The sequence below is a fragment of the Rhamphochromis longiceps genome, linkage group LG11, assembly GCF_057381845.1.
Source record: "Rhamphochromis longiceps isolate RC_006_pf linkage group LG11, R_longiceps_female_GT1.1, whole genome shotgun sequence".
NCBI lineage: Eukaryota > Metazoa > Chordata > Actinopteri > Cichliformes > Cichlidae > Rhamphochromis > Rhamphochromis longiceps.
The window spans coordinates 29,880,874-30,025,052 of NC_140567.1; the positions used below are offsets into that span (position 1 = coordinate 29,880,874).

General features: G+C 39.2%; 9 protein-coding genes and 1 long non-coding RNA gene across 18 annotated transcripts; 4 read left to right on the forward strand and 6 right to left on the reverse strand.

The window, feature by feature from the left end:
* Window positions 1–22,088: 22,088 nt before the first annotated feature.
* On the reverse strand, window positions 22,089–23,101 carry hamp (hepcidin antimicrobial peptide). The gene is made up of 3 exons (XM_085421881.1): window positions 22,799–23,101; window positions 22,621–22,698; window positions 22,089–22,477 (listed from the first exon to the last, which is right to left on the reverse strand). Exons 1-3 carry the CDS (start codon window positions 22,883–22,885, stop codon window positions 22,370–22,372), a joined length of 273 nt encoding a protein of 90 aa, XP_085278007.1. The 5' UTR covers window positions 22,886–23,101; the 3' UTR covers window positions 22,089–22,369.
* Window positions 23,102–30,105: 7,004 nt separating this feature from the next.
* On the reverse strand, window positions 30,106–47,023 carry usf2l (upstream transcription factor 2, c-fos interacting-like). 3 transcript variants are annotated; one of them, XM_085423554.1, is made up of 11 exons: window positions 45,384–47,023; window positions 44,871–44,911; window positions 44,539–44,645; window positions 43,307–43,426; window positions 41,921–42,074; window positions 37,885–37,972; window positions 35,856–35,894; window positions 33,729–33,787; window positions 33,272–33,366; window positions 33,016–33,144; window positions 30,106–32,154 (listed from the first exon to the last, which is right to left on the reverse strand). In XM_085423554.1, exons 1-11 carry the CDS (start codon window positions 45,416–45,418, stop codon window positions 32,065–32,067), a joined length of 957 nt encoding a protein of 318 aa, XP_085279680.1. In that variant the 5' UTR covers window positions 45,419–47,023; the 3' UTR covers window positions 30,106–32,064. The 3 variants fall into 3 exon arrangements, with proteins under 3 accessions (XP_085279680.1, XP_085279681.1, XP_085279682.1); XM_085423555.1 differs by lacking the exon at window positions 35,856–35,894 and having other exon boundaries at window positions 45,384–47,020; XM_085423556.1 differs by lacking the exons at window positions 44,539–44,645; window positions 44,871–44,911; window positions 45,384–47,023 and adding an exon at window positions 43,574–43,838.
* Window positions 47,024–48,212: 1,189 nt separating this feature from the next.
* LOC146659483 (uncharacterized) lies at window positions 48,213–55,714 on the forward strand. Its single transcript, XR_014913802.1, has 3 exons — window positions 48,213–48,883; window positions 49,647–52,253; window positions 53,183–55,714. It is a non-coding gene; the product is annotated as an uncharacterized LOC146659483 (long non-coding RNA).
* A 990-nt stretch (window positions 55,715–56,704) lies between these two features.
* On the forward strand, window positions 56,705–64,099 carry etfb (electron transfer flavoprotein subunit beta). Its single transcript, XM_085423558.1, has 7 exons — window positions 56,705–56,863; window positions 58,955–59,113; window positions 61,244–61,402; window positions 61,519–61,581; window positions 62,161–62,319; window positions 62,515–62,726; window positions 63,452–64,099. The coding sequence occupies exons 1-6, from the start codon at window positions 56,810–56,812 to the stop codon at window positions 62,683–62,685; spliced, it is 765 nt and encodes a 254-aa protein (XP_085279684.1). The 5' UTR covers window positions 56,705–56,809; the 3' UTR covers window positions 62,686–62,726; window positions 63,452–64,099.
* A 1,314-nt stretch (window positions 64,100–65,413) lies between these two features.
* Window positions 65,414–77,962, forward strand: vsig10l (V-set and immunoglobulin domain containing 10 like). Of its 5 annotated transcripts, none has more exons than XM_085423561.1 (12): window positions 65,414–65,622; window positions 65,879–66,211; window positions 67,079–67,357; window positions 67,471–67,731; window positions 67,960–68,202; window positions 68,307–68,585; window positions 69,300–69,392; window positions 69,819–70,043; window positions 70,141–70,263; window positions 70,378–70,418; window positions 70,631–70,717; window positions 77,837–77,962. In XM_085423561.1, the coding sequence occupies exons 1-12, from the start codon at window positions 65,550–65,552 to the stop codon at window positions 77,849–77,851; spliced, it is 2,052 nt and encodes a 683-aa protein (XP_085279687.1). In that variant the 5' UTR covers window positions 65,414–65,549; the 3' UTR covers window positions 77,852–77,962. The 5 variants fall into 5 exon arrangements, 4 of the variants coding, with proteins under 4 accessions (XP_085279687.1, XP_085279685.1, XP_085279686.1 ...); XM_085423559.1 differs by lacking the exon at window positions 77,837–77,962 and adding an exon at window positions 70,806–72,645; XM_085423560.1 differs by lacking the exon at window positions 77,837–77,962 and adding an exon at window positions 70,806–72,645 and having other exon boundaries at window positions 70,144–70,263.
* On the forward strand, window positions 77,872–80,197 carry lim2.5 (lens intrinsic membrane protein 2.5). Its single transcript, XM_085423563.1, has 4 exons — window positions 77,872–78,049; window positions 79,077–79,226; window positions 79,357–79,491; window positions 80,041–80,197. Exons 1-4 carry the CDS (start codon window positions 77,872–77,874, stop codon window positions 80,100–80,102), a joined length of 525 nt encoding a protein of 174 aa, XP_085279689.1. The 3' UTR covers window positions 80,103–80,197.
* A 298-nt stretch (window positions 80,198–80,495) lies between these two features.
* LOC146659487 (free fatty acid receptor 2-like) lies at window positions 80,496–81,419 on the reverse strand. The gene has a single exon (XM_085424198.1). It carries the CDS (start codon window positions 81,387–81,389, stop codon window positions 80,496–80,498), a length of 894 nt encoding a protein of 297 aa, XP_085280324.1. The 5' UTR covers window positions 81,390–81,419.
* Window positions 81,420–85,491: 4,072 nt separating this feature from the next.
* Window positions 85,492–86,664, reverse strand: LOC146659488 (free fatty acid receptor 2). Its single transcript, XM_085421882.1, has one exon. The coding sequence runs from the start codon at window positions 86,653–86,655 to the stop codon at window positions 85,741–85,743; it is 915 nt and encodes a 304-aa protein (XP_085278008.1). The 5' UTR covers window positions 86,656–86,664; the 3' UTR covers window positions 85,492–85,740.
* Window positions 86,665–101,607: 14,943 nt separating this feature from the next.
* Window positions 101,608–102,522, reverse strand: LOC146659489 (free fatty acid receptor 3-like). The gene has a single exon (XM_085424199.1). The coding sequence runs from the start codon at window positions 102,514–102,516 to the stop codon at window positions 101,608–101,610; it is 909 nt and encodes a 302-aa protein (XP_085280325.1). The 5' UTR covers window positions 102,517–102,522.
* Window positions 102,523–128,248: 25,726 nt separating this feature from the next.
* LOC146659490 (myelin-associated glycoprotein-like) lies at window positions 128,249–134,110 on the reverse strand. Of its 3 annotated transcripts, XM_085423574.1 has the most exons (9): window positions 134,040–134,110; window positions 133,400–133,741; window positions 132,935–133,246; window positions 132,090–132,353; window positions 131,208–131,471; window positions 129,911–130,216; window positions 129,483–129,555; window positions 128,954–129,047; window positions 128,249–128,848 (listed from the first exon to the last, which is right to left on the reverse strand). In XM_085423574.1, exons 1-9 carry the CDS (start codon window positions 134,083–134,085, stop codon window positions 128,417–128,419), a joined length of 2,133 nt encoding a protein of 710 aa, XP_085279700.1. In that variant the 5' UTR covers window positions 134,086–134,110; the 3' UTR covers window positions 128,249–128,416. The 3 variants fall into 3 exon arrangements, with proteins under 3 accessions (XP_085279700.1, XP_085279702.1, XP_085279701.1); XM_085423576.1 differs by lacking the exon at window positions 132,090–132,353; XM_085423575.1 differs by lacking the exon at window positions 132,090–132,353 and having other exon boundaries at window positions 129,483–129,585.
* Window positions 134,111–144,179: the final 10,069 nt, after the last annotated feature.

Genomic DNA, 144,179 nt, shown 5'->3' on the forward strand with positions numbered 1-144,179 from the left:
ATTGAAAGAGTAGACGTGACAGATTCCCTGCAGATTAAACTAAAATCGAGCACTGCAATTATTACAAACCACTTGATACACCCCAGTTAAATTAATCTTTTGTGAATTGGATTTTTCCCCTATTCCAGTCTGTCTTTGTTATATATTTCATTATTTCTTATTATTCATTCATTATCACATTTGTAACTCAGTTTGAAACATGTGCTCCTTGTGGTGTACCATCCACATATTTTCTGTCTGCATTAAAAGTCTGAAGCTAGGAACCAGCCAAAGTCTTAAATCGCTAAACTCTGGCAATATTATGTTAATATAATTATGTAAAAATACAAATGTATGTGTTATTACTCACAGTTTATCTCACACACTAGAGAACCTATTACCAACTGATAACTGCACACAAATGTTATGTTCTATTAATTGTTGATGAGTGAACACAATCTGGTGTAAGGTCCCAGCTATATGTAAAATACAGACAGATAAAATATATGATGTCCATGTAAAAAACAAAAAAAAACCAAACAAAAAAAACACACTGTGTGTCTAAATGTATGTTTTTACAAACTGATTTACAGATATTTAAACAAAAATCAACAAAAAAAAAAGCAGCCTAAGAAGACAAAACCAGACCTCCCTCTCCCCTCCTCCACTTGTCTGTGGGAAGGCGTTCCCAGGCCAGCAGAGAGATATAATCTCTCTAGCGTGTCCTGAGTCTGCCCCGGGGCTTCCTGTTAACCTCTTCCTTTGAATACTTTCCTGTATTTCCTCATTTCACCACTGACTCTTCTTGTCTTTTTCCAAAGGCACCAAACGCCTTCTTGGTAGTTACCCTCAGCAGTACAGCTGTACCTTCGCAGTTGTCTGGTAACTCTTCCCCATCACACAGTCTTTCTCAACTCTTCTCTGAATTCAGCACAACATTCTTCTTCTTCTTCAACTTTCACCACTAAATCCTTGCCTCTGCCTTCACCCTCTTCCTTCTTGATTTCCAAAGTCATCCTACAGACTAGCGTTCGATACTGCCTTGCTATACTCTCCCCTGACACCACCTTGCACTCTCTTCTCTCCTTCAGATGGCAACTTTTCTAGAGGATAAATCCAGCAGTGTACATTGTCATCCACTCTTTTACGTAACCCTATGTTCCTCCCAGTTTTTGAAGTACCTACCACAGGAATACTCTGGTTTGTGGCCCCACATGGCTGGTTTTATGTCTTTACTGTAATGTAGGTTTTAAAGATTGTATATGATAATTTCTTTTAATGGTTGATAAAGCACATAAGTTTGTTAAACTGTACATGTTTGGCTATGCTGTTAAACTTTGCTGGTGTGAAAATCATGGCCACTACAGTTCTATATGAGTATTTGCATACTCTTCCTGAAATTTGCACATGTAGTTTCCATACATTTATTTCCGGTTTTCCATGTTTTTTTCGCCAGCAGACCAACATTACGATGCTAAATAATGTCATTAAACCATAAATGAATGAACACAATTCCCAACAATGGCAAAATATTCCAACAATCCTTAGTTTCACATGATGAGATACTGTTAAAAATCTTTCTGCCCTCTCTTTCTTTATATATATTTCTGTAGTTTAGTTGTTAAGCATGGCTCAAAGTGTAAAGTAAATATTATTATAATTACATATATTAAGAAGAAACTTTAGATTGTGTCTTAAAGTTGGTGTAAGTATGGTGCAAAACTGTGCAGCTCACCAAAAGCGATACGGCATAAATACAGAAAACAGAAGATTTTACAGATTCCCATTTAAAACATCCTCATTCCCCTCCCATGTCAGTGCAGATATAAATTGCCACCCCTCCCTGGGTGATCTTACTATTCCTGAGTTAATGGGCCTTGTCTGTTCCTTCTTCTTTCTTTTAGCTGGCTCTATAGAGCCCCAAACCATCCCTGCTCCCACAGCCCACTCCTCTCCATGACCCAACCGCACATATCCTCCAGGGCACACTCCAGTGGGTCCCTGGATCAATTCATTTCATGCCCTTCACTCCGCAGGCCACAAATCTCTCTTTCATTCTTTTGCCATCTTTCCCTGTGTACACTATCGTGATCTGCTTGATGTACGTTGTCCCATTTACCGTGCCCGTGATGTCAATTTCTGATGTCGGCGCTTTGTTTGTATCTCCTCCCTCGGCTCCTCCTTTCATATCAGTTATTTTCTTCTTTCTTTCCTATTCCTTCGCTTCCTCTCTCACTTATCTTTTACAGCTTTCTCCCTCTTGCACAGCTCTACTATCTGTTTACCCTTCCTCTTTCTTTCCAAATCCCCCAATGTGCTTTATTGGCGTGTGCAATTCATTGCCAGCACATTTCTCATGGTTGAGGTGCAGCACCACATTGAAATATAATATAGAATCTGTCATGCAAAAACATTACAGGAAATAAATATTTATTCTCTACTCTTCATCGCTGCTGCCTCCATCTTCAGCTGTTCCCCTCCAAGACCCCCCTTTCTCCATCTTTCTGTCTCACTCTCTCTATTTTCTCCATAATTTCTTTGACTGCTCTCGTTCCAGCCTGCACTGGATTAGGTCCAAACCTGCGCCTGTGTTCAGCCGGTGAGGAAAAGGCCCTTGTTTATCAAAGAAAAACACTTCTGAAAAATTGATGCTCCATATCAAAGACCTCGCTTCTTTATGAAAAAAAATAATCAATTTCTGTGGTGCAAGCCAGACCAAACAACCATAAAGCTGATATGTGTTCGGCAGTCTCTGTGGGAATGGTTGAAACACTACATTTAAGCAGATAAAAAGTAATATTGCAGAATGTGAAATGATGAAACACCAAAATTAATACAACCGTCAGTTGTCATGTATTATTTCACACATCTTTCTAAATTTGTCCTCAATGTCTTTGTCAGGGGCAATACATATGCGGAGAATCTGAATTAAAATATCAATTATGTTCACAAACAATAACGCAGGATTGGGCTCCTTGATTACATTGTGCCAACTTGTTTTATTGCACTTCTGTTTTTTCACAAGGAAAAATGAAAACACTTTGCTCAGGCTGAACTAAAATCAGTATTGAGTTAATTTGCTTTCTAAGGCAGACACCCACAAAGCAGCCCAAACAATTATAACCTAATCCTAACAGCAAAAGGCTTTGTGTAGCTATCTTAATTAGAGTGCCCATTCTTTATCTCGCTCTTTCTCCGTTGACTTTTCATGATTTACCTATTCCTTGATCCTATCTGTTATATTTCATCAGTCTCTCACTTATTCCTCTCTACCACATTGCCAAAGCTGATTACAATTCCATATTGATTTCTTAACCTTTAGGTCACATAGCCCGATCTCTCGACCTCATTCAACCATTTGAGCCTGTCTTCAAAGTACTGTAGGTCCTGGTTTCTCAACCCGCCCGATCAGCTGGTTGACACCGTGTGCAGTCATGACTGGGTCCTGAGTGACAACGAGGCACTACCTGGTAGGAATAAAAACCAGTCAAGTAGAGAGTTGGTTCCCACAGTGCCTGGAGCTCTGAATCAGCATTGGGATGAGCGAGACAGGACATCAATCACAGTGCCAGTGTGTGTCAGGCTTTCTCTCCGTTCTATGTAGTTCTCTGCAGAATCAACGCAGGTCATACAAATGAATCAGCGGTGCGATAAAAGCTGGATGACGAAAGGTTTTTAGGTCTTACAGGATGATGAATCTTTAGTGGAAGACTGGCTAATGAAGCTTGTTAGTTTGATTAGTAAGTGAGCTATGGATGAACTGCATGAATGTTTATGCATTGTACGCTATGCACATGCTGGTTTTTGACTCTTGATGTATGCTAATGCACTTGCGGTGTTTGCACACATGAGTGACTGATCCCCTCTCCTATAAATATGTTCAGCAGAGCTTTCACTAGCATTCATATTTGATACATATTCAGGGCACATCAATGTCAGCACGATATATGAGCACAAGAATGGCAAGGTATTTATGATGTTTGTCAAGGTATGTGTGCAGGTGCGAGAGTGAGTGCATCTGGATTAAGGAGATATTTGCTCTGATGCTGCCGTGTTTTCCCAGGCGTTTCTCTTCTACCTGTCCTTGTTACATGACTACTGCCTGTAGCTGGCACCACCTACAAGTCTGCTGTAATTAAAGTGTTTGATCTCCTTTCCTTCCCTGCTGAGCCACACATTTCCAGACCAGCAAACACTACACTATTGCCACCATGATCAATGACTGAAGGAGAGGCGAGAGCCACAAACTGACAGTGCAGAGATTGAACAAGGGGGTGCGGGCATGGTGGAAGAGAGAGGAGAGGGAAATAAGTTAAGAGCAAAAGTGAAAGGCACAGGGGTGAAGTGTGGGCTGATGAAATAAGGAGGCTCTATGTTGCACATCAGAAAAACATCATTACTGGAAGTTGGAAGGCTCAAGAGGCCACTCGAAACACATGTCCCCAAGCAAGAGATTGTTTGCTATAAATACAGCATCCCAATACAAATCATATGACATGTAAAAGGAAAGTTGATTAAAGTAGCTGGGAGGAGCGACAGGAGTGGTACCATCTGTCAAATTTCCTAAATTAACTTAGCAGTCACCTGCTCAAAATCTAAAAAATGCAGTGTACATGGATTTTTATTTTTATATCAGCAGCGTTATTCTAAAAAAAATGGCCACATGATTTAGGGGCCACGCTTTAAGACTAAAGCTTATCTAACATGCCTTGAAATGATGAAAAAATGTGGTTTTATGTTTCCCCTATGGGCCACAAAATTGATTTTTCTGAGCTATACTTACTCAGCCGCATCCACAAAGAGATGATCTAGTGACATTTATACAGTACACTCATGAGGCTCACATACTCACTCAGACACACATGTACACACATGCACGCACACACATACACACACCCCTCAGGTATGCAAACAGAAAGGTACTAGAGCCAGAGATACACACTGTACATAAAACCCACATCTGAACAAGTGGGTGTAAAGAGTAACAACAACAGCCAAAAGCAAATTTGTCACAATCTGGGAAAAAAAAAGAATTTGATCTCAGGTAGCACAGGAAAACAAATCACACATCCAAAAATGACCTCCATACCACAGCACTGCATTGTGTTCTGGTTTATTTGAGCATCTGGTTTGAAAATGATACGTTTTATGGCTCAGAAGAGGCCTGTGCTCAAACACCTATAAGTTACATCTCTCCCAAATTTCAAGCTTTCCTTTACATCCAATCCATCACAAGCCTGCATTTCTTTTCTTTCCCTTGCTTCAGTGAGGACCAGATAAAAAAATTTAAAAAAAGATGTCACTTTGGTGATTAGACATGCATCACGTACTTTCAAGATCCGGATATCCAAGACCAGCATGTGTTGGGTTAGCTTTCCTTTAACCCTTTAATCAGTTTTAGTCACCTAACATAAAACTCAACGGCTGAAAACCGTTTCATAAATTGCATTTTGTTTGTTTGATAATATGTTAGTGAATGTTTTTATTAGCTGATCGGCTCTCGTCTTGATTAATCTTTTTTGCTCATATTCATCAAGAGCATCCTCAAAACCTTGAGCTGGTTTCCAACAACAAAATTACATAACCATTTCAGTTTTTTTGTAGGTAAGTGTTTCTGACTGAAATACAGCCTGTATCTCTTCCTGCAGATTATCTATTAGGGCTGATGATTTCTCATCTAACAGCAGCATTGGGTAAACAGAAGAAGTTGTGGTGATTTCCATTCCAAGAGGCTGCGGAAACCAAAGCGAGACCAATGCACTTAACTGCAGGTGGCCAAGCAAACTGAATGCAGGCTCCATCACAGCAGCATGCTGATGGTGTTTGATGTATTTCTCACCGCTTTTCTTTCTTTGCACACACAAAAATAGAAAAGCACACACAGAACAAAGACAGGGCACTTGCAGACCTGCTCACACCCAAGTCATGTACCTTCCTTGTAGAATCCCTGAAATCTATCTTCTCCCTTTAATACACACACACATATCTTCCTCTCACCTCTGCTGGTGCTTCTGCCCCCATCCCTCTCTCTCCACTCAGCCTGCCAGCCAAACAGCCCACCCAGGCCCACATTCCTATTCTCCACAACTCTGCGGCTGGCTGACCTTGGAGCAGCGAGGACAGATCAGAGACAGACAGGCCGGGCGAAGGAGCCGCTATTCATCTTATGTCGGCATGCCAGCCTGGCCAAACAAGCTTGGGGAAACAATCCATAGCAAGGGAGAGCTGCAAGCATCACCAGCCTGAGTGGCACGATCTGTCAAATTACCTAAGCTCTCTGGACTGTGGCCCGTCTCCATGTTGGGAGGTTGGCTGCAAGCTTATGGCTTTGCACACAAATACACAAAAGCAGACATTAGGACTCCCCACAGCCACATGGCAACACCATCTTTTCCATGACATTTATTTCTGGCAAAGTGTTGCATGTCTGTTGTGCATGCTGTTTTTATTTTTGACCTTGTCTTATTTTAAAGTAGCTACACTATAGGTACTTTAAAAGCTGACTGAAATACATCTTTTTTTTTAAACTTTTTGCAAGGAGTTGCAAATTTATCATCATCACTCCCCCTCCCATCCCCACTTATTCTTTTCTAAAAGCAGGTAGCCCATCTTCTTTTGTGACTCTCTGTTTCCTTCCCATCTTGTCAGATAGATCATCCCAATCAGTAGTATTGTAGCTTTCCTTTCCCCCTTTTTCCTGTTCCCTCACTCTATTCCCTCCTCCCTGCTCTGCCATCTTCTGCCTTTTTTACACTTTCTGTGTCATTTGCTTCCTTTTTAGAAAAAAAATGACACCCCTACAGATCCACTGCTGTGTTTTTTCCCCTCTTACATGGTAATCAGTTTGCAAATCAGTGCAGTGTCAGGAAGAGTGTTGCCAAGTTGTTTGGATCACTCTGCCTTAATCTGCGAGACGGTGGAATCGTTGCGGACTACGGAGCACGCTAGTCTAGAGTGGATTTATGTTTTAGGGGAGGCTCAGAAGGCGGAGAAGAAAGAGATATTACATTTGAGAAGTAAAGTGCTCTATAAAAAAATACCCAAAGCACTTAGGATGCAACCGAATAAAAAGAGGCTCAAATTCATAATGCTATTCGTTATGATTTATTGACAAATTATATTTCAAGAAATTTTGAATGGTTAGGAATCAGTTTATAGCTGTCTAAAGCTTGCTGACAATCCTCAAGTTTCAAAACTTTTATATGAATAAAAAGCTCAAATTAAAGTTTAATCAGTAACTGTTATTCTTAGTATTCATTTGGTGTCACTTTTGCATATTTTATAATTCCCTTCCAGCTTTCAGCCAGAGTAAACAGTCACTGGTAAATTTTTGGTGCCTTTGTTTTGTCTTTCCACGATTGTTCCACAGAAAAACAACTAAAGGTCATAATGGTTTACAAGCTCAAAAGTCAATACTTTATCAGCTTTGCTAGAATAATGGAGAACATAAAAAAGGAAGAGCAAGGAGTGGGTTTTTATACAAGTTCCCCCAGGGACCTTATCTTAACACAAACTGTTTTTAGAGAAGATGAGAAAATGAAAAGCCTTTCTGAGCATAACATTTTTTTTCTTGTAGAGTTAGTCAGGTTTGGCCTTGACAGCTGCAGTACATCCTCTGTACTTTTGTATTGGTAGTGGAGGCATTTGTAAACTGAATAAAAAATATGTTAAGGCGCACATTGAAACGCTTGGTTCTTTGCTTCATCGCTTACTCAGTCTAACATTTACATTTATATGTATGCATTTAATGCAACAATGAATCACATATAACCTTAAGTATTACTTAAGTAACGACTTCAAGTATCAGCTATGTGAATTCAAATACCCTGCAGCCATGGACACTCCTAAATCAATTTGTGTTGAACGAAGTGCAGCAAGTCCTGCACTACTGGTAATCAGTGTTGGGGATACATGTACCAGCGTTACGTATTTAAAATACTAAATATGAGTAACTGTATTCTGTTACAGTTACTGCTTAAATAAGTGATAATTAGAATACAGTTACTTTGTTGAAATAAATGGATTACACGGCGGTCTTTTCCTGTGTCATATGTTAGACTATCCCCTCTTTATCTCCTCTCAAATTTTTGTAATTCCACGGATTGCCAAACAGAACATCCAATAAGAGGTTCTGACCAGATATCTGACCGTGCAATGCAAACTGTTTGCCAGCAACCGAGCTGCTTTCAGTGTCAAAAGACTCCATCTCCAACCTAAAGAAACATCTGGCAGTATGTTTTGCTGTGTGATCTATTATTATTGCTGAAGGCTGCATTACAACCTGCTAGCTGCAAATGATCATCTGCAGTTCTCAAAGCAAACAGAAAGAAAACATGTTATTGACACAGAAATAGTTTTCGATACAAGATCACTGCAAAAAGTGAAGCCTTACCTAATGTCCACCCTACTGTTACTCATTTTATATTAAGATTTAAAAATCTAGTTGGTATTGCTTTCAGAACTGCACATGATTATTTCAGCTAGCAGGTTGTTAATGCTATCCATCAACTCTACAGTCTGTGGTCTATGAACTAACGCCAGCTAACAATGTCAGCTAGGTGGCGAGTAGCCTTCAGTAATGAGAATAAATCACACAGCAATAGTACATTCATAACAATATATCAAGTAATCCAAAGTATTCAGAATACGTTACTCAGATTAAGTAACTGAACTTAATACGTACATTTTGGGCCATATATTCTGTAATCTGTAGTGGAATACATTTTAAAAGTAACCTTCCCAACATTGCTGGTAGTAAAAGATTAGTATAAAGATTGTATGATGAGGAGATATGAGACTGAATTGAAATATATGGCAAAACAGCAACAGCTCTTTAAAATTCTATTTCAGGTCAAAATCAGCAGACTTTTTAAACCCCGTTTAATCAAATTGTTATTTATTTATTGTTCTTATAGTACTTTTTATATTTCTGCTGCAATTTGGTCGGCCATCTGTTGCTTTTAAACGGTCGTGTAAATTTGACTCACTATTGTGTACATGTTATTTTCATGTTCCATTTATATCTGTAATGCAATTTCATTAAGGTAATATACTCATCTGCCGCTCTGTTAGTTACACCTATTTAAATGCTTATTAATTCAGCCAGCCACATCACAGCAACTCAGTGAATTTGAGCATTCAGACATGGTCAAGATGATCTGCTGAGACTCAGCATCAGAACAAGAAGGAAAGGTGATTTAAGGGGCTTTGAACATGATATGGTTGTTTGTGCCAGACAGGCTGATCTCTGTATTTCAGAAACTGCTGATCTACTGGGATTTTGCTGGCAGATCAGATTCCCCTCTCAGGTTTACAGAGAATGGTCCAAAAAGAGAAACTATCCAATGAGTGGCAGCTCTCTGGGTGAAAACTGCTTTTTTATGCCAGAGGTCAGAGGAGAACGGCCAGTTTTGCAATGGCAGCAGTAAATCAAATAACTCAATTAATGCTAAAGTATACAAATGAGCCTCTCTGGACATACAACTTATTGAACCTTGATGTAGATACACCACAGAAGTGTAAGACCAGACCAGGTGCCTCTTCTGTCAACAGAGAACAGGAAGCTGGGGCTACAGTTTGCACATGCTCAACAGAACTGGACATTAGAAGACTGGAGAACTGTTTCCTGGTTTGATTCGTCCCAATTTCTGCTACAGCATCTGGATGCTACAGTCACCTTTTTGCACAAACTACATTAAAGTATTGATCCATCTTTCCTTGCATAAACAGTGTGATCCTATTTTTTTCGCTGTGGACCAAATTGTCTGAGGAGTGTTTCAAGCACCTTGTTGTGTCTGTGCCGTGAAGACCTGAGGCAATTTTGAAAGCAAAAAAAGGTCTGGAGTGTGGAGCCTTCCTGCTGCTGCGGAGTCGGGGTGGTCTGCCTCCCCCCACCGCAGGGAAAAGGGAAACACCACCTGGGTCTGGGTGCAGTTCCCCCCTCCAGGGGCGGGGGCACCTAGACCCGGTTTGTAGAGTACGCTTGGGGAGTGTGATCGTGTGTACAACGTCTCTTTATGTCTGTCTCCACGTTGGTTGAGTGTGGAGTAAGTGCATATGAGAGCATGAGGGTGGGAATGGATGTTTGTATCTGTGTGTGCCTGTATGTCTGTGTCTATATGTCAGGTTGGGTGTCAGGCGCCACCTCTCTGGGGACATCTCAGGCCCTCCAAGGTTTGGAGGCCTATCTCCCCCTACCACCACTTCCCCTGCCAGTGGCGGACCCCCTCAGACATCGGTGCGTTGGTGGTTCTTTGTGTCCGGGGATGGGCGTCCAGGTACACACCGGCTCACTCCTTGGCGGCCGCTTATCGGGGCCTGGAGCCTGGGGCTCGCTCGGGCCACTTCGGAGGTGGGGTGCCCCCGGCCTCTCGGCCTGGGACTCGGTCACTCAGGCGCAGCTGGCTGCCGGCGGAGCTCACGGGCGCGTCACTGCAACTCCCCCTGGCTTCTGCTCTGCGGCTGCTGAGTGAGCCCTCATCTGGGACTCTCCTCAGCTCTTTCCGGGACAGTGGCGCAGCTGCCCCTCTGTTGGTCTTCCTTGGTCTCTTGTGTTCTGGGGGCCTCTGGATGTCTGGAGTTTTGATCTCCTCCACACCTGCTTCACGCCCTGGAGGACGGGGCTGTGGCCCCCCCACACCCTCTAGCAGATTATTACATGAAGGAACCTTTTAAAAAACAAAAAACAAGCACGTCCATGCTCACAGGTGTACACACAGGTGATCACACCCACAAACTACACCCTTTATGGCTCCTACCTCAAAGCACACTGTGTTCTGTTGATCTTATGTGCTGCACAATAAGGTTTAACATTTAGTATTTACTGTCATATTCCCATATATCATTGTGATGTTGTTTATTCTATTACTCTTGTTCTCTTCTGCTTGCTTTCTTTTTTCTTTCTCAGCAGGTGATCCAGGTGATTGATATATGCATTTTTTTTTCTCTGCCCGTTCTGTTGGTTTTTGTCTTTTGCCCTTCTCCCCCGTCCCTCTTCTCAGCTGTTTCTCTTTCCCTCTTTCTTTCTCCCCTTCTTTCCCCCAGTCAAGTCTGTCCCGTATTCAGTAAGTGAAAATAAAATAAACAATAAAAGGTGAATCAAATGGACCATTACGGCAAGGCTGGGATGGTCAGTTTGGTAAAGTAAATCCGTTGGGCATCTTTCTTTGCCTTTAGACAACAATTCTGATGGCAAAAGAGCCAAACGGGACAGGCAAAAAAAAAAAAAAAAGAAAGCAAAAAAAGGGTCAAACCTAGCAGTAAGTAAGGTGTACCTAATGAAGTGTCCAGTTTGTGTAATTGCCCAGAGGTGTTCCAAGTTGGCTGCAAAAATTTCATTTTACTGAATGCAAGAATTTAATTTGAATCTGATCCAAGGGGCTATTGGCCTGTGCTAGTACGATGTTTAGTAATCCATCCACAATGCTAATGGCCAATGCTCCCTTCCTAAGTTCCCACTCAACCAGCCAACACTTTGGTTCTTTTCATCCTTGATCTTTTGCTGGAAAACAAGTCTTCCAGAATGTGAATTAGCATTCAGAGGATAGGTGGGATTGTACTGGATTAACACGATTCCCTAACTGAAGCCAGGACAGGCACAGCTCATCTGATGGGGGAGAACAGCTGGGTGCATCTTTGCTCCCCTTCCCAAAACTCTGTTCCTCACCATTTAGCTTGTCATGCAGCAGCAAGCACAGATGGGATGTGTTTTGAGGAGAGTCACAGTTGAGCACCAGGGGGACCCCTCCAGGCTATGCTGTACAGTAGCCATTTGACTCCCAGAATGTAATCACACTGGAAAACGTTAGTTTGGATGGAGATTTGGTTTCAACAGATGATAGACACATACTGCAGCACTTCACAGGGCCAGGGGCAGGGATATATAGATGAATGTTTAGGGAATGAGGCCCGGGTTTGCTGATTTATGCTCTGGAGTGCCACTAGAGAGCCGAGTCAGCAGGATGGAAAGATGCTGCATGTCTCTCTAATAAATAACTCCTCTTCGAGTTAGTGTCTTTACCCGAAGGAGTAAAGAGGCCCCTTTGGAAAGTCTTTGCCCCCCCCCCCCCCCCCCCCCCCCCCCCCATGTAGTGTATATATGATAATTTTTTAATGAGGACCATTATGACATAGGCTGACATAACAACTATTTGAACAAGTTTATTGATCATTTCAATCATAACGAAACAGCTGAGTTTTCACAAACGTTCACTCTTATCCACACAGGATTATTCAGCAAAGCTTGGAAGGAAGCTGTAGCTAGTTTCCCAAGGAACAAACAGAAAGACCCTTCTTGAAAGCCCCTTGAGGTGACATGAAGAACAAATAATGCTGTGTTGTTATCGTTAACATGTTCCTTTCAAGAGGTGCTTAGGAAATCCCTTTAAGGCTCTCTCTTAGGGAATCAGTTCAGAATTACATAAGAGGATGCAAGGAATTTGGGGGGCGTATGCATGTAAGAGCACAGCGCAGCACACTAAACAAACCACACAAGGGTTTTCTTAATTAGGGATGATTTTCCTCCAGTACTAGCTTCAAATGCATTTTCTTCCTTTCCCATAATGCTTTGGTCTGGGGCATCCTTGGATTGTCTGCACCACTAGAGATGAGTTACACAGATACTCAGCTGTCCAGAAATCTGAACATGCGCTATTCACCAAAATATATTCATGTGTCATCTTCTTGTTTACTGACCCACTTTCAGATAAAAGAATGTACTTTCCCCCCTTTTTAGCTGTTTTTACTTTTTACCAGAAAGTCCCCATCATATTTTTTTTCTTTCTTTAATACTCATCCAGACTTTCTTGGCACAATCTGAATTGAAATGAAGTTGAATTGAATTTTCACCAAAAGAAAAGAGCAGTTTGTGTAACTATGTAGCAGGGAAGCAAGCTGAAGCATGAGAAGTGGGATGCCTTGACAAAGAACCTTACAAACACTGGGGGAAGGGAGATGGAAAAGGAATTCCAGATCAATGCATGATGCAACTAAAGCTCATTTTTAAGTATGGGAGGAAGCTATTTGCGCAAGAGCCATGGGTATGGTAACTGAGCATCAGTAAACATAGATGCACATTTCCCTGCAGATCTGATGGAGTCAGCTCTCCTGGGACTCCAAACGGCTCGCTAATATCCATCCCCACTGTACCGCCACACGTGGCCTAACAAATCACCAGCCTCACAGTGCTCAACACACCATGCCTCCGTTGAGCACATACGCAGAAGCGGCTAATCGGAACCATCCATTATATGGCGGAAAGCTTGTTTCAGGCCACCGGCCATTCACCGTGATGGATGTGATTGAAGGCTGAGGGACGGACAGAGAAAGAGAAAGACCTTTAGAGTGTGAAAACAGATTAAATAAGTCTTCTAAGGCATTACAGTATTACATGGAAATGCACCGATGCATGATCACCGAGCAATGTATATGTCTTGTATTAGTTTGTTATATAAATCTGCGACTAATTTAGCTACTTATCTCTAGATACGCTTTCACAGTCTGTTCCTTTGCTACAGGTATGAATCCATACAAGTTCGTACAATAACATATTAACATGCACCAAATGACAAAGTGTCTCTTTGAAGTAGGGCACAAAAAAGAAACTCATTATGTTTTTTTTTCTTTCATTCTGATATGAAACAGTTACATTTATGCAGAGGCATTTATGAAATGACATCCATTTTTGTGACTCACTACACTTCGGCTGCTAGGAGATGAAACACACGTGAAATCTGGAATGACAAATCCATGCACTACGATTTTGTAGCACCGTTACATTGACTAGAGGCACACAGGGGAGCATATACAGCTGCATTGTGGAGTGTGAGCCAGTAAAACAATGACAAGGCCTATCTATCCACCCCAGGGTGGCTTCTCCGAAGTCTGGAGTATTAAACTGAGCCCTGAGATAAAGCTTCTTCTTGCAGAGTTTTAGCCACGGGGGGAGTGTGCCCAGTCTCCTTATGTATTCCAGTCGTGCTGCATATTGTTTGATATAATCAACATGGACCAGGGGGTACTGCGCAGCACTCAAACACATAGCCCTCCCAAGGGTAATACAAGTCTGAGTAACACTGACATGATTTATGCAGATTTCACCACATGGCTATGTGCAATATTTTATATAAGAGTAGCATTTTTTTTCTTTTTTTTGTGCAGGTTTTGACAAACAGTGAAATATTTAAAGGTCACTATATGAGCACACAGTGTGGAAATTCTCATGTGGATGTGTGTATATTCACAATCCAAGAAAGACCATTCCATAAGTGCATTTTCAGCTTTGCTGAAACGAACTGTAAGAGAGGACGATTCGGAGTTCTGCTTCACCTCAGAGGTATTTCCTCTCCCACACAAGTTGCCTCATTTCCCAGTGCAAGCGTGGACTTGGAGCATACAATAGTTTTACACTGTATACATTTTTACTGTGTGGCTGGGACTGGAGAAGCTTTGGAAAATGAGAAAAAAGTTCCACATGTCTGAACCAAGTCTGAACAGGACTTTACATACCAATGTGATTACCCGAGTGTTACAGGTTTCCAAAACACTGGACTTATTTTTCAGAAACAAGTCTGCAAAAAATGCTGCACCCTCCAATCCCATCAGTTTGGCATATATGCACTGTGAGGATGAGGTAGGGCCTAAGCTTTTGCAGTATAGGCTGGAAGTCTGTGTAAAGTATTTGACAGCAAGAGACTGGAAGATTTGATAGGTAATGTAAATCATGGAATACGCCTCAGTGGAGAGGAGGGAGGGGGTTAGAGCAGAGCGATTCTATCAAGAACCAAATCCTCCAAATGCAGCTTTGAATAAGAATGAAATAGATAAAGCTTGGAGGAGCCATCATAGGGACCGTAATATTAGACAAACAGGAGATTTGCAATCCTGTTCTCTAAAATATCAGAAGACATTATCAGTGCCTACTGGCTAATCTCATGCTTTTTCCTGAATTTAGAGGACGGTGGCTTTGCTTTTTCCTCTTCTTGAGCTAACAAGGCATCTGTGTAGTGTGTGGGTGGAATGTCAGGGCAGTGTAGGTGACTATGGTCTTATCAGTGTTGAGAGCAGGGTCACAAAGGGGAAGCGATGTTTAAGGATGCTGGAATCTACTGTTCAAGTTTCTGCAACTGTCAGGAGGTTAATTTCATGAAATAGCTATTGAGTGCTGTTCACTTGACAAACTATATATCACTCACTCTCACTCTCAAGTGACTTTTTTGCCAGCACAGATTCTAAAGATTCTCGCAGCCACGTGTTCACGGTTTCTACTTAGGTAGAATTTTCACAATTTCATAGTTATTTATCTAACATTTTTTTGTTGTACTCCCTACATTTCTACACACGTACCTTAGTCTCATTATTTTAGGTTTAATGCTTTGAGGTGAGATATTACTGAGCCTGAATGGAAAGAACAATAACATATAAAAGATGGTACACGCACAAGCACCATGAGATGAAAGAGGCAATATATATGTATGGATTATTAGACTCTATAGCACTATATTCAATGGTTAAAGTGGCACTAACGCTAAAGAGGAGCATAAAGTGGGTAATGTTTTTTAAGTGGCAGGTAATTTCAAATGTAAAGTCTCTATCAACTCAACAAATAATGACAAATATAGAGACTGTGTGCATTTCGTTGCAGTGTACCTGCTAGCTAGACCTTCGATAAACTGAAATCTTAAACCTGCAGTGTCCTCATTTTTTAAATCAGATTTTGAATCTGCAAATGATGCGAAGTTCTTTTACATTTTTTATGTTGCCAAACGTCCTGCAAAACAAACCTAGGCATTCTAACTTTGTATTGTCAAAAGGTTGCATGAAAACACTCAGCAGTTTAGTGCAGGATAAATTGGGTTGCTTTGATGTGCTGTGCAAATTTACAGCAAAGCATTGTGTCGGACCGGCGCACAGTGGCTTTTGATGTTCATGGTCAGTGTTAGGTTACATCAGGTTCATTCACTGAGTTCAACTGTTATAACAGCTGTATACTGCCTAGTATAAAGGCAGTATAAATAGCATACTTTCAGTGTAGGGGATGGAAATCAGCCAAGATCGCTTGTGGAGCATCTGCTTATGTCTTGTTGAATTCCGTTGTGTAAATCAACAAAGTGAGGCAGCAGCAGAGGTCAGCCAATTACAGCTTGTACCCAAAGAAAATCTACTTGAACTCTCAATAGAAATTACTGAGAGTTGTACTTCTGCAGCTGATCTACGGGTAAATTCTATTTTAACCCCTCACTGTATTAATTTTTGTGTTCAGGTATGGAAAGCAAAGCAAGAAAACTTTGTCTTTCCAGCTATTGATGTTATTTATTATTATTGCAATAATTTAGCATGAGGTTTAGTTAACTTTGCACAGAAATAGCTGGTAGAAACATCCTTCAAAGACATACTTTTTAACTCTGAGTACATTTCAGAGACTGTACTCTTTCACTTCTAATTGAGTAAAGAAATTCAATCAGTATTTAATTCTTTAACCCTAATCCACTGGCATCTGCACTTATACTTAAACAAATAATGTCTGTACATTTGTCAGTTCAGCATATGTTAAGAGAAAAACTGGGATGGACAACTAAACAGGAAAAAAGGCTTTAATTGGCTAGTCCTGACTGTTCTCACCAATATATTGACCTAGAAGATCGTAGAAGCACCGTTTATTTTCTCCTTTTGTTTTAGCAATTAAGCACTATTAATGAAAGGAAAGAAAATATGCGCAATGAGTCTAAGTGTGAGAGAACAGCAGTACTCAGCTGCTCTTTACCAGAGGGGATAGGTGGGTGGATAGGTGGGAGAGGAGGGGGTGAGGAGCTCCTATCACTCCCCTCCCTTAATTAAAATTAACGACTCCAGGTGCTGCATGGTGCTAGGCAGAGGAACGGCCGGGTGGCTTGTTTGTGTTGGTGGTTCGCCTTCATTACCACGTCCATCCATTCTCCTTAGGAGCCCACCGCAGTATCGACTCGGATCCCAACACACAATGTGCAATGTTAGAAAAAAAAAGGTGATCTAAATGCAAATGGTATGGTGTGATGCATTATACAAGGTGTATAGAGAAGTGATATGGGCAGCAGGAGGAAGATCCTTTCTTCAGGCAAAAGAGTTGGAATCTCAATGATGACTGCAGGTCAATAGCAATACCACTCTTCTTAATGTTCTCCAAAAGCTTTGGGATGGGGAAGGTTGTTTCTCGGCAGCTAAGGAGTCGATTAACATGTTCACTCTTCAGCCTCTGAGGTATCTGGTGATCAATGAAAGACGGGGAAGAGAGTGAGAGAGCAACTGTCTATTCCCATCCCTGTCCTTTTAAATCACACTGGGTCTCAAGCGTCCTTAGGCCATCTTGGCATTCCTCTAACACACACACACACACACACACACACACACACACACACACACACACACACACACACACACACACACACACACACATAAATGCATTGTGGAGTGCTCCTCTACCCAAAGGGTGTACTGCCTAGATCTATATGTAATTATGACAAATAGTTACCTTCTTGATACCGCAGGCACTATCACAACTGTAAAATATGTTCGAATTTAATTCTAGAAAATCGATTTGAGTATAAAGGTACTTCGAAGAAGATTTTGGTCATTTAATTCAATATGAAATTTCAATACTGTTGGCAGGTATCAAACCCTGATAAATGCTGCAAGTTAAAACAGTTTAGACAGGCTACCAAAGCATGTGGTGGGGGTGCAGCTTCCTAAGGGGCATTTAACCAAATATTAATTGGGGTCCAAGCCTTGATAGGGGTCCAAGATAGATAGATAGATAGATCCATTAGCCAATTGGCAGTAGTGTGATGGTAATGGTAATGCCTCTTTCTCCCTCTTTCTTCTATCAGGGTGAGTCTGCCCTTTTTGCTATTATGCTATTATTCTTATCATTGAGAGTACACCCTGGATTGATCTTTGGAGAGCAGCCCATTTATTCTCCTATTCTCTGGTATATCTCTGGTTGTGAGCCTCAGTTATGGACATCTTCCTGTCTCTCTGGATGCTATTCTGCACCTCAGTTAACCTGCTAACATGTTTCCAGGCTTCCCTGATTTTATAGTTTTTTTTTCCTATAAGGGGGTTGGTTCCTTCCCAGTCCACTGCTTCCCTTTGGAGCTACAGCTTCAACATGTTTTTTGAACATGTTTTCAATGTTCAAAGAAAGTGATGCACAAACACACAACAGATGAACAGATTCTACAGCCCATGCTGCACTTCTCCATTAATTTTCATTGATCTCAGCATTGTAGCCTTTGTGTCATTTTGATGACACACAGAAAATTTGCAATATCAGCCATGTGGAGGAGCGAATGTAAGGTGGGGCCATTACTTGCTACATTGATAAGTTTCTTTTTTTGTTCTTGTAATGTCATACCTGTCCACTAGATGCCCTCAGTATGTTTTACTTGATACCTGCCTGAACAGATGTTTCTCATTTACTCTTTAAGTCCCCACTGCACAGTAAAGGGAGTTTTTCAACTTGCTAGACTTATGTTATGTTATGTGTTGTTTGAGCTTCAAAGTCTACCTGTTTGTTTGCCTCGTCCATCTGGCGGCTTGTTGCCAGGTGTCAGCCTGATCTTACTGACAATATACTGCCTGTGAAGCCTTCAACTTTTATGGACTCTTCGTCACTTTCCCTCCTACACATAAATTTCTGCACATGCACTATTACACTCAACGAGGCTACTTTAATTTGAATAAAATCCAATAAACAAACTTGCCTGGGGTGGAAATGCTAAACTATCAAAGACAAGACAACGCAGGGATCATTGTGCTTGTTATGCCTTTGGCATTCATTCTTGTTGTGTCATTAAAAATGCTTATTGAAGTTCTATTTGCCCTCAATGATGTTGATTTTCTTTTGATGATTCTTTTCTCCTCTTAGCATTTGAGTGGCCCGGACATAATAAAGGCCAAAGCCTGGCTTTATTAAGTAGGTCTGAGTTTATTGCATGAAGTCGTGCTTGGATTCAACACTTCACTCAGGTTCATTCGGTTCTCTGAAAATCTTCTACTCAGAGGTAGCCTAAGATTTGTAAGCAGTAAGCAAATGCAGGCCACTTGATTTCTAGGATAATTCTGTTTTTGGTTCTAAATTATTCTCAGAGCTGACCTATTTGGATTTTCCTTATTTTCTGTCAAATACTGGTACAGTAATAGATGCTCATATTAGACATGGTCAGTATGTGCACAAGTAACCTCTGTGCAAGCCCAAGTATCAGACTGTTCTAAATGCTCGATTTCCATTATATGTTGCTTTGTTTTGTTTTCTTACTCTTGCGTGCATGGTGTTGAAGAAACACAGAGCTCTGCATGTGAAAAGGACAGAACCACCCAATATTAAGTAATCTATGGATTTTAGACGTTTATGGAAAAATATGTAAATGAAAGTTCAATTTGATTGCCTTTTCTAAAAAGAAAATGATAACAGTTGATACTTAGCACCGGACTTTTTTATTTTGTTTTCTTTTTGTTTTGCACCATGCTTTGTTACATTTTTTTGTTCTTCACACTACTTCCCAGAGAAGTCTTTTATTAATCCAGTCCAATATAATGCTGGATGTTCAGGCAGCTAAAGTTAAAAGATGAAGCAGTGTTGAGGAATCAAAACCAGATAAGTATACATGATACCACTAAAATGTGTATTGATATTCAGACCCAATTGTCTCATAGCTGCTATTAATCATTCTGCTAACTATTGAAAGCTGTGCTTCGTTACCTTTGCTACTTCCTGACATCAGAATTTTCTTAATTTGGTATTTCAGTGCATTTCCCTCAGGTACACCTTTCAACAGGGGTGTATGCACATTTTTATGCAGCTTATGGCTGAAGGAATTAATTTCTAATTAGAATTAGAAAGTTAGTTTAAAAGTTGCATGGTGTTAAAGGCACAAGAGGTAAAACATTTGCTTTGGTGGATACACCATCTACTGTATTGGGGCCTATAATAACTTAAATAATTAATATTTGTAATGATCAGTCCACAAATTAACTGGAAATAAACATAGCAGCTCAGATTTATGAAGAAGGCGAAATTCTGCTTTAAAAGCTTGGATGTATAGTGTATAGCGCCATTAATAAGATTTCTTGGCCATTGAGTAGGCAATTTCTTTTCTTTCTTTCATTTTCCCAGGCACTTAAATGAAAGTGCAGTTTAAAAGCATGTTGTTTACTCAATTTATTTTGAAAAGACACTGCTGAATGTAAAAATGATTCAAAAAAGATTTTGAATCTTTCGAGGTAGAGCTTTTCTGAAAGAAAAGGGTCTAGTAATATATATATATACATATATATATATATATATATATATATATATATATATATATATATATTTTATTTTTTTTTTCTACATTTAAGATCTTTGTTTTTTTGTTCAATTTTTGTTGCCTACTGGAACATTTCAGCTCCTATTTATTCCTGCTCCTGTGTATGTTCATCTGCTAATCTGCCCAAAACACAAGGAATATGTTTTGATTCCTCATGCATGCACCAATGAAAAGCGTAACAGCCACACTTAAAGTCGCTGCTGTTAGATTATAATAAATGTTGAAGGGTGTCAGTTGGAATTTTCCTCTAGAGTGTGCATGACAGTTGTGGTGATGCAAAAATATGCACAATGTGCAGGAGAGTGCTTTTACAATGCTTTCCCACCATTTTACATTTATTGCTATAAAACAAATTCTTTGTTCAAATTGACTAATTCCAGTGAATTTATTTGTGTGTGCTGCTTTTATGCATGCACCTTCGCCTGTGTCTGTTGTCTGCTCTGGGGAAATCATTAAACATATGCGTAGAAGCCTGAACCGACTTTGCTATGTTAGCAAGCTCCCCTAGCTGGTCACAGCTTATCACAAATTATGAGCTTGTTTATTCTGGCAGCATTTGTGATGCTGTTGCTGTGAGTTTATTCCTGCTGTGGCATTGCACTGCATTTCCCCAAAATAATTTAGTAGTACGAGCTTTTATATTTAGCTCACCTATTCCAAGGTCTGGTGTAATATAGCATACATAATATGCACGATACTAAGTGATAGAAAAGAAATCCATAAAAGGATGACAGAACTGCTCTTTCTGTGCAAATATTGTTTATATAATAATTTACGCAACAATACACAATGTAGTTCTAATTATACAATAATTTATCATTCTACCTGAAACCTGATCAGTTAAACTTTTATTATAAACCATAAACACCCCCCATCACTCATTACTCCCCATAACTTGATGTATTATTATCAGTAAACAATACATTTTGTTACCATTTTTTCACCATCCTCATCAAGGTCAACTAGTGAAAGCCACATGTTTGAGTTTGAGTCGACTTCACAAACTTTTTTCTTACCAGTAGTAACTCTAATACTACTAGCTAAGCACGACGGTAACCTGAAGGTCCCGGCACACTCTTACATCCTTACCTAACATGCTTTACAAGACAGAGAAGGAGACTCTTCTTCCACATAAGCACTGATTTCTTTTATTTGCTTTCCATTATTTCCCTTTACTCTAGAGATCATTTTAAAAGATAATCAATTTGAGCTGATCACAATATGCATTTCAGCGGATAAGAAATTATGATAATGATCTGTAATATAGCCCCAGCTGAGAAGGCTAATTCATGTTTATATTGCTTCTGCTCTCACCTTCTGCTTATTGTTCCCCAGATAAACCTCAGGTAACATGCAAGAACATTTTTTGTTTTTTTTTTTACTATGTAATTTGTCTCAAGAAGAAAAACTCATTGTGCGTTATTTTAAGAGTCTAATAGAACACCATGTATAGTAATTAACAATAAATGTGACCATAAACTGTCAGTTCAGTTACTAGTGTGTAAACGATTTGTCAGCGATGGAGAGCAGAACAAATTTTGATGTTAATTGTGTATGAGTTGTGCGTTGTGTGTAGTGAGTATTAAACATTGCATATGCAACATGCCAGCTGTTTCTAGTGATATAATGATTTAATGTAACAAAGTAGAAGCTCAAAAGGTAAAATTGGGATAGGATATTGATTAATAATAACATAAACCTGAGACCTAATCTCTTGCTAACTGTTGTAGATGAACATTTCCATAAAAATGACAGAAAACATTTTTGCAGCTGCTTTTAATTTGTATTCTTTATTCAGTGCCAAATATCAACTTTTTCCAATGAAAGAAATGTCCACATCTGACTTTCTCTTTAAAAGAAATTCACAAAATGGTTGAAATGTATAAAATAAATACAGTAGAGAAGCTCTCCTATTTCGGTGCTGTTTCATAATTCACATCTCCTCAAAATTATGTAAAATGTGTATAGCACAGTAAATGCTACGGAGAAAGTCTTTAAGAAAGAGTCAATAAGCATAATAAATTAATATTTTGTGGCTGTTGCGGGAATCCTCAGAACTTGCAGCAGAAGCCGCAGCCCTTGTTGCTTCGGCAGCAATTGCAGCACCAGCGGCACAGGGAAAGATGGCTCTGACGCTTTTGCCTGATGTGATTTGGCATCTGTGGGAAAGACAAAAGACGTGAGCAAGGTGTTCAACTCCATCCGCTCTATATACCAAGGTACTCTGCAGGGAAAATGCATCCACTTAAATTTTAATTTGCTCTTGGTAATTGGTTTAATTCATTCAGTCGATTGAACATACCATTGATGACTCCGCTGACATCTCTTGATGTGCCACAACTGGAGTGTCATTGCTCCCTGCCTCCTCCGGCTCTTGCACCTGTTAATGAATTATGCACATTGAGGAGGCGCATCTCAGCGTCCTGGCAAAACATTTATATCTAATAAGCAAATGAAGTGAGTTTAAGACGAATTCTTACCCCAGCAAATGGGATGGCAGAGCTCTCCAGAATGCAAATAAAGGCGAGCACGAGTGTCACTGCAACTGCAATGCTGAATGCCTTCATTTTTGTCGGGGTTTAAATGGTTAAGTTGTTTTACCCTTTGAAGATTAGAGTTGATGGGTCTTCCCTCTCATGGGTGCCGGTGCAGCGAAGAACACCACAATACCTTCAATTTATTCTTCAGGTCCAGTGATGGATAGTGATTGCCTGGGCAAGTGGATTTCTTTAGATATTTCACTGACCCTTGTCAGCTCGTGTCCTTCTCCTGTTTGATGGTATGCTGACTGTGTTGGTTTTTATACACAGTTGGGCTCAGTATTGCCTCATCGCTGCTGGAGGCCCAGCCCTTTCCTGGCAACAGTTACCCAATTCCAATGGGGAAGTTTTTGACCTCTTCATTTCTCCTTACTGTAGTTCTGCAATACTAGGGGAAATTCACTGATCTATTTTTGATTGTGGGGTCCCAGTGTCTGAGAAAGATATGAAATCATCTACAGACTTTTTAAGGGAATAACTTTCCACTGTGAGAACATAATTCCACACATGAACACGCTGCTGGAGACCATTATTTTTACAATCTCTGAGAGCAATATGTATTATGTAAATTGGACTTTTGTTCTGGAGGAACCCTGGTAAGAGCACAGTACTTTCTCCAGCAAAAGGCCTAGACAGCATAGGTCAATCTATTGCATGGCTGACTGAGTCACACTTGTTTCGACCCAGGAAATCCTTCACTAAGGAGAAGGAGCCACTTTGGAATATCCATTGCTCAGTCTAAAGGATGTAATTACAACCTCTCAAATGGAATAATTAGCCCCTCATTTTCAACACGTTCAGTTTTTGCATAATACACAGGAACCTGCAGTTGAACCAAATTAAATCCCTTTGAGAGCTGGAGAGTAGTAGCCAGGATTAAAAAGCTCCATTTGAGAGTCAAGGTGTTTCAATATGCAAGAGTTAAAGATGAATATAAAATAATGTAGTGGGGTTTATTATGTGTTGACAACAAAGAATTGCATTGTTTCTGGTATTTTAATCTGCATCTGTTCTATGTCATAGTTTTTATTCTTTCATGCATCATTCTTAGAGCAGATAATTAAGAACCAACATACAAAATAACAGCTGCTTTTGTTTCCTCAAAACATTTCTCATTTCCTGGCAATCTCATAGTTTCTGAATAAATTTCAAACTGTGCACAATTAAAAACCATGTTTATTTAATGGCATAATAATAACAACAGCAGACTGCTCACAGTTTTGTTGGAAAACCGGATTTCTCATTCCTTCCTTTGCTACTGAAGCCATGAGAAACACCTACAGATTAATTAACCAGTCAGTGGAAGAAAACTATTCCACAGGAACATCAGGCTGTGAATAAACACAAAAATCAATAATGGTGGAAATGAAATAAGAAAACGGCTAAATAAAGGAACAAACTGATAAATGATCGCGCTGTGGAGGCTGATAAAAATCAGAGGCCATTTGAATTCTCATTATACCTTCAAAGTCTTTCCAATCGCCCGTCCTGACTCAATTAAGGAACAACATGTCACAGGACCTCTGCGTCAGTCTGTCTCGTTTACTGATAACCCCGCTGGCCCACATGCTTGCTTTGGGTGACCACAACATCAGTGTCAACAAATACAGCCACGAATGGCTCCGCATTTGTTGGAACACATCCATAGTTTTATCATTTTTACAAGATCATCACATTTTCATTACTTACTATGCATTTGATTTTTGTCTTTTATGCTCACGTGTGAGGAGAAGAGGCTCTAATCCTATATCTAGTCCACGTTATATGTCTTCAAATAATGAACATGTCATTTTATTTGATGTGCTTCACTAAGCATGACTCGTGAGATGCGAGATCTGACGCTTGTTAACAGTACAAAGACAAAAGTAATATATCCAGTTTCCCCAGAGTGTAAAAAAAAGAAAAGAAAAATTAAAGATCTGACGTTGAAGTTGTTTTTTTTAAGAATTCATAGCAGAGTTTTCCAAGTGCACATTTTGTCCTGTTTTCCTGGGCGCCCCTGTCTGTTAGCAGTCCCTGTGGCTATCAGTAGGAATCTACTTGCCAAACAAATGCCGGCACCAGCATGGCGGACAGATTCACCTCAGCAGGCGCCACTCTACCAGTTTCTTTGCCCCCGGTCGAGGACATTGCCCCCGTCTGTCTCTGTTTCATCATCATACCCTACTGCTGTCCCCATCCATTTGTCACCCCTCCTCCCCCTTGCTCCTACATGCTTTATAGGCTGCTGTAAGACAATCCATACATTATATCTGCCAGCTGCCAAAGCCATCACACAAAAACAGTGCCCCTCGATGCAGTCAACCATTTCCCTAAATACGTCTTCTCTCAAAACTGGGTCACGAGTGAACCAGTGTTGGGACATCACTCAGGGGGGAGGAGTATGGAGTACAGGTTAATGGGTTGCTGGTCAATGCAGGGACTTTCCCTGTCAGCGTGGAGTGAGAGGCAGGTTACAATATGCTACTGGAACTTCCAAAATTTCAGTAAGTAAGACCAGTCCTAATAGATAAAAATAACAGGCAAGAGAGCACTTATTCATGCTACCATAGCAACTTCAACTAAACAATGAATGAAAAAATTTAAATTATAAACTGTACACTCAGTACACCCTTGCTGCATGTCATTGTGCAGCTCTACTGCCTGGTCTCCTTTCATCTATTTTCAAAATCTATTATAAAATCATAATGTGCCCCAAAAAAGAGGGCTAAAAAAGCTAAACATTACAAAGAAAAAAAAAGTACTTTAAGCTATGAAATGTTTTAATTTGTCAAACAGATTTTGTCTCTCAGAGGTACCTTCAGATACAACACATGGGGGGAAACCAGCTTAACACCGAGGTGAGATTTCTTTTAGTCTTGGATAGAAGTCTAAAGAACACAATAATTGCAGTCTGCTTGAAAAAAAAAGTATGAATTAGCTTTTCAGCATCTAGTATCTCATGAGCAACTACACCATGGTGATATTTCAGAGTGGGAAGATGACTCCTTTCCCCCATTTCCCTCATAATGGAAAGCATCTTTTGCCATGTCAGTGTAAAAGCACACCTGGGGTTGTCTGCCAAAGTGAAAGGCTTTACTCATAATTTTCCAGTCAACCGTGTTTCATTTAAATGTAGCATCTATACATGATATTTTATAGCTTAAAAAGATGTTAAATCTTTGTTTGGTTAAACTGGCTTTTGCACAGGGTATAATCCACTCAGTGAGCTCTACATATACATTTATTTTTCCTGAACTGAGATTTTTGGTTTCTCAGAAACACCAGATCCATGATAAAATGGCGATGCCAGACAGGGAGATATTCAGTGTTTATCCCCAGTGATGGTACTTCAAACAATACGTTTGGTGCAATCCAAACTACATGACCCACAGCTTTAAGACAGAGACACGTGTCTTTCAACACGTGCACCAGTTTGATGCGTCAGTTTGATCAGTGCTGGAAATACTGTCGAATATGACACTCTGGATGCACAAAAAGGCGAAACGAACAAACAAACAAACAAAAAACTATGCTCCATTTATGACAGCAGCAGAATACAAACCTTTGTGCTGATACTTCTCTTATGAGTGTGACAGGTGCTATGTCATTATTAATGTACAACCAAGAAAGATGGTAAGTGTGGTGTGAGGCACATTGTATGTCAGGTGGAATAAGACTCTTTCTGTCAGGCTTTTTCAACAAATAACCTCAGAGAGAGGGGGAATGTGTAACAAGCTCGGGCAGTGGACAATACATGCTCCTGACAGTGTGCTCCTGTAGCTAAAAAAGCACAAAGGTAAGACAAGCCTGCAGGCCATGAAACTGTGGCTTTCCAGGAGAATGTTTTGGCCAGCATGAGTTCAATGAAAATCACTCAACCGTGTCCTTTGGTAGATGTGTACACACACACACACACACACACACACACCGAAAAGATTAAAAAAGGACTTATCCAAATCACATAAAGGATTTTATAGAAGTGGCTTTTTCACTCCCTTCCTCCAGGCAAATGTGCAGCAGACATTCACTGAGTAATGACCAGACCTAAACCACTGATTCAAATCCATTAAATACAATTTCGGCAATAACAATCCATTGCTCAAAGCGGAGAGACTTTCCTCTTCCAATTAATACATCAATTAATTCTAAGTGATTTATCTGGTCTTAGAGGTGAAGGTTGAACTCCCTGGTACATGCTTCCTATAACATTTATTAAAGAAACATGTCTTTATGTCATTTCATTTTCCTTTCCAAATCAGTATTATTGCAGCTTTGCCTGACTCGATTCAGAACGCTTTCGGGGTGAAGAAGGAAAACAGACAGACGGAGAGAGACTACGCATGTCCCAATCAGAGAGGTACGTGGGATCAGAGATCATCCACTTCAAACAGAAACGGGGACACACAGACGCCTGCCTGCCTGCTTGGTTGTCTATGCATGTTTAAATGGCAGCTGACAAGCCTGAAAACAAAACCAAATCAAATTTAGCACATACTCTCAGTCAAGTGAATACTCAGTGCATGTGTTACTGTGTCTGTGCAAACAGCAGTCTACATATATCTCTATCTATCTATCTATATAAAATAGCAGCTTCTCTTTTAAGAGCAGCAGAATGTAGCCCTGCCCAACGCAATCTCACTAAGGGCTTGGATATAGCTTTCATCCATCATTGATCTTTCTCCCCCAAGGTGCCCTCTATATCTTCTAAATACTTACCAGTGTGTTGATTGTGTGGATTTGAGTACACATGGGACACGTAACCCATAGTAACTCTATCCTTGCAAGAGAAAATTCGAAAATATATTTAAAACTGTATCTCTGTTCCACACTGACAAGACAATATAACCCTATACCCTGCACGTTTTGTTGAGAATATAGACATTTTTGTGTTAGTTCAACCTGCCAACTGTTCACAACAATAAAGACGTATTGTCCCAAATTACTAACTAACATGCCCAGGAGCTGGACCAGATCCCTGCCACATGCACATCTAAGTGAAAGGCAGTGGTTATCATGGACACCCATGCTTCTTCCTGCAATTATGTCCAAAGACTGCTGTGAAAAAAGCAAATTTTAAAGGTAGTCAAATCCAAGATTCTCAACTGGTGGCAAATGAAACGTAGTGTTCCACTGTTGAGCCACATATAGCAAAAACCACATCGACTTTTAAAAATTACTCAGATTAGAGCCATCAGCAACCTTTAGAACCACATTGCGAACAGCCGCTCCGCCATACTGCACCAAAAGCAATGAAACCTTTAAAGACTCCCATGTTAAAGCGACCAACTTCATAGCATAGTCTTTTTACAGCCTGGTCAAAAAAAAAAAAAAGGTTTTATGGAGTTATCCATCCATCCATTTATTTTCTTCCGCTAATTCGGGGCCGGGTCGCGGGGGCAGCAGCCCAAGCAGAGAAGCCCAGACCTCCCTCTCCCCAGCCACCTCCACCAGCTTGTCCAGGGGAACAACAAGGTGTTCCCAGGCCAGCCGAGAGATATAATCTCTCCAGCGTGTCCTGAGTCTGCCTCGGGGCCTCCTCCTAGTGGGACATGCCCGGAAAACCTCGCCCAGGAGGCATCCTTGTCAGATGCCCGAACCACCTCAACTGGCTCCTTTCGATGTGGAGGAGCAGCAGCTCTACTCTGAGCCCCTTCCGAAGGGCCGAACTTCTCACCCTATCTCTAAGGGAGAGGCCAGCCACCCTTCGGAGGAAGCCCATTTCCGCCGCTTGTATTTGCGATCTCATTCTTTCGGTCACTACTCCGAGATACTTGAACTCCTCCACTTGGGGCAGGAAGGCACTCCATCCTTTTCCGGCTGAGAACCATGGCCTCAGATTTGGAGGTGCTGATTCTCATTCCCACCGCTTCACACTTGGCTGCGAACCGTTCATGGAATTAATAAACCTAAAATGGACGAGTTAAGGTTTAAAGTTAAGAGCCATGGTCAGGCTAAAGGAGGCAGCTGTAACCAGCAGCTATCTGCTAGGTGTCGCCTCAGCTTTTCAAGTGATGGAACTGGATGTCTGGAGCATGTTTTTATTGTTTGTGCCTTTTGGAAAATTTTAATGCAAATCAATGACACTATTTTATGCTATGTTGAAAGCTTCTTTTTTAAAAAGGTATTGCAGCAGTTTGAGATCGCACATTAAAGAAAAAATTCTACTTGTCTAAGTATTAAGATTTATTTAAAAGACTTAATATCTATCCATCTCTCTATAAATGGGGACTTAACATTACTTAAATCTTTATGAAACCAGTGGGATATTTGTTGTTATCAGATCAGATCAGAATACTTTAATCTTAGGGGGAAACTGTTGAGAAAGTGCAAAATTTAAAAAGTTCAAAGAGTAGAGATTAAAGAAAAAAATAATAGGAGCAACAGGCTGCATGCATGGTGAGACATGCACATTGTATATTAATCATTTGGAAGAAAGCACACTAAACAGGCTTGGGGTGTGTACTATGAATCAGCAGCTCTCCAGCTGTTTAACACCATCAGGGTTGCATCTAAAACAAACCAGCTAAAATTGTCTTACATCTCACACAAATACCTTTTATTCAAGTTGCACACTAATTTAACTAAATACATGGTTGTGGTCCTCCTGTGATAGTGATAGGCCGCTTCATTTGCACAGTCAGTATTTTTGCTGGCTTTTCTTCCTGGCTCAACATAGACTTTATAAATATAGCGCTGTCAAAGCTAAACAAACCACAGCAATTTTTTTTGTCCAAACATAGTGTACCACATTTTAAAACCTATACAGCTGCTTTTCCCGTAGCAGTCGTGCTGATTTTAGTTTGAAGCTGTTTTCATTTTACTTCATTAAAATATTAAATATCCCACTCGGCTGCGTGTAGACCCGGCTGTTTCCTACAGGTCACACCCACTCTTTTATGTAAACTGTGTTGACTTATTGATTTGATAGCCAAAAATGATAGCCTACTATGTCTATGTTAGGGACAAGTAATTCTAGATAATTAATTTTAAAAAAAGAAAAAGAAAAAAAAAAGAAGGATTGAACTTATTTTACAGTCATAATCAGGTTAGTTTTCATTGAATTTTAACACATCAATGGGATGATTAGGTTTAATTAGAGCAAATGTATTTAAGAATAAAAGGTAAAGGGAAATCAGTGTCTTAAATTACAATGAATCTTATAATAATGTATATAATAATATGCAATGCTACTGGGCGGATGGAAATAAAAATATATATTCAGCTTTTCCCAAGATCTGGTAAACGATGATCCACAGACAAAGATGTTTAGATTGTGAAAGTTTTATTTTCCACCATTTTGCTTAGAAAACATGTCTCTAACCTGAGAACAGTGAGGCTGCTACACAGAGGAAAAGAGGATTTTTTCTTCCTTTTGCCATTTCAAAAAAAGAAATGCAAGAAAAAAAAAAAAGTTAGCCACGAATGACCTTTGATTTCTGATCAACCATCTTTTAAGCAGTACTCATTTCTTCACATTCACGTCTCTCCTCACTGAGGTGTAAAGAAAAAAAAAATCTACTGCAAAACATCTATCATTCGACTTTGGCTAGGAGCCTCATTTGATAGACCAGACACTTGCACTATATCGCCCAGGTTTGAATCCAGTTGTTGCAGCAGAACAGCACTTTTAAAAGCACAAGCAAGTCTGAGATATTAAAATGTGATAGCCAATGTTGCCAGGGGTCTGAGTGTTGGTTTTTCTTTGCTGGATCCTGAGCTGTTGATACAAGGAGAAGCAATCGTGCTCTATTAAGTGAAGTTTGACATCTTTCTTCCACTCACATTTTCCCAAGTGGGAAAAAAACAAACAAACAAACAAAAAAAAACCCCAAAACACATCATTTATATTCATTCACAAAACCTTCAGCAACATTAATGTTGCCTTTTGCTGTTTGTACAACCAATTACAGTTTACTTATTGTTTGCCTGCGTGGGTGGAGAAATATGTAAGATCGTTTCCAAGTTACCCGCATGCAAACTATTTAGTCTTTTCGTAGAGAATGAGTCATGCTCAACTAAGAACTGCAACACAGAATTTCCGTGTACTCATTTTCTATAGTGAGCAAAGTCTTTGAGCACTGCTCTCCAGGGTGCCCCCCACCCCCTTGTGCGTTGAGCTCCATTTGAAGTGTTGCAATACCAAAATAGAGCAAACAGCTTGAAATGAAACATGGGGATTATTCTTGCATGTACTGGGACACAGGTAAGTCACCCGACAAAGGATGAAAACAAAACCCACAGTACCTAAATATGTGGCAAAAGTTGGGATTTGCACCGCTCACCTCTCCACAACATGAAGTTTGACGTGTCTGCATGTTCCACATTCTAACATTTCACTTTGTATTTAAATACCACTTCACCAGCAAATGCCCAACACTTCAAGTAAACCACATTTTAGCCTCAGCAAACTGAACTTCATAGATTGCACACACTTTGTTGTAATTGTTTTGACAATTGCCAGCATGGAACTAATGAGTTATTGATTGTTTACTCCCAGAGATAATCTGCTTTAACATTCTGTAACATCTGTATTAAAACATGAGAGGCCATATTTACATAAATCAGCCCAGAATCATCAGCAAGCACAGATTCTTGTTTGTCTTTGGGTCTAGGTAAGCTATGTGTGTCACATTATTTCTGTCTGTAGAATCATGTTTTTCATACTTTGATGTCGGCTTCACTGGATGCATAAATTTCATCGTAACGGGTCTCCATCAAGGCTTCTGTCAGCAAACAGACTAATAAATTAAAGGGGCTAAAAACAAAATATTAATACAGAACTCAAAAACACAAACAGAATAAAAGCATGAAGTAAGTCAAAATTAATAACGAGGGAAAGGGTTTGGGAAGGAAAGAAATAATTGCCAAACATCGTAGTCCATGAATGAAGCTACATAAATACAAATAAAGAAGGGCAGCAGAGGGTCTCTTTCATAGCTAGTCCTACAGTAAAGCACCCTGATAAAGGTGAGTGGGCATCTTTTCTTGGAGCACATTTCTACTCAGCTGCAGCGGGTGGTTATCTCAATACGATTGGAAAAGTCAAGTGCAGCCAAAATCGGCTAGTGAAGGGTTCACAACCTGGGAACCCAGGGGAGGATGCATTCACTAAAAAGAAAGTGATTCTCCATAAAGTCTCTCGTTTTTTTTTTTCTTGCGTTGTTTCCCACTGTGTCAGTTATATGTCTGAGTGGGTGTGCCCTGCGCTGCTCTTTTGGTTTCATTCACTGTGGTGGCGTTTCTCCAACCATTTCGATGCCGTGCTGCTGGAGTTGCGCTCGGAGCAATGCGTTTTCATTTTTCAGCTCTTCAATCTTAAACCAAAGAAGAAAAAAATGCATCATCCACAACATTCTCCACAGCAAAATACAGCCTTAACTTTACTGACCAAACTTTTTCCTTTGAAAACTAAGAGCTGACTAATGTATACACAGGACTATGCAATCCCTGAGATTAGAGAGCAGCGTGTGTAGACCCTGTAAAACACTGATGCCCACAACCAACTGGATTATCAAATCTTGAGGTATGTCATCTCTGCTACATTTCCCCTGGGTGAATCCTGAATTCATTGCCTCCCCACTGAGGGACTGAGGAAGGATATTCAGCTTTGAGCATCTGAATAAGAATATATCACTGAATCGCTTGCAGACCCAAGATTCAAGCAAGAGACTCAGAGCTGCAAGATTTCACAATACTTTTGAGTGCATTAGCATGCACTTAGTTCTCACACAACCCCTGTGTATATTATTCCCACAGTCTCTCAAAGCACTGATTTCAGGTAACACTTCTCATTATCTGAGTGCAAATTCTTTGATCCACTTTGTCAGGCTGTGATGATCAGCTATGCAGCCTGAAGTCTCAGGGGGTTTGTTTCAGAGAAATGAAGATGCATATGGGGCTAGGTGGATTTCATGCTTCTGAGACTTAAGTGAAAGAATGTTGCATTGAATTATAAAGCAAACTAATCTATTCAATGCAGTGGCAATCTTCACAGCCACATATGAAGCCCACTATGCCGGCCTTATTATGCGCAAGTTTATTTATCTGCTACACCCAACCACCTCAAAGGAGGACTCTGAATTATCATTCATAGCCCTTCTTTACACATTACCAAAGTCACGGAAACTTCGCTTGATGCCCCATTTGCAGCCTAGAGCAAAGGCTGATATTCATACCTGCTGTCTGCACAACTCATTGTCCATTTGTATCCTCTCCACTTCCTTCAGACTCTCTTGCAGCCTCTGGTTGCTTTGCCTCAGCTCACGAATATAGTCACAAGCTTTAGACAGGATGCCTCCTTTGCTCTATAAATACAGAGGCATTGTCACAGTTTTAAAAAAAAAAAAAGAAATATAATTACTGTGATAAATATAATTTTTATAGAGTATTAATGAGTCAAGCGCAAATTTAAAAGACAAACAAACTGCTTACTGCTCCGGTTTTGGTGCTATCCATACTGCAGTCTGGGATAATCTTGGAAAGTGTGACAATCCAGTTGTTGATCTTGTCTCTTCGCCGTCTTTCGACTGATGAACAGAGATGAAAGAAGAACTGTTTTTAAAAGGAGTATATGCATACAAGCCACATTTCCAGATTCCTAATTTAAGCTACAGTAAAAGATCACAGGTCATTCTGATTTACAAAACAAGGTTTTCATCTGCCGGATCTCGTCAGTACCGACATTCCTGACTGATTTTGACAGCTCAACAGCAACCTCTAGTGGCTGGTCAAAATTATATGCTGTTTTTTTTTTTTTACTCTTAACAGAATATTTTGTGAGGGCTTAGTGATTTTCTTTCATCAAAAAATGTTCCATTTAGGCACCACACGGCATTGTGTTAAGACTGTCTGATGAAATCAAAAGCCACAATCATGACTAATTACCCACCTTCATTATGTTGTGCTCTTCTCCTTTCATCTCTTGGTGTTCGGGGTCCATCCATTTTCCTGCAGATAGACAGGAAATAAAACACTTTTCATGCACTACAATATCTCCCATCTCTGCGCTCCATACAATCGGACACAAATCCAATCCAATCCTCCAAATCCTTTGCCTATTAAAAACCATTCTTCACTGTTATCTTTAAATTCAAGCCTATTGTTATTGCCATTTAAAATGAGCCTCTGAAGATGGTTAGTGCCTTTGGTAGAAATATTAAATGATGCACAGCCCTATGAGGTCACATATGCAGTCCTGACGCCTGCAGCCTTGAGCCAAGCTGCCTTGTCTGGAATACTGAGAATCAGCTAGCCTCCTTACTTTAGCTGGCTGTCCTCTTCCCAGGTGTGGCCTGGAGGAAGTGCAATGCTTTATTATGCTGTAAAATTACAACACTGTAGAAAACCAGATGCTGCTTACTGAAGTTGGGGTGTACACCTAATGACACAACTGTCTCTTGTCTTTGCAACCTCCCCCAGGATTCAGTTAATTAAGTCTCAGAGACGTGACAAGGAGACTTATCATACCACCCACCATGGCATGAAGAGACCAATAACACACTCACACATAATCAAATGTGGTCTAGTGTACACTGAGGGCACCTGCCACATAAAAGGCAGGACCCGGGATGTCCTGACAGAGCATTACATTATAAAAAGGTAATCAATGTTATTCCTTTCAACTAGGTTTAAAGCTGTGGTTGATAGCTGTACAACCAAGTGTTGGTTTCACTAATTGAACACCGGGGACTACAAAATTCTGAGAATAAATTAAACTACTCCTTATTGCCACTGCAATTTTGCCTGCAATTTGTGTGACGTAATAAATGACCAATGAGGTTGTTTGTCTTCATTGTCTTTCTTAAAACAAATCTTTTCTAGTCTACTGCAGAGAATTTGTGTCCAATCAACACAACTTGACTGCTGATAGCTTCGTTTGAGATAGTCAGCTAAGCCAAACGGCTCTCTCACATGTATCTCAACACATCTTAATGGGATTTCAGCTGTATAATGGATTCAGCAGCCAAACAGTACTCTTAGGCAAAGTGTTAAAATATGTGGATGGCGGTTTGAATAACTAAATGTACATGCCTAGAGGAATGTTTTTTCCCTGCACACCTCTTTTAAGTGCCCCCGAGAGTAAAGGCTGCCAGAGAAACCCCAAAAATTATGAGTATGTTTCCTCTGGTAGAAGACTTTCCATATGTTGAATACAGCATGTATAAAACAAAAAAGATCTGCACAATTTTTTATTGATCTTTAAAATGACAAATGTAATCATTTACCAATGCACCTCCACTCTCCACCCTCTTCCAAAGTTTTGCTTTTATGTCACCAAGCCATGGCCTTGACAATATTTCATTAAATTACACAGTGAAAAACAAGAGACTGCAGGCTGAGATTCAGATCACCTCGATGGATGAGTTCAGAAAAATAATTCTAAAAAAAATAAAATAATAATAATTACATTAAAAAAAAAGAAAAAAAAAAAAAGATCCTGTGTATATTACTGTCATTGTCTCAAAAAAATGAGCACAAAAATTTGTGATTATTAGCTAGTTAGTCACAAATAACTACTTATTTTGAAAGTAGATGTTCCAAGTGAAAGCACATGGCTTCCATTGGCTCAATTTATCTCAATAGCCCTGTCATATCAACAAAATGCACTTAAAGAGCAAATGCTGTCCATATAGTTTTATGACCAACTTTAAAACTAGGCTGAAAGAGAACCAAACTCAAATGGCTACAACAAAGGACACTTTGAAAATTATACTAAAATAAAAGTGTGGAGTGAGCCATTTGTTTCCAGATGGAGAACAATGACCTGATTTCTAGGTCCTAATGGAAAAATACATTTGCCACAAGCAGTACTAACAACAATGGATCAGGGTCAGCACTGAAAAATTGCTACATCTGTGTCTCACACATCAAGAGCAGGGAGAATCACCAGGGAGGAAGGGAGGGGTGGAGAAAAGTGAAGGGCAGAGGTTTGTGTGCTTCTTTGCTTCTTGTGATCTAATTTGATTAGTTCATTTGCTGTAAGAGGAGTGGGGAGAAATGTGGAAACTGTCCTCACCAGTTTAAAACTTCATGTTGCAGCAGCTCGTTTTCATCTCTGTGAATGGCAGATAGGTTGGGTAGTTTTCATTCACTTTGCTCACATGCCAATGAAAACGTCACGGTTCATCACTTTACATGTAAATATAATTCTATTTGAAGTCACTGAAAATCATAAATTATTCATGTACAAATAAGTCACAACTCCTCTTAAATGTGTCCTGAACAGAAGAACAAAAAAATAATCTCTAGTTCTTGGAAAAATAAATAAATAAACACATAAATAAATAAATGAGAAATGAAATGTAAAAAAACAGCTTAGATAGAAGATAAATAGAAGATAAAGTGCTGTATCCTGGTTGCTATTCTCCTTATAGCAGTGTTATCTGATTGACCACAATCCCATCACTTTCACGAGTTAAAGGTTAAGTATAGGCCTGGATGAAATCAGAGGAATATTCACTTAGGTTCGGAGCTAACTCAATTTGAAATTGGGTCATGTGTTAATTTTTAAGTGACCAACCAGGCAAAAAACTGGCTCGTACCAAACAGGGTACAAAAAAAACAAAACAAAACAAAAAAACAAAACCTAGCCGACATTCATGAGCCTTGAATCTCACAGGGCTATGGCTCTTGTGCCGGTGTGTTTTGGCACTCAAATGAACCATGAAATAAATAAATAAAGCTTGTTTAAATTCCCTTTTCTGAATAAAAATCAGTAGTAGGCCAAAACCAGCTTGGTTCGCATGCAATTAAAATTAAAACCCTTTGCTCAGGTGAGCCTGCTGATGATCTTAATAACAGCAATCACCAGCATGTGGCTAACAGTTGGAGAGTCTGAGATGGATCCCTTTGATGCATGATTAGAATAATGCACGTTGTGAATTTTAGCGATAAACAGTATGAGAGTTCGAAAGGTTAAAAAAAAAAGAAAAAAAAAAAAAGATGTGTGGCTACCATGTGCTAAAAAAAGAAAAAAAGAAATCCTTAAAAATCAATCATAACCATGAACTCGGGGTGAACACAAGAGAGATTACCTGGGCAGAAAAACAGCCTTGAGTAAAAGAAAACAGCAGTGGCAGCAAGGCTGAGAAATTTGAGCCTTGCAGTTGTTCAAATGGACGTCACAGTAGTCTTTCAGTCATGTTTGAATAGAACATTCATTCATATGAGACAATTCTCTTTTGCTCAGATAGATTACTACTAATACATCATTCCAATCTGCTGCATTGCAGTTTAACCCCCTCTACTTCTACACTCCCCTCTTGCATTAGCAGTTACAGTTATAGCGTGCTAAATACTGATTTTGAAAATACATCTCATTTAAACTCTGAATTTAGGAAACTATTTTAAACGGCTTATTACGACATATTCACCCTTTCATTTTTTAGCTTCTGTTCTGCCACCTCGATTCGAGCATTTTGCGGATCAATATCTTGGCTTTTTGAAACTAGATGTATGAGAAAGGGGTAGATCTGACTCCAAAACCAACACAGCAGCAACCCTTTTTAGTCACACGGTTGAAACATACACTGCTTTACTGTATACCTTAAAACAGGAATGATAATTCACAAAATGAACATCTTGCTATGTTAAATAAGACTTTATTGCCTTTTCAATGCATCACAATCTTAGAGGCTTTTTGAAAAAGTGCAACAATTTTTTTTATATTGCTGTTATATTTATCTTTTAATGATAATCTATGCCCTCGTTGTTATGACAGTACTAATTCAGACTCTGATGGATACCATTTCTTGAAAGGATGTGTTTTGTAGAGATGCACTCTGAAGCATTAAGAGAGCAGAGCCACACTGCTAAACACAAATCATTTATTGCTGCAATAAATGTGTAAAGCCCTTATCAAAATTAACTGAAACCTATCATAGTAACTTTATTATTATGATATTAGATGTATTTAACAGCTTTTGTCATTAAATCTACTTTTAAACTCCACTGAAATTAAAACATGCCTAGTTTTATGTGTCTCAAGCTGCACTGGCAATATTGTTTCCATCACATAAACAGCAGATGACAGAGATGATACTTACGCAGGGTATGGCTGTGTTCGTGGGGCAATGGTTCGTGGTGTGCCTGTCTGAATGACATCAGGAGGGGTCATCATCACATAAAACTGACCTGTGGAAGGCACAGGTGTAATCAGTCAACAATGAAGAGTAAGACAGCTCAACATTTCACAGAAGACTGACTTGATTCATTAAATTTTTTAAGTGCTTATCCAACGAGGATCCAGGGGAAGGTGGCTGGAGCTTGTCCCAGCTGAAATTGGACAACAGGCAGGGACAAGTTGCCAGCTCAACACAGGGCTAACACAAAGAGCCAGGCAACCATTTAAACTCACATGCACACCTACGACTGATTCAGAATCACCGACTGACCTAACGTGCATGTCATTAAACTGTGGGAGGAAAGTAGAGAAAAGCCACATCTGGCACAACGATAAAATAACACAGAAATCCTTAAGCCAACTAGCAAAGTGGAACCCCGAAATTTCTTGTAAGGATGCAACTGTGCCAACTGTGTAGAAACAGGCTCAACTCTCATGTACAATCAAGATGTAGACAGAAGAATATTCTACTAACACTACTCATCCATACCATATTCATTCAAGAGCCAAAACATCATCAAGAAATAAATCCACTTATTTTATCTTAAGCCACCTAATCTTGTCATCTGGGTCAGCAAGATGGCAGACCTGGCCTGACAAACAAAATGAGCAACACAATTTTCTGCCACAAAAAAAACAAAAACAAAAACTATCCACAAAAAATGAAGGTCCTCTCACAGAAAACCTTCCCAAATAACAGGTCTTGACACAGACATTCAGCCTGTAGTTATTTCTATTTCAAAGAATGTGATCAAGGACTAAAACGCAGAATCAGTCACTAACAGAAAACACACAAGAAAATCAGTATTTCTCAGATGAAAACAGCAAGGTACATTCAGTCTTTTAACCAGGCACTCTGGCTTTCCAATCTGCTGCTAAAGCAGACTGCAGATGCTCCCTCTGAATGAGGCCACGTCTTAATGTTTTAAGATGCTCAATGCACATTAAGTGCTTTGCTTTTTATATCAAACTGCATTAACACTTTGGCTCCAATCTCACTCTTAAAGCTGCACCTAGCCGAGCCTATTATACAAGTTACAGCTGAGGTGCATCAACTGATATGGCCTTAAGGGTATCTGACTTCTGTGGGTTTAAGTCATGTGATGGAAGTAGACACACAATGCTCAACGAGAGAGAAAAGCAGTGTGTGTGTGGATGTGCTGCATGAGCTTGACAAGCTATGTCTGTAATTAGCAATGGATGAGCTACATCAAAGAAACCTAATGATTTAAGGAATCAATGCAATGACCTTGTGTGACCCCAGATGTGCCTCTACATAGGTGTTTTACTGGAGCGTGACTGAGCTCAGGTGGGGTTTTAAACTCATTTCATTTTTGTGTTTTTTAATCATGTTTATGAGTTGGATTACAAAATAACAGAAAAAAGTAAATCATTTTTTGTTCTTTTACTATGAAAGTTTCAGTGCCATGTGCCTGCTACTTGTTTGTGTAGTTTTGCTGCCACAAACTACTACATACATCCATATGTATGTTATAGTCAGCAAAATATTGTCTTATTTCTATGTGTCCAAAGTATCCATCTCTCTCAAGAAGACACAAACAATGCATAATGTAAGGTCACATTGGATATTAGGGGTGGGTGATGTAGTCTCAAAATTATATCACAGTAGTTCAAGGAAATGTTATTTTTGATGACACAGAAGAAAAATATTGAACATTTTATTGGTGATTGCAGCTTGCAGGCAGCAGCATTTATTAGTGCAAACAAAATGAAGGGAATTCTCCACGCTTTTTTTCTTTTAGGTAAAATAAAATATAACTGTCTAACATTTTAGTTTAACAAAAAAGCAACTTAAACCAGCCACACTTTAGCAGCCTGCACTGTTACACTTAATTGTTTTTGTGGAACTGTGTAATTCCAGTTTATTAAATTACAAAGCTGTAATTTATTATACGTATTAGTGGTAAGTGAGACAATGAGCGAGAGTTACATTTAATTGTTTTTGTGGTATTTTTCTTCCAACGCACAAAAACAGATTTACATTTTTAGTTAAGAGCACATAATAAAATTGAAATTTAACAATATTTTTTATCCAGAATTTTGGATTTTGCTTGGAGCTTTTTAAACAACTGCTTAGTGCCCTACTTTTCTACCATGTAACACATGAGTAATTTTCATGCAATGCTTGCTTTTCCAGTCATACCAAATGCAACTAGAGTAATAGCTGCATTTGTTTATTTTTGTGTCAGCTAGCATCTTCTTCATAGCCTGGTTGTATGCCCTTTGCTTCAAGTGGTGAAACAAATTTGCTGTTTCTACTTTTAGGGTGAACTGTTTTCTTGTGTATTTTGCAAAGCATTGGTCACTAAATCATCACTGGAGGCTAACATGTAGTTCTCAGTCTAAGACATGCTTGGACTTGTTGTGTACCCTAGCAAACATAAATGCTATATTTATCAAGACGAGACACTTTTATGTATCGCAAATAGTTATACCAAAATTATTGTGGACAATATGATATCGTATGAGGTATAGGGCTAAAATCTTAAATGTGGCACTTGAACTGTCTCTTTCAGCCTTGGGTCTATAGATTTATGTTGGAGATACGTTGAATCCCAGTTTCAAGCATTTTTAGACCCCAAGTCTGGGCCAAAATGACAGCAAGAAGCACCGCCAGCAGCAGGAACACTGGGTGATGAATTACAAGTTCCTACAATAACTCCTGTCCAGGCTGTACATTCTCCTACATAAAATCCTTAGAGACCCACAATGTTCGACTCTTTCATAACAATCCTGAAGACAAATAATGACCATCCAACAGTCAACTGCCAGCCAGCAGTAACAGTGTTCTTGCTAGTTCTAGCGGAATAATCCATAATAGGTAGATGGCAGTTTTTTGTTTTGTTTATTTTTTAGTTTAAAAAAAAAAAAAAGCATTAAAGCCTAGATCTTGTTCTCTAGGTCAACTGAGCACTTACAGCGCTCAGCGAACACAGCTTCAGCCAATGATAGCCTGACCTGGACAACCAGCATAAAACCACAAGGACGGGTAGTACAGCCAGATGATGGCATATGGTAGGAAAGAGGAAGAGAAGCAGAATAGGAAGACATGTGACATGAAGTAAACAAGTAAACATGGTAAGCATGGCAAATTTAATTTTGGCGTCTGATAATATTTGACTTGGAGGAGGCAAACTCTAGTCATGGCAAAAAATGTTTCCATCACATTACCAAGTTAGGAATCTGAAACAGATTAAAATGAGCTGCTGGGTATGTGCAATTTAAAATATTTCTCATAATTATTACAACTTTAATAAAGATCTAATGACCCTTGAAAATTGCTGATTCACAGTTGGAGAAAACTGCGTTCTCCAGCATCATAAATTATATTTTAAAATAACTTACTGATCAAAAATATCCAAATGGGGGGGAAGGAATCACAGAGCAAATTGATTCTGCAACACATATTTAGGTTTATCATGTGTAAAAAAAAATATATATATATATATAAAAGCAAGTGCAATTGTCATTATCATCTTTGGATTGCTTTGCTTCTTCCTCACCAAATATATGTTAGTGAACATATGTAAATATGAATTGAACATGTATTACTTCACCCAATTTTGTCATATAAAGCACCACCAATGGGATTCGTGGGTTAGTCACCCAAGCTGGTGAGGAAATCTATTTATAAAAGCTACATAGAGAATGAAAATATTGATATTTAGAGGCTCAGCATAGATAATTTATCTCAACAGGGAGGGATTAGATATATTGCTTATTCTTTGTATCTGCTGTAAATGGCCCTGATTTCTTTGTTATCAGCTCAAACTGTCAGGATCGTGTTTCACTAATAAAAAAAAAAAAAAAAAGGACAGCTATTCTCTCCTTAAGGTACTTCAAAACACACTTCTGTTTGTCACTGAAAATAATAGCTTAATTAGCTCTGCAGCACTGTGATAAGCCCCAGCCCAAATTAGGTGTGAGAACTGACTCACCCCCTGCCTGTGTGAGTGTGGGGTCCGTGGCGGCCTGCACAGACACAGTCCCGTCGCTCACCGCAGTTGCGGGGAAGTAAGCGAAGCGGGTCTCCCCTCCCACTGCCTCTCCTGCTGGGCTTCCTCCATTACTGAAAGGGTTCTGGATCACAGCCTGTGACAGATAAGAGAGAGACAGAGGAGAGCCATGAACAAGCAGCAATGGAGCAGTCACAGCAGGTAAACGCACACCTCATCCTCTGTCAGACTCAATACTGGTATCCCTGCTAAACCCCCCCAAGCAAGACACAGTTCCATTTGACAGCTAGGATAAAGGGAGGCAAAGAAGCAGCAGTGATCTTGTTAGCAGGGATAATAGCAAGGTCAGTAAAGCCATCAGTATAGCACTAATGAAAACAAATTTGGTCTGTTCTTGCTAGAAAAATTGCATATTTTTAGCTCAAACTGTGCTCCGACTGTTACTGCAGTTCTTGTGCAACAACTATTGGCACTACACACATTGAAACTATACACCTATGTGACTCACTTTGTGTTGACTAGATATTATATTCGGGCACACAATTCACTCTTTAGACTATTTTTCCATCTTGGCAAGCTTAGAGAAATTACACCCGCTGCTGCAATTTCAGTGAATCAGTGAAGTAGAGATGATGTGATATGGAAAACTGGTGAGAATAACTGATAATAATAGATATACAACACCGTGTTTTTTTTTTTAACTTTACGTTTTTGAATTATATATACAGATAAAGCAAAAAGCTTTATCTGTGTACTCAAAAGTACTCACAACAGTTCACAATTTGCTAATAAGCATAATTGTTTTTAGGAGTAACCAAAACAACACACCTTTCTGCAAGTTGATACTATTTTACCAGCTTGAAACCAAAAACTGGTTACACCATCTTGTTTCACTCATAGACAGCAATCTTTGTTAGTGTTGGTCTGCATAAAACATTACATAAAGCGGGGAAAAAAAAAAAAAACATGACCCAACACAAGAGCATGGCTGTGTGCCTTACTTACAGCCACACTCTGCACTGTCAGACATAATTTATAGCTAAAATAATATTACTGAGACAGTAATAACTTCATATACCTACTTTTCAGCCAATAGATGTATATACTGATCCATGATATATTTCATGTCTTTAACAGTATTTGTAAACTTGATGTTTTAAAACATGACAAGCGTGTACAAAGAAACAAAAGAAATTAGAATAACACTGGTTTTAGTTGTTTTCAGTGAGACTGTTGCAAATGAAAATACGCAGAAATTAACTTCCACCTTATCCTTTAACACGTAAATAAAGAAAGCAAGCTTTAAAAAACGGTTTAAACTACTAGTGGTTTCCCTTTGGTCCAGTCAAAAGTGTAAAATTTTGATACCTGTGCCACAGCTTGAGGAGCCCCGGTGAATGCAGCTGTTGAGACAACGCTCACTGCTCCTCCTGCATCATCTCTTCCATCAAGGTGTTGGTCAGTCACCTGGACAACACGATACGTCACCTGCACAGACGAAAAACAAATTTGGGTAAAAAGAGAGAATAAGAAGAAAACAAAGAGAGCAACTAGTTGCTTCTCCATTTATATCCTTACTCTATGTATTTTTTTTTTGCATTATTCAATCATACCGTGTATAAAACAGCACCTTACCTGACTTGTTGATTTGTTTATCATATCTGTTGCTTCCGTACTGCTCAGCCTAGTATCCTGACACTACAGTACTAACCTCACTTGTGCATTGATCTCACTATCCCACAATATGCTTACGCTTCAGAATGCGCCTGATTTAATTTTAAATAGCAAGGAAAATGAGCTTGTTTGTTCGAAGAATCAGTATTTGTATCCCTCTATCATGTGACTTTCCTCCTGACTGACATGTGACAGCAGTCTCATGCCAATCCCAGACCAGACTGAAATCACATGATTGCTCACACTAGTCTTGTTTATGCCTGAACCACATGGATCACTGACTCAATTTCCTCCAGCGCAAACCACCCAGTAAGGGTAAACCAACATGAATGTCACAATACCTTTTTTTAGTGTATATGCTGGCATTACTGACCCATTGTTTACCACTGACCAACAGTGGTGTGAAAACCACATAGTGAACAGGAAGGAGACACTTTTGTACAAAGGTCAACAGTCAATTTTGAGGCTATAAAAAAAAGACTATAAACATTGATACCTTCAGGGAATTTACTGAGTGCTTTCCTCCTGACTTTGTAATAGAGGAGGGTGTCAAAGCACACAGAAAAAGAAAAACAATCAGATAAAAAGAAAATGTAAGCCTAAACATTAAGGACTGTCGTCGGGAGTATGGTTCTTCAACATATATAATCACTCACTGTTGTTTGCCATATGTCCAAGCATCTTTTCAACCACCTCCATCAATATGCAGCTGAGAGTTCTCAGTTGGTAATTATCGTGCTGCACAAACACCCCATGGACATTTATCCACTCTGTGCTGTTTGTGTACTCTCATAAGTGCTAAACAGAGGCAATTTATTCTAACTGTCTAGGCCCTTATGCAATTAGGAACACTTAGACGCTTTCTGAAATGGGTATTAAACAGCAACGATCAGTAGTGTCCACACTTCCATCCATTAACTACTTACCTGCCCACCCTCGGTGCGGAACTGATATTGTATGTTATGGTCACCAAATGTTGCAGCCTGAGGTACACTGGCTATTGTAACAGCTGTCTGCTCTTCTCCTGTTCCGTCTTCAAGGGAAAAGGGGGATAAAGAAACAGGAGTTACAATGGAAAAAGTAACTAAACAGCTAACAAGCCCCGAGTGTAGCTGCAAATAACGAAGCTCAATGTTGCAGCACATAAAGAAAAGCAAGTGTACTGAGGAAAGAGCTTGTGGCTTTTTTTTTATAAAGTATTGTGTACGCACACAAAACTACAGTGTGATCAAAGACCGCTTAGTAAATAAATCCTTACCTTCAGATCCCTGGACAACCTCCTCTTCTTGTTTTTCTTGGCTGCAAAGCGGATACAGAAATACCTCAGTTGTTAGAAGCTACGCAACCAGCTAATGTTTGTGAAAATTATATATCAATGTATTAAATGAAAGTAATAACTGACCCTCCACTTCACCGTAAGGGGTGGCAAGTGATGTCTGGGAAGTCAGTCAGCCAGCAGGACAATTATAATGAAAAACACAGCACAGCAACTGCCCTTGGTTTACCAAGAGTGGCTGAGAATAGTTATTTGTTTTAAAAGCTAGCTTAAGCTCTCTTAGCTGTTAACTATGAACACTACTATTCTTGGATATAACCAAGTTATACCGCTTAAAGAGTTGTCCACCTGTGTTGCTAACTTAGCTGTAGTCTACACATCAAATTCGTTTTGACAACACTTTATAAGTAAGGCCTTGGTTAGCGTCGTAAACTAGCTGTGTGAAATAGCATGTTGCGGCTAGCTTCTTTCAGTTAGCCATTTTGACCGAGTTACCTTGCGGTGTCCAGACTCTGTTCAAGCATATCCATCAGTGTTGAAATAAAAAGTGATATTCGGTGTCACAGACGGAGATGGAAGTGCTGATCACGGGAACAAACACTCGGGTCATGTGAGAGAGACAGCCCAGGACACGTGAGGTACGGCTCGGTGTCGAAGTTAAAATGGAGGCCGCTGCTGATGTCGCTGGGTGATCCGAGGTAACTCCTCTCGATCAGCTGTCGCGCCGGAGGGATTTGCTGCTTGCCGGGGACCACGGTCGATAACGTTTCGCTACGGTTTCTCACCCCCACCGGTGACCATAAAAGTGCGAATTAACATCAGCTAGAGCGTGGGGAAGACACTGAGTGTTGCAAACCAATTAAAATGCAAACAAAAAGCTTCTCTGTCGGTGACCTGGGAGTAACGAACAGGCTCCACAAGTAACTTATGCACGTAGCTTTTTTTTAAAAAAATTATTATTAATGCGCGAGAGAGTGGCACGATGTTCTGGCTCAGATCTGAACCAGCAAGGTATTAATGCCACATTGTTATTATTTATGAGCGCATTAGTCTTCGTTAACACCAAGACTTGCGTACAAAGTGGCATTTAAGTGTATTCTAATAACAAAAAACAAAATAAACTTAGAAGATTATTTCAAACTATTCTTTTATTTTTGCCTCCACGATTTTACTAATTATTGCGGGCCAAAAGAAGAAAAACAAAACAAACTGAAGTCGAAAGAAAGAAAGTAAAGCAAAACAAGTGTGCTAATAACACATTTTCAGTGAACACTGGACATATTATATTATACATATTAACCCCCTAAGAAACGAAATCTTTTATGGCATGCATTTTTACTTTATCTTTGCTATTTGGGCTGATTGGGACCTGATGAATGTAAAAACAAAGAATTACGTGATTTTTTTTATACCTGATTTTTGTTTCTGAGAAAAATAAGATCCACATATGAGGACATTCGTTTTAAATTTCGATAGAACAGTGGCGAGTATAATGTCCTTGTAAGTGGATATCAGGCCCTTGAAGAGCCAAATTTTGTATTTTGGTAGACAACCCAAAAATGTGATGTCCATATGTAGGAGGCTAAAACAGCTGAATATTTTGTCTGTGTGTGTGTGTGTTTTTTTTCTAACTTTTTAACTCAACCTGATACTGTCATGGTCCTGGGCCATGTGGGCCCAGTATTCTTAGTTCCTTGTATTTTTGTATTTCGTTCCTTAGGCCATGTTTCCTGAGTTGCCCTGTTGTGTTGTTCCCTAAGTGTTTTCCCTTCGTGACTCTTACCCCCTGTGTGCCCCTCTGTGTATTTATGAGCCCTCGTCTCTCTTTGTGTTTTATTCTATGTTTTCCCCAGCCCGTTATGTCTGTGTTCTCCCCGTGCTCTCTCTCCTCCTGTCTGAACCTCTGTACTTCCTGTTTTACTTTGCCCGTCTCCCGTTAGTGTTGTGTTCACTCCTGCCGTGTCTTGTTATGATTATCAGTGTCACCTGTGTTCCCCGTGTGCTCCCACTTCCCTCCTTAACCCTCTGTGTATTTATGTCTGCGTCTCCCTCAGTTCTGTGTCGCGTTCTCCCTCATGCTGCGTGGATTTCCCTGTGTTCCTTGGTGAGCTTTATGTTAGTTTTTCCCCAGTCTAGTTTTGTATCGCCTATCATCTTCTGTTCAGCAATAAAGCTGCATTTTGAGTTTATCCCTTGAGTCCGTGAGTTTTTGCGATTGGGTCCTCATCCTGCCTGCCACACAGCGAGCCATGACAGATACACGATAAACTTACAACTGACACACATATTTCTTCCTTCTTCTGCTCCCTTTAGAGGTCCCCACAGCAGACTATCTGCCTACTTCTCACCCTATCTGTAGCCTCCTCTTCTTCCACACTACCCTATGCATATCCTCCTTAACTCCATTAACCTCCTCCGTAGTCTTCCTCTTTTCCAACAGCCTGGCAGCTCTATCTTCAGCATCCTAGTGCAATGCATGGACTATCCCTCCTCTTCACATGTCCAAACCATCTCAGCCATGTCTCTCTAACCTTGTGTCTAAAACCTGAGCTGTCCCTCTGATGTACACATTTCTAATCCTGTTCATTTTGGTCACTCCCAATGTAAATATTTGCATCTTAAGCTCTGCCTCCTGTCTTTTTGCCAGTGCTACCATCTCCAAACTATACATTTTACTTGTAAATTTTCACTCTTGCTACTATCCTTCTGTCACTAATCACCATTATGTTATTTATACGTTATACATACGTTATACATGTTATACATACATTGTTATACATGTTATACATTGTATTATGTGTGTACAGCTGTACACACATAATACACATGCAGAGAAATGTAGCCATTTATAAGAGACAAAGCAGGAGCTAGATTTTCTCTAAATGCAAAGGGGGATCAGTGAACTCACCATCCACTAGGACAGATGAGCACATATCCTCAACACATTTCCATTTGTTTTGCAGCTTTCTTGTAGGGTCATGCTTTAAAACCAAATGCACAAGCTGATGAATGATCTTTCTTGGTGTCAGACAGACATGAGAAGTACCTCCCAAAGTCTGACCTGCATAGGCCTATCCACTCAGTGTCCTCCTGGTTAACATGATTCCCGTAGAATTACTAAACTGCCGTGAACTGAATAATTAAATTGAGTTTGCAATGCAATAATTTACTGATGTTACTGGTCTTTATGTTTTTCATTACCAAATTGTATAAATTCAAGTTTATTAGCAGAATTTAACTGAGGTGGCATAGTGGCTTTAGTGGGCAGGCCTGGACCCCCAAGGCTTATCCATAATGCCAATACTGGGTTTGTTATGATATTTTGATACCATAGTAGCATTTACAGGATATTGTTTTATACAGGAAAACTGTTACTCAATATGGCCCATCTACTAGTTGTTTTTCTCTTTCTCTGTGACCCAAGAATTAATGTGTAGGACTCACAAGCTGGTACCCCAAGGTCGAAAACACCACAGAGATGAGACCACTTCCTTACTCCCATCCTCCCTTCCTTATCTCTTAGAAAAAGGCTCGTTAAAGGCTAGGTGGTTTGTTTCAGAATTCACTAATGAAAGAACTCTGTATTCTGTGTATTTTGCTGGGATGATCATAAATTATAGCTGAACTGATAAACTACACAAGGGATACTTTGCTCAGAAGGCAGGAAGACGTTTCCTTATTTGGTCTGTACTGGTTTGAACTGAGAACTTGCTGACACACGAACCTTTTTTTTCCTCTATATAAACTGCTGTGTATCAAATAAACCTTTGAGTCGATTGGGAAGGCAACCTAAAGCAGTCTCTGTTTTCTTGTTCTCCCAAGCTGCTCCCGAGCTCGTACTAACACGCTGAATGGCATACCTGAGTGTTACTTTAAATAATTAGGAATCTTAGAAGGAAAGGACAAAACTCTGCTTATCGCTCACGCCACGGAGGAAACCCGGGATGGCAATTTCCTTCAATTTTGGTGTCAGAAGTGGGATCCGCTGACAGAAGGTAAATATGCGTCTTTCATATTTATATAAAGACCTATTATACCTCTCTCAGTGATCGATCCATAAAGAAACGGGATATGCTGACGAAGTTTCACTTAGTGATCCAGAGAGATACACTGACTGACTTCCTCAGTCCCCGAATAAAGTAAATTAACCCTTGTGTGGTGTTGGTGGACACAGGAAGTTGCCTGTTGTCTTGAATATTTTAATTTTGTTTAAGTTGCTCACTCAGAAAGAGTGACACAGGAAGTTGCCTGTTGTCTTAAATACTTCTCGTTAAGTGAGAAGTTGCTCACCAAAGAGTGACACAGGAAGTTGCCTGTTGTCTTAAATACTTCTCGTTAAGTGAGAAGTTGCTCACCAAAGAGTGACACAGGGAGAAGTTGAACGGGTCTCACAGACCCGATTACCATACAAGGGTTAAAAGCAGTAAATTAAAAGCAGAAAGACACAGGAAGTTGCCTGTTGTTTTACGAGAAGTTGCTCGTTAAGCGAGAAGTTGCTCGCTAAGTGAGAGTTGCTCACACAAACAAAAAATTGCTAGCAATAAATTTAAAGTGACCTCAGCTGTGCCGCAGCGAAAATACTAACATAAATCCTCCTAGCGTGTAAACCCCTCTGGAAATCACTGAACATGGGTCAGAATTATTCAAAGACCACAGACAGGTCCGATAAAAAATCTAAAGTACCTGTAAAACCAAAAAATTAATAAAAAATTAAATTTAAAGTCTCAAACAACAGCTCAGTACGACTCCCATTTCCAGTTACGTGTAACCCACGTCCACGAATCGGCGAAGACTTCCATGATTACGTATCCAGAACATGCGGAAGTGCTTATGTGACTGACTTTGTTTACAACTTACGGACTGTGAGTACAATGCATTCTAATCTCTTTTCGGAGCCTTATCCCGAACGATTATCGCCAGAAACCAGGTCAGTAGAAATGTTGAATATCATTTGTGATAAGAAAAGTAGTCTGCTTAAAAAGTCCTGTAGAAAATATGATAGAATGCCGCGACGTGATGCATCAAATGTTACCGCTATGGACAAAAGGAGGGTAAATAATGACAAAGTCGCCGATTTCTTTAAGAATCTAAAGAAATTCCTGCTAACAATGTCCAGAGACAAAATTGACTTAAATGCAGTAACTATGTGTAAACAGAAGCCTGATGAATCTATCCTAGTATTCATAAAACGCTTTATGCACTGTTGGACAAGCTAGAGGTGCAAATTTAGCTCAGTTTTCCAGCAGCCGCAGACACCCAAAGCAAAGATGAATTTGTGTATTTAATTTAACACAAAGTGTGAAATGTTTGCTGACACTGATAACAGCTTATGTTTTCTCTGCCCTATGTACCGACATGATGGAGAAGGAACATCCTCTGTGTCAGCTGGACCCTCAGCAGAGAATGAACTCAACATCCTTTTTGTCCGGTACTCTATGTCACACACTGTGCCAAAAAAAAACGTGTACAGACGCCACTAACAGGTAATCCCATGACTGGGAGCCACACTTTTGTTTCTCTCACACTTTTCAACAACATGATAACTGCTCACACAAGTGAAGGTCAAACAGTGATTTTGTCACATAACTCAGACATAGGTTATGACATAACTACACCATGTCGTCACATAGATGTAACCTAACCTATCCACTGTACTATTTCTGCAGTTACATTGCCAGCTGAATACCAGAATATGACATTGTGGTCTAAAAGTGAGAATGATATAGGATTTATTGACTGTACACTTTATCACGTACACCTATTAAAACACAACAAGCCAGTATATGTCAAGCAACATCCCATTTCTGCCGAAAAAGCCGCAGCCCTAGATGTCATGATAGGAGATTTAGAAACTACAGGAGTAATAAAGCCTACAGTATCTCCATATATTACTCCTGTCAATCCTGTGCCAAAGCCTAACAAACCTGGCGTATGGCGTTTCATACAAGACTTAAGGCAAATTAATGCAGTCAACATTCCTCTGCCACCTCTCGTTTCAGATGTTCACAGCATATTGACATGCATTGCATACACATTTTACCGTGGTGGATTTATGCTCCGCTCCTTTTTCTCAGTAAGACACACAGCCGTTATTTGCATTCACACATAGAAATAAGCAGTACACTTGGACTCGTTTGCCCCAAGGCATGATAGACAGCTCTGCTGCTTTCTCACTGGTGCTTCACTCCTCCAGGGCTGCACCCTGATCCACATGTGGATGACCTCCTCCTCTGTGCTCCGAGTGAAAAACTGTGTCAAACTGCTACACACATGCTTCTCCAGCACCTCCAAAGGACTGGCCACAAAGCATCAGCAAAGAAAATGCAGTACTGTCAGACTTCTGTTCAATATTTGGGATTCACACTGTCTCACGGAAAACGTTCCATGACTGCAGACAGGGTCAAAGCTGTGACCTCTGTCCCTCGGCCCACTACACAGAAGGAAATGTTGTCCTTCCTGGGCATGGTGAACTATTGCAGACAGTGGATACCAGACTGTTCTTTTCATGACCACATTCTGCATGACTGTTGTAAAAAAAAAAGACAAGCCTCCTCGAATACTGTGGTCCACAGAAATGACTGCCTCTTTCAATGCATTACAGGGAGTGCTGACCTCCGCCACTCAAAGGTGCTGCCTGAATTGTTCAGGGAATGCCGGCCTGCCTGAGGGCAGTAGCAGCTTGCTCTATCATGATAAGGGACTGCGAGAAGCTCACACTCTCACATGACACTATTCTACACACCAATCACCAGGTCACGACCATTCTAGCAAACATAACTACACAACATATGCAAATCTCACTATAAAAGCGAGCAGCACACCTGATTCGCCAGCACATTTATTGATCCTATGCTGTGTTCTTCTGACCGACAGGATGGCTCAGACAGGCTTGACGATCATGACTGCATGACACGTATACAGGAATCGACAGCACCACGTCCAGATTTAGAGCAGACACCTATCCCAGACTCAGCCACGGTTTATGTGGACGGGTCCTGTTCAAGGCCGAATGACAACTCATTTCTTTGTGGCTATTCAGTGGTAACAGTGCCTGACATCATACTAGAGGCTCACTCATTACCATTTCACTCAGCACAAAAAGCAGAGCTCATGGCTTTAATACGCGCCTGTGAGCTACATTTGGATAAGCGTGTGGCAATTTACGCAGACAGCCGCTATGCATTTGGCGTTGTGCATGACTTTGGCACATTGTGGAGACAGAGAGGATTTAGATCTGCTGATGGAAAATAAATTGCTAAATTATGATTTTGTTCAAAGACTTTTTCAGGCTATACAGCTACCATCGGCCGTTGCAGTTGTAAAAAACGAATGGACACAGTACAGCTGACACAGACGAAGCAACAGGTAATGCCTTAGCAGACGTGACAGCCAAGGCTGCAGCTGCATCACAGCTCCCACCTCCACAGGAAGTATTATCTGTGCCCCTACAGCTGCCACTTGTTACACTCCCAGACTATTTAGAAACAAATGTTGATTTAAAATTCATACAAGAGCAAGCCTCTGCATGTGATTACACCTATTGTGAGAATAATGACTGTACCTTAGAAGACAGAGATGGCTTATACAAAATCTTAAGGGTTTGATTGCCCTCCCATATTCCCTGGTGCCAGTCCTTGCCCGACATTTTCACTGTGTGAGTTATGTCGGACAAAGAGGGGTAATAGGGGCAATAAAATTAAGATTTGTAATTGAGAAAACATTGCATGCAGTAAAAAGCATATTAGCAACCTGTCTAACATGTGCACGAACTAATGTAGGTAGCTCAAAAGCGAAACATCAGCATTTACCACAACCAGATTTTCCATTTCATACATTACAAATTGATTTTACACATATGCCAGCGCAAGGAAGCATCAAGTACTTACTGGTAATAGTGGATCAATTTAGTAAATGAGTAGAAGCTTATCCAACATCAAAAGAAACTGCAGAAGTAGTCTGTCAAAAGTTGAGCAATGAAATAATACCCAGATTCGGAATACCTCACGAAATTAACAGTGATAGAGGATCTTCATTCACATTAGAAGTAATTCAAAAGTGTGCTAAAACTTTAATGACCTGGGTCAAATTACTTACTCAAGTCCTGTGTGAGATTAGAATGACTCAATCTACAGTAACCAAATTATTTCCATTTGAAATAAGACTATTTCCAACACCATGGTCAGCTTCCAGAGGGGCACCGCTAGTAGAAGGTGATGTATATTGCATTGTCCACTGATGTTCACAACCTGGTAGAAAAACTGAATAATAACTATCAGAAAGTTTGTCTCTCTCAGCCTTTCCCCTCCACAGTTCCACCAGTGGAGACAAGGAGATGCATGTTGGAGAAGCCACTAAAACCAAGGACTCTCTGGGAGGCCGCGCGTGTTCCAGCCCCAGACTGTACTGGCAGTGACGAAGAACCAGCATCCTTACGGACGGACAACCTCAGTGGATTCATGCCAGCAGGGTTAAGACCAGCCCAATCGGACCATCTCAGGCGTCGGATCAAGCAGACGACATCTCCGGCGAGCCAGCGCCCGGAACTAGAGCAAATAAACACACACGGGTAGATGACATCTCAGGCGAGCCAGCGCCCGGATCCAGTACATACACACACAATCACTGATTAACACACAACGCCTGAAAGAACAACAACAAGGTACTCAAACATCCAGCAGGAACAGAAAGCCAAAAGTACCACATGATGTCTAACCTGATAAAGCCAGACTCATTCCATCCTGATAATGGAGAAAATGAAAATGCCCATTGTCATCATACGACGCTTATTCTGTGTCTCTCGAACCTGGGACCAGGCCAGAAGACGACTGAAGAACTGTCTTTCTTATATATTTAGGTTATTTATCATATCTATCGCATTAACCTTAGGATTTCTCTTTGCTATTTTGTATTGTAGACTGCAACCATGTTCATATTTCTGCAGGTCATATTTTGCTGACTATACCTCATGCTCCATTTTGCAAGACACCTACTTAATGCACTCATTAAGTTCCCTAAAATCAGTAAATAGCAACATAGACGCCACTAATAAACCATTTTATGCACCCTCTAGAACAGGAGCTAACGCCTGGTATGAAAATGCCAGAACAGCCGCTCGTGATTTAGGAAACAGTAACTGTTATGTCTGTTCAAAGGCTAATCCAGAACAGGTAATAGTAGGATACCCCATATCCGGTTTCCCCCTCACTGAGGGACTAGAGAAAATCGGCGGAGATAATGCTCTCTTTAAAGACGCTTTACAGTTGACTCTGAGCCCTCTCGACTGCTTACTTAGACACACACACACACCAACTAACCCTGAGACTCCATTAGGCGAATTATTGAAGTTATCTAATGACACCGCAGGGACCTGCGCCCCAATGAAACGCCCCAAGAATAGGTTAAAACCCTCACTGCCCTTAGGACAGATCCCTCTCCATTTTAATACTAGTATGATATGTCTGCGCAGACTAAAGTTAACTGGCCCAGACACACACATAGATTATACAAAGGATAACTATACATTCTTCTCTGACTCCCCAGGTGCACGCTGTAATGAGACATGGCTAGCTGTCTCTATGGCTGAAGTTGTATCATATCTGGAGGAACACACACACAGTTCAAGTTCGAGCAGAGACTCGATCATTGTTCCCCCAGACGGTGTCTTAAATGACACTGACTGGGGGGAGTTAGTTAAATCACACATGGTCACGCGCCTAACTAGAGCAATCCCACATGCTTATTGGATGTGCAATAATACCCTTAGATTAGCTTTACCTGTTAATTGGACCGGTACCTGTGGTCTAGTAACCGTTGATGTTTGTTGTACTTTCATTCCCAATAACACCGCCCCTAACGGTTCATTCACACAAGCTATGAATAAACTTGAAGCATTGCAGATAGAACTAATTGCCAATACAGGTCACGGTCAGTGGCTACATAAGTGGCTACAGGACACGTTTGGGAGATGGAAGGAACTAATTGTAGCCTTTGTAACCGTTGCAGCATGTTTTTGATGATTATTGTCTGTTGTGTGATACCATGTATACGCTCTCGGAATTTTTGATATTAAGCTCACTCGAAGGACTAGTTACATTTATGATTTGTTTCACATTTATGATTTATCTTTATATTATGTTATTACATTCTGTCTTTATACTATGTTATCATTTCATGATAAAAGGGGAGAACTGTTATGATATTTTGATACCATAGTAGCATTTACAGGATATTGTTTTATACAGGAAAACTGTTACTCAATATGGCCCATCTACTAGTTGTTTTTCTCTTTCTCTGTGACCCAAGAATTAATGTGTAGGACTCACAAGCTGGTACCCCAAGGTCGAAAACACCACAGAGATGAGACCACTTCCTTACTCCCATCCTCCCTTCCTTATCTCTTAGAAAAAGGCTCGTTAAAGGCTAGGTGGTTTGTTTCAGAATTCACTAATGAAAGAACTCTGTATTCTGTGTATTTTGCTGGGATGATCATAAATTATAGCTGAACTGATAAACTACACAAGGGATACTTTGCTCAGAAGGCAGGAAGACGTTTCCTTATTTGGTCTGTACTGGTTTGAACTGAGAACTTGCTGACACACGAACCTTTTTTTTCCTCTATATAAACTGCTGTGTATCAAATAAACCTTTGAGTCGATTGGGAAGGCAACCTAAAGCAGTCTCTGTTTTCTTGTTCTCCCAAGCTGCTCCCGAGCTCGTACTAACACGCTGAATGGCATACCTGAGTGTTACTTTAAATAATTAGGAATCTTAGAAGGAAAGGACAAAACTCTGCTTATCGCTCACGCCACGGAGGAAACCCGGGATGGCAATTTCCTTCAGGGTTTACCCTAGGTATTTAAACTCAACCAACTTCACTGTTATGCCTGTTTTCCTCCTATTCACACACATATTATATCTCAGTTCTATAAACGTTCACTCCTCTTCTCTCGAGAACAGACCTTCACCTCTCCAGGCTCTCTTCCACCTGCTCCTTACTCTCTCACAATTTTATCATTAAGACTATAATGTTATAGTCCACTGAGACTCTTGCTTGACCTCATCTGTCTGGCCATCGTTCCCTTCCACCTGGTCTCCTCTAAACGCAATATATCTACCTTCCTTCGCTTCATTATTATCAGCCAGCTCTTTCGCTTTCACAATCACGCACTCATTCCCGCCTATCTTTCTCTCTTGTTGGCTCTGAACATGCCTTCCCCTCTCCTGTTTCTTTGTCTCCGGCCACTAGTAGCACAGTTTCTATTGGCACCTTGATGGCAACCTGCATGTAAATAGCATTCTTAATGGTCCGCATGCTTGATTTGGTAAAACTTTATGTTGAATGACCTTTTTGATCTAACCCAACCCATTTAGCCAGGGACTGGCACTAGGAGTACACTGACTTATCGTCTATCAGGTGGAGTTAAAACGTTTTTTGACACTCAATATGATTGTCATTATGTCACTCTGTTATTCGTGACCTTTGCCCCATATAAGCGGAACTCTTCTTCTCTGGGTTTTGTTTATTACATAGATATGTGGGGCACCGTGTGATTAGTATGTGGTTCATCGTAATTCACTCATTTTAACCAAGTTGATCAATAAGATATTCATTACGATAGTAATGGAAGTGATATAAGTGTCATTCAGCAACAATCGCAGTAAGTTCGAACTGTTATTCAATCAACGAAATTGCGGCGACCGGCGACTTTTTGTTGAGTTTAGCAACCAACTTACACACGACAGCCAATCGTAACCTACAACGCTGGATAATGCCAACATTTCATTGGCTAGAGTGGGGGGCGGTCACTTTAGTCTCTCCTCTGGTTTCACCCTGAAATAATTCCGACTGCTTCTTCAGTGAAGGTTCATTGCGGTGACTGTGTAACGCTAGCTGTCTGTTATATTTAAACGTTTCAGCTACAATGTCTGGCCGTGTTCTCGTCGGAGTTAAGCGTGTCATTGACTATGCAGTTAAGGTAATATCTTAGGTCAAATTACCTATTTTCTTTCGCGATTTTAAAGGTATTTTTCTTTGCTCACTTATTTGACATTCTGTGCTCTGCTAGCTAATGTTAGCCTAAAATCGTCAGTTGGTTGTGGAAACAAGAGCAACACCACACCACTGACCGGTCATATTATTTTGACAGATAAGTTGTTTGTCTCTAGCCAAATTCATGTATTCATTTATTTAATGCACAATACTGAGAAGCTGAGTTTGTGTTTAGCAGGGCAGCAAACGACTTCTTGCAAGTTGTATAACATGTCTGTTTGAACCTCTGGCATAACTTCCATGCAAACTGGGCAGTGACTTTCCCAAATTTTAAAGTAGTTTGTAAGCCAGGCGTGTATGTTGCAGGAACAGTTATTCAAATGGGAATATTTTTGACTGTTTAACATTACCCTTCAGTTGAGGTACAGCACCATAATCAATAAGCAATACTAGCTGGTGTATGTTGCAGCAAGAACAGTCCTGCCTGAGCTGCTCTCAGCAGGATCCGCACAGTGTTAAAGCGACTATGATTACTATATCTTCAGCGGTCTGATAGGAAGAGGTCAGTACTTTCAGAGCATTGGCTTTATTTATTTTTTTCCCATTTTAAATTGTGTGCAGTTTGGGGAAATGCCCACGCGTGCTTGCAATGTCAGATTAATCAGAATCAGAATCAGAATACTTTATTGATCCCTGGGGGAAATTATTTTTTGTTACAGTGCTCCATTTTAAACCAACATTAAGACAAGACAGACAATACACTAACTAAGAATAGTACAATATATACATATATATACATACATACATACATACATACATACATACATAAGTCACTCATAAATAAATAGTTGGAAAAGAAACATGTGTAGTTGTAGCAGCAAACAGTGTGTTAAGTGGATGCGTTGTACAGGGAGATGGCCACAGGCAGGAATGATTTCCTGTGTCGTTCAGTGGTGCTTTTCGGTAATCTCAGTCTCTCACTGAACGTGCTCCTGTGACTGACCAGCATGTCATGGAGTGGGTGGGAGGTGTTATCCAACATTGTCTTTATCTTGGACAGCATCCGCCTCTCCGACACCACCTTGAGGGAGTCCAGCTCCATCCCCACAACATTGCTGGCCTTACGGATTAGTTTATTAAGTCTGTTGGCATCTGCGACCCTCAGCCTGCTCCCCCAGCATGCAACAGCATAGAGGATCGCACTGGCCACAACAGACTCATAGAAAATCCTCAGCATTTTCTGGCAGATGTTGAAGGACCTCAGTCGCCTCAAAAAATAGAGACGACTCTGGCCCTTCCTGTAAAGTGCTGTGGTGTTTTTAGCCCAGTCCAGTTTATTGTCAATGTGTACTCCAAGGTATTTATAGTCCTCCACAATGTCAGTGTAAGTGTTCTGATGTTATTTTATATTTTATCACTCGTGTTTTATATGACTGACTGATTACTGCAAGAATTGAATTTTTAACTGGTAAGTGTTCTGTATAAGTGAAGTTGCATTATATTGACTTTATGGCAGGGTCCATTCACAGAAATGTTAAAGCCACTAGGTTTTTCTTATTTTTTTATTAATGTTTTTATTTTAATTTTAATTTAATTTAATGTTTTTTATTGTCATACAATGACAATAAAAAAATCATTAATATACTGCAAATATCCTGGCCACAATTGTGGAAGACCTTTTCCTCAACACCCTGCCCAGTCCCTTGAGATGTATATACTTTTTCTCAATTTGGCATGGAAGTCGCAGCAGCTCCAAAGCAAGGCCTTATTGCCCAGTGCCAGCAACAGTGCTACCTTTGTGACTTTCCAAAAGAGTAGAAGTGATTATAGTAGCACATCAATGCCAGTGGTGTCAGAATTGGTTATTTCAGACCAATTTTTAAAAAAGATAAGATTAGTTAAAGGTTTTCTGCCAGTTAGATTAAATCTGTTTAAATATCCATCACTAGATGTATTTACCTTTTTAACACCTTGTATTGGTTCGGTTCATTTCTAAGCTTCTGTCATTGTGTTTGACAGGTTTCTTTAATTTAGCTCCTCTGTAGTGACCCCGTGTTATTGTTTTGTTTCTCCACAGATCCGTGTGAAGCCAGACAACACTGGCGTGGTGACAGATGGCGTTAAGCACTCAATGAACCCCTTCTGTGAGATTGCTGTAGAGGAGGCGGTCAAGCTGAAGGAGAAGAAGCTTATTAAGGAGGTTGTGGCTGTCAGCTGTGGGCCACAGCAGTCGCAGGTGAATGAGCTGGGGCGAGACAGTAATTTAGCAAGTTAACTGCTTTTTGGAGTTTTTTGGAGCTGCTGCAAGTTGAGAGAGAGAGATAGATAGATAGATAGATAGATAGATAGATAGATAGATAGATAGTAGGGGTGCAACGATACACAAAATTCACGGTTCGGTTCGGTTCGATACTTTGGTGTCACGGTTCGATATTTTTTCGATACAAAAAAATGTTCATGCCTTTTTAATTTGTCATTTATTAAAATTATAAATATATATTTTAACTCAAAAGTACAGTTTTTAAATTTAACCCTAACCCTTGTGCGTGTTTTTTATTTTGACAGCGAATGCGCACCTGCGGACCACTTATGTGCAGCCCTGGTTATTTAGCTCGTCATATTGCAGCCACAGAAATTCTTTTGTCCATGAAACCATAAAGCTGCACTTTCTTTTTGCCTTATAGTCTGATTTGTCATAACTTCTCCGTTTTGTGGTAAGCTTTTCTTTGGCTGTCACTTCTTCACCCTGACCTGTCTTATTTGGCTCAGCAGAACTAAAATATATATCTGTCTGTGAAGGTTCTCAGTCATCCAGGTCATCGTAGTCAAATATATATCCTGCTGCTTTTACACACGCACTCACATAAGCTCAGCGATTCTCTGCGCGATCAACCTCTCACATGTTTAAGCTGCGGGAGATTTCACTTGTCATGTTTGCATAGTAAGCTAACGATTAATAAGACGATGTCAGAGGAATTGGTGCACAAATTATCATCACTCACAGATCAGTGCTGTCGCTCTCTATACACAGTTCGCACGATTGCAAAGTGAAAGCAAAAAAACAAGCGCAAATTCAAACGCGACTTCAATATGTCACATATTGACAGTGGCTCACCGATGCCAATGACATAATTACCCAGCTACATTTCCGAAAGAATGCAGAAGCATTGACATATATTTTTCCTTCCTACAAAAGCCCGACGGGCAGGGAAGAGATAGATTTTGGTAGCCCGACTGAAAAAAATCGCTAGCTCCGGGACGTCAGGCTAGCGATATTGCAAGCCCTGTATCTGATTGAGGAATCACTCATCTTTGGAAAAGAGAGTTTATTACAGAGAAATGTCTCTTTCCAAAATAAAAGCTATACTATCCGCTTCTTCTGGGCTATATTCTCAGCAGCATATTAAACAGCTGTCTAAATGACTCGGCTAAAGTTAGTAGCATGCTTGCTTGTATTTTTTCTGCTTCCACTTGTCTTTGCACTAGGATGATGTCGGCGTAAATGTGCAGTCATATTCGTTGTGTTCCCACTAGTGCTCTCAGGTTAATCTCGTTGAAATGACCTTAACGCCACAGCACGGCAAATCTCCGTTAACGAGCTACCGCCGATCGCTCCGTGCATGGGGCTAGACGGCCAACACGTTAACGAGCTAACTGCGCTAACACACTAGTTCCCACCCATGTAATTGAGCATTGCATGGCACATCCAACATACTGTTTTACTTTAGTCCATGACTCGCTTACCTTCAGGGTCATACGTCACATGAAAACCAAAATAATTCCAAAGGCCAGATCTGAATGAGGGTGGTCCATGGGGGAGGTCCATGTTGTAAGGGGAGCTTAACTTCTGTCTCGCTAGCTTGCCCTGCGCTCTTCCTTCTGACGATGCTGTCTGTGTTGAGCGCTCAGTGAATCTGCGTTCGACTACTCCGCCTAGGCTGCACTGTCGACCCTAGGCGGAGCAGTCGAACGCAGATTCACTGAGCGCTCAACACAGACAGCATCGTCAGAAGGAAAGTTGATAAAATAAATTACAAATTTTGTATTGTTCGACACATATGCGTACCGAACCGAAAGCACTGTATCGAACGGTTCAATATCGATACGAATATCGTTGCACCCCTAATAGATAGATAGATATCTATCTACTTTTTTTTTTCAGGTGTATTATTTTACATGTAAAAGAACTTTTGAAATCCCATGCATATAACCTGTCAGACTCACAGTAAGCAGAAAGTGATTATTATGATGTTAACATAAATGTACTTTTAATATGTTTAAGGTTATCAACGATTATAATTTCAGGGTTGTCATCAAACATCAAGCCAAAATATAAGTTCTCTTACATGTGTTTTTTCTAACTCAGGAGACCATCCGTACTGCCCTTGCCATGGGGGCTGACCGTGGCATTCATGTAGATGTGAGTGGGAAAGACTATGAAAACCTGGGACCCCTTCAGGTCTCTAAGATCCTGGCAGCTCTTGCCAAACAGGAGGATGCTCAGCTTATTCTCCTTGGCAAACAGGTTAAAGATTTCAGTTTATTTTCCTCACACTCTCTCAAATTGCGTTCTTAGTTTGCGTACTCTAAAGAATACTTGCACTGCTGTTAAGTAATTAAGGACTTGTGTTTATTTCATAGGCCATCGATGATGATTGCAATCAGACTGGCCAGATGACAGCAGCTTTACTGGACTGGCCTCAGGTAAGACTACCTTAAATAGTAGCACTGAGATATTTGACCCCATAATTATGTAGGTATCAGTTTATTTTCTTTCTTTTCTTTTTTTGTAGATTTTCTGTTTCTTCGTGGGTGTTGTATAGCAGTAATGATAAGAGGATATGTTCCTGTTCCCAATAGCCTTCACTAACCTTATCAAAGTTGGTAAACACTAGTTTGCGTCAGTAAGATCCACAGTAGTCCTGCACATATCAACAAATCCAAAGTCAAAGGCTGCCTGGATAGATGGAGTGAAGTTCTCCTTTGGCTGGTTAAAACGGAGCATTTTAATCTTATTTACAGTGTCCAGGTTTGGCACTTGGATAGACAGACATTGTAATGTAAATGTCAAAAATTGTTTATAAATTTGGGTTACATACATTACTCCTGTAGTCAAGATTATTTGTAGTTGTAGTTACACTAGCAAACCAGCAGATGGTATTAACTGAGTCCCATATAATGGGTAGCAGATGAAAATAGAGGAACAGTTCCCAGGGGAGATCCTACTGTGATTTCTTTTTTATGTATTTATTTTGTGAAATTATACGTATCTTCACATTGCAGGGTACCTTTGCATCAGAGGTGTCCTTGGAAGGAGACAAGATTAATTTGGTCAGAGAAATCGATGGTGGTCTGGAACATATTAAGATCAACACACCAGCAGTGATCACTGCAGACCTTCGACTCAACACCCCCAGATATGCCACACTGCCTAATATCATGGTAAGCAGCTGAAATGATGTTCAGAAACGAAAGATGCTAAAAAGTCATTAAGATCATGTTGCTGATTTCTGGGACAAGATTAGAGACGGGTTCTGACTGTAATTGCTGGGTTTACCTTTAAGACCTAACCTGCTATAAAGTAGTTAAAAAGAAGAGTAATTATTTTATTCACCCTTTGTGCATAACTTGTTTCAGAAAGCCAAGAAGAAGAAGATTGTTACTGTGAAGCCTGCAGACTTGGGGGTGGACGTGACTTCACGGTTGGAGGTGTTGAAAGTGGAGGAGCCTCCACAGAGGCAGGCAGGGATGAAGGTGGAGACAGTGGAAGACCTAGTGGTCAAACTGAAAGAGGCAGGGAGGGTATAGAGGCTTAAGCATATAAGCTGGGAGTGCAGAACCTAACAGAGGTGAGTATCAGTGAATTAATAGTTTTCATCAGAAAGTTGAGCAAAAAGTTACATTTTTAAAGACATCAGGGTCATTTTCTCTGGCATGACTAAGCACCTTCTAGCTCACCTGCTATTTTCATTTTCTTTCCCCTTGCCAGTGTGCCTCAGCAACATATGCTAGATCTTCTCGGCTGGTGATCCCATGTATTAGTATTAATAGGTTTCATGCATTTATGACCTTTCCACCTGTATCTATATCTTAAAAATCCCACAATTATATTTCTGTGCAAACTCTAAACTATATTTGTTTGAAAAAAGGTATTAATTTTTTATTATATCAAGTAATTATAACAGGCCTTTTTTACAAAAAGAGATTAATAGAGTATTTTTAATTTTAAGGTATTCTGGGAAAAGGAACAATGCATCATTAATGAATTGGTAAAAGAAAATTTCATACCACAAATTAATTATCCACAATAGACCTATATCTACCTCTTGATTACAACTTTTTAAGAGTGCAGTAAAATTAACTCTTGTGATGAATGATAAAATTGTTTGTGTAGACCATTATTATCCTTTTTTATAACAATCTCATCTCATTTTGAGGGGGAAAAAAGTCACATTTATTTTGTTATAGCAAATGATATTGTGTGTCTTGTGGCTATTAAAGAAAAAGTAATTAAAGATGCTAATTGCTACTCTTGTCTTGAATTACTTATCTATGTTATTTTCTCTCCTTGCAGGACTCTCTAATGAATAACGAGACTGAACTACATAAGCCCAACCACAGGACAAGCTTATGTGTTGGTCTAATCCCTCTGTTTGAAACTGTGGCTCCTGAGGATATGCAGGGAGGTACTGATAGAAGTGGAAAAATATTGAGACACACTGTCCTGCAGTCAGACAAGCCCAAAAGAATAATCTTGTCTTGTGTATGCATTTGAACTTGCAGAGTAGTTCATTTGTTTCATTATATCACAATGCTATAAAAAGCGGTGTTTATGCAGTAATTTAAACCCAGAATCTTCCCATCACTCATGTTGCTGTTTGTATTGAACTGTACCCAAACTTCACCAGTTTGATGCATTTCAGCTGCTTCATCCTCATCTGTTAATTCTTTTATATCTGTAGTCAGACATGTTAAGAGGTGCAATTTTTGTAAATGACGTATGTAAATACAGAACCACCCAACATGTTGATTTGAAGATGTCTGCTAGCATTAATATCTTGACTACTGTGACTGAGTTCAAGGATTGACTAGACGGTGTCTCTCAGTATGAGCAGGGGAACGTGATCCTAAATTGGAATTTTACCGTAAGCGCCTAAGTTCTCTTTTGATTGTACAGAACATCACAATAACAATAAAGCAGCCAGTCTTTTTCATATCTACAGCTGTGTCTGGTCTCTTGGCGTTTCCTTTGAGTTTACAGTAGTTTCATCTTATCCTTTAAATTTAGTCTGCAAGGCATTTTTTAAAACCTGTGAAATGGCAGCAGTTTTTTTTTTTTAATTTTTAATTCTGATGTTCATTTTGTACGCAGAGTATTAGTGACACAAAAAATATATTGTTTGTTTTGAAATTTTGAGATTAAACTTGAAATGCTAAATATTAATGCTAAATACTGTTTTACTAGTTATAGTCCAAAATGTGTTGCTCAGATCTCTTATCGTGCCTTATTTACCACCATATTGTATTTATGTGGTAAAAGACAAATAATTTCCAAGTTACCAAAACTGATTCCTAAGTATGATTTTTTTTTTTCTTCTTTTTTTTTTTTTTTTTTTAATTTTTATTTATTTATTTTTCTCCTCTAACCTGTCTACAAAAGGCATTTTGTAAAGGGTATAGTGGTATAGTACCTGTGTAGGTTTTTGACTTAAAACAACAGGTTTAATCTCAAACTAGTGTTTCGAGTTTAATCTTAAGTGTGGTCCTAATACTTGTGTTTTTTTTTTGTTTTTTTTTTGTGTTTTTAAGACTAGTAAAAGCGTGATTCTTAGGTCATGTGTCTTTAATCTGTAATGTATTATTAGAGCACCTGTGAAAAGAAAAATGGAATCCAGGTTTCAGAAGACGTTCCAACATTGTTTGCTTAGAATAAAACAGCAAAAACTGCCTCCTCCTTTACAAAAATAAGAATAAACTGAAAAATTGTAAAAGTAACCTGCAAATAAACCTTGAAAATGTGTTTTCTTTTGGTTTTTTTACACTTTACAGCACAATTTCAAAATATAACCTAGTTATTGTAGTACTTTATTACAGATTTATTGTTTTGATATACTCAATTGATTTATTTATTCCAAACTACAAATGTCACCTTTTTTATGTTTTGGTCTCCATACAAAAAGCCTGGTGTTTTTTTTAGCACATAGGTATGTGATTGAAAACTGGGTACTGTATGAACACGGGCATGGACAGACAGGCCTCTTGACTTTCCCATATTAGCATACGTCATTGACTGCTAAGATGAGGGTACCGGAACTATGGTGACGCAGGTAAAGTTGTTACTTAAACGTTCTCTCCACCTCTTCTTTAGTTAATATACATGGTATATTTATACCAGTTGTATTAAGGAAATGTTGATATGTTATTTTATCAGCAAGCAGATACAAATAAAGGGGCTGTTGTGTGTAATTACGTAAGGGGCGTGGCCTCACATGCACAATCCGAGTTGGTACAGGTGGGATACTCACGCGCCTGGTTGTCCGCTGGAGCTTCCGCTGATACAGAAGTTAGCGCTTTAGGACTTTACAAGACGTTTTTGTTTTTCGTCTCTGCTTTTATACTGGAAATGCAAACGGTTGCTTCTAATAACAAGCGTGCTTAAAGTTTTACAAAAAATGCCTTGTGTAAAGGAATTCAAGAGATTAAGCTCGTTGTTTCTGGCCATTTTATCATTTTTTACTTTCCAAGGTGAGAATAAAGCGTAGTTACGCCTTATGACACTTATCTGTGTGATTTTGTTTGTTAGTATTAGAAATTTTTGTGTCATTTTTAGGGTTAGAAAAAGAGGGCTTTGTTGTGCGTTTCTGTAACGACAGCATTGTTCCTGATTGTAAGATTAAACGACAGTAATTCTGTTTAATTGGCATTATTTTGATGTTAGCAGACTTATTGCGTGACCTTGCAATTTCCTTTCTAATTCAGTTACTTGGCTACATCCTCACAGGTGCCCGCTGTGAACTGCTGGTTTCTCCTGCTGGTCCTAGTCTGGTGAATGCTTTAGCTGGCGAAAACGTGACTCTGGCTGTGTCCTTCAGTGGTGCCCCTGACCCAGTTGTTAGTTGGTTTAAGGGGGTTTTAAATATTGCTACATGGACTATAAACTCCAGTGCTGATCCACCTGTAGCTGCAACTTTCAGTAGTGTAATCAGGATAGACAAACAAAGTGCAAATCTCACCTTTTTTAATGTTCCACTTAACTACACCAGTGACTACACCATCGAAATGGTTAAATCTGGAATGAGTAAAGCCTCAACTACTTTCACTCTTAAAATATTTGGTGAGTGGTGTTACGAACTTGTATGTCCGTGTGTTTGTTTGTGCAGGTGCTGTGTTTTTGTCTATGTTAATTCAGCTCTGCCAGGGCCCTGTTCCGATTGGTGCGTGGACTTACTGCCCCGGCGTGATTGGATCCAGCTGGAGGACCCGCCCAATGAAAGGAGGCTGGAGTGCTACAGCGGGAGAGGTCCTCGCATTTCTCCTCATCACCCAGCAGTAGTCCTGTGGTAGCCGCTGGCTGCAGTATACGTGCGAAAATTGTGGAAGTGGAGTGGGTAGGGGTGAGCTGCCGTTTATTTTGATCACCCGTTTTCTCCTGTTTTTGAGTTGGTTAAGGAGGTCAGACTCTGTCTTTATTTTTGACTTTATTTTGGTGAGGTCAGGGGTGCGGGATTTGTGTAGGTTTGTTCTGTTTATTGTTTTGGCCTTGGCTCACCCTGAAGTGTTGACACTCCCGTTTTGGTTCTCTTTATTCACCTTGTAAAAAAATCTCTTCACATCTAATGGATTGTTGCGTGTGACTGCTTGGGTCTTGGGGGGGGGGAAGCGAGTGCCTCGCTCATGTTATGGCCTGGCCCTAGACGGGTCGTAACAGTGGGCATATCTGGCTGGAAGACGTGCTGTTGTTGATGGCTTAGATAAAATGTTAAATATAACTCTTTAAATATTAAACAACTGTTTAAATATTTGAGACAAACCATAAATGAAAATTAAAAAATGAAATCTGACATTTGAGAAGTTATGCAGTTTATCTTTTATATGTACCTGCCGTCTTAATAAGGCTGATGCATTAGAAAGGAAAGGCAGTACACTAGAGTAGATATATTCATCTAGTGGTTCTTCTTTCCTTTCATGTTTTTATTTACAGAATACATCCAGAGCTTGACTCTGAGCTCACAGCCGGGTCTTATCAAAGAGGGAACTGAGAACTTCACCCTGCAGCATAGCATGCTCCAAGGAGTGTTTGAGCAACAAATGTGGTTCTTCAATGGCATTGAAATAAAAAACAGCTCACACTATTTAGTGAAGACACAGGCAAATAGTCTTGTGATCCTCAGGCCAAACCGAAATGACACAGGAGAGTACGCTGTGTTACTGACAAACCCCTTCAGAAATGCAACGGCATCTCAAAATGTCTCTGTGCAGTGTAAGTTTAACAGTTTAAAAGTTTTACAGTTTTAAAGTCTTCTTTATTTATATACGTATAAGTTTCTTTATTTATATCCCTGTTTTCTCATAACTCTCTATGGTGTGTTATAGATGGACCTGATGAGCCTACACTTGAGGCCCATCCACTTCAGACTTTTTATTTAGCAGGAGACTCTTTGAACCTCTCCTGTCAGGCTAATGGATTCCCACAGCCAATCTCTGAGTGGGTCTTTGGTGGGAATATCATTTCCCTAAAAGGAGTCCTGAATCTAACAAATGTACAAACCAGTCAAGGAGGTGTTTACACATGCAGGCTGGTCAATGAAGATACAAAAGAAAGCCGCCAAAAGAACATGACCTTAACTGTTTATGGTATGTGGAAAAGTAGACATTTTATCTTTTAGGTCATGTTTTTGTGAAATTGTTCTCAATTTGGATTGAAAATTATAGTTTAGTTTGTCATGGTTTGCTGTACATAGAACATAGTGCTCATCTAATGCTGTTTATATTTAGAATTTATTTAGAAATTTTTCATTTCTAAATAAAATATTTAAACGTGTACCCAGACATTAATAACAGATTCATTTTATCTTGGGACAGAGCGGCCAGTGGGCAATCCTGAGTGCTCGGTGCAGTCAGTGAATGCCATCAACCTGCAGTATCACTGTGAATGGGTAGGGGGAACCCCACAGGCCCAGCTGTCTTTTCCAGAGCTAAGCAACTCCAGCAGTGGAGCAGGGAACTTCAGCTTAACCGTCAATGCATCAGATAATCTAAATGGGAAAACAATCCAGTGCATGGCAGAACACCCGGTTGAACATAATAAGTGCAATATCACTGCAAGCAAGTTTTAAATTTTTAACTCATAACAAATCCACATAATGTATGCATAATGTGTTTTATTGACTTTGGCAGTCGAGTCTAAACAGGCACCTTGTGTTCTCCAGGTGGTCCTGTAGCATTCCTTCCAATTATGAGAACCACAGTTGACTCTGGGGGCAAAATAGTGGTGACAGTCCGCTGTTTCAGTGAGGCATCGCCTAAAGCTGTTGTGTCATGGTTCAGTAGCAATGAGACTGTCACCAACGGGTCCACATACCAGATCAGCAGCAACACCTCACAGCTTATGATTCGTCATTACAATGTCAGCAACTTTCTTCTCCAAAACTACACCTGCACATGCAGGAACCCTCTGGGCAGCAAGAAAAGAGAAATTCAGCTACAAGGTATAACTCACTTGTTCAATTTAATTTTATAGAGAAATATATTTTTTACAGTACCATGTTTAACAGGTGATGGAAGTTACTAGTTAAAATAAATTGTTAAAAAAAGGGTTGATTACTCAGATCTTTAAATGTACCTGTCTGACTATGTAATAACACTGGCAATTAAAAGTAATAGTCGACATTCACATCTACTAGGTAGATAAAAGTATAAAATTGTATTCAGAAAAACCTATGTAAAACAGTAAAGGAAACATTAGTCAGATGAGTGAAATTGTAAGGACATAAATCTTCAGCTGGTTTTATAATTAAAATAACTAACAAAAATAACCAACAGTTTCTTGTTTTCTCAGTTCTGAGGCAGTAATGTTTAGAAAGCAGTTTGAGCTTTCAAATCAAAGTTGAGAAAGTGGTATCAAAATAATTGTTATTTGCAGATCCACTTAAAAATAAAATATTTAAACATATTTTGACATTTTTGTGTCGACTCTAAAGTTAAATATTTGCCATTAAAATGTAAGGATTCTGCTGCTTTGGAGTACTGCTCGCATTGCTTGAAACAAAGGCACAATGGGCCCTCAGAAACAGAGCTAAGTAATACCTGAGAATGCAATTTCCTTTCAGACAAAGCTCTTCAGTTTTGGTGTACCCTCGCCTCCCCCCTTCTTCTGCCCTTCCTTGATCTCCCCTACTCTCACAATCCCTCTCTCTTTCCAGGACCATCCATCTCAGATTCCAGTTTGTTCCCTAACCGAAACGGAACCATCGTCACGTTGACCTGGGAGGTCCCATCTATGTCTGTTGTTACAGGTACTAAAATTAAGGGAAGGTCTTAAATGTGCTAGTTTGACTTATCTTCACAAGATTATCTCTAAAGAAAAAACACAGAGACTCACCCTTCTTGTTTTGATATTCCATAACCCATGTGAATGAATACTGCTAGTGTGAAAACAGAAACTCAAAATAGAAGATAGGGGTGTAAATAATGTGTTGTCTGTGAAACTACCATCTACATGGAGCTGTGTTTTGGGCAAAATACTTTAAAGATGAAACTACTAGGAAAATCAAATGCCAGTTTTGGTTATGGCTAGTATCGGCTAGTTTATGTATATACAATTATCCGTTTCAGTAAGCTCTAACATTGATCACTGAAATCTTGAGAGATCTGCTAGAATTAACTGGTTTCCTCTGTGAATTGTGATGCTACAAAACAGAATTGTGTGTGATTTTGTTAAGGGTTCGACATCCAAATGAAAGGACCAGACCTTCTGAGCAAAAATCGCAATGCCCCTCTGACTAAAAGCAGCTCAAATGTATATCGCACAATCCAGCAGAAACCTGGTTCTGCCAGGAGTACGGATATCTTTTTCCTTGATCCCAAGCTGACCTACTGGTTTCAAGTCATCCCCAAAGCTCGTATGACCAATGGAGAGCCATCTAAGAGCCAACGAATTGGTCCAGGTATAGCACAGCTGTCTGTGTGAAACAGCTCTTATCTCATTGTTAGTGATGAGCCTACAGTAGTAACATTTTTGGTTACAGTCTGTCGTGTTGATAGCAGGTGAAGGACTGAGTGGTCCTGCTATTGCTGGCATTGCAGCAGGCATCCCCTGCAGCCTTCTGTTCCTTCTTTTGCTGACTGGCCTCATCTACCTTGGTGTCTACTGCATCAGGAACAAAAGTAGGTGAATTTAAATGTGAATTTAAATACTAAATATAAATCACATTTACACTGACTTATTTACTTTACTTACTGTGATGCTTTTCTTTGGACTTTTATGTTTGCTTTTCATAGGTCATCAGCCAAGATATCCAGTTCCCAGAGCAGTTGATAAGGTTTGAAATACACTAGACAGCATAATTAATGTGCAGGAATTTATCTGGATAGTTTTACTGCTAGTTACAGTTAACTACTTACATTTATCCCACTGTACTCATATTGCATTTGTGTTGAAGCCTGGTTTATTTAAAAAAAAAAAATTCACATTGCACAATGAATCGTTGTTATATTTGATGATTACATTTTGTGCATGTCATGTCCTCCACAGGTAAAAAACAGCCAACCAAATATCACTGCGAATAACATGCTGAAAGGAGTGCTGAGGTCCCCCCCTGACTACAACAGGTTACAGAAGGTAGTCTTACTATAGCAAATAAATAGATGTAGTGGGTAACTGCTTCCATTTATCACAGAAAATAAGGGTTTTCTCTTTTTTCTTTTAGACTCTCTCTGAAAAATCAGTGTCTCTGCCCGCATTTATCCCTCCTCCACCTACCAGAGTTGCTACAACCGTCTAGGTTGTATTAACATTTGTATTGATGTGGATGGCAGGGGCGGAGCGTGGGGGTGGCTTACTGGGCTTAAGCCCGGGTTGTTTTGTCAGAAGCCCGGGGTCTTTTGGAGTGTAATTTTTTCATAGTTAGATGTCTGGCTGACAACTGTATAAAACAAAAAGTACACACAATATTCGAAGCACATAGTGCACACTGTGGGAATTTACGACTGTGCGTGAATCCCCCCTGATATTGGTATGATCCGAGCTCAGGCACTAAGCGACTGAGCGAGGGGGCGGGGCAGCTGCTGCCAGCAGTGAGTGCGCTGTTGGAGAAACGGAGCCAGCCATACTAAGGAGAGCTTAAGTTTGACCAGGTACCAAAGCAAATCATTCGTACCGTACAAATAATGTAAATATGACGGTGAATCACGAAAGATTGATATGAAACTGATCACTTGACCAATATTACGTTACTTGCTCTTCAAGTGAATCAACAAATGGCGAAATGAAAAGCCGAACAAATGCTATTTTTTTTAGAGAGTCTTAGCTTACGTGTGTTTATTTCATATTTTCAGTTCTTACCCTCCCCGACTAAATCGGTTTCAGTTATGTACTGAAACATAAGAATGGACATAAGGAGCTTCTTTCAAAGAAAAAACTATAAAATGTTATTTTATATATTATGCTTTGTATGTTGTTCAGTATATTTCTATGCAAAACAAGAGGGATTTCAGGACACAGCAGGATATTTACATTTGTAACCAGATATTTACACTTTAGGGAGAAAACATAAAACATTTTTACTGTACAACATCAATTTAGAGTAAACTTTTGTTTTAGATAAATATTGAAATATATTTTGAATTAGTTAAATGTCAGAATAAAGAGAGACAGAGCTGTCTATTTATTATCACTTTCATCAAATTTAGGAGTACATGTACACTAAGTTTATTGTTAATTAATAAGAAAATTCCAGACGATTCCATTCTGAGCTGAAGAAGCTTCTGATTGGTTCGTAGAGTCCATGTGAGTAAATTGGTGGCACACCTGTGGATGCATATAAGGCAAAACACAGAGCCTGTTTCTGTGACATGGGAAAATCAAGAGATGTCAACCAAAACACCAGGAAAAGAACTGTGGAGCTCCATAAGTGTGGCTCAGTTTGAATACAATTTGATGCCATTTACAATTAAGAAATACAGATAGTTTCTCTCTTTACTCTTAAAGTTAACAAATATGTTTTTTATATTTATCAATCTAAAAAAATAAACATTTAGTCTGATTTGATGTTACAATTAAAAAAGTGTTTGTGTTTTGATCTGAAGAGTAAATATCTGGTTTCAACTGTATGTTTGATGATTGTCAGCACAAAGAGGGAGAGAGAGGAACAGAGAGGGAGAGAGAGAATGAGGACAGAACAGAGATGGAACAAGAGCAGGTGAGACACACATGTTAGTCAAATGGTTGTTTACCAAAAGTATCACCGTATCATAGGTCCTCATGTATCTCGTACCTAGTGTTTCTTTTTAGGTTTGTTATTTTTCAAATTCTATATTTATTAAGTTATGCAGGCTTGTTTGCACAACAAGGCTAAATAATTATATAAACTTTTCTCAATCTAAATAGTGGACTTTGGTAGAATTAAAAAATAAGTGTAGTGCAGGTCTATGATGATTTTTAGTGCTACTATCATCTAGTTCTGATTGTGGTTCTGTCTTGGTTAAGTCCCAAGTAGTCCTGATTTTGAACTGTTGCAGTCCTGTTTTAATTCCGGATCAGTTCTGGGTCTGGTTGAATTGGGGTTTAGTCCTCGTGTCTTGATACAGGCCCGACTTTGTTCTGCCTTGCTGCTTAATTAAAAAACTAGTTTAAGGTGTCCTGCACATGTGATATATATTTTTCCCTATATGAAGTCATTCTTTTTTGAACAAAACTCAAAACAGAGCCTATTAATCTTTCAGTCATTTCTAACCCCCCCAAAAAAAAAAAAAAAAATCCCACATGCATACTACCCTTTAGGGCTAAGCCCCGGGTGTTTCAAATGTCTGGCTCCGCCTCTGGTGGATGGTAACCCTTTTTGTGTATTTATTTTGTATATTGTATATCTAAAATAAGGATCTCTATTCTTCTGTCATTCTGTGTCGCTGATATATGTGAGAACTGAAATTTCCACTTGTAGATTGATGTGTGTGTGTGTATATATATATATTCTTAATGTTTTTATTAGTTTGGTTAGCAGTTTGACCACTATTCCTGAGCTTTCCACCTGACTCTTTTAAATTCAGGGGGATTTCTCTCTTTTAGGTAGGTGTTTTAAAAATTAAAGGATAATTTTTAAAATACAGGACAAGTTAATATCCTGTGTAGTAGTGCACTTTCGTAGGCCAGCATCATAGGCTTTTGCCCAGGTTTTTCTGTTGTTTTAAAAATATTGGCATAATGTTATTTGAATTTAAAATTTTTAATAAAATCTTGATTTTGTTCATGTTTTTCTTGACTGTTTGTTTCCTACATTTTCTGGGGAATCTAATGTCATGAAAAATAACTTTCTTTTAAGATTCATAGCAGTTCTTAAAATTATGTTAGAGATGAACTACACACATGGCATATTACACTATATAGTTATTTATTTAGGGAAAATTAGGCCAAAATGCAGAAGCAGTCCAGTGAAAAGCCAACTATACCCTTACTGCTCTCATAGAAATTAGGAGAGCACTATTAACTGATCGTCAGCAAGTGTGACCACCTCTATAAATGTTTAAAGTAATTACACTACAGTTAGAAAAAGAGTGAAGAAGGAAGTATCGCTTCCTTGGAAGAGCTGATTTCCCCAGCAAATGCTGTTTCGCATATCCTAATCCTCAAGCCATATGTTTCACCATTAGATCCCATCATTGTGGTGGAGTCGAGAGTTCCCCTGTTGAGACAAGAATATGACTTGACATGGTCCTTTTGGATCAGCCCCTGTTTTAAAATCATCTAAATGCAAAAATCTCATGATGCAACTCAGTGTTTTTGTTCAAAAGGTCAATTGACCTAGTGGGAACTATCCTTTTCTAGCCCAATGCTAGAAGTGCTAATGTTTCGATAAACATTAATGTCAGATCTTGAGCATCATCCACACAAGACGCTGCAGCATAATGGAAAGAATTGATGAACACAAATGGACAAGGATTAACATAAGCAACTAAATGTAAAGGTATAAAAATCAATTCTCATTTCTAATGTTTACTTGAAATCATGTGGGGCTCATTTATAGACCCTTCAACATCCCTTATGACAGTCAATTTCTTTTGTGGTACATAATTATGTAGCAGATTTTACTTCGGAATAAGGTGATCTTGTCTTTGGGAGGCACATAAATGTGGAAGTGGTGAAGTGTGGTAGAAGAAGAAAACATTTTAATTAAGTAAAAGTACCAATAACACACCTCAAGGTGAGATAAGTACAATCTCAAGGAGTAACATTAAATTTAAATGCCTATGTAAATTGCATGCACATTAGGTACACTGTGAGAAAAAATAACTTTCCATGGCTAGTGGTGAGGGTGGTGGTTAGTGCCAGCTTCTCTCAGCAATGCTTTTTTCATTGTGGTGAGCTGATATTATACAACTGTGCAGTAGATGGTGCTCTAGTGCCGTAACATGAACTTGAAAGAAGAAAGTAGAGGAAAGAATATGTTTAAACATGGTTTGACAAGTCTGTATTTATAATATTTGGCTTCCTCTGTACCCTAAAATTTTGTAGTTTACTACAGTCAAAGTAAGCCAATCTGCAATAAGATCACAAACTCATTGCCACTCTTATTCATTGCTATATTAAATATTTTAGTAAAAGGATTTAATTAACCCTATAACAATAGTGAAAAAGTTACAGTTTTCTCTCAGTTAAATCTTTATGTGCATCATCCATGAAAATAATGAACGATACACACAAACCTGGTCATTCATGATCAAAATGAGGAAGAACCAAATTTGCATCATCAGAGTTCTTCTTGTGAAAATTACAGAGAATTTGTGGGTTGTTTGGCTTCTTGAGACTCAGTGCATTCATAGTAAAAATGTGTTAAATGCATAAACAGTGAATAAAAACATAAAACCACAATGTGACAAGAGATCAGTAAAGGTCACAACATATTATGTTATTCCCCCTTTTGGGGATTTTCGCATTTATCAATCCTATTATCTCTTTATCTCTGTATGTTGACATGTTCAGGAGTAAATGAGGTTATATGACGTGTGGCCAGCAGCATTATCTGGAAACCAGCACGTACTTAGAAATACAAACTGAAAAAAGTGGCATCGTGAAATACTATTAATTTCTGCTTAGTAAATAAGAAAAAACTCTACAGTTATATGTGAGGATACAGATAGACAGCTTACAGACTAGACTACAACTAGCCAAGTACAGCCATGGCGTAACATTCATTAAAATGATTGCAGAAATGAGGAACTAGGAGACAAGGTTTCACTGAGGGGTGTGTTGTGTTGTGCAGTGTGCAAGTAAGATGCTGAAATCTTTTTCCTACTAATGATAAATTCATTCAGGGTAACAATGAGTGGGTGGTCTCCCCTTACTGTCATAGGGCAAGAACAAATTTCAGGAAACAAGAGTTTTAGAGATATAGATGTATCATATATCATCTGTGACTGGTTACTGTTGCCTAATATTTGGCAAATATTAGATTGTTTATACACTGTAATTTTTCCAGAAAAGATTATGAAATGATGCTGTCAAACAAACTCCTCAGTGTAACACAGTTCAATTTAAACCATTTCTATCCAACAAACACCAACCACATCACATCAGCCCCTGACAATTTATCTTAATTGTTGTAATGGATTGCAATAGAACAGTGACGGTGTAAACGACAAGGCCGTTGAGATTACTGATACATGTGTGCTAGTGTTAGTAGAACAAATCCAGTAGGGTAGGTTTAGCTGATATTTCTTTAACTATGCAATAAACGGCAACCTTTAACTGTTAGGCAACTGCCTTGTCAACATCATCACATATTCACTGTGAACATGCAGAGCACACTATACATGAACTGTGTAAGTTTACGTATCTGTTTTAAGCATCAACGTGTCCCCATGACCACGCCCCAGTTACACTGAAAGAAAGTGTGCACTTCAGCACGTTCCATTGACCGCAGCAGTACTGCAAGCCTTTGCACATCCACAGTTCCAGAACACCAAACAGAACAACAGACAAGGACTGTGCTGCAGCAGCCTCGCATCACAGACCCTCCCCCTTACCCCAATAGCAGCATCCCCTGACACCCCCCCCCCCCCCCCCCCCCAAATGCTCCCATGTAGTTCAGCAGGAACGTGTCACATGGCTTTTTGCACACCAACTCATATCCATTTGTACTGTGCTGATTGTTTTAAAGGATTTTGCCTCCATCAACAGAAAAGTGGGGGGTTAACCTTTTGGAATTCAGCCTAGGCCATCCTCTTTGACATTCGCTCACTCCTGGCTTGCACTCTCTCTCACTCTTTCCCTAAGGAAAGCCTGATACTTAAGAGGGTTGATTTATCCTGAGGAATTCAGGTGAGATGATGGTGGGGGAGGATTTGTTAATGGCAGTAGAATTTATAAACTAGAATGGATAACACTGGCTGCTAACCAGTTTTCATGCACTGTGACTATTTCGTAATAATGTGTGTATATTTCATGTTTCAGGGTCTTTATTTTCAGTATATTCATAGATAGTTTTAAATAATACATCAAGCATTTCTAATGATTCTAAAGATTTCATCCCATAAAGATTGAGATTTGAGAATTATAGATTTGTCTGTTTGTTTTATATATCCTGACAGGAATATGACGTTCAGATGTTACACACCAGTGTTGCAGATGTATGCCGTCTGAATTTTGCTCTTACAGCTCAGAGAAAAACTGAACCCACATGTCTTGAAACAGATGCTTGATATGTTTTTAAAGTTGTTCAATATTTACCAAGGCTGATAGTGCAAGTGCATAGTTGGTATTGTAGCTGATACTGTTTTCAATGTGTATGTGTGTGTGCCATAATAGCAAAATGGAAACTGTTACTGGAATTTCTACAAAGGCTGTTTTGAGTGTTTATATCTGTCTGTACGTGGACAGAGTTTGTTAACACAAGATATAGTCGTGAAACTCCACAAATGTTTTGCTGAAATTAAAGTAAAGGATGAGTATGATGATGGGTTTAGTCTGATCCATGGGTGCTGATTACTTATGCAACTATACCCTTATCCTAAAATGACCTTACATCCAGATTTTATTTGTGTCAGCTGTCACTGCCTTTCACATCATTGGAAGTTATTTGCTGATTATATTGCCAGTCTATTTCCTTATTTGTTTTTTTTGTGGCACTTTATTTGCTGCAGTTGTAAGCACATAAAACACATTCAAAGAGTGAGCGAGAGAGTACGTGTTGCTATGAGCTGATTGCATTGCAGGTGGCATGATTTGTTTATCCAGGTCTGCAGCTGTCCTTTGCTTTGTTGTGAGAGATAACTGCGTCGATAAAACAAATTATATGAATAAATTTAGATCAATGAACTATAAGACCCACATAAAACTTCATGTTTTAGAAAACATGATAAAAATAATGCAATCGCTTTGTTTTGGATTGACTCACAAACTGACTATGTGTCACGGTAGGATTCAGGGAGTGCAATGGTATATATTCACTAATTCCTGGAAGTGAAGTGGTTTTAGAAGAATGCATTTAGCCTTTCTGATTTAATATAAATGAAGTCTGAATGAATGCAACGCCATAGTGACAGACATGTGGTGGCAACTAGATGTGGGAAGTTTTTGTTTTTACTCTTTCCATCTACTTCTTCAGGGTGTTACTGTCTCTTAAAACCATTCCCTACTTAATAAACATTAACATTATAGCACCAAGCTGTAAAGAAAATTACTATTTTCTTTCCTGCAGCTTTACTCTTGCACCACTGATTCCTATCTTCTTTTTTCTTTTGACAGTGCATAAAGCCTTAACCACAGTCATAGGATCACTCATGATGTACAGCTTCATGGGAGGGGGCCTTTTTTGTGCCATTGTGGGGAACATCCTGTTGGTGGTCTCCACAGCCACAGACTACTGGATGCAGTACCGTCTGTCTGGCAGCTTCGCCCATCAGGGCTTGTGGAGATACTGCATGTCTGGAAAGTGCTACATGCAAACTGACAGCATTGGTAAGTAGGGAATCGTCCTCCACCCAAATTCATTACATTTAAAACTTTGTAAGGAACAGTGATCCTCCCCGGAGACAGTTGTTTATCTGGTCAGAAGCCAACTTTTCTTACTTTTAAGGTGCATCAACAGGAATTTTTTGACTTTCATTAGACATTACGTTTATACTATTACCGATTGAAAGTCCAAGACCAAGTTTATAGCCAACCTCTGTGGTATTTGCTCTAATGTTAGCATGCCAGTATGATCACAGTTACACTGCTGATGCTTAGGACATATAATGGTTTACCTTTTATTCTTAATAAACTTATTTGCATGCTAAAATTGGCCCATCGATGTTTATAATACAAAGGACTGCTGAGGCCCATTCTCATTGGTTATCTGGTGACAGTCTGATAACCAATGAGATTGGGCAGTTTTGGACATGACAACTGCAGACAATGAAAAATCAGTTTTTCAAATATGTAATAATTTAAAATGATCATTATGTCCACTACTTGAACTTTCCGCCTCATCCAACTAATCTATGTCACTCTGAGGACAAAAAGAATAACTTTGGATCCCTGTATTGGTGGCAATAACCCATGATGCCCCTTGGTTTCAGCATTACATCATACTAATGTTTGGCTACCCTAACAGCTGCTGCTGATGTCATAAATGAAATTGGAATAAATTGTATTAATTGCAATTACAACCATACACCGCACAAGGAATCAAAGAGTCAGTACACCAAAATAGATCTCAAATATTTTTAGTAAATATATTAAATTATTAATATATTCCAATGCAAGTTCAAGTTGATAAAAGTTGTCTTTTGTTTTTTTTTAATTTATATTATGCATTACAATAGAGAAAGTTACAAGTTTATGAGTTATATTTGGACAGAATCTTATTCTGAACTCAAATTTATCTTTTTTTAACATCTAAAATATATAATAAATACATCTGTAATTTCCTGGTTAGTGCTAGTATGTTGTAGTTCTTCTAGCATACATCTTCATAGTATTTTCTTGTTTTACTCCTCCTCAGCATACTGGAATGCCACTCGTGCTTTTATGATCCTGTCGGCCATGTCATGCTTTGCTGGCATCATCGCAGGAATCCTCTCCTTTGCCCACTTTTCTGCCTTTGAGCGGTTCAACCGATCATTTGCCGCTGGAATCATGTTCTTTGTTTCAAGTAAGTCATTGATGCAGAAAACAATTAACGTTTTAACATTTATTAAAGTGATTATTTGGAAACTGATAGTATCATTATTTTTTATCATATTAGTATCATATTATGTCTAACTGTGTGTCCAATATACCAGCTCTCTTTGTTCTGCTTGCAATGGCCATTTACACTGGGGTGACTGTGAACTTCCTGGGCAAGCGCTTTGGTGACTGGCGCTTCTCTTGGTCCTACATACTAGGCTGGGTGGCCCTGCTAATGACCTTCTTTGCAGGTTTGTTTATCTAGATGAATCTTAGTATCAGTACAGAGATATTTAACAGTTTTTGGAAATGCAGAAAAGCATTGAATAAACCAAAATTACAGCAGGTCTCATTTATTAATTTCTTAATTATAATAACACAAATACATTTGAGTTTTATGAACACTTTCATTTTCTGAAAATGTTATCCATACTTATATACCGGTATGTTAGAGCTGCTGGATTTCTGAGTTAGTACAGTCTTTACTTGTCAAACTATCCATCATAGCCTCGCCTCTGTCAGTGCGCCCCAGGGTGGCTGTGGCTACAATGTAGCTTGCTATCACCAGTGTATGAATGTGTGTGTGAATGGGTGGATGACTGGATGTGTAAAGCACTTTGGGATCCTTAGGGACTAGTAAAGCACTATACAAATACAGGCCATGTATATATTTTCTAAATCTTCTACTCCATACACGAAATATATGTCTTACTATCAGAAATCAAAGTCTGTTTGGCATGTTATATTATACAAATTGTCTCTATGTCTCTTTAAAGATGACTTTTGTTGATGTTTTGCAGGTATATTCTACATGTGTGCCTACAGAATGCATGAGTGCAGAAGAGTGGCTGGCCCACGTTAATGGAAAGAGGAAAAAGTGTGTCAGGGCTGCGGAAGACATTAGTTTACATTTAAAGATTGGCACCGTGGTGGAAAACAATAAAATTTGGAAAACTGCATATGTACCAAATGTGTATTTTTTTTATTTTTTTATTTTTAAGAAAATGGTCAAGGATAACACAATCCCATTAAACAGCTTAGGATCATAAGCAATAGTAAGATATCCAAATTTAAGCTTGAATATTTTAAAATATTTCAGATACAGGTCTGTATGTATGAATTGTTAAATATAAGGCTCAAATTCTGATATAATTTCTGTAATTCATAGTAAATTAATATAATAAAATGAAAATGTACATGTGATATCAAATATGATGTAATTTTTACATTTTCAATCTTAGCTAGAGTTGTTGGTCTACGCTTGCAGCCTTGAATCAGTGCACCTACACTTCCTAAAAATAATCTTTTCTCTAAAGAAGTAGAAGTTGGAGGAGGAAAAGTAGAAGATAATGGGATCAATGAAAGTGTTGAAACAGCTAAGCAGAAAGGTGTAGTACCTCCACTCTGGGCTTTGTCCCTGGATGTAACCCACTAAATGAGATAAATTGTATGGCAGAACACAAATGAGGAACACAGCAAGAGTCCCTGAGGCCATGCCAATGGCCTTCTGTTTCTGCATCTGGGATATTCTGGACCGGCTGTACAGAATCGAGATGCAGCGCAAGTAGCAGTAAACACAAATAAGAAGAGGTATGAGGCAGAGTACAAAGAAAAACTCCAGACGTACTGGGAGGAGGATCTCCAGCTGCTTTTTTGTGATGTGTTCATAGCACACACTGGAGTTATTGCTAGACAGAGATGGGTGATGCTGGATGATGAAAGCGATACTGCAGTGTGCTGTCGAGATCAGCCAAATAACAGCACTAATAGCAACTGCATACACGGGTTTGTGCAGTTTATGATAAGTGATAGGAAATGCTGCTCCTATGTAGCGGACCACGCTGACTGCCATCAGCAGCAAGGAGCTGGTGTAGATTGTGGAGAAAAAAGCAAAGGATGTGATGGAGCACATGAAATGAGATAAATTCCATTTCATACCAGATGCTGCCTCGTGCATCTTGAGAGGCAGAATGATCAAAAACAGCAGGTCAGAGACAGTCAGATTGAGTAGCAGGATGTCTGTTGGAAGTGGCTTGGAGTGGATCTTGACACTAAACGCATAGAGAGCCAAGAGATTGCAGGGGAAGCCAATCAGGAATGAAATGATGTAAATGAAGAGAATGATCTCACTGCTCACAGTGGACTCCATTATGGACCTAAACCAAAATAAACAACACAGATTAACTTCTTCTTCTATGCTTCTCATACATCTTATACATATACAGTATTATTAAATCTAATATATCAAACCAAACAGTAATGAATACAATAAATTTACAGATGTTAATTGGCAAGTAATGTAGGAATTTTCAAACTTCAGAAAGTGAATGTCTCTAGTTAAACAATAAAGGAAAATCAATGTCTTGCAGTTATGTTCAATAGATAATACTAAAGCATCAGTGTTGCTTGCTAAACAATTAACATTTTCCGTTAGTATAGATACAGTTATTTAGGAAAATGTGTTTCATTACTTCAATCACTTAAAGGTGCTAAAACAAACGAGGCAGTCAGCTGTCATCAGTAGATGATTTTCAGTAGCAAATAGGATCTTGGTATATTTTTACTTACCAAGTGGTATAATATATCTCCGATGTCAAAACTTCACAATTAACACTCCGTTCTGTTCTTTTCATCAAAGACCTCCAGTTTCTAATCCAGGTTTAAAGATGAGTTGATATAAAGTGTTAGAAGCTTAAAACTCCATGCGACACACTGGGGCACACTACAATGACTAACAGCAGACACCAGTAGGTTAATATTAACTAAAATAAATAACCGCAGCTCATGTTGACTTTCATCTTAGATATGTTAACAAAGGACCTCCTGTCACCAAAATAAATTATTATCATAGTAATTTCCTTCGGGATTAATAAAGTATTCTGATTCTGATTGATTCTGATTTGGATTTCGTAAGTCCAGAAGCCTGCATTTATTAGAATTCAAGATATTTTCCATTGCTCCATGAGAAATTTGTGATTTTAGGAGCACTGTGGAGATTACCTATACATGTAGCCTTCAGTATAAAAACAGTTTTCAAGTCACTGGATGCATCAGGGGCGATTTGTGGTTTATGTCATGCCTAAGGACTTTACAGCACATAGACTGAAAGAGCTGAAGATTGACGGTCTGCTCTATATCCTGAGTTTATCCCATATACTCCTTGTTATATCAAAACACTAACACTGACCACCAGGGGTTAAAGTGGGGTTTGACAGACGAGAAAAAGATACATAACATAGTGGTTTAATGTGTGGAAAACAAGTAATTTAAAAACAAGTTACTGTAGTTTCTACTGCTAGCTCTACTAGATTTTTTGTTATGTACAGGCTGTAAATTTATCTTATCTGCACTGTGCCCACATCACAGTGATGAGCAGGACAACAGGATGTGTTAAGGATGCAAGGAGGACTGTGGGAAGTGATTTTTTCTTAGTTTTTGAGTAAATATCACCATGCACTCGATATTATGCATTAATCAGCACCTCAGATTTAATTTCTCATTTACTGAAAATACTGAATGCCTTACCAGATTCTTCTTGCCCAGTTTAACCCTTTGCTCAAAGCCAAAGTACATCTGCTGACTTTCTTTACCTTTCAGACTTGTATCTTTATTCTTGTTAGTCAAGAATAATATGTGACCTTAACCAAGCAATTAAAGGTCTCTTTTAAATTTAGACCATTAGAAATACATTTGTGTAAATTATTCAACAAAATATCCAGTTTTATAGTTTCAAAGATTAAACAATACAAAACAATCTGATGGTGGAATATATTTTTATTATAGAACATTTCACAGTCAATCAGGATAACAGTTCCAACTTTTAATACTAATGCGGTCCAAGCACGACCACATTAGCAAAGAGGCCACCGAGAATAAAGCTTTTTGAGTAACAATATGACACACAGTCAATAACTTTTAATCAGAAATATTACTGACATACACACATTGCCTTCAGACAGCTGTCTGGTGTTATTTCTGAGTGTTATCCAGGTTGCACTGTTCATAGTTTAGCTGGGATCCTTATTTTACCAGAGACCAAATTTTTGTATTCATTTGTCGAGACAGAGTTGAATGAGCACTAAAGAATCGCTTGAAATAATATAGAGGTATCATGTTGTCACACAGCACGAAGGTCCTGAGTTCAATTCCACCGTCAGGCCAGGGTCTCTCTGTGTGGAGTTTGCGTGGTCTCTCCATTTTTCTGTGGGTTCTCTCTGGGTACTCTGGCTTCCTCCCGCAAACCAAAGACATGCAGTTAGTGGGGTTAGGTTAACTGGTGATTCTAAATTGCCCATAGGTGTGAATGTGAGTGTGAATGGTTGTCTGTCTATGTCTTTGTGTTAGCCCTTGAGAGACTTGCGACCTGTCCACGGTCAGTGTTGGTGAGTAACGGAATACATGTTACGCATTTAAAATACAAAATATGAGTAACTGTATTCCGTTACAGTTACCGTTTAAAAAGGTGGTATTCAGAATACAGTTACTTTGTTGAAATAAATGGATTACACTGCGGTACTTTCCTGTTTCATATTGTCGCAGGTCAGGAGTGTTTCGGTTTTGTTTGACAGCTATGTTCTGTAGTTCCAGGCGGCAGCGTTGCGGTTGCCATGGTTACAGGGGGACGCTCTGCGTGTTTCCTGGGTGAGAGAGTGCCTTTTTGTTGTTGTTGTTGTGCTAAGCTAATAGGCAGAATACTACAGGCATAGCCCTAAAGAATGTAGCCTCATGGGCAGTGTAGTCCGTGCTGCAGGGAGAATGGACTGCCATACTCGTTATGTGTCTGTGAGCGCGAGGTGGAAGAAAAAGGAGAGTCGAAAAGTACGAGTTGTCATCGAGCAAAAACGGGAGCTGGAAGCATGTAAATATAATAATAACCACTGCAGCCAAGCCCAGTTGTAAGTAAGCTATTAAGACTCGACTGGACGCTGTGTTTGTGTTTTCCTCCGAAACAATAAGTTCCGTTGGAGCAGCCTTTCAAGCTTCTCTCTGTCTCTCGCAAGCAGAGTTGACCCAGACAACAAAGTAAAGCCATTTTTCGGCTACAAGCCCGACAAGGAACCCGTATTAGTCAGAGGTCCCTTTACTACGGTTCGGAGCCGCGGACCTTCAGTAATAGTAATAAATCACACAGCAATAGTACATTCACGTAGTTGTAAAATGCATGATAATTTAAGTTAAGTAATCCAAAGTATTCAGAATACGTTACTCTCATTGAGTAACATAACGGAATACGGTACAGAATACATTTTAGGGCATGTATTCTGTAATGGAATACATTTCAAAAGTAACCTTCCCAACACTGTCCACGGTGTACCCTACCTCTTGTCCTCTGACAGCTGGGGCCCTGAATTGGAAGAGAATGGATGAATGGGTGTCAAACGTATTGTGTCTACTTGGCTGACAGCTCTCGGAACATCTTGTTTCAAGAGACAGGTAGACTGGGAAAGGATAACTGGGGGATCTGAATAGACCAAATTTAATCAAAACTATTGAACATCTGCTTATTACTAATTTCACCTTTCAAGTATCTTCAATAAGAAGTAAATTATAGAAGAAGACTGTCGGTTTGACTTAATATGATGTTCTTCTGTCCTTTATTATTATTATTATTATTATTATCATTATTATCATCATCATTAACATTATTATTATTATTATTATTGTTTTTGTTTGTTTTTGTGTCCATGTTCTTTGTTTTCAGCGAGTCATGGCTACACAAACCAAATTAATAATTAATCTAGTGAATTTCCATATGATGCAAAAATAAAGTTCTCAGAAAGTTCACAGCAACTGAATTGAGCATTACCTATAGAATGATAAATTATATTATGTGCACCTCTCTGCATACCAGACCAATTCTCTTTGAACTGCGTGCAGTGGCCATTTACAGTGCTGTGACAGGCAAGTTTCCAGGCAAGCGTTTGAGGCTGATTGGCCCTGTTTATGACCTTCTGCGCAGGATTGTTAATGTAAATGAGTGTTTTCAAGATATGTAATATTAAGGTATTCTGCTAATAGTAAAACAAATCAATAGATAGCATTACAGAATAAGAAAAATGCCATCTTTGCTTTAAAAAAATAAAATCAAAAATACATTTCAGTTTTATAAACACTTCTATTTTCATTAACATTTTATTTTGAGTCATTGAACAGTTATGAGGAAGTTCAGATAAACCCTGTACAGCTATTTCAAAAAAAAAAAAAAATCTTATGTCTCGCTATCAGTAAACACATTTTCTAAACACATGCAAAGTGACTAGATCAGGTAATGATGCATCAGTTTATATCAAAATGACCTCACTTTTCCACTGTGCGGCACCAGTGTTACGCAACAATGTTTTTTTTTGTCTTTTTAATCACCAAAAATAGTTTGTGTGAGTGGGGAGCAGAAAACTTGTGAGAGATTACATACTGCATATTATTTTTATCTCTGTAATGTGCACTCAAACAAATATAATCAAACTAAATATGAACCATTACTAATGAAAGGAAATGTTAGTCTAGCTAGAGCTGTTGACATGTCCTTGGAACCGTGAAGGACTGAGCATACAATTCCTGAAAATGAACTTTTCACTTGACAAGCGGAAGATGGAGGAGGAAAAGTAGAAAATGATTGGATCAATACAGGTGTTGAAACAACTAAGCAGCAAGCTGTAGTACCTCCACTCTGGGCTTTGTCCCTGGATGTAACCCACTAAATGAGATAAATTGTATGGCAGAACACAAATGAGGAACACAGCAAGAGTCCCTGAGGCCATGCCAATGGCCTTCTGTTTCTGCATCTGGGATATCCTGGGCCGGCTGTACAGAATCAAGATGCAGCGCAAGTAGCAGTAAACACAAATAAGAAGAGGTATGAGGCAGAGTACAAAGAAAAACTCCAGACGTACTGGGAGGAGGATCTGCTTCTGCTCGTCTGTAAAACGCTCATAGCACCAAGTACTGGAATTATTGCTGGCCAAAGATGGGTGATGCTGGATGACGAAAACAATGCTGCAGTGTGCTGTCGAGATCAGCCAAATAACAGCACTGATAACAATTGCATACATGGGTTTGTGCAGCTTCTGATAGGTGATAGGAAATGCTGCTCCTATGTAGCGAACCACGCTGACTGCCATCAGCAGCAAGGAGCTGGTGTAGATTGTGGAGAAAAATGTGAAGGAGGTGATGGAGCACATGAAGTTGGGCAGATTCCATTCCATATCAGATGCTGCCTCGTGCATCTTGAGAGGCAGAATGATCAAAAACATCAGGTCAGAGACAGTCAGGTTGAGCAGCAGGATGTCTGTTGGAAGTGGCTTGGAGTGAATCTTAGTACTAAATGCATAGAGAGCCAAGAGATTACAGGGGAAGCCAATCAGGAATGAAATGATGTAAACTGAAAGAATCACTCCACTGTTCACGGTAGATTCCATTATGGACCTAAACCAAAAAAAGAAAAAGAAAAAAGAACAGATACCAGTCACAGTTTAGAAAAAATATACCCCATAATAATAAAATATTTAGCTTTTTTCTGACAATTTAAACACAGAGTAAAAGACAGCTGCCTGTTCAAACGTTCACTGATCAATCACATTGAACAGTATTGAACAATATTGAACAGTTTTATTTCCAACCTGTCTATGTAAATAGTTAAATGCATAAATAAAGAAGTAAAATAAGCACCTTAAATATTGCTCAGTTGATACTTTTGATATTTGCATTTTATATTGTGGTGAATAAAATGTCTTTTATTCACTTTGATCACTGATCAGTGCCAAAGAAATGAGGCAGTCGACTTTCTGCATCAGCCGTAGAACTTCACCAACCGTAGAATCTTCTGTATTTGGTGTGATAAGGTAAATGTATTTACTCACCAAGCAGAAGAAAGTTTCCAGACTTAACAACAACTAAAATTCCATTCTGCAACTTTCATCAAAGACTTTCAAGTTGTAACGCGTGAGTTCAAAGATGAACTGATATAAAATGTTAGAAGCCGGAAACAGTCATGCTGAAGTCACATGTGACTTCAGCGTGACTAGTACCAGTGGTTAATATTAACTACGATGCAAAACTGCAGCATGTTAACAGTTTGTCTTAGATGGGTTAAGACCTCTTCCTATGTTTTACTCTCCTGTAATCATTTATGAACTTATAATTAGAATTAAAAATGATATAGTTACACCTACAACAAAACTCAGGGAAGAAATAATCATTTTATACATACATTTTTTCCCCCAAGTAGACAATTAATTCATAGTGTTTTAAGATATTTGTGATTCCAGCAGCGCAGGGGAAAATAACATGTAGGCTTTAACCTCTATAGTTCTGTTATCTGTTGCTTAGGAACAGTTTGTCAATGATTAACTTTTCCCGAAATTGACATCTCTTGCAACAGGAAATAACTATGGTATCAAGTATCTTAAAAATATCACTGGTCCTTTTGCAATCTATGCTACTTTTTAAAAATGTATCGGTGCTCATGCTTAAGTAGAATAACTTCAGCAGTATATGTAACTGAAATGGGAACAACTGTGTGGAACCTACAATGTAAAGGGCTGGCCATAGCGCGGAAGGTAGAGCAGGCCATCTATTAATTGCAAAGTTGGTGCTTTTGTCCCCGGCATCTCTAGTCTGCATGACAAATATCCCTGGGCTAGACTCAAACTCCAAGTTGCTCTTTGTGGCATCCACTGGAGTATAATGTGTGTGTGGATGGGGCAATGGGGCATGTTGTATAAAGCACTTTAAGTTCTCAGGTAGAGTAAAAAAGTGATTTAAAAGAACCAGTCCATTTACCACTCAAAACAAATGTCCTCATGTCAGTAGTTTAAAAAATGTTGCAATGCACACCCTGTAGGGGGTAAAAGTCCAGTGCATCAGCAATAGAAAAAAAAAGATACAGTTAGTGTAATTCAGGAAATGTAGTTCTGTTTGTAAGAGTCTATATTGACTTTCAGTCTGATTCATGCTCTTCATGCGTTTTATACTTGAAACAGTAATGGCCAGTTATGAAAATGACTGTACACTTATCGCTGGCTGTATTTCAACCTAAGAGAAGTATGTGGTGTTGCTGAAGGAAATCTTTTACTCTCAGCTGAATTTATTCTTCTCTGGTTCAATGGCTTTCTGAATCAGTGTGTAGATAGGAGGTTACTGTTAGCGACACACCAATGCTGCAACCCTCCACCACAACTTCCTTTTCCAGTTTCACAGAAACATTAAGACGCTTGTATGTACATGTATGTCAAAATTTATAACAAAACAGTAGATCCCAAAGTTAAGGAGCTTGCTTCATTTTCACTTGCTGATTTGGTTGCCTATTGTTTCTTTTGGTTAAATGTACTACATTCATTTTTATGGCAGTTTTAGGTTTCTTTATGAGAATGAACACTGCCAAGTGACTGGACTGTATCAATAATAAGGAAAACTTGTAGTCAAATATTCCAAAATTATAACAGAACTAGGGCTGGGCGATTGGACAAATATATGGAATATTGTTTTTACAAGGGCGATTGATTTATTTATTTGTTCATGTGTAAATCTGCTCATAATGATGGAGCTAATAGAAGTAGTCAAAAGAAAAAATAATATTTGCGATGTTTTAACAGCACCGTCTTTCATCCGTGAGCAAATTCTCACGGAAGTGGCACACCGCTTTGGTTACATCCTTAGATTTACCTCTTTCATCCGGTTTAAAGCCAAAGAAATCCCAAATTGGTGACTTTATATTTTTTGGCATTTAGTTCGTCCATGTGTGGAGTTGTTCTGTTTTGTAAACGCGCAAATCAGTCTTTGCATGATTACATTGCTCCGCCCTTTAAAAGTCTGCGTATGTGCCAATATATTGCCCATCGTCGATTATTGGGCTTACGATTGTTTTTACATCATACATACATAAATTTTTACATATCGCCCAACCCTAAGTAGAACTAATTAATTGTGTACCAATTTCAAACAAATCTCAAACATTTCAAATACTAACATCATTTGTTGCCATCAGAAAACACATTTTCTACACAACAGTTTTCTGTGAAACAAAAACTCATGTTTCTGGAGTAGAAACATAAAGCATTAAGAGATATTTCAGAGATATTAGATGGTGATCTACATAGCATCTGCTAAATATCTTACATATCTTATAACAATACCCAAATATTATTAAATAATATATTGAGATCCAACTCTTATCTTATCTACACCACGTCCACTTTACAGTGATAGAGGTGGAAAACAGGATATGCTGAAGATGTAAGCAGATCGTGTGGGATGCCACTATTTTTTTTATTATTATTGAGCAAATATCTCCATGCCCTCAGCTGGAAGCAATGAGAGCTTATATTTTTTTAAAAATAATTTAGCCCTGCTAACAGCCACTTCTGGTTATAGCTTCCTTCACATTTGAGAGTTTTATCTTTATAATACCTGCTAAATATTTGACCCTATAACAATTAAAGAACTTTTTTGAATTCAGAGCATTAGAAACAAATTTGTGCAAATGTATTTGACAAAAACATACACTTCCATAGCTCCAGAGATTAAACAACAATACAAACAACCTGATGCTGGAATATATTTTTGTAACAGAACATTTCACATTTAATCAGGAAAACAGTTCCCATGAGCAAGAATCACATCAGCAAAGAAGAAATTGAGCATAAACCTTTTTGAATAACAATATGACATACACACAAAAATGTAATCAGAAGTGTTACTTACATACACACATAACCGTTGCCTTTAACTTCCTGTTCTGTGTTACTTCGCAGCAGGTTCTCGGCATCATGCTGGCTTTCCGTCACTCTTTTCCTCTCTCTTTCTTTCTCCCCTGTCAGTCTGTGCATGTGTTTTGTGGGTATAGTGTTTACCTTTCCTCAGTGGTTGCTCAGCTGATCTGAATCACCTGCAGCTAGTTGAACAATCAGGCCAGCTACTTAATGTTGGAGCAGACACTCAGTCATTGCCAGATCTTTGCGTCAGGTGGGTACATAATTCTTTCTGTGTCTCTGTGCAGACCTTTCCATGTTTGCCTGAGGCCTGTGAGCTTTATACTTCAGAGTGTGTGTGTGCCTTGGAAACCCATAATACCTTCGCTGTCACTTAGGGACCTTAAAATGCCTCACTGATTACATTATTTTTTTCCTCAAACAAACCTGTAAATAAACCTTTTGAATTCTTTCCAGTGCTCAGCATGTGGGCTTCTGTCGGTCTCCATGACTCCAAGTTGTGAAATAGATAGTTTGGCTGGTATCCTTATTTTACCAGTGACCACATTTCTTTCATTTATTGAGACAGAGATGAATATGCACAGTAGAATTCTTTGAAATAATGCAGTCCATATAAGTAGATATATAGGTGTCAGTCAAGCAGCCACAGCTCAGAATATTTCCCTTCAGAAGGCAGGAGGATAGAGTTACTGTGGGACCTAAAAAGGCCAAATTAAAATATACCTGTTGAACTGCCAGTCTTGTGTGGTTGCAATCAAGCCCCCCTTTGAGTTTTTGGGTTGGTTCTCTGGTTGCTATCCAGCAGTGACTATCCTGATGGTTCTGGTTACGACAGTGCTGCACCTGTTATCTTTAATCCCCTTGCTGATTGCCGCTGCAATAGACTCTAGGATCTGGTCCTTAGCTCGGTCCCATACAGCAAGTGTTCAAGATGTGCTCGAGGGTCCCTGTCCCTGAACAAAGGCGACAGGCTGGCTACTCAACCTTGTACCATGAGAACATCTGGGAAGCAAGTCAAACTTCCTGGATGAGGAATTTAATCCTCTGGGGGTTACATGAGCAGATATCTTGCCAGCTGACATTTTGCTTCATTGTCTGCTCCCACTTTATCAGAATAAGTGCACCTCCTCAAGAACTAGTTAACATCTTTCCTTCTTGTTGACCAGGACTGAAGGAATGCTCCCAATCCCACCACTGCCTCTTCTTTCTTCCATCTCCTCCCAGTCTTGCTTGGACAGCAAGACTGGGAGGAAATGGGACTATAGTCATGGGCACCTCATATACGAGCGAGGGCCAGATAATTCATGAGAGAATCTGCTGCTAAACCCATGGCTTGAACTGCCCAGGGAGACCAGACCTGTCTATCACCTTCATCCACCCCTTGAGTTTGATGCTGGCTGCCATGATAAAATCTGTCCTTTAAACTGCATCTGAAGACCTTACTAAAGCTCTTTGTTTTGTTTTTTTTGTTTTGTTGTTTTTCTAAAACAGATGTAATCTGTTTCCCTAGCTTGAAGTGGAATCGGTCTGTGACCCTCTGTTTCTTCAGGGCCAATAACTGGCGGGTTTGAAGTGCCCAGGACATGAGGCTTTCTAACTATGGAGGAGCCACTTGGTCGCTGGCACGGCTCTGATGGATGGTTGCCTTATTCCCAACTCGCTCAAAATGCAGAAGATAACAGATGAAAAAAATCACAACTGAAACTTGTACTGGAGAAATAACTCTTGGAAACAGGAGTACAGAAGGGTGAGGTAACCAGTGTTGGGGAGTAACAGAATACATGTAACGGTGTTACGTATTTAAAATACAAAACATGAGTAACTGTATTCCGTTACAGTTACTATTTAAAAAAAGGTGGTATTCAGAATATGGTTACTTTTTTTTTTTTTTTTTTTTTTGTGTCCCGTTTGGATCTTTAGCCATCAGAATTGTTGTCTTAAGGCTAAGAAAGATGCCAAGCGGATTTATTTTACCAAGTGGATCATCATGGCCTTGCCATATTGGTCCATTTGATTGACCTTTATTATAATTATGAATTTGTTTTATTTTTAGTTGCTACAAACAGGACAGACATGACTGGGGGATAGGACAGGGAGAAAGAAAGAGAGGGAGAGAAAGAAAACCAAAGGGGAGAAGAGACGGTGAGGAGGGGGGGAAGAAAGAAAAAAAAAACCAAACAAAAAAAAACACCTGGGTCACCTGTATGGAGAAAAAAAACAGAAGAGAAAGCAAACAACAAAGAACAACATAATAAAAAAAACGGCACCATCACAATAAACTAGCTAGCAGTAGATATCAGTAGATACTAAATAATAAATGATATTGTGCAGCACGCAAGATAGACAGCGCACAATGTGCTTTGAGGCAGCAGCCAAGAAAGCTGTAGTCCGCGTCTGTGAATACCCGTGTGTACACCTGTGTGCATACCTGTGTGGATCAGCATGCTTGCATTCCAAAGGTTTCTCCATGTAACGATCTGCTAGGGAGTGTGTGGAGCCACAGCCCCGTCCACCAGGGTATGAAGCAGGTATGGAGGAGATCAAAACTCCAGACATCCAGAGGCCCCCAGAGCACAAGAGACCAAGGAATACCAACAGAGGGGCAGCCGCGCCACTGTCCCAGTAAGAGCTGAGGAGAGTCCCAGATGAGGGCTCACTCAGCAGCCGCGGAGCAGAAGCCAGGGGGAGTTGCAGTGACGCGCCCGTGAGCTCCGCCGGCAGCCAGCTGTGTCTGAGTGACCGAGCCCCAGGCCGAGAGGCCGGGGGCACCCCACCTCCGAAGTGGCCCCAGCGAGCCCCAGGCTCCAGGCCCCGATAAGCGGCCGCCAAGGAGTGAGCCGGTGTGTACCCGGACGCCCACCCCCAGACACAAAGAATCACCAACGCACCGATGTCTGAGGGAGTCCGCCACTGGCAGGGGAAGTGGTGGTGGGGGGAGATAGGCCTCCAAACCTTGGAGGGCCTGAGATGTCCCCAGAGAGGTGGCGTCTGATACCCAACCTGACATATAGACACAGACATACAGGCACACACAGACACAAACATCCATTCCCACTCTCATGCTCTCATATGCACTTACTCCACACTCAACCAACGTGGAGACAGACATAAAAAGACGCTGTACACACGATCACACTCCCCAAGCGTACTCTACGAAGCGGGTCTAGGTACCCTTGCCCCTGGAGGGGGGTTACTTTCTTGCAATAAATGGATTACACAGCGGTCTTTTCCTGTTTCATATGTTAGGCTTGTTTCATATGTTAGGCTATGCCCTCTCTATCTTTGGCAATTTCACACATTGCTGGAAACCCAAACGAAACACGCAATAAGAGGCTCTAATGCCTGTGTCTCAATCATGTGGCTCATGTCACCTCTATTTGTGGCCTAATGACGTGAAGAAATAAGACTCGACTGTATACTGTGTTCGTGTTTTTCTCCGAAAGAATTAGTTCCGTTGGAGCAGCCTTTCAACACTTCTCTATCTCTTGCTAGCAAAGTTGACCCAGACACAAGTGCACAAGCACAAGCACACAAGACGAGAGACCACCGAAATAAAACGGGAAGCAGACAGACACAAAGACACAAACTGTCCCCCAGCCTTCCCTGAGTGCTGCCAGGGTCTCTCACTTGCTCACTCTGTGTTCATGTCATGGGTGGCACTCATTCCGAGTCCGTGCCCGGCACCCCTGAGAATTGTCACCCACCTGTGTCTGATGAGCTATTGATACTGTTACAAACTAGGAGAAGCGCTCAACACCTTCTTTGCTTGGTTTGGGTCCAAGGGTCTGTGGTCAACCCTGCGCGCATCAACTGTCAGGGATCCTCACCAGGCTGTTCAACCTCTGCCTGACTAATGCCACCGTTCCCAACTGTCTGAAGGTCTCCACCATCATTCCCATCCTCAAAAAGACTGATATAGACAGCCTCAATGACTACATACCCATAGGCCTCAAGTCTGTAATCCTGAAGTGTTTTAAACAGATGGTATCACAGCACATCAGAGACTGCTTACATCCCTCTCTCGACCCCTACCATTTTGCTTACAGAGCAAACCTGTCCACAGAGGATACTGTCACCCTTCACAAAGTGTTGAACCAAATGGAGAACAGGAAGAGTTATGTGAGGATGTTCTTCATGGACTACAGCTCAGCATTCAACACCATAATCCCAGACACCAAACTGTACCACCTCCACATCCCCTTGCAACCTGCTCATATTGCATCATAAGCGCTGACAAGGTGGAAAAGAAGTCAAAATCTGAAGCCAAGACTGTTGAGTGTTTTGAGGGTTTTTTTGCGAAGTTGTCTCCCTCGAGTTTCTTAACAGTTGCAACAGCTCCCTCTGTTTGTTATGACACAACATTGATGTGTCAAATTAATACTAAGGTAACTTTTCTGCCCTGCACTTTTGTGCCCTGCACAAAATACAAGATTTACAGGTGATAATTTGTTTAAGCCAGCTATGTAGCACTTACATTTCTGTTAATGATGAACTATTTTTTGGTTCTTCTAATCACACATCCAGGTTGAAAATACATGTACTTTGTCTGTGCCTGGCAGCAGTGTAAGGTGAGGGATTTCCTACACATAGATGTGACTGAGCTGAACCTTTGAAAGAGACGTTACTACTTTCAAGAAGTTAAAAAAAAGCTGCTGAAAAAAAGTTATCTTCTGCCAAAAAAATGATTTGCAGTATTTGCCAAGATATTATTGTTTGTATTGAGAAGGATGTAAAAGACTTGTTGGTCTATAATGTATTACATTGTATTTTAGAGTATGTACAGTAACGCAGTAATAAAGATACTCGCAAAACAGGCAATTTCTTTAATATATATAACCCCTTCATAAATCTTGTAGACTGCAGACTATTTAACAATATGAGCAAAGATATTAGACATAATAGACACATAGATGCACTGGGAACCAGACTGTCACTTTGATCAATACTGTAACACTCACCTGGAATTCATCGAAAATTCATCAACCAGCTATCAGCCAACCATTCATTAACCAGCATGCGTTTATTCACCAAAAATATTTATTAATCAAATAGATATAACATTTTTTTTCACTGCCTCCCCCCAAAAAATGTTCACTTTAATTCAGTGGAAGGTGAAGCTTTAGTGACAGTTTTAAGATTTTCATCAAAAAACAAAGAAATAAAGAACTCTACTAATTCTTGAAACCCACAAATGCCATTCACTCAAATAAAATCTAAACCTGATAACTAGAGTAGGTTGCAGTGCCAGTGCCTCAAATTTGATGTGTGTACAAAAAAGGGTGGTTTTTGGTCAATCGGGGCATCCCTTTTTATAGATAAGTAGAAGAATCGATGAGTTTAGAGTTAAAGAAGTTTAAGAAGGCTGCAGGGGTTGTTTTACATTTTAATTTTGCAAATCAAAACAGAAGAGCAAGGATATGGTAAAGTATTCAATGTCTTAAAAATAAACGGTTACGGGATGCCTTTTGTTCCATCAAATGTATTTAATTAGTTAGATAGACAGTCTGAAGATAAAAGAGGAGAAAACCAACACTAACTGCCAGTTAAATCTGTCAGATAATTATTAAATCCATTGTAAATTGCAACTGTGTTTCAGTGATGGTTTGGTGTCTTGGACTTTAACACAGTGTACAGTGTAACTTTGACTACAAGCAGGCACATGGCATGATTAAATCCATACCTGATTATCAAGTTCAAAAGTTATTCCAGCAGACACAGTGGGAAGAAGTCCTTTACTAGCATACCAAAGACAGCATGATGAAAAATTTGCATTTTAGTCATGCTTTACCTACTGATGGCTACTATAGGATGAGTAAAGAGGTTTGTCAAATGTGACTTGTGTGTGACATTTTATATCAGTTCACCTTTGAACTTACAAGTTACAATATGAAAGTCTTTGATGAAAGATACAGACAGAATTTTTTTTTTTTTGGTTGTTAAGTACACACATTTACCTTGTAAAACTAAATATAGCAGATCCTATTTACTATTGAAATTCTGTAGCTGGTTCTGAGAGCTGCCTGCCTCATTTGTTTGGGACTGATCAGCAGTCAAAGCCATAAAAGAACATTTTCCTAAAGAACTTTATTCACACCAGTATAAAATGGAAATCGTAACACCAAATGAAGTATATTGACTAAAGCAGGGGTCGGCAACCTTTCTGATGACGAGTGCCATCTAAAATTTCCTCAGAAGTCAATGTGCCATATGATTGCATTAGCAATAAATTTAATAACATTATATAAGAACACACTATATAGAACAACTTTACAGAATTATATTTGTTCGCAGATGTTGGCAGCTTAGTTATCAGCTATTTTGAAACGAAAAAAAAAGGACACTTTTTATCCATAACAAGAACTCCATAACAGCAATTGAACTGTACAACAGAAAATGCAAATGCTATTTATGGTCTCCTCTGGCATTAACTCTGCCAGAGACAAATCCAGCTGCTGATTGAAGCTTTCTGGTTTGATCAGAAAAGAAAACATTGGTCCATACACCTGAAAGTCCCAAAAACCCATTGTGAATTCTGTCTCGAGTCTACGGATGTATTTCCGTGGTGCTGATGTTGCGCTGAGTGGAAAGCTCCTAAAGCAGTTGAAGTGTTGGAAATTTCAACATCACTTGAAAAAACTGCAAGCTGGCAATTTTCCTCTCACTGGTAGGCTAAAGTCATTTTTATCCAATTACAAGTTGAATCTGGTAGTTGGGGTTGTTAGCTAAAATACCATCATTAAGAAGCGGCACAACTAATGTGTCTATGCGAGCTAATTTGCGATGTGCACCGCTGGCCTGGCAATTTATTTTTAAATGCGCCTTCTCAGATTAATTCATTGCGTGTCGTGCCCAGGGCTGGACTGGAACAAAAAATGGGCCCGGGCATTTTGACTAGAGACCGGCCCACCAGGTATTATAGGAAACGCCATAAAGCCTTTGAATGAAAACGAAAACTGTTGTTACAGTAATGTACACTATCTTGTTAGTATTTATGTATGATTTCTAAACATTTTACCACTGATGACCACTTTGGTTGTAAGATTCAGATAATTATTTATTAAAAGCTAGACATTTTAAATGAGAATAAGAAAGAAAAGTTTCTTTGTGCCCCTCTTTCCCTGTTAATACCCTACCTGGCCCCCTGGCAAAACTTTGCTAGACCCGCCCCCGCACAGTTACCAGCTGTCAGCTACTTAGAAAAGGATCCTGGTGTTATTTGTCTCTCAGAAACAGTTCATAACTTCCCTTCAACTCATTCATGTCACCTAAAAGGTGAACCTGTTTCTCCGTCACCTGTTCAGCTCTGATGATTCAGTAAGGACATCTCCTGATTTCATCTTCATGTTTCCCTCTCGCCAGATAACCAAACCGATATCATGACCAGCAGCTTTTACAGCTGTGGCTCCAGCAAACATCAACTGATACTAGAAATTAATATTAAATACATTCTAACAACAGCTGATCAAGCTTAAATGTGATGCTGTTGTTTAGAGCAACATCCGCTGGTTTCTGCTTTCTGGCGCAAAGTGGACAATAAACAAACAAGAGAGAAAAAGCTTATTAGCTGATCATTGATCAGTTTCATGATTGAAGTAGCAACAGGAGAGGGAAGAGGAGAGAATGAGAGAAGAAGATGCAGCTGACAGCGTAAAGACGCAGAATAACTCCAGCTTTGTGTTTTTTCATTCTAGTTGACGTACGGGACAAACTGCATTCCTTCTCAGCTCAATATGGAATGCGTCATATTTTCTCTGAATACGGAACGATTCTGTTTTTTATAGGTCGGTTGGCAACTCTACTAACTAACCTTATGAATTAAAAAAAGTTCACTATCAGTAACATCATAGCACCCACCCAGCTGTATAGAAACTCCATCATGCTAGCTAGTACGCAGTACGAGTTATTGTAACTGATGGTAAAAAGTCAGCACAACGAAAATAAACTACACCTAAACTTGGTTTATATCTGACCCAGTGTCACAGTCCTGGGTCGGTGACCCAGTGTTTTGAGTTTCTTGTGTCTCTGAGTTTTTGTACTTTTATCTTAGTTCTCTTTGTTGCCCCAGTTTATTGTATAGTCTAGTGTGTTAGTTTGGCTTTCTTGTATTCTGTTTAGTTTTCTCAGTATTTGTTGTTGTTCTCTGTTTCTTAGTTGCTCTGTCTCCCCTAGTCAAGTTCGCGTCTCTGTGTTAGACTTCCTGTTTTACTTTGAAGGTCTGTGTCTTATGTGAATGTGTTATGCTTTGCTTCCTTGTCTCGTCAGTTCTGATTTCTCCCAGCTGTGCCCTCCTTCTGTGTCTCATTCCCCTCGTTACTTCCCAGTGTATTTAAACCCTGTGTTTCTCTGAGTCAGTGTCGCGTCATCCCTCATGCTGTGTGATCCTTTTTGTGCATCTCTGTGGAATGTTAGGTTATATTCTCCCAGTCTAGGTTAGTTCTTAATTAGTTGTATCTTTTTCCTGCATCTACAATAAACTGCCCTTTTGAGTTCATTCCAGTGTTGCGAGTCCTGCATTTTGAGTCCTCACCTCCTGCCTGCACACAGCGATTCATGACACCCAGATAGACTGCAGGTCATAACTTCTTACCTGAAGTTCAGTTCACCTGATACTCAGACCGGCAGCCGCCTTGGGTCTCTCCTCCTCCTGCCTCCGCTTTCCCTCATCCACCTGCAGGCCTCTGTGGCAGCTCCGGCATAGCTACCACCAAACAACTGAGTTATTTACACATCGGCCAGCATCTGGCCCAGGGGTGCCCAATCCCGGTCCTCGAGAGCTACCGTCCTGCAGCTTTTAGATGCATCCCTACTCCAACACAGCTGAATCAAATGGTTTGATCTCTACAGCATGCCATCATGTTTGGCAAAGGCCTGATAACAAGCCATTCATTTGATTCAGGTGTGTGGGAACAAGGATGCATCTAAAAGCTGCAGGACGGTAGCTCTCGAGGACCGGGATTGGGCACCCCTGATCTGGCCAATCCAACACCTTTCATTGTTCATACCGTTACAAAGAAATAAGATTATCGGCCCATAAAAATGAAAATGCCCGATGGCCAGTCCTATGGTTGGGCCATCAGTTAACCCTTTACGTGCCAGCTGTGGCACACGTGCCCAGGGTTGTCTGCTTGTTCTCACTACAACTAAAATGCGACAGCAAACGTGGAAGACTTCACACACAACGCGCTCTGTTTAGACCCAGAGCAAAGAGTATTGTTTGACTCATGGCCCTTAATATAAAGACTTCGGACTTTACGTTTTTTCCCAATTTTTGCTTTAAGTTATTTTGTTATATAGATAATAATGTAAATAACCTAATAATGATCCGTATTGCCGTTTTAGAGGAGCGGTGCTTCAAAGGATAGTTGCAGATTTCTGTCAGAATCTGCAGATTATACAGTACAAAGAAAATGTTCACGTTGTCTTCCCAACAGTTTCACTGGATGGCCAGGAAGCATTCACGATGTCTTATCAGGGTGCTTCTCTGGCGTTGATAATTGGCGTCTGTCTTGTGTCAGTGACGGTGGCGGCAGGGGATTCTCTGGCTGGCTGGAGCAGCATCTAATAACCAACTCGCAAAATAAAACAAAATAAAAGCAAAACAACAAACATGAAAACACCAGACATTATGATACAGACTTCTAATTTGCATCGATGTTTTTTTGAAATTCCAGAGGGAGTGTTCGCCTGGGGCGCCAAACAGGCTAGGACCGCCACTGCCTCATCCTTTTCTTTTTATTTTCCATCCTTAAAAATGTTTTTTGACACCCTTCCAATGACTACATTTCTGATAAGTCTTTAGCAAACAACAGATGGATCAACAGAAGAGCCAGATGCATTTACCAGGTCGTTAAGTCAGTTTTTTCCTGTTTCTTAATTAAACGACTTTCAGATGCTGTTTACCTGCTGTAAATAGTCTTTATTAGGTCTTCAAAGTTATTACACAAATGCACGCACTGGAGAAACCACAAAATGAAATGAAATCAGTCGAGCACAGAAAAATGGTAGGTCCTGAGCAAAGATGGGACCATAACACTGAACATCTGGAAAGCTCTTCCTCAACATGAGAAAATCCAGCTCCAGGGCAGAAAAAAAATACAAAAATGTTAAAATTTTTATTTTATTGGTGGTAAAACTTTGGAATCTTGTACACCACCATAACTTGTTTTGAGGCATGCTCTGTCATATGGGATCCACCATAACTTCAAATTAAAAATTGCACCTGACTAAAAGGAGCTTGTGTCATGATATGGCTGTGTGGCACGCAGGAGATTGGACCCAAAATGCAAGACTCGCAACACACGGGAATGAACTCAAAATGCAGCTTTATTTGCTGACTCAAGGAAATGATACAAAACTAAACTAGACTGGGAAAATATACGCTAAACTTTACAGAAATGCACACATGGGAACACACAGCATGAAGGAGGAGAGAGGACTGAGGGAGATGCTGACTTAAATACACAGAGGGATAACAAGGAAGTGACAAAACATGAGGAACACAGCTGACACGGATAACCATAACGAGACAGGGGAGGCTGGACTGAACAGAATGAACATGAAAACGTGGGACCTTCACAATAAAACAGGAGACATGACGTGGGAGTGGAGGAGAGGCAGACGAGGGAGCGAGGGAACATGAGGGCGAGCACAGACATGACGCGCTGGGGAAATGTGGAAAAAATAACAGAATAAAACACGAAGGGAGACACAGCACAAGAACTCACATCACAATGTGAAACAGGGACACATAGGGAGATACAGAGGGCAGAGATACAAGGGGGCATCCAATAAACTAAACGGAACAACCTAGGGATCTTAGAATAAATAATGAACTAATAAATTACAAAAACACAAGACAACCCAGAACGGTGGGTCAAAATGACTCAGGACTATGACAGCTTGGATAATCTCAACAATGTTAACAAGGTTCCATAGTTAGCATCTATTTCATTAAGACTTACAACAACACAGTTCCACTCATTTCAAATGCTTTTAAATGCACTGACTGATATTTGGATGTGATTTAAAGTCCAAAGTTCAGGACCAGTAGAGAACTGTAGTTACAGCATCTAATATCCCAGTGATATATATTACATATGAGCTTTGCAGTTAAGGTTAAATAAATTACTATATATTGATACTAATAAAGAAAATCAGTTGTTATATGAAAAAGCTTTCAAAAATAGAGCAAAAAACACAACAAACGAAAAAACTCCAATCATTTAAATCCCACATATTTCACTGACGAAAAATGTGTCTTATCATTTGCTAAAATAAATGTAAAACCTGATTTAGGTGCCTTTTAGAAGTGCCATCACCTCTTACTTAATGTGTGTGATTTGTAATTAACAACATACCTCTTTCTAAATAACTTGCAGACTGCATGAATGCAGAAAAGTGGCCAGTTCAAAATAAAGAAAAGAGGAAGTTTTGTGTCAGGGCTGCAGGGCTCATTTTATATTTTGATATTTGTACTTGAATGAAAAAATAAGTAAATGAAATTTTTATATGCTACAAACATGTCTTTGAATTTTGTAGAAAACAGGAAAAATGGTTTCAAAAGGAAAATACAGTCCTCTCGAAAAATATTAGATCATCATCAGCAGTGAACTTAAATGTGTTAATGGTACATTTAGTTTTGAAAATGTATTTTTCCATTTCTTAGTTAGTGGTGCTGTTGTTCCTTTTCAGTCCTAAAAAAGTGAACCACTTCCTAAAAATGAATGTTTCACTTGAGAAGCGAAAGGTGGACGAGGAAAAGTAGAAGATGATGGGATCGATACAGGTGTTGAAACAGCTCAGAAGCAACATGTAGTACCTCCACTCTGGACTTAGTCCCTGGATGTAACCCACTAAATGAGATAAACTGAATGGCAGAACACAAATAAGGAACACAGCAAGAGTCCCTGAGGCCATGCCAATGGCCTTCTGTTTCTGCATCTGGGATATCCCGGATAGGCTGTACAGAATCGAGATGCAGCGCAAGGAGCAGTAAACACAAATAAGAAGAGGTATGAGGCAGAGTACAAAGAAAATCTCCAGACGTACTGGGAGGAGGATCTTCAACTGCTTCTCTGAAAACTGTTCATAACACGCATTGGATTTATTACTGGCCAGAGATGGGTGATGCTGGATGATGAAAATGATACTGCAGTGTGCTGATGAGATGAGCCAAACAGCAACACTGATAACAATTGCATACACAGGTTTCTGCAGTAGATGATAGGTGATAGGAAATGCTACTCCTATGTAGCGGATCACACTGACTGCCATCAGCAGCAAGGAGCTGGTGTAGATTGTGGAGAAAAAGGTGAAGGAAGTGATGGAGCACATGAAGTTGGGAAGATCCCACTTCATACCAGATGCTGCCTCGTGCATCTTGAAAGGAAGGATGACCAAAAACAGCAGGTCGGAGATGGTCAAATTAAGCAGCAGGATGTCTGTTGGACGTAGCTTGGAACAGATCTTGGTACTAAACGCATAGAGAGCCAAGAGATTACAGGGGAGGCCGATCAGGAATGAAATGATGTAAACTGAGAGAATGATCTCAGTCCTCACTGTAGACACCATTATTGACCTAAATCAACATTTAGAAAAAAAAAACACATATCAACTGAAATGTTTTTGGTTAGAAAGACAAATGACATTTTAAAATTACTTTCTATTTTTTACACTTGGAACAACTTTGTGTGTAAGCATGTTGTTGTCCAAAAAGAAGTAGCTTAGCTTTTTTCTTTATACCATTTCTTTATACCTGTTTCTGTCCTAAAAATCCCTCACAAAGCATCCTTGAATAAACTTACATTGTCTAGAAAGAGTGTGGTAATACCAAACAATTATTTTATACTGGATAAATTTTCCTCTGGCTTCCCAGACAAATTTTCCATTTTTGAAAATAATAACACATCACACATCACAGCCTTTTTGGCAGCTAAGATCTTCTGTTGTTTCTATTTTGTTAGAGGCACATTTCATACAACAGGGATGCAAATAACTAAATAATTTATATAGTATGGGGTTAGTGCTATGATGATTCTGGTTTTCTTTTAATAATAATGTCTGATTTGCATTTTACATTTTCCTGTTTATTTTTAATTGGTGTACTTATTTCAATTAATGAACTTATTTATTTGTAACCAGGTTGAATTTGTCATTTATTAAAATGTGTTGAAATATTAAAAATGGCAAAATTCATCTTAAAATGTCAAGTAATAATAATGTTAACAAGACGTCCACAAATCCAAATGTGGTCGTTGTGGACTATAAAAAGCCCGTACACGGCGGTCCTACCAATGTCAACACTAGACGTTAGACGTCGAAAAAGATTTTGCTTGGGTTTACAAAACAACCCCATCAATTGGACTAAAACTGTACGTCTAAAAGTGACATTTAAAAGACATCACTCTGCACAGTGGGTTCATTCTTTTGAATAGGACAGCAAGCTGAAGATACTGGTATGTCTTCTGATTTATACCAGATGATTTTGTAACTGGATAACTATGTTTCAACAGCCTCTAATAACACTGACACAGAATGAATAGCATATTTGCTTATTACTGCAATATCATCAGCATATAATTTGTGTTCTCTGTCACAGACATTTGATTTTAAAGAATTCAGATCAGCATGATGATGTTTGAGCAATAGATGCAGTTGTAACCTCAGTTGTAATTGTGATCCTGTTTCCGTTTTCTAAAAATATGATTAAAATAACTTTTGGATATGATTTTAATTGCTCAATTTCTTAATTGCAAGCAGGCTCTGGTATGTTTCATTTCATTAGGTAAATAAATTTACTTACACAGCAGCAGAAGATTCCAAAATGCTGTGACTAAAACTACAACTAGTCTGACTCCGGCTGTATTTCATGAAAGACTTACAGGTTAACTCGTGGGTTCAAAGATAAGCTGATATAAAATGTGAGAAACTGGAAACACTGAGTCAAGCTCCATCAAACACACAGGGGACTACAAAAAGCTATAGCAGCCACCAGTGAGTTAATATTAACTCAAATGCAAAACTGCAATTGATGTTGGCTCTTCTTTGTCTGAAATTCTATAATCATAAACTTTTATATATTCAAATATATAATATATATATATTCAGTATATTTTATATTCAAACTTAGACCTCTCATAGAAGAGGGCATTGTGTAAGAAATTGTTTTTCACAATATTTTAATTATCCTTATTTGAATATATTCCCACCTTGGCATGATCATAGATGTTTGTCAGTTTTGCAGTGGAGTAAAGAACAAGTATTCTTCTGCTTGCAATTCAGTTTTCTGTTGTTTAAATATTGATTTCCTTGTTTGTTACAACACGTTAAGATTGCAACAGGAAATAAAGATAGACATGTATATGTTCAAAAATATAACTGATGCTTTGGCAAAACTATCTAGTCTAACAGTGACAAGTCTAACAGAATTGCTTAAGAGAAAACTGAGAGTACAAAAGTATGTCACTCTAATATGCATTGCAAGTAGACTATATTGCTCCAACAATCAATGGAACCTACTGTGTGAGACAGCAGCAAATTCCCTCTGGTCATTACTCCAGATAAACCCTCATGTTGCAATACAAATTTTGTGGGAAGTAAAATATATAATTTTACTACTTTTAGATGTTTGAGAAATTACAATAGTTAAAAAAACAATAGCATAACATAACTGTACAGTCTGATTTAAGCAATTTGATTATATGTGTCAAGATCTACATCAACTTCCATTCTGATACATGTAGGGTGATTTCATATGCTTTAAACTTGAAATGAGTATTTTCTGTGGTAAAACCTCGTCAGGTGGCTCTGTTTCATTTTTGCTTTGGAGAAGCGTTTCACTGTTTTGGTAGTGTTGAGATCTCGCCGATCTTTGCATTTCTTCCAGGAAATCATTGGCATAAACACAGGAAAGTCTTTCCATCTCCAGGGCTCTGTCAGGTCTGTGTAGGTGTATTTGTGTGTCTTCATTTTGTGAGCTAGCAAAAGTTAGAAGAAAAATATTACAAAGCCACCCAGAAACTTTAAATATTTTTGCTCATTTAGAGACATACCATGTTATATTCTGCAGCAACTGACCCCCAATCATTGTGTAAAGGTTTTTGCTGCCTTGCATATATATATTTGAGCTCTTACAGAAGAGATTACTCAGATAAATAAGGCTACTTTACTTATTGCATACTAATTATCATATCTTTACAACACATCATCAAAACTGAGGTAGCTTCACTTGAAATGATTTTCCTCACCGATGAAAAATGTTGTTTATCTGTTGTTGCTGGACTTGACCTCCTCCAAAAAATAATCTAAAAGATGTTTGAATTTAGTAAATTTGAAATATATGTTTGTCAAGTATTTAAAAAGAAATCTGTGTTAATACTTTTACATCTTAAACACCAAAAACAATAACATGAAACACAGTTTACTAACCTCTTTACAGGATATTTTCTGTAAATGAGAACAGCACATCCAAAGAGGAAAATCATTCCTGGAAGCATGAGCCACAGCAAAAGGGCTGAAAAACAAAGAAACATTTTTTACAGACACACATTCAATTCAATTCAATTCAATAAAACTTTATTGATCCTGAAGGTTGACCCTGAAGGAAATTGGGTAAACACCATTCATGCCTGAATACACAAACATATACACACTGTTAGTCTTAAGTGCTACTTACTTGATTCTGACAAACTGACTGCAGGTATCTTTTTGGTGTCACTTCCATGTGGGTTTCTGCCTGTGCACGATACATTGGTCTGGGTTTTAACTTTAATCTTTATTTCCCCAAAGACTACATGTTTCTTATTTGTCAAAGCAGAGGTGAATGAGGACAAATGGGTGTAATTTCCATTTATAATCCAGTATATAGAAGCATTAGGGGATGCATCAACCAAACAGATACACCTCAGAAGGTCTCCTGTAAGGTGGCACGAGGTCTCAGGTAGGATTACAGGGCGATCTAAAAAGACCAAATATAAATCAGAATCAGAATCATGATCAGAATCGTGTTTATTGGCCAAGTATATGTGCAGACACATACAGGGAATTTGGTTCCGGTAGATGGTGCCTCTCAAGCACAGCAATGTAAATCACACACACACACACGCACGCATGCACGCACGCACGCACGCACGCACGCACGCACACACACACACACACACACACGTGTCTATATATACACATTACACATACATACACAACGCTGTGTAAACCAACTATAAATAACTAATCTAAAGTTATATACATAAAATACAGAAATGAAATGAGGTGGAATGAATACTACAGAATGTACATAAGGTGCAGCTGCAGTCTGGCAGTGGGAGCAGTGTGACAGGTCAACTGTTTAGAAGGGAGATGGAGAGGGGAAAGAAACTGTTCCTGTGTCGGGTGGTCCTGGTCTGCAGGCTTCTGTACCGTCTGCCAGAGGGCAGCAGATCAAAAAGTCTGTGACCAGGGTGTGAGGGGTCTGTGATGATTTTCCCTGCCCGTTTCCTGGTTCTTGAGAGGTACAGATCCTGGATGGAGGGCAGGGGGACGCCGACGATCCTTTCTGCTGCCCGTACAGTCCGCTGCAGTCTGTTCCTGTCCTGTTTAGTGGCTGCTCCATACCAGACTGTGATGGAAGAGCACAGGACAGACTCAATGACCGCAGTGTAGAACTGGATCAGCAGCTCCTGTGGGAGACTGTACTTCCCCAGTTGTCTCAGGAAGTACATCCTCTGCTGGGTCTTTTTGAGGATGGAGTTGATGTTGGTCTCCCACTTCAGGTCCTGGGAGATGGTGGTACCCAGGAACTTGAAGGTCTTCACAGTCGACACAGGGCTGTCTGATATGGTGAGGGGGGGCAGAGTTGAGGGATGTCTCCTGAAGTCCACTGTCATCTCTACAGCTTTAAGAGTGTTCAGCTCCAGATTGTGCTGACTGCACCAGAGTACCAGCCGCTCAACTTCCTGCCGGTATGCAGACTCATCACCATCCTGAATGAGGCCAATGACAGTGGTGTCATCTGCAAACTTTAGAGTTTAACAGCCGAGTTCTTGGAAGTGCAGTCGTTAGTGTAGAGGGAGAACAGTAGTGGTGAGAGGACACATCCTTGAGGGGCACCAATACTGAGGGACCGAGTTTCAGAGGTGATCTCCCCCAGTCTCACTTGTTGCTTTCTATCTGTCAGGAAGCTGGTGATCCACTGACAGGTAGCTGGTGACACGCTGAGCTGGGAGAGTTTGGAGGAGAGAAGTTCAGGCACAATGGTGTTAAAAGCTGAACTAAAGTCCACAAACAGGACCCTGGCATGAGTTCCCGGGCGGTCGAGGTGTTGCAGGATGTAATGCAGCCCCATGTTTACTGCATCATCCCTACCGACCCGGTAGGCAAACAGTATATTAGGTATATTAGTAGGCAAATAGCATATTTGCCGGTAGGCAAATATTACTACATCACATTTATGCAAACCTCTTAGATATGTGTGGTTTATGACTTTCAGTGAACATGAAAATTATTTATCATCTTGGCCTAAACTTACAATTTATAAGGCCCTTTTTGACAAAACTCCCTAGAATGAAGAGTGGTGGAAGTCTAAGGAAACCATGATGTCTTTCTGCTAAAAATTAGTTTCTGGCAGAAATTAAGATTATTTACATGCATTTTAGCCACTGTAAGTTTTAAGGTTTTTGAAGCTTAAAATTATTTATGGCAAAGAGAAGACAAGTGGAATGACAAAGAGATATGATAAATATAAATATCCTACAACTGCTTAACAACAGTAAGTGGGTAAAACATAGTTTAAATTGTTCATGCTTGTCTACATACATGCAGACACTTTCACGGGGCATACGCTAACATCTCCAACAAAGCTTTAAAATCATATGCACACTCATGACCAAAAAATGCCTACAAATGGGTTTAGTCACTACAAGCTGCAGTCAGTTGCAGAACAACAACAACAACAACAACAAACTTTATTTATAGAGCACATTTAAAAACTAGCGGTATACCAAAGTGCTTAACATAAAAGACAGAAAAGTAACATGAGTATTATAAGGCCTCAACAAAGTATCAAATATACTCACAGGTCATTGCCACTAATACACAGGGGTAGTATAAAATGCATATCAAGTAAAAACATAGTAAAAGCACAAGCCATAAAAAATATGTATAAAGAAAAATAGAGTAAGTCTAAGAATCAGGCACGAGCATTAACAAGCAGGAAAAGCGAGATTAAACAAATAGGTTTTTAACCGTGATTTAAAAGATTGGATAGAATCGGACGCCCGGATCGCAATCGGAAGGTTATTCCACAACTCTGGTGCAGCCAGGGCAAACACCCGGTCACCTCTAGACTTCAGCCGAGATCTAGGCTGCACCAAGAGTAACTGAGTAGATGATCTTAATGCTCTGGCAGGAACATACGATTTAAGGAGTTTGCTAAAGTAGCTCGGTGCTGTGTTGTTGGTAATTTTAAACGTAAGCAGCAGTATTTTAAATTGGATGCGGTATTTAATGGGCCAGCTAGAACAGGGGATAGCTCAGTAGGTAGAGTGGTGACCCCATGATCGGAAGGTCGGGGGTTTGACTCCACTGAACGGCTACACTGAGGTACCCCTGAGCAAGGTACCGTCCCTACACACTGCTCCCCGGGCGCTACATTGGTGGCTGCCCACTGCTTCACTGGGTGAATGGGTTAAATGCAGAGGAACTATTTCCCTATGGGGACTAACACACACACTTTACTTTACAGGGGTGATACAGGCAAACTTCCCAGCTCTGGTCAGAATGCGTGCCGCAGCATTTTGGACTGTCTGCAGTCTATGAAGGAGGGCAGAATGAAGACCGAAATACAGTGAATTGCAGTAATCCAGCCTAGAAGTCACAAAGGCGTGGATGAGCTTTTCCAGGTCCTTATGTGAAACATAGTGCCGAGCCTTAGAGATGAGACGCAGTTGGTAGAAACTAGATCTAACTACAGCAGACACTTGTTTATCGAATTTGAACGAGCTGTCAAGCAACACGCCCAGATTGCTAACAGTGTCAGAAAGGGAGCTGGTAAGGGAACCAAAGGCATCACAAAGTTGGCCATGAGGAACGTTGCTGCTAAATACCGCAATTTCAGTTTTCTTATCATTTAGGATAAGAGAGTTTGCTAAGAGCCAATCTTTGACCTTACGCATGCACTCTTGAAAGCAGTGCAAGGACAAAGCAAGATCATCATTTAGTTCAAAGTAGATCTGTATATCATCAGCATAGCAGTGAAAGGCGGTGCGGTATTTCTCAAAGATTGCACTTAGAGGGAGCATATACAGTGAGATAAGAGTAGGGCCCAACACAGAGCAAGTGCCCAGGTTGACAGAGAAGGACCTATTGGAGAGGTATGATTTAAACCAATCAAGGGCAACACCTTTATTGCCTACAGTATGCTCAAGCCTCGCTAATAAGATGTTGTGATCTACCATATCGAAGGCCGAGGATAAATCCAATAAAACTAGGGCCACAGAGCGTCCAGTATCAGCAATTAGAAGAAGATCGTTGAGGACTCTAAGCAACGCTGTTTCAGTGCTATGATGTGGTTTGAAGGCAGACGGGAATTTATCGTTAATGTGATTCCAGCCAGAGAGTAAGGAAGAATTCAATAGCGATAAAATACTGGGTCCAATTACATCGAAGCAGTCCTTAACTATGCGAGATGGGAGGGTATCATGTATAGGATTAGTATTGTTCAGTTGTTCAACTAAATGCTTAAGAGTAAGGAGTGACACGGGCTCAAACTGATGGAAAGTAGACGAACAACCAGGGCTACAAACAGGGCTAGACATTAAAGGAAGTGAAGACTTAAGAGATGAAACTTTATCTAAGAAGTGATTTAAAAATTGTTCACAAAGAGCAGGAGAGCATACCAGCGGCATAACAGGGCAGGGATTGACCACTAAATTAAAAATTTTAAATAGCGTTCGGGGATTGTGACCATTAGCCAGGATAATTTTTGATAGGAAAGCCACCATTTTGGCAGCAGTTTGGAATTTCGAGTGGCTGGCACGTAGGATTTCATAAGATAACTGGAGTTTATCTTTTCTCCACCTCCTCTCATCGCGAAAGAGTTCAATTTACAGGGACTGGTGTTTTTGACTGACGCTAGGAGGTTGCTATTCTATTTTTACTCATATGACTGAGCAACTGACTTGCTCTTAAATATGAAGTAGCTTCGTCAAATTGTGTGTCCAGTGTTGGGCACTTATTTCGGTTGAGCTGATTTAACATACCCTTGTTTGTCTAAAGTTATCTCTGGATGGTGGTGTGTGAGCTGAAACTTCTTGTTCTAATTCTTTCCAGATTATTTTAATTGATTAAATAAAATATTTAGCACTAAGATAAGCGTGTCGTAGAAACTAACAGTTGGTAAAGACGCAAAGTTTCGGTGTTTTTTTGCTTCAGGCTGGGGTCCTTCTGATGTTGTTTTCCCCGCACGGTGGCACGGTGGTTAGCACTGTTGCCGCACAGCAAGAAGGTCCTGAGTTCAATTCCACCATCAGGCCGGGGTCTTTCTGTGTGGAGTTTGCATGTTCTCCCCGTGTTTGCGTGGGTTCTCTCCGGGTACTCCGGCTTCCTCCCACCGTCCAAAGACATGCAGCTTGTGGGGATAGGTTAATTGATTAATCCAAATTGTCACTAGGTGTGAATGTGCGAGTGAATGCGAGTGTGAATGATTGTCTGTCCCTATGTGTTAGCCCTGCGACAGACTGGCGACCTGTCCAGGGTGTACCCCGCCTTTCGCCCTATGACAGCTGGGATAGGCTCCAGCGCCCCCCGTGACCCTGAAAAGGATAAGCGGAAGCGAATGGATGGATGGATAAATAAAATATTGATATTTGGTTTCCTTGTAGCGATGCAATTCAAAATATAATATTCCTTTCCCACACCCCTGCTAAGATGACAAATATTGATGTATTTTCTACGATGAATAGCCTATTTTTATTATGTTATTGTGGTTTGTTGTTGTTGTTGTTGTTGTTGTTGTGGTGTGTGTGTGTGTGTGTGTGTGTGTGTGTGTTTCTTTTTTTCTTACACTGAACATCCAGATCCACCCAGACGGACTGTTGCACTCCAAAAGCATTTTGAGCCATGCAGGACAGAGATGTATCTCGTGCAATGTTGTTGAAATGCTTTGTACTCTGAGTTGAATTTTTGATCTTGTGCTGGTCTAATTGTCTTATAAACCATAAGTATTTGTGTGGTGGTGGGTTACTATTAGCAACACACTCAATGTTGATGCTGTCACCTTCCACCACAACTTTCTTTTCCTTTTTCACTGTAACAGTGACAGGCTTATCTGTGGATATAGGAAATCATAACAACAAGACAGTTTGTTAAGATAAATAAATGTAGGTCTACGATTTACTGTATTTAGAGCACATATTGCTTTTCTCACATAAAATGTTGAGTGTCATTTCACTTCCAATGGTAAAGGTTTTAAACTTAGCCGAACAGCGAATCCTCCTGTTATGCATCAGATATGTTGCTACTCCTCGCAGTGTCTTTTGGTAGAACCACTGGCCATGCACTTCCATGTGGAAATCCACAAAAGTGTAGTTTTCCAGAAGTGTGTTTGCATTCCATTGAAGCGATGGAGGTAAGAAAGGGCAAGAGTAGATTATGCTGCAGTTGGCCTGGAAATTCTCCCCTTCCACCATTTTCTTCTGTATGTAGATTATGGGAGCTTTTCTTTCTAGAAGTTAAAAAACAAAACAAAAAACAAAACGTAATAAAGAGAAAAAAATGTCTTGTATATCTTGAGATTTAGAATTTTCTAAATGACATGTACTGTATGGCAAATTGCTATTGTACACTTAAACCAAGTAGCCGTGTTATGTGCTGGGTTTCTTGGATGTGTAACAGATTTTGAGTTTTCCAAATTCTGTCAGAACTAGTTTTTAGTTGTTTTTATTTACATTTTCACAGAATTTTTTTTATATATATATTTTTTATTAAGCTCCTGCAACCATGGTCATTTTCTAAATAATACTTTTTGGCTTTTTGCCTTTATGGTGATATTAAAGTGAGATGAACAGGGAGGCAGGGAGGAGAGAGTGAGAGGGGAAGAAATGCAGCAAAGGGCCTCATACCCATACCCGGGTGCTGCTCTATAACACATGTGGTTGCCCAGTCACCCACTCATCCACTGAACTAAACTGGCACGTAACATTGGTCAGTCTGACTTAAATGGAAGTTTGACAATATTCACTTACCAACACTGATAGTTACAGTTTGATCATGGAATGTCTGAGTTGTCTGAGAGTCTGGATTGATCCACACATAAACACGTAGGTTATGGTCAGCTGTGCTCACATTGTCAATCATCAGGGTGCAGTTTCCCTCTGCAGCGTTGCCAGATACTTTGGTGCGTCCTCTGAACTGCTGTTCCACGTTATAAGAATAAACTCCATCATAAACAACAGGATACTTTAGATTATGATACTGGTACCAGATAACTCGATCGTAAGGTTCTGTCTGACATGGCACCACAACACAGGTTCCTTCATCAGCAACAACTGTTTTGGGTACTCTAACGCTGAAGCCTTTCACCTGCTGGAGAACTGAGGTACCTCAAAAGGGTGAGAGGAAGAGGAGAGCAGAAGGGAAGGTCAGAAACATCACAAAACCACAAAATGTTGTAATAATATCTTTGCTGACGAATAATAAAATAAAATAGGTGACCCACAAATATAAACTCTGATGCACAGAGAGATGCTATCATGAAAGCTGGCTAACCACTAAGAAACATCAACCCTATAAAAATAACAAAAAACCACCAGTGACTTCTCAGAAATCAACCTAATATTGCTGTCAACTCATTAAAAATGAAATGAGTGGATGTTCTGTCTTCCTGTATTCTGCTTTCTGTCTTCAAATTCTAAGGAACATATCCTACCTTTACTGCAAAATTACTAAAGATTAATTTGATGAGGTTACACGATTATGACTTTTTCACATTATCAAAGTAGCCAAAAGTATTACTACAGGAAAATAATACAGTAATACCAATAGTATGGATATAAGATTTTCGTAAAACCTGTGCAGCTTTTATGTTGTTTTTTTCCCATTGTTTTTCTCTCACTCATATGGTGCAGTCATTCTACGTTGACAGTTGATTTTACATTGCATGAACTGTTTAAAAGCATTATCAGCAACAGAACTAAAGACAGAAACAGGTCGTTATTACCAGTCATCAAGCTCAGCAGTCTAAGCAGATGAACAGAGGCCATGAAGACAGCAGTCACTTTACAGCATCCGATAAGTCACCTTTGGCTTTTCAACCTCTGAAACGCAGCAGCTGTAACATTGTATTTATAATACCGGTCATAATACACTAACACAAAATCAGTTACTGAGGAAGTGTATAGTACTACAGTTGATTTTTCTACACTAGAATCCTCAAGTTCTTCCAGGTTGAACAAAGCATAAAACTTGGCTTTACATCAGTAATACAGCTTTAGATCTTCTGAAAGGAAGTTCAATCTTTATATCTTATGAGAAACGTACCTGGCAAGAGAGATGCTGCTTCACTGTGTTTGTGATGTCCCAGTCTGTTTCTGTTCTCAAGTCCACCTTTTGACCACAACCTAAATTGCTCTGCCACTCTCTGCTATTCAGCCTCAAACAGGAAACTTGCAGTGCTCATTTAAGGCAGTCAGTCTGAAAGTGAGAAACTCGGAAAGAAGGGCTCTGCTTGTTTCACCGAATTTACAGTTTGCTAAACACTTCATCACATGTTGTTCATTAAACTCCAAAGCAGTGTGACAAAGGTTAGATGGATTTGGACCGATTCCTGTGTTAATGTAAGTGCTTAGAAAAATGATTACATACATATTTATACATCACTTTTCATAATGCAACAAGGAGGAACGTAGGAACTCAAAATAAGGTTAGATCAGGTGATGAACAAATATTATTATCAGCCAATGCAATGCAACCAAGAACATTTAGTCAGTGAAATGACGTCAATCACCCCCATATCTAGTGTGTCTTCGCAAGTGAATACATTCTATGAATATGAAAGAGCAAATCCACGAGTGAACTCGAAAGCACAAGTGCAACATAACAAAAGACAAAAAACTCCCAGATGCACTGAATTAAAAAAAAAATCTTTGACAAAATAATATATTGAAAAAACAAAAAAAATCAATCACTTTTATTTGTTTAAGTGTCATTCATTATATTTATAGCCTACAGCTAAACAATGATAAGTTTGAGATGTTTGTGCAGTTATATTCTATATTTTAAATTATTTAAATTATTTAATATTTTAATCTTTTTTTATTTAATTATTTCAGAAGATTTTTCCAAAAATGATTTCATCATGTTGGCCACTAAAACATTTTTGCATTTTATTACTTGGAATTTGGAGCATTCAAACATAGGAAGGCATTATCACATCCCAGATGAAGCTAGACTATAGCTGGGTCATGCTCAGAGCCATGCGTTTGTTGCAGGCTAATCAGATTAAAATGAATTACCACCAAATTTCAAGCATGCAAACTGCATGTCCAGATTTTCTCCCAGCTTCTCTAACAGGTCTCCTTGGACCAGTTGTAGCCACCTGGTAGTGAGCCAGTCTTTGACTATTTCAGGGAGTGTCTGAGATACTGTGCCAGAGAAGCCTGAACAAAGGGATTGTAACTGTATTGCTCAATGTCTTTGCCACAGTGTGACTACGTGTCAAGGACACACCCAGAGAACAGACCAGCTATTTATTTATTTTGTAGTAAGCTCAACAATGCAAAAGGTTGCATTATGTTATGAAAAGTATTTGTCTGCTTCCTGATTTCTTTTTTCCTTCCACATTTGTCACATTAAAATGTTTCAGATAATCAAAACAATTTAATAGATTTGGACTTTTTTTTTTTTTAATAAAAATTGCCTTTTGAATTTACTTGAGTTATTTTTTTCCTAATATTAAGATTAGTTTAATGTTCTGAAACTCCAAACTGTGACCAATATGCAAAAAGCAAGACATCAGGAAATATGGGGTAAATATTTTTTCACAGCACTATTTATCTATTTTTGCATAGCGCTTTGTTCTTTAAATTTGACTTGCGCATATTCACACCCCACTTCCTTCCTCATATTTCTAGGCTCCACTTGAGCATACAGGCCTCCCATTTCTACTGCATTGCTCACAAACTTTCTGTTAACTCCCCTCACCGTGCACTTCTCTTTCAAATAAGATCTGCCAGATGGATTCATGTCCAAAGACTTTTCACCCTTCTTTTTCTGGCTCTTTATCTTCCAGTTCACATTAGAGTAAATCAGTTCGCACTCGTCCCCTTGTCTGATTTTTTGCATCCTCCTTCTGCATGGTTTGGCCCAGAGATTGGAAAGTCAGTGCTGCTTGGTCCAGCGATGTTTGCAGGTTAAAGATTTTCTGCCCCTCTCAGTCCATCAGCGTTTGCATAAATGCACTCTTCTGTTGTGTTTGGTCCCTACAATTACATAGAAAATATCAGTGGTAAAGATAATCTACTTCTTGCTGTATAGTTACAAAAGTATCAGCATTGGTCAACAGGAACTTAAGGCGCCTCATTTCCTTCTTCAGTTAGAGGCTGACTCATTGCATCTGCGTTGTTTTCATCTGTTAAGTGACCTTTATTTTTACAGGGACTCTTCTGAACCCTAAAAAATAAAATAGTAAGAAATTATCAGCATTTAGTCAAATAGAATCAGGACAAATAGAGTTTACTGTTACAGTAAAGTCTGAAGGTTTTCTGAAAAAGTCTCATGTTGTTTACTTACCTGATAAAAAACACATGTAGTAACAGTGCAAGAGTGGATATTATTGCTGGATACAGAACTGAATTTAAAAAAAGAAAAAGAAAAAGACCTGTATATTAATTGTGTAGCCTTTAAAAAATAAGGTTTGTTTGAACTCACAACATACATTTTATGAAACTCCTAGTATGTCTATTATAACTGGACTGCAGTGACAGATTCCTTCTTCATATGGATTAGAGGGTATCTAAAACTTCTTGCAAAGAAATTGATTGCAAGTGAATCCCAGAGGAGCACAGATGTAATCCTAACATTATCTGTTAGTGGGCTCTGTAGAGTACACTGTATCACTGGCTAAGGTTTCAAACATCTAAACATTAACTTTATATCTTTGATTCATAAAATGTGTTTGTTCCCCATCAGTTTTCACAGTTATCTTTAGCGCTGCATCACAAATACTTTCTTACTGCTCAGCATTACTGCAGAATGTCAGAGTGACATTGCTGCTTGTTGGTATCAGATCTGCTATGGTCTTTGGTTTCACACACACAGTTTTGAGTTTATGGACTTTAAATTCTTATATATTGTTAACATTATCTGTTTGGCTAGTAGTTACTTTATCACGTCTTCATCTTCATGTATTTAGTTCTCTTAGTTACAGTTTCTATTTGTATTAGAGTTTTTTATTTCGCTCAGTATTTCTGTTTTCCTTCTCTGTATTTCCTTCCTTTAGTTTTGTGTCTGATTTTCCCTTTTTGTATTTTATGGTTCCTAACTTTATCTTAGTAATTGTGTAGTGCTCTTAAGTTTACTTGTCTCTTCTTCATTAACTGTCTTGAATCTTTGTGGGAGCATCTTGTGACCCTCCTGTGTTTCATTAACTGATTACCCTTTGTGCATATAATGCTTTCTCCTTTGCTGCAGTCTGGTCCTGTCTGGTCCAGATGTGCTTGTGCCAGTTTTTAAGATTACCCGTTTTTCCTCATTTGCTGGATTCTTGGCATTGTACTCTGTTTATATTGTCTCCTACTCTGGCTAAACAAAGGTCATTTTTGTCATTGAATTAGTCTGCCTCTTTCTCTTTTCTTTTTTGTTGTTGAATCGTAATATTATACAAATGTATATGCAAATTAGATGTGGATAGAGAACATGTTAAAGAGATGTAAAATGTGATATTTACACTGAAGTTCAATTTGAATGCTGCTGGAACGTCCAACTCCAATCTCATTTCCAGCTTTGCAAAACAATATTCGCCTGTCTTTGGAGACTCTAATAGATAAACTCATTCCTGTCCCAATAAAAGTCTCCTGGTTTCCATCCGCACTGTACCAGGGTCTGATTGAAACTGTGATGTTTTTAGGTGAATCTGAAAAAATGAGCATAGGAACATGCACACTTAAATGTTAGGACACTTTTATTTACAGAATAAGTGTAAATATCTGTAATACAGTAGTGCCCTGAAAGATATTTTAAAAAATAATATTAAATACTCTTGAATGCAAAACACAATATTGTACCTCTAAGTAAAAGCAGAGAGCAAACCACACCAATATAAAGGTTAAATCTTGAGCAGAAACTGAAGAGTAAAAAGTGACAAGTTGTTTTTCTTGGCTTGTATCTTTCTGAACACTTTGTTCATGTCCAATAAAATATTTTTTCTTCTGTCTTTAACTTTAAATCTTTAACTAATTTATTGATGCAAGTTCTAGAGCAATTTGATGAAAGTTAATTTTTTTTAGTTCTTCTTACTATGTGCCTAATATTGTGCCTGTCAGAAATCCCTAATTTTAATAACCAATACTTAAATTAACTACTTGTAATATGATTATTGTCAGTCTCATTATTTAACTCTACCCCAAAGAGCAGTTACTGCTTTAGTTTCATTGCAGTAATTCATGTATTGTACATCCTTCAATCCTATTAATGGAATTCTAGTTGTGATATGTAAAGAGTAAATATGGAAAATCAATACATATATTCAACATCTATTTGTAGGTTGCTTAATCGTTCACATCCAAGTGCATTTGTAGCCTTGCAGAAAAATGTACTTTTGACTTTTGAAACAGTAACATTAAAAGAGCTTCCAGTCCCAATAAAAGTCTCCTGGTCTCCATCAGGTCTGTACCAGGTGTAGTTTTCTACTGCTGGGTTGGCATTACTGCTGCAGGTCAGAGTCACATTGCTGTTCTCTGGTACTGGACCAGAGGGACTGTTAGGTGTGGCTGTGTGCAGACAGGAATAGGACCCAAGGTGCAGACTCCGGAGACAGACGTGAAATCAAAATGGCTTTAATGATACTCAAAATATAACATAACTGAAAAAACTCAAAACAAACTTAAACTAGAGAAATGACAGAACACACAGTTAAGAAAACAGTAGATCACGACACAGACACTAAGAAACACAGGGCTTAAATACACAGAGGGAGCAATCAGGGAATGGGTAACAGGAGGAAAACACAGCTGGGGCAAATCAGGCCTAACGAGACAAGGGGAAGCAAAACCAGACACATTAACATCAGACATGGACTTTCAAAGTAAAACAGGAAACATAACACAGACTCACGGGCAGGCACTATAACAAAGGGAACAGAGACGTGGGAACAGGGCAGACACAAACATTGACTGAACACAGGGATATAGGAACTTAGGATACACATAGACGCGAACTAGACAAGGGGATGCAGGTGATAGGGGAGACAGAGCAACTAAAGAAGACAGAGACATAAGCCATAAGACAGAACTCAAAGAAACCAAAAACTAGAAAGTATAAATAATATCATAAACTCAAAAACCCTGGGTCGACGACCCAGGCATCCTAACAGGGACTGACTGAAACTGTGACGTTTTTAGGTGAATCTGTAAAATGAGCCCCAAAACATGCACAATGAAATGCAAGACAGTTTTATTATTGAAAAAGCATGAATATCTGAGGTTGTATTATTTGGACATCTTACACCTGAAAATTGCTGGTATTATAATTATTATTTAGTTTACTTTGTGTAATTACTTCCTCTTGAACAAATAATATGAAATCCTACTTGGGTCTTACTAAGCTTGGGTCGAGACAAACAACAAGTTTAGTTTTGTCTTAAGTTCAAGGTTCAAGGTTCAAGGTTCTTTATTTGTCACATGCATAGTTATACAAGTATAACACACAGTGAAATGTAGCCTGACACGCTCCTCGACATGTGCAAAAATGGGGGGGGGGGGGGGGGGGGGGGGTGTAGAGGAAGAACATTTTATATATATATATATATATATATATATATATATATATATATATATATATACACATATAGTATATACACTGGGTGAATGTGCAGTAGTAGCAGCAAGCAGGTGAATTCTGTACATTAATATGAATAGACATCTGACTATTTTACAGGATAGACAATATAAACATATTTAAAATTAAAGGAATTGAAATGTACATTGTGCCTTGGTTTAGTGTCTGGAAGAGAGTCCTGTCTCAGTCAATTATAGATGATGTGAGAGGGCGGGTGTGTGTGTTTAGGGCACGGATGGCTTGGGGATAGAAGCTCCTCTTGAGTCTCTCTGTCCTTGCCCGGAAGATGCGGAACCTTCTACCAGATTGTAGAAGTTGGAACAGTTTGTTGCCAGGATGGGACGGATCCTTCAGTATCTGCGCTGCTCTAGTCCAGCATCTCCTGGTGTAGGTGTCCTGAAGCGGGGGGAGAGCAATCCTGCAGCAGCGTTCTGCTGTACGGATCACTCTCTGGAGAGCTTTTTGGTCCTTCACATAGCTGTTCCCGAACCACGATGTCATGTTCTGTGTGAGGATGCTCTCCACAGCGCCTGTATAGAAAATCCTGAGGATCTTTGGAGAGACCCTGAACTTCCTCAGTTGTCGTAGGTGATACAGGCGCTGCCTAGCCTTTTTGGTCTGGACCTGAATGTGGGCAGCCCATGTCAGGTCTGAGGAGATGTGGACACCAAGATACTTGAAGGACTGCACCCTCTCCACTGGAGCTCCATTGATGATAATGGGCTTGTAGTCTCTGTGCTGACCCCTTCTGAAGTCCACCACCAGCTCCTTGGTCTTGCTGACGTTCAGCTGGAGGTGGTTGTCCTGGCACCACGATGCCAGATTCTTCACTTCATCCATGTAGGCCGCCTCATCGTTGTTGGAGATGGCACCCAACACCACTGTGTCGTCAGCAAGCTTCACAATGGTGTTGGAGCCATGGGTGGCCACACAGTCTGAAGTGTAGAGGGAATAGAGCAGTGGCGAGAGGACACATCCCTGAGGTGCTCCTGTGTTGATGGTGATGCTGTTGGAGAAGCACCTGCCCACCCTCACCACCTGAGTTCTGCCAGTGAGGAAGTCCAACACCCATGCACACAGACGGCTGTTAAGTCCCAGATCCCTCAGCTTTGTGAACAGTCTGCAGGGCACTATTGTGTTAAACGCTGAACTGTAATCAACAAACAGCATTCGCACATAGTTACCCTGTTTCTTGTCCACGTGGCTGAGAGTGGTGTGTAGGACGTGGGCGATGGCATCCTCTGTGGATCTGTTGGATCTGTAGGCGAACTGCAGCGGATCTGTGGTGTCTGGGATGGAGGAGGAGATGATGTTCTTCAGCAGCCTCTCAAACACCTTCATTACTACCGAGGTCAGTGCAACTGGCCGGTAATCGTTCAGGGATGAGGGTTTGCTGTTCTTGGGCACAGGGATGATGGTGGATCTTTTGAAGCATGTGGGGACCACAGACTTCGCCAGGGACTCGTTGAAGATGTAAGTGAACACACCTGCTAGCTGGTCAGCACAGCAGCGCAGCAGACGGCCGGTGATGCCGTCTGGCCCCGCTGCTTTCCTTGTGTTCACTCTCCTGAGTGCCGCTCGGACGTCATGCTCCGCGATGCTGGTCACCGGTCTCTCGCTGATGACGTCACTGTCCTCGGTAGTCAGGCGGTAGATAGCATTAGCCGCCTGGCTAACCTCGAAATGGGCGTAGAACCGATTCAGCTCGTTGGTGAATGCAGAGTCGGCGTTGATCGGCGCAGTGTCCCTGGCTTTGTAGTCCGTAATGGTGCGTAGTCCGTGCCACATACTCCGTGTGTCGCCCTGGTGGAAGCGGGACTCCACACGTTCCCGGTACCGGCGTTTGGCATCTCTCACCGCGTGCCGTACGCCGTATGAGGCCGCTTTGTAGGCGCTCATATCGCCAGTGGCGAGACCCGCGTTGTAGGAGGCGGTCCTGGCGTTTACTGCAGTGCAGATCGATCTGTCCATCCACGGTTTCTGGTTGGGGAATGTGGTGACTCGCAGTGGGGATAATCTCCTCCGCTAGCATAGTAAAGCTAGCAAGTAAAAACTGAGAAGTAAAAAGCACAAGGTATTTTTCTTGGTCTCTAATATTTTGAATACAAAAACACATATTTTTCTACCATTCAATTCTATTAGTGAAATTCTAGTTGGGTACTACTAGTCAGGGTACACAAATAGTAATTTTGTAAAATTAATACATACACCTGATGTCTATTTGGAGGTTGATGGATGCTTTAAATCCAACTGTGTTTGTACCCTCTGTACCAGAGGTGGTTTTCGACTGCTCGGTGGGCATTACTGCTGCATGTCAGAGTCACTTTTTGGTTTTCTGATATTGGACCAGAGGGACTGACTCAAATTTGCACATCTTTGGGTGATTCTAAAAATGAGTATTATGATAATTTGCTAAATGTAATATTCTGTAAATCACACATCACAGCTCCTTTTGCACTTTAACTGAACTATTAATAGATCATCATATTACAGACCACAACGCCAAATGTCAAAAGTAAAACTTTTTCTGCAATTCTTTCTTGTTCAAGTGTTAGAGTGAATTTGAAGCTTCCACAAGGTCATGTGTTAAATTAGAAACTTATTATTATTTATGGGACAAATAAACAATATTTTTCTTTAAATAACCTTTAAATTCATTCTAGGCTGATGTATTGAGTAGGTTGTTGTCAATAGGGCTTGTTTAGCAAACAGTTTTGAAAAAAGACAATAAAAAGGCTGAGTAGAGGCTGTATGCTCTGTACAATATTATCGGGATTTTTACCATTTTGCAATATGCTGACTACTGCAATAACATTGTTACGGTTTGGAGGAGGACTCAAGCGCAGGACTCCGGGTTCAGATGCACAGAAGAAAGATTTATTTACAATTCACCAGGTGTATATACAAGAAGCGGGGCGGGGGAGTGCTATGTACAGCTGCGTGAGGGAGAAGGGGCTCCAGGGAAGTCCAGGGGAAAAGCACGCATTCTTCAAATCATCCACACACACGATCACAGGTTCTCACTGCAACACTTGCCACTCGGGAATCACACGGGGGGGAAATCCAGGGACCTCTGTGGACAGGGAGACAGGTTTAAATACAACGCACAAAGGAAACACACTTAACTTGACTTGCTGTAGCTTGGCTTCACTAATTTGTGGTAGACAACGATCCAGCAACGAACAGCAGTCACCTCCTGGCTTAGATGCTGATCATCTTAATGAGACCCAGGTGTCTCATCTCCCGAGGGCCTGGGCCGAGGGCGTGAACCCACAGTGAGTTCCGCCCCGGCAAGAGAGAAGAGGAGAGAGAGAGGAAGAGAGAAACAGGTGACAAACTTATTTGTATATCTGTGACTTATTTTTCATATACATTTATCACCTTTTAAATTTTCCTCATAGTTAAACCTTGTCACTATCTATTCTATCCAATAAGATAGCTTTTTCACCATATTTTTTTTAATGCAAAATGAGATTGCCAAGCATACCAATGCTGTCACTAACACCTGGAGTCAGTTTGCTATCAGTCTCTGTGTTATGGTCCCCGTGTCTACCCAGCCAGCCCCGCAAGGCTGCATGTGTTTTGTGTTCTCTGTCTCTCTCTGTTTCTATCTCCTTCACCGCTCTGCCTGGGCGGAGCTCACTGTGGGCTTACCCCCCTTGGCCCACACACCCATTCACGTTTAGTTGTCATTACCTGTCCACTACTTAAGGCCAGGACGCAGACCTCCTCATCGCTGGATGATTGTGCGAGACACGTTAGTGATCCTCTCAGCTCCCGTGAATCCATGCTTGAGTATTTTGTGACTTTTGAATAATTTCCCTCTCCTGTGTGATAGCTTTCCTCCCTGGACCTGTGACCTTCCTGCTGTGTGAATGTGTGTGAGTTTGGACGTGGAGACGAGTACAAGTGTGAGAGACCTTCCCCTTGGACCTTTGGAACCCTGGATTTCCCCCCCTCACTGTATATATTCTGTACTGGTGTTGTAAATAAAATGTGTTTGGAAACGTCAACCTGCTCTGCGCTTGAGTCCCTGCTATCGACCGTGACACTCTGACTGAATGGGGTCAAATGGGCAATTACATGCAATCTAAAGCAATCATCTTCTGATGATACAACAGTTAACAGTAATAAGTCACTGAAAATCACACGTTACTGTCTAGACTGAAATTCCCATTTAACAGATATTCATGTTTAACTATTACATTTGTGTTCAGCCACCTTCTATAGGGATATAACCGGACCACAACCAGCAGGCAGCCAGTTGAGTAAAGTCTCAAAGACTCATTGAGACTGATGGCTACATGCTGTCAATCTATCGTATCGTGCACACTCATGACCACAAAATGCCTACAAATGGGTTTAGTCACCACAAGTTGCAGTCAGTTGCTGAAAAAGGTCAATTTACCAGACAGGGACTGGTGTTTTTGACTGATGCTAGGAGGTTGCTATTTTACTTTTACTCATATGACTGAGCAACTGACTTGCTCTTAAATATGAAGTAGCTTTGTCAAATTATGTGTGTCCAGTGTTGGGCACTTATTTCGGTTGAGCTGATTTAACATACGCTCGCTTGTCTAAAGTTATTTCTGGATGGTGGTGTGTGAGCTGAAACTTCTTGTTCTAATTCTTCCCAGATTATTTTAATTGATTAAATAAAAATATTGATATTTGGTGTCCTTGTATTGATACAATTCAAAATATAATATTCCTTTCCCACACCCCTATTAAGATGACAAATATTGATATATTTTCTAGGATGAATAGCCTATTTTTATTATGTTGCTTTTTACAAGTTAATAACTAATTCAGTTCAGTTGAATATTATTTATATAGCACCAAATCACAATAAAAGTTGCCACATGGTACTTCATATTGTAAGGTAAAGACCCTACGATAATACAGGGAAAACCACAACAATCAAATTACTCCATTTGAGCAAGGACTTGGTGACAGTGGAAAAGAAAAAAGTTTTTTTTTAACAGGAATTAACCTCTATTTAGATTAGCATTTAATATCACTGTGAACTAAAGATACACTGTTGAGAAGTATAACATGAGCAAGTTTGTGGCATTGAACTTGCAAACTTCCTGTACAGAGAAGAGATGCATCATCTGTGAACCATGGTATATTTTAAGAATAAAATGTGACAGAATCAGAAGTAGCAAATAAATAAATAAAATGTATCTTTAGCCTTTGTTTCTGTCGAGAAGTGCCTGTGAAATTGATGGTTAACTTTTTAAAAATCTAAATCAGTTTTAACCATGCTGATGAATGTGTGCATACAAAGTTCCTGATAGGAATGTTTAATTTCTATTACTGACAAAATCATGATTAGATCACTAAAATTTAAATTTTACTATTTTTACCATTTCACTCTTTTGAGGTACCTCAAAAGGGTGAGAGGAAGAGGAGAGCAGAAGGGAAGGTCAGAAACATCACTAAACCACAAAAATTTTGTAATAATATCTTTGGTGATGACCCACAAATGGAAACGCTGATGCACAGAGAGATGCTATTATGAAAGCTGGCTAACCACTAAGAGACATCAACCATATATAAATAACAAAAAACCACCAGTGACTTCTCAGAAATCAACCTAATATTGCTGTCAACTCATTAAAAATGAAATGAGTGGATGTTCTGTCTTCCTGTATTCTGCTTTCTGTCTTCAAATTCTAAGGAACATATCCTACCTTTACTGCAAAATTACTAAAGATTAATTTGATGAGGTTACACGATTATGACTTTTTCACATTGTCAAAGTAACCAAATGTATTGCTACAGGAAAATAATACAATAATGCCAATAGTATGAAATGAACATTGCCTGAATTTTTATATGTTATTGTATTTTTTGTGAAACCCATGCAGCTTTTATCTTTTTTCCCCATGTTTTCTCTCTCCTGTTTTCTCCCTCCCTCTCTTAGTCATTCCAAATTGACACTTGTTGTCTGTGTTTTTACATTGCATTAACTGTTTAAAAGCATTATCAGCAACAGAACTAAAGACAAAAGTGGGTCTTTATTACCAGTCATCAAACTCAGCAGATGAGCGGCCGCCATGAAGACAGCAGTCACTTTACAGCATCCGATAAGTCATCTTTGAAACACAGCAGCTGTAACATTGTATTTATAATACAGGTCATGATACACTGTGACACAAAATCAGTTACTGAGGAAGTGTATAGCACTACAGTTGATTTTTCTACACTAGAATCCTCAAGTTCTTCCAGGTTGAACAAAGCACAAAACTTAGCTTTACATTTGTAATACAGCTTTAGATCTTCAGAAAGGAAGTTCAATCTTTAAATCTTACAAGAACCGTACCTGGCTAGATAGATGCTGCTTCACTGTGTTTGTGATGTCCCAGTCTGTTTCTTTTCTCAAGTCACTTTAGATGACTTGAGAAATCTAAAGTGACTTGAGAAAAGACAAGCTTAGATGCTCTGCCACTTTCTCTGCTATTCAGCCTCAAACAGGAAACTGTTTCCTGTTTGAGGCTGACTAAGGCAGTCAGTCTGAACATGAGAAACACTGAAAGATTGAAAGAATGGCTGTCTTTGTTTCACTAAATTTCTAGTTTGCTACACTTTTTAATGCAATAAGGAGGAATGTAGGGACTTAAAATCAGGTTAGATCAGGTGATGAACAAAGATTATTATCAGCCAATGCAATGCACCCAGAACATTTACTCAGTGAAATGATGTCATACAGCTTAGAGGACAAAGGTACAAAAACCAAAATTTATTCGATATCTACCAGTCAATCCTCCCCATGTCTAGTGTGTAATAGCAAGTGAATGCGTTCTATGAATATGAAAGAGCAAATCCATGAGTGAACTCGAAAGCACCAATGGATTATGCAGAAAAAGTAGAATTGGGCTGAAAGATCTATCACTTTATTACCTATTCAGGTTGTAAATCATGTTGTAAAAAAGTAACTAAGTAACTAAGTAATTCATTACTTTTGAAAATAAGTAATCAGTAAAATAACGGGATTACCTTTTGGGGGAAGTAATCAGTAATTACTTACTGATTACTTTTTTCAAGTAACTTGTCCAACACTGGTGCTTAACTTCCAAAAAATGTTTGACAAAATAATATATTGAAAAAACAAAACAAAAAACAGAATCACTTGTATTTATGTTTAAGTATCATTCATTATATTTATAGCCCACAACAAGATAGAAAATTAAATTAAGCACAACTGACTGTGACTGCATATCATGATACTATAAATATATTAATATCACCTCTATATAGACATAGTTTGTGACTGGGTACACAATACAACAACTAATTATCAGAACAGTTAACAACACTTTTCCTGCAATTGCATGTTAATAAAACAAACAAACAAACAAAACAACTAAACAATAAGATTCAGATGTATGTTGTGATGTTGTGATGAAAGCGGCCTCATACGGCGTGTGATGCGCGGTGAGGGATGCCAAATGCCGATATCGGGAGCGAGTGGAGTCTCACTTCAGCCGGGGCGACACATGGAGCATTTGGCACGTACTACGCACAATCATGGATTACAAAGCCAGGGACACTGCGCCGACCAATGCCGACTCTGCATTCTCCAATGAGCTGTACCAGTTCTACGCCCGTTTCGAGGTTAGCCAGGCGGCTAATTCTAACAACTGCCTGACAACTGAGGACAGTGACGTCATCAGAGAGGGACCGGCGATCAGCATCGCAGAGCACGACATCCGAACAGCGCTGAGGAGAGTGAGCACAAGGAAAGCGGCGGGACCAGACGGCATCACCGGCCGTCTGCTACCATCATCTGAATGACTACCGGCCAGTTGCACTGACCTCGATGGTTATGAAGGTGTTCGAGAGGCTGTTGAAGAAAACCATCTCCTCTTCAATCCCAGACACCACAGGTCCGCTCCAGTTTGCCTACCGACTCAACAGATCCACGGAGAACGCCATCGCAGACATCCTGCACACCACCCTTAGCCACGTGGACAAGAAACAGGCTAACTATGTGTGAATGCCATTTTTTTAATTACAGCTCAGCGTTCAACACAATATTGCCCGGTAGATTGTTCACAAAGCTGAGGGATCTGGGACTCAACAGCCGTCTATGTGCATGGGTGTTGGACTTCCTCAATGGCAGAACTCAGGTGGTGAGGGTGGGTAGGTGCATCTCCGACAGCCTCACCATCAGCACAGGAGCGCCACAGGGATGTGTCCTCTCGCAACTGCTCTACTCCCTCTACACTTCAGACTGTGTGGCCAATACCATTGTGAAGTTTGCTGACGACACAGTGGTGTTGGGCACCATCTCCAATAACGATGAGGCGGCCTACATTGATGAAGTGAAGAATCTGGCATCGTGGTGCTAGAACAACCACCTCCAGCTGAACGTCGGCAAGACCAAGGAGCTGGTGGTGGACTTCAGAAGGAGTCAGCACAGAGACCACAAGCCCATTATCATTAATGGAGCTCTAGTGGAGAGGGTGCAGTTCTTCAAGTACCTTAGTGTCCACATCTCCTCAGACCTGGCATGGTCTGCCCACATTCAGGTCCAGACCAAAAGGCTAGGCAGCACCTGTACCACATACGACAACTGAGGAAGTTCAGGGTCTCTCCAAAGATCCTCAGGATTTTCTATACAGGCACTGTATAGAAAATCCTCACACAGGTTCTGTGTGAGAAGAGCATCCTCACACAGAACATCACATCCTGGTATGGAAACAGCTGTGTCAAGGCTAAAAAAGCACTTCAGAGAGTATCCGTACGGCAGAACACTGCTGCAGGACTGCTCTCCCTTCCCTACAGGACATTTACATCAGGAGATGCTGGACTAGAATAACTCAGATTTTGAAGGACCCATTCCCATCCCAGCAACAAACTCTTCCAGCTTCTGAAATCGGGCAGAAGGTTCCGAACAAAAACCGAGAGGCTCAAGAGGAGTTTTTATCCTCAGGCCATTTGTGTGCTGAATCATGTCCAGAGCTTCTCCTAGCTTCTCTAACAGGTCTCCTTGGACCGGTTGTAGCCACCTGGTAGTTACCAAGTTTAAGAAAATATCAGGCAGTGTCTGAGATACTGTGCCAGAGAAGCCTGAATGAAGGGATTGTAATTGTATTGCTCAATGGCCACATAGTGACTACATGTGTCAAGGACACACCCAGAGAACAGACCAGCTATTTATTTGTTTTGTAGTAAGCTCAACAATGCAAAAGGTTGCAATATGTTATGAAAAGTATTTGTCTGATTTCTTATTTCCTTCCATATTTGTCACATTAAAATGTTTCAGATAATCAAAATTTTTTAATAGATTTGGACTTTTTTTTTTTAAGTGAATTTTGAATTTACTTGAGTTATTTTTTCCAAATATTAAGATTAGTTTAATTTTGCACAAAGCAAGACATCAGGAAATATGGGGTAAATATTTTTTCACAGCACTATTTATCTATTTTTGCATAGCGCTTTGTTCTTTAAATTTGACTTGCGCATATTCACACCCCACTTCCTTCCTCATATTTCTAGGCTCCACTTGAGCATACAGGCCTCCCATTTCTACTGCATTGCTCACAGACTTTCTGTTAACTCCCCTCACCATGCACTTCTCCTCTTCCAAATAAGATCTGGCAGATGGATTCATGTCCAAAGACTTTTCACCCTTCTTTTTCTTGCTTTTCATTTTCCAGTTCACATCAGAGTAAATCAGTTCGCACTCGTCCTCTTTCTTGTCTGATTTTTTGCATCCTCCTTCTGCATGGTTTGGCCCAGAGTTTGGAAAGTTAGTGCTGCTTGGTCCAGCGATGTTTGCAGGGTGAAAATTTTCTGCCCCTCTCAGCCCATCAGCGTTTGCATAAATGCACTCTTCTGCTGTGTTTGGTTCCTACAATTACATAGAAAATATCAGTGGTAAAGATAATCTACTTCTTGCTGTATAGTTACAAAAGTATCAGCATTGGTCAACACTGTTAAAAGGAACTTTAAGCACCTCATTTCCTTCTTCAGTTAGAGGCTGACTTGTTGCAACTGTGTTGTTTTCGTCTGTTAAGTGACCTTTATTTTTACAGGGACTCTTCTGAGCCCTAAAAAATGAAGTAGAATATCAAGCATATATGCATACAATTCATACATCGTAGTTTTGCCACTATTTACATTTTAGTTCACAGCATGAATAGATTAATTGTCTACTAGCAAGCAATAATGCAGTTGTACATGCATTACTGAATGTTGACAGACAATGTAAACAGACGTCTTGAAAATGAATACATGCAAATATTAACCACCAGTAGCATGTCAAATGGACTGTCGATGAACAGATTTGATTGATATTACATTTAATCAATAGTGTTACCAATGTTGAGTATTAAATCAGCTGCAAAAGTGTTTTTTTAACAAACGAAGACCCAAATAAACAAAGTAATTATCAGCATTTAGTCAAATAGAATCAGGACAAATAGAGTTTACTGTTACAGTAAAGTGTGAAGGTTTTCTGAAAAAGTCTCATGTTGTTTACTTACCTGATAAAAAACACACATAGTAACAGTGCTAACAGTAGCACTCCAAGAGTGGATATTATCGCTGGATACAGAACTGAATTTAAAAAAAGAAAAAGAAAAAGACCTGTATATTAATCGTGTTGTCTTTAAAAAATAAGGTTTGTTTGAACTCACAACATACATTTTATGAAACTCCTAGTGTGTCTATTATAACTGGACTGAAGTAACCGATTCATTCTTTATATGGATTAGAGGGTATCTAAAACTTCTTGCAAAGAAATTGATTGCAAGTGAATCCCAGAGGAGCATAGATGTAATCCTAACATTATCTGTTAGTGGGCTCTGTAGAGTACACTGTATCACTGGCTAAGGTTTTAAACATCCTTGGTCTCCACTTTAGTACACATACAACTTAAGCAATAATATTTGCAAATGTACAAAAGACATACGTTGATGTTCTGTGGAAACTTGTTGGCTGCTGACACAAAATTGTTGACTGGCCGAGCCCAGAGAGTTGACGGTGCGACAAATCAAGGTGAGATGATTCTTCTTATGAGGCTGATTCAGAGTGAAGAAGCTCCTCAGAATTGTCCTGTTCAGAGTCTCATTGAATATTTCGCATTTAGAGTGATTGACAGTTAGTCCATTCAAATACCACTGTATATTGGGGGACGGGTTTCCCAGAGTCTCACAGGAACAGTTGAGCTGACTTTCTGTTGAGGTGCAGTGTGACGAGAACAGGATCTGTGGAGGGTCTATCATTGAAGAGAGAGAGAGCAGTTAGTCACAATCATGTTGAATACATTTTACAGAAATTACCAAAAACAAGCACTGATCATAGTTATCAATATGAAGCGAAATCCTTTTTGAACATAGGATGCTTTAAATTTTACTGACTTTGACATAATTTTCAGACTTGAGCTAAACAGACTGTTAACTTTAAATCTTTGATTCATAAAATGTGTTTGTTCCCCATCAGTTTTCACAGTTATCTTTAGCGCTGCATCACAAATACTTTCTTACTGCTCAGCTGGCATTACTGCAGAATGTCAGAGTGACATTGCTGCTTGTTGGTATCAGATCTGCTATGGTCTTTGGTTTCACACACACAGTTTTGAGTTTATGGACTTTAAATTCTTATATATGGTTAACATTATCTGTTTGGCTAGTAGTTACTTTATCACATCTTCATCTTCATGTATTTAGTTCTCTTAGTTGCAGTTTCTATTTGTATTAGAGTTTTTTTATTTCGCTCAGTATTTCTCTGTTTTCCTTCTCTGTATTTCCTTTCTTCAGTTTTGTGTCTGATTTTCCCTTTTTGTATTTTATATGGTTCCTAACTTTTTTTTTGTAATTGTGTAGTGCTCTTAAGTTTACTTGTCTCTTCTTCATTAATTGTCTTGACTTTTTGTGGGAGCCTCTTGTGACCCTCCTGTGTTTCATTAACTGATTACCCTTTGTGCATATAATGCTTTCTCCTTTGCTGCAGTCTGGTCCTGTCTGGTCCAGATGTGCTTGTGCCAGTTTTTAAGATATACCCATTTTTCCTCATTTGCTGGATTCTTGGCATTGTACTCTGTTTATATTGTCTCCTGCTCTGGCTAAACAAAGGTCATTTTTGTCATTGAATTAGTCTGCCTCTTTCTCTTTTCTTTTTTGTTGTTGAATCGTAATATTATACAAATGTACATGCAAATTAGATGTGGATAGAGAAAATGTTAAAGAGATGTAAAATGTGATATTTACATTGAACTTCAATTTGAATGCTGCTGGAACGTCCAACTCCAATCTCATTTCCAGCTTTGCAAAACAATATCCGTCTGTCTTTGGAGACTTTAATAGATAAATCCATTCCTGTCCCAATAAAAGTCTCCTGGTTTCCATCTGCACTGTACCAGGTGTAGTTTTCTACTGCTGGGTTGGCATTACTGCTGCAGGTTAGAGTCACGTTGCGGTTCTCTGGTACTGGACCAGAAGGACTGACTGAAACAGTAACGTTTTTAGGTGAATCTGAAAAAATGAGCACAGAAACATGCAGACTGAAATGTTAGGACAGTTTTATTTACAGAATAAGTGTAAATATTTGTAATACAGTAGTGCTTCAAATGTTTTTTTTTTTTAAATAATATTAAATACTCTTGAATGCATAACACAAAATTGTATCTTTAAATATTAGCAGAGAGCAAACCACACCAATATAAAGGTTTCATCTTAAGCAGAAACTGAAGAGTAAAAATGACAAGTTGTTTTTCTTGGCTTTTCTTTCTGAAGACTCTGTTCATGTCAAATGAAATAACCTTTTCTTCTGTCTTTAACTTTAACTGATTTATTGATGAAAGATTTAGAGCTATCTGAAGAAAGTTTGAATTTTTTTTAGTTCTTCTTACTATGTGCCTAATAATGTGGCTGTCAGAAATCCCTAATTTTAATAACCAATACTTAAATTAAATTAACTACTTGTAATGTGATTATTGTCAGTCTCATTATTTAACTCCACCCCAAAGATCAGTTAATGCTTTAGTTTCATTACAATAATTCATGTATTGTACATCCTTCAATCCCATTAATAGAATTCTAGTTGGGATATGTAAAGAGTAAATATGGAAAATTAATTTAATTAATACATACATTGAACATTTATTTGTAGGTTGCTTGATCGTTTAAATCCAAGTTCATTTGTAGCCTTGCAGAAAAATGTACTTTTGACTTTTGAAACGGTAACATTAAAAGAGCTTCCAGTCCCAATAAAAGTCTCCTGGTCTCCATCAGCTCTGTACCAGGTGTAGTTTTCTACTGCTGGGTTGGCATTACTGCTGCACGTCAGAGTCACTTTTTGGTTTTCTAATATTGGAGCAGAAGGACTGATGGAAATTTGTACATCTTTGGGTGAATCTAAAAATGAGTATTATGATAATGTGTTAAATGTAATATTACGTAAATCAAACATCAAAGGTCATTTTGCGCTTTAGCTGAACTATTAATAGAACTTATTACAGACCACAAAGCCAAATGTCTAAAATAAAACTGCAATTCTACTTTCTTGTTCGAGCTTTAGAGTGAATCTGAAAGTTCCGACAAGCTCATGTGTTAAATTAGAAACACTATAATGTTATAATAGGATGTAAATGAAAAGCTGCTGTTTAAATAAAAAACCACTGTGGAACATGACTCACTAAACGTGGTTTTGTTGTTAGTTTTGAAGACATCCTAAAGTAAAATACAAAGCTAACAAAAGAAAAACGTACATCGTTAAGACGATCACACATCAGTGTACAGTCTGCATGTATGAAATTAAAGTATGAAATTAAATTCAAACTTTTAAAGTCTTCATTATATTTTATAAAACCCAAAGACGTTGTTATGGCATACTCATAACATCACTGTAATTGACTGACCATTTTATGTCTAATTTAAACCAAGTCAAGAAAGTATATTATTGTAATTTCAGTTTAGAAGAGAAAAAATAAACTCACATGAAATATCAGGAGTTAAACTTGTTTCAGCAGTGACATCAGGGATACCATCTTGTTTCTGGTAGACAGCAGTGCAGGAGATTTTATTTCCATGATGGAGGTGAGAAGCATTGAAATTCATAACAGAGGTCCTGACTTTAGTTTTGTCCTGATTCTCCTGCAGTGTCTCCTGACTCTGACCCAGGTTAGGGCTCCATGTCAGAGCTGGAGGATGAGACCAACATGGAGCTGGAGCAGAGCACGTCAGACTCACTGAGGCTCCCTCCTCCACCTCCAGTGTGGATGGAGTCAGAGTCGGTGAGGGAGGATCATCTGTTGGGAAGATATTCTGGTCAGTCAATGAGCAGCAGTTTCAGTTTTTATATGCTGAGTAAAATCCAGTGAATTCAGAGCAAGCTCAAAGCAGTTCCACAAGTGTAATTTGTTCATGAATTGTCAGTAAATGGATGAAAAAAAAAATCTTACCTATGAGTGAAATATCTACACCAGCTTGGGTAAAAGTGAATTTCAGTGGATTATTACACTCCAGTCTGAAATAGTATTTAGCACTTTGAAGAAGACTTGCATTATTGAAAGTTGTGGTGCAGTCTTTCTTTGTTAAGTCTCCTGTCATTTCTTTAGTTGGCTTTAGTTTTGCATTTTCACTGGTAAATGAAGATGAATCACTCCAATATGCTTTACATGAATTATCTAAGTTCTTATCATGCGTGTTGTCTACATCGAAGGAGCAGGGGATGTTCACACAGGATCCTCTCAAAACATTTATCTTCTGTGGTATATTGACGTTGAACGTTCCGCACAGCGCACCTGAAACACAACACGATAAAAAACAACAACAATAACAACAAAAACCCAAACAGTTTTATCTCTTCCTTCATATTTATCGTGTTACAACGACTCAGTATTGAATTCAGATACTAATACAAAACACTTTTACTGTTAAATATCTCATCAATAAAAAGCCTTGGTACTTTACTGCACATTCATCTTGAATAGTGATGTCAGATAATTTAAGTAAATGATTTAAATTAACAATAGTGTATTATTATTATTATCAACTTTAATCATCTTTATGTAATGCACATGTCAAGTTTCTTTCACTCACCCTGCAGCAGAGAACAAACGAGAAGAAAAGTCAGAGTTCCAGCCATCTTTGTTGCAAGAGAGTGAAGTTTAAGGGAGTCTGAAGTTTACACAGGAAACAGTTTACATGATTATTTGTTAACCAAGGAAAAGCTGTTAAGATGTCATGTAAGGTCCAAATTACTACTGCTAGTTATTGTCACTTTGAAAAATATAGATACATAAATGTTCAGCCTTACAAAGATTAGAGTATATACATACAGTGTTGATTTCTCAAAGTTTAAACATTAAATGATGAAAGAGAAGAAAGAGGAAGGTGTAAGTCTAAAGCAGTTATACAATTTATTAAAAATATTCTTCAACAATTAAACACAATTTATGTTTCTGATTTCTGAAAAATTCTACTAAAGACCGTGAATTCATGTCTTAATAGTCTCATAAAGTTTTTAATTTTCTTTGGATTCATATTTCTACAAACGTCAAAAATATGACAATTCATCTAAATATCTGTGAATCAAAGAACTACAGAAAATCACATCATATTTTCCTAAAACCTTGATATTCGTATCATAGTGAAAATGTGATAACTTACAATATTTCATGATGTTTGTCGAGCAGTCAGCTCTTTGGATGTGAGGTTTTTAAAGAAGTGTTCAAAAAAGATGTAAAATGAGGAACTAACACAAAAGACACAGTGAGTGTGAACATGACCAGAAGTGACTGTCACCTTTTTTCTTTCCACGATCTCTGCAACATAGAAACTGCTGTAAACATTTGCAATCACTCCACATTAATAACTTGTATTTGGGTTAGTAAAGTGAGTAACTCTCGTCTGAGTTATTCACTTTACTGCTTGTAACTCATCATGTACAATGTTGGTCAGTGTGCTGTGTTAACCGGGTAGCATTAATGCTGTTTACAGCTGTTTTATTTGTGTAAACGACTCTGGTGACTTCTCCCACTGTTAGTTTATATGTTTAGAGCCTGAAAATGATTGAAACGATGTATGAGATGATGAGAGGATGATACAACTCATAAAAGCGTTTATTCCTCTCTATTAATGTGAATCAAATAACATGCACTAAGCTGCTAAGAGGTCATTACATCATCTGTATGGTGATGATGGAGATGATGCTGTGTCTGTGATAAAGGTGAACTTCAACACTGCCTGAGACAGGCTGAGCTGCTTCTGTTGAGTTTGTGTCTATGAAATACAACATCAGTGATTATATTAATAAATGGATGAAAGAGCTGAGCAGATCACTCTCTGAGCATTACAGCTTTCAGTGACCCAGTCGGGTGTGACAGTCTGTCTCCATCAGGACATCTGACATCCAGGCTTCCTGCTACACCCACTTTTAATGACAGACAATGTAATCATCTAAATGTCATTATCACAGCAAAAATCAAACTATTGTCATGATTTATGGATTCTGTTTTCTCACACCTGCTCTTCTCTCACATGTTATCAGCAGAAGGCTCTCAGCAGAAGAGAAAACCCACCAATCAATTCAGGACACCTGTAGCAACTGTGGCTGCTCCAAAAGGATTCACACACAGACCACGTCACTCAAGAGGATTAGACAAAGAAGATGGTAAAATGACTGGTTTTCATCCGGCACTTTTGCACTCTGAGCACTCCAAGAGCTTTATACAGGTGGCCTCATTCACCCATTCATACAAAGAGATTTTTATATACTTTTTTTGCACAAGTGCTTTCTATCTTATATTCACATCCTGATGAATGTATCGGAGAGCACCTCAGGGTTAGGATCTTGCCCAAGTCTACATGCAGCCTGGATCAGCCAGTCTGCAACCACAAACTTCCGATTAGTAGACGACCTATGCTACCTCCTGAACTACAGCCACAGATGGAGAAGTTACAACTTTTGATTCACTCTGGAGATCATCACCTGCAGTGATAACTACAGACTGATGCTGTGATGCAGGATGACCATGGCAGGACTGTTTCAGTCTGAAACAGCTGCAATAGCACTTCTTCATCTATTTTCTTTTTATGCTTGCAGCCTAGTAGTTTGCTTGTATATTGATTACTTCATCTTCAGTTATTCAGCTCTGTTTTCCTGTGTCATCTTTTTTGGGCTTTAACAAGTGCTTTAAAGTCAAGTTCAGTATCTGAGGTGGAAATGAAAAGGGCGATGGACAGGTGATCGTCACCGAGGGAGGATCTGTATCTGTATCAACACTGAGAACGTTTATTTACAAATGAAAATTGATCCTAACCAAGATCTTCACTTTTAGCATCTGAATAAGGATGAAGCTGAATGAAACTGCAACTTTCTCATGAAAGTATTCATCAGGTTGTCAATTCATGTGCAAGTAGACTTTGGTTAGGTACATATTTCCCTCGCTACGCTTCATCAGTCAAGGTTTTGTCTTTATCTGTGGATGTAGTCTCATAGTGGAGATTCAATCTGTAAGATCCAGCAATTAATTTTTGTTCTCTGTCGGGACATGAGCCTGAGGCCTCCACGCCGAGCACCGTTTATGCAATCTATGTGACTGCTGCTGTACTGTCAAAGGGACATCATGGGATTTCTTCTAAGGCTACATTTGCAGGGGCTAACAGAGGATGTGGACTTTCTTTAAAAATTATGAAATTGCAGCTTCCACATTTTATGGCCACAAGACGTAACTGATCTTTTTTTTCAGATATTATCACTCTGTTGCTCACTCTGTTGAAACTTCATATTTGAAAATATGAGACCTCATATTTTCACCAGTTGTCCGTACTTCAGGAAGCAGAGGGTAGGTTTTGGCAGAAAGGATTTTACTCCACACTGTGGAAGGAGAGTCAGTCTTACAGCTGTCAGGGGAGGAGGTGGAGGAGGGGCAGATATCAGAGCAGGAAGTTGAAACCTTAGTTGCAAAAGAGACAGTGTGACAGCAACTAGTGTCCATATTAAAAACTGTTTAATGCATTCTGACGATTTCAGGCATTACAATATCTAGAAGGGGAAATAAGAACTTTTTCAGTAGAATTCACACACAAACACACACCAGCTAAAAGTTTTATTTCCTCTTTTATTCTGTCGATATATATAATTAATAATACATCTACTAAACATACTACTATGCATGGTTACCCATGGAAAACATTTAACATGGTATAAAATAAAAACTGTTGAGCTGTTCAATTTATTCATTTGCTGTGGTAATATTGGTGGTACAAGGTTCAGTTGTGCATGAATGGCATTCGGGTGACAGGACATCTTACTCTAAACATTTAGTGCAATAAACTTGGTTGAGGAGGAACTAATCAAACATTCATGTGTGAGAAACATAAATACTGATAACAGGGCAAATTTACAGGAAACTAATATGTGGCTGGTCTGACAAGGCATCCTAACTATTCAAGATCTTTCTCGTAAACGTAGAAAAGAGCAGCCGTGTAGATCACTAATGTCTCTATTTTCTAAACAGTGCCGTTAAAAGCTTATGTGACCTACTGATAATCATGTCCCTGCCCCAGCTTTTTCACATCAAATGCAAAATGAACATATATAAAAAAAATTAAAAAAAAACCCAAAGAAAAACACTATAACCTGTTAAGTTTAATATAAATTTACATTATCAACAAACAGGATTATAGTCAGTATCAAAGCTTTAGGAAGCATTTTCTGCTGGATTTGCTCAATCCCACTAAACTGAGCAACTCCAGCACCCTTTAAAAAACTGATGAATAAGCGCTCAGTGGCTATTAAATGCATTTAATAAAGAGAAGTGTGACTGAGAATTATTTCTCTGGAAACACAAAATAAAACAAAATTAGATATATCCTGAAGGATCAGTGAAGGTCACTTTGGAGTTGTGTTAATGGCATCATACTCTGAAGAGCCGACATTTCTACGATTCAGTGACATGTAAGTTCTGTCCTCTTCTTGTGGCTTCACATTCTTTTGTACTTTGCTAGAAGAATACAAAACATTTATTGAAAAATATTTTATGGAAACATCCGCGGGACTTTTAGTTTTAATCAACAACCAGTTTTAAAACATACCAAAGGAAAGCTGCACAGATCACGGTGACACTGAAAAACACACCAGCAAGGACCCAAGGAAGGACTCCACTGTAAAATCCACACTGTGTTTCACAATCTGCAATGAATAATGATACCATGCATATATTATAGCTGCTCAAGTTATGCTTAAACCTTAAAATATTTTAATTGTGTGATACATACACTGAACATCAAGGTGAGTCAGGTTAGAACGTCCAACCCCGATCTCAGTTTCAGCTTTGCAGAAAAATCTTCTTTTGTCTCTGGACACTTTAATATTTAAGCTGATTCCTGTCCTAATAAAAGTCTCCTGGTCTCCATCAGCTCTGTACCAGGTGTAGTTTTCTACTGCTGGGTTGGCTTTACTGCTGCACGTCAGAGTCATATTGCTGTTCTGGACAAGAGGGACTGACTGAAATTTGTACATCTTTGGGTGAATCTAAAAATCAGTACAATGATAATTTGTTAAATGTAATATTATGTAAATCACACATCACAGCTCCTTTTGCATTTTAACGGAACTATTAATAGATCATCCTATTACAGACCAGAAAGCCAAATGTCAAAAGTAAAACGTTTCTGCAATTCTACTTTCTTGTTCGACCTTTAGAGTGAATCTGAAAGCTCTGACAAGCTCATGTGTTAATTTAGAAATATGATAATGTGAGAAAATGTTATCATAGGATGTAAATGAAAAACTGCTGTTTAAAATAAAAACAACTGTCCAACATGACTCACTAAATGTAGTTTTGTTTTATTGTCAGTTTTGAAGACATCCTAAAGCTAAAAAGCAGAGCTAACAAAAAAGACATAAATCATTAAATAATCATTAAATTCAAACTTTAAAAGCTTTCATTATATTTTATAAAACTCAGACATTGTTATGGCATACTGATAAAATAACTGTAACTGACTAATCATTTTGTGTAATTTAATCCAAGTCAAGAAAAGTAAATCATTACGATTTCAGTTTAGAAGAGAAAAAATAAACTCACATGAAATATCAGGAGTTAAACTTGTTTCAGCAGTGACATCAGGGCTACCATCTTGTTTCTGGTAGACAGCAGTGCAGGAGATTTTATTTCCATGATGGAGGTGAGAAGCATTGAAACTCATAACAGAGGTCTTGACTTTAGTTTTGTCCTGATTCTCCTGCAGTGTCTCTTGACTCTGACCCAGGTTAGGGCTCCATGTCAGAGCTGGAGGATGAGACCAACATGGAGCTGGAGCAGAGCACGTCAGACTCACTGAGGCTCCCTCCTCCACCTCCAGTGTGGATGGAGTTTGTGTTGTGTTTCAGGTGCACGTCAATATGCCAGAGAATATAAATGTTTTGAGAGGATCCTGTGTGACCATCCCCTGCTCCTTCGATGTAGAGACGAGATTTGAAACTAACTTAGATGATTCATGTAAAGCATATTGGAGTGATTCATCTTCATTTATCAGTGAAAATGCAAAACTAAAGCCAACTAAAGAAATGACAGGAGACTTAACAAAGAGAGACTGCACCACAACTTTCAATAATGCAAGTCTCCTTCAAAGTGCTAAATACTATTTCAAACTGTGGTGTAATAATGCACTGAAATACAGTTTTACCCAAGCTGGTGTAGATATTTCACTCATAGGTAAGATTTGTTTTTTCATCCATTTACTGACAATTCATGAACAAATTACACTTGTGGAACTGCTTTAGCTTCATTGTGACTTCACTCGATTTTACAAAGCATTAGAGACCTGAAAGGAACTGCTCATCAGAATATGTCTTCCCACCAGCTGCTCCTCCCTCACTGAAAAAGTGTGAATACCTGCAATAGAATGATTTGGACATCTTACACATGAAAATTATGATTATTATTATTTAATTCATTACGTGTAATTACTTGGTCGGGGACAAATAACATAAAATCCTATTTCTAAGCTTGTTCGGTAGAAAAAAAACAAATGTAGTTTTATTTTAAATAGAAAATGAGAAGTAAAATGACAAGGTGTTTTTCTTGGCCTCTAATATTCTGAAGACAAAAATACATATATTTTTCTACCATGCAACTCGATTAATGGATTTCTAGGTGGGTACTAGTCAGGGTACATAAGTGGTAATTTTGTAAAATTAATATATACACCGCACGTCTATTTGGAGGTTGATGGATGCTTTAAATCCAACTGTATTTGTAGCATTGCAGAAGAAATTAGTGTCGATTGTTGAAACTGTAATATTTAAAGTGTGTCCAGTCGCAGTGAGAGCCTCCTGGTCTCCATCAGCTCTGTAACAGGCGTAGTTTTCTACTGCTGGGCGGGCATTACTGCTGCATGTCAGAGTCACTGTTTGGTGTTCTACTATTGGACCAGAAGGACTGATGGAACTGCTGCCATCTTTGGGTGAATCTGGGAAAAAATAGACAAAAATTGTTTTTGTAGTATTTGTAAGTGCAAAAATCTTTTGTTTGTCACATCTTCACAAAAAACTGAAAACTTGAAAGAGAATTTGTTAAATGTAATATAATATAAGAGATACATCACAGCTATTTTTTTTGTTGTTTTTGGTTTGAACTGTTAATGGCACACCCCCCACTGCAAACCACAAAGCCAAGTGACAATAGCAAACATTTTCTATAATTCTAATTTCTTGTTTGAGCATTAGAGTGAATCTAAAAGCCCACAGTACACAAACTCATGTGTCGACTGAAAAACATGAAAATATGACGTACATGAAATCTGCAGTTTAAACTGAAAGCAGTCGTCAGATGTGACTCAGTAAATGTATTTTTTTTTTCAAGTCAGTATTGGAGGGTTTCTGGGAAAGTAAATAATATGGCTAAATAATTATCAGTGTTGGGGAATAATGGAATACACGTACCTGTGTTATGTATTTAAAATACAAAATATGAGTGATTGCATTCCGATATAGTTACTACTTCGATAGGTAATAATTAGAATAGTTACTTTGTTGAAATAAATGGATTGTGGTCTTTTGATGTTTCATATGTTAGGCTATCCCCTCTCTAATTTTGGTAATTCCACACATTGCCGGAAACCCAAACAAAACACGCAATAAGAGGCTCTAATGTACAAGTCCTTATTAATGTTGGTGGCATCAGTTACACAATAGACTCTGGTGATGGTAAATTTGATTCTTTTTACTGATTCGAGTTTGAATGAGACACTCACCAAAATTTATGTTTTTTTGAGTCATTTGAGTCCAGAGAGTGAAAAAAATGTACATTTTCACTCAAACTTAATTTGTTTCTCTTTTCATGTAAATCCTACTGCTAAGATGAGTGATTGAAAAAGAAAACACCTATTTTATAGAGCAAAAAAAGAGAAAAAAAAAAGATTTCTAAAGGGAACACTTATTTTATGTATTTTATTTTATTATTATTTTCCTCAAATATGTCAAATATATATTTTCTCATCTAAATAATTTAGTGAAATTCTGATTTTACTTACATAATTGCAGCAGCAGAATGTGAGTCAGACACTGTATATTTTTTTTTATAGTGGTGGAACTGAGTTCATATATTTTTTCCTTTAGTCTGCTTATTATCTTTGCAAAACAAACAAATTGTAGACTGAATGTTATATTGCGTCAGTCAGACTATCAGACTTCATCTCAGGTGAAGGAGCGACTCTTCCACAGTAACATGCTCTGAGTTTCAGCAGCTGAGAACCAGGAGGGAGGGGGGAGTAAGTCATATGTAGCGCAAGCACATATGAAATTACACATATGCAACTAATGAAATTAGTTTGCTAACAGTAACAGGGATGAGTCAGTGAAGGAGTCAGTTTGGATTGTGAATTATGATTCACAAGTCAGTTAAGTGGTTCTTGAGTACTGGATGATTCGTTCATGACTCGCACATCACTAATGGACTGGAGCCAGCACAATAGAGCCGGCAGTGCACATACAGGAATGCATTTCTTACTTTGAAATTCCAACACCACTTCACATTTAAAGAAGAAAGGGGTGGGCGAAATCTGACCATGCAATGCAGGCTCTGTTTGCCAGCAACCGAGCTGCTCTCAGCATCAAAAGACTCCACCTCCAACCTCAAGGAACATCTGGAAGTAAGTTCTTTTTAAAAAACTAACGTTAGCCTACTATAACTACCTTGTTTTAGTTGTGGCAGCTACCTGGGTTATGTGCCACTTCAATATCTTCTATGTACTATTGCTGTGTGATTTATTACAATTACTGAAAGCTGCATTTCAACCTGCTAGCTGCAAATAATCATCTGCAGTTCTAAAAGCAGACAGAAAGAAAACCTATTACTGATACAGAAATAGGTTCCAAATGAGATCACTGCTAAAAGTGCAGCCTTACTTAATGTCCACCCTACTCTTACTCATTTTATATTAAAATTTAAAAATCTAGTTGGTATTGCTTTCAGAACTGCACATGATCATTTGGAGTTAGCAGGTTGTTAATGCTATCAATCAAGTCTAACAGACTGAACTAACCCCAGCAAATGCCAGCTAACAATGTCAACTCGGTGGAGAGTAGCCTTCACTAATAACAATAAATCACACAGCAATAGTACATTCATGTAGTTGCAAAAAGCATGACAATATATCAAGTAATCCAAAGCATTTAGAATATGTTACTCACATTGCGTAACTTAACAGAATAAGTTACACACTACATTTTGGTCCATGCATTCTGTAATCTGTAGTGGAATACATTTTAAAAGTTCCCAACACTGATAATTATATGAATTATTAAACATTTTAGATCATATACTTTAACAAAAATCGGACAATCAGCATTAGTTTAAAAAATAAAAATGTATATGTGTCATTTAGTTCAAATATATAAAACATCCACTGTATACAAGTCAGGCAAGTAAGCTATTAGCAGTAACATTTAATTTTAGAACAAAATAAACAAATAAACTCACATAAGATAACAGAAATTAAACTTGTTTCAGCAGTGACATCAGGGCTAGTTCATTATGATCTTTAAAATAAATGACCCATATGTTTTTAGTTTTGTAAAAAAGCAAATAATATAAAAACATACATCTTTCATTTCAGAAAGTCTAAAACATTAAATGATGCAAGAGGAAAAAAAGAGGAAGTTTCCGGATTAAAGCATTCTTTCTGAAACCAACATAATTCATGTTTCTGAAATACTCAGAGCAAAAGTCTTCTGTAGACAGAGAATTAATGACCTACTGACTATCATGAAAGTCTTAAAATTAAAAACAAAAATGAATTGCTTACCTTTTTTCAGTCAATCTTTTTGACTTTTTCTAAAGTTTCTATGATAGCTTACATTCTCATTATGTCTAATGAGCAGTCGATTTCCCAGATGTGAGGTTTTCTAAAAAGTGCTTTAAAATGATTTCAAAAATGGAACTAACAGAAAAGTTCCTTTGAGTGTGAAACTTAGATATCTGTGTTGCCAGCAGTGACTGTATTAATCACTGCCTTTTTTCTGACACCCTGTTTCACTGAATGTGTTGTATATGAAGGAGTATTCGAGCCAAATTAAAAAAATGTTGATCACTTTGAAATTTGAAATTAAAGTTGTAATTACTTTGAGAAAAAAGTCATAAGTCTGGTTTGAGAAAAAAGTTGAAATGTGCAGATTACTGTATTTTTCAGACTATAAGGCACATTTAAAATCCTTTTATTTTTTCAAAAATTGACAGTGCACCTTATGTATGAATTCTGGTTGTACTTACTGACTTTGAACGGATTTTATGTGGTACACGGAGTTATTATGTACACTTTTAATGCTTTTCTCTTTTCGTTTCTACCGTAGCTGCTCGTGATCCCCTGTCTTTCCTCTCTTCCCTACTCACACACCCAGGGACCATCCCCCACATCCTTCCACACCCTGTAATACTTTCCCCATAGGGCTTCACCATTAAAGGGCTATGCCTGTAACATTTCTGAAAACAGAAAACTAGACAGCAGTGACTTTTGTAGGGTTACTGAAGTTGGACTAGATGGTATATAATGCTACGTGATCCCTAGCAACACAGCTATGTTAGCAGTTGTGTTTTAAACATAAAAAGTTATAAATATTTTAGTAAATGTTGTGAAAAATGACTAAAAAAACATGTTTTTGTAAGGTTTTGAGCTAAATGTGGAAAAATGTTGCTGAGTTCCAAAAAAAGAGAAGTCAGTCAGATGTGAGGC

Bases quoted from the DNA above. Each gene is read 5' to 3' on its own strand.
- hamp (XM_085421881.1), bottom strand. From the start codon at position 22,885: ATGAAGGCATTCAGCATTGCAGTTGCAGTGACACTCGTGCTCGCCTTT. The intron at 22,699-22,798 runs GTAAGAATTCGT...ATTCATTAACAG, and splicing joins CTGCCATCCCATTTGCTGGG to GTGCAAGAGCCGGAGGAGGC. The intron at 22,478-22,620 runs GTATGTTCAATC...TCTTTCCCACAG, and splicing joins TGTCAGCGGAGTCATCAATG to ATGCCAAATCACATCAGGCA.
- usf2l (XM_085423554.1), bottom strand. From the start codon at position 45,418: ATGGATATGCTTGAACAGAGTCTGGACACCGCAAG. The intron at 44,646-44,870 runs GTAAGGATTTAT...TTTCCCTTGAAG, and splicing joins GGTTGTCCAGGGATCTGAAG to ACGGAACAGGAGAAGAGCAG. The intron at 33,367-33,728 runs GTGGGTAATTAG...TCTGTTCATCAG, and splicing joins AAGAGCACAACATAATGAAG to TCGAAAGACGGCGAAGAGAC.
- etfb (XM_085423558.1), top strand. From the start codon at position 56,810: ATGTCTGGCCGTGTTCTCGTCGGAGTTAAGCGTGTCATTGACTATGCA. The intron at 59,114-61,243 runs GTGAATGAGCTG...TTTCTAACTCAG, and splicing joins GTGGGCCACAGCAGTCGCAG to GAGACCATCCGTACTGCCCT. The intron at 62,320-62,514 runs GTAAGCAGCTGA...AACTTGTTTCAG, and splicing joins CCACACTGCCTAATATCATG to AAAGCCAAGAAGAAGAAGAT.
- vsig10l (XM_085423559.1), top strand. From the start codon at position 65,550: ATGCCTTGTGTAAAGGAATTCAAGAGATTAAGCTCGTTGTTTCTGGCC. The intron at 70,044-70,140 runs GTATAGCACAGC...TCGTGTTGATAG, and splicing joins GAGCCAACGAATTGGTCCAG to CAGGTGAAGGACTGAGTGGT. The intron at 70,264-70,377 runs GTAGGTGAATTT...TGCTTTTCATAG, and splicing joins CTACTGCATCAGGAACAAAA to GTCATCAGCCAAGATATCCA.
- lim2.5 (XM_085423563.1), top strand. From the start codon at position 77,872: ATGATGTACAGCTTCATGGGAGGGGGCCTTTTTTGTGCCATTGTGGGG. The intron at 78,050-79,076 runs GTAAGTAGGGAA...ACTCCTCCTCAG, and splicing joins CATGCAAACTGACAGCATTG to CATACTGGAATGCCACTCGT. The intron at 79,227-79,356 runs GTAAGTCATTGA...CCAATATACCAG, and splicing joins AATCATGTTCTTTGTTTCAA to CTCTCTTTGTTCTGCTTGCA.
- LOC146659487 (XM_085424198.1), bottom strand. From the start codon at position 81,389: ATGGAGTCCACTGTGAGCAGTGAGATCATTCTCTTCATTTACATCATT.
- LOC146659488 (XM_085421882.1), bottom strand. From the start codon at position 86,655: ATGGAATCTACCGTGAACAGTGGAGTGATTCTTTCAGTTTACATCATT.
- LOC146659489 (XM_085424199.1), bottom strand. From the start codon at position 102,516: ATGGTGTCTACAGTGAGGACTGAGATCATTCTCTCAGTTTACATCATT.
- LOC146659490 (XM_085423574.1), bottom strand. From the start codon at position 134,085: ATGGCTGGAACTCTGACTTTTCTTCTCGTTTGTTCTCTGCTGCAGG. The intron at 129,048-129,482 runs GTAAGTAAACAA...TTCATTTTTTAG, and splicing joins CTATGTGTGTTTTTTATCAG to GGCTCAGAAGAGTCCCTGTA. The intron at 128,849-128,953 runs GTGCTTAAAGTT...ATGTAATTGTAG, and splicing joins TAACTGAAGAAGGAAATGAG to GAACCAAACACAGCAGAAGA.